Source organism: Lissotriton vulgaris, chromosome 1_1 (assembly GCF_964263255.1).
Source record: "Lissotriton vulgaris chromosome 1_1, aLisVul1.2, whole genome shotgun sequence".
In the NCBI taxonomy this organism is placed as follows: Eukaryota; Metazoa; Chordata; class Amphibia; order Caudata; family Salamandridae; genus Lissotriton; species Lissotriton vulgaris.
Genome location: NC_141685.1, coordinates 818,388,787 through 818,532,965, shown reverse-complemented (window position 1 = coordinate 818,532,965; position 144,179 = coordinate 818,388,787).

Sequence of the window (144,179 nt, the reverse complement as noted above, 5' to 3'; positions counted from 1 at the left end):
GCAAGACTGATATCAGTGCAACAACATATTATTCTCGCATGAATCAAAAACATTCTACTAGGCTCAAAGCTAAAGCAACAACTGTGTGTCGTGTGCAAAAGCAGCAGAAAGGTAAAATGGCGTTTAAACTCCTAAAAAGCTCATGCTAACGTAACACAGCATACAGGCTATATATATATCTACATGACACCCTCCCTTGATCCGAGCAAGTATCAGATAAGATAAGATAAGAAAAGGGACTCAATTTTTGAAAGCAGAGTTCAAAAAAACGTTCAGTTCGAAATCGAGTGGGTGAGGAAAAATAATTTAGTCCGCCCAAAAATCCAAAATCTCACCAGCATGACACTGTAATGTCCACTGTTATTAAAGCCAATCGGTCGGAAAAAAAAATGTCCATCCTAATTCCGAAAAAATTCTAAGAGAAAAGAAAAAAATTATGACATCAAAGGCCTCAATAGGAGTCAGCCTAAAACTGAAAGTGCGAAATAAGCAGCAACCGCTTCCAAAAGGAAGTCACTGTTATCATCCAAAAATAACTCAGCCATCCAATTTAATAGTGAGAAAGAACATACATGCTCTTCAATTACCGGAGCCTCTAGTACCATCAGAGGACAACTCGATGGGTTCTCAACGGAGCTGTGTGCCAAGAAATCTTGCGCCGCTGCGAATATATTCCAACGACCCAGAACTCCATGCATCGCTGCTAAGGCCAAAATCCCTCCGTCAGAACAAAGCAATTCATGAGCAACTAAGGGACTCATGAGATGATCGTAATCCACGTCAGGAGACACCATATTGCAGAGACACAAATCCAGGGCCCACATGAAATCACAGCTCAGGCAATGAAATACAGGCTGGACACAGGTGAAATAGGAAAATCGAAACGATAATCCATATGATGCACTCAGGGTGGCAAGTGGCAGCACACCATAGTATTCAAGCATCCTGTTGCGAAACAGTGCTAACTGCTCCCGCTCGTTTGCGAACACAGGACGGGCATCCATTTTTAATTAAACAAAACAGAAATAAAAAAACAGCAGCCAGCGCCAGTAGAACAGGAAGACCACCAAATAGGCTGGAGAATATCGAGTGGAAGAAAGCAGGGATGACTCCAAATATTGTTTGGAAAGAAGTCACTAGACCACTGCTTACTACTTCAAAAAAATGAGCCAGCCCCGAAGTGGAAGAAGCGTTAAAGATTGTATGAATCAGCTCACCAAAATGTAAAGGAAGGTCAGTATTCAATAAGGCATGCACTTCTGTGCGGGTGTTAGCTACGTAAAGGACAAATGTTTCGCGAGCAGATGTCAGGGCAACTTCCTTCTGTGACAATAAGGCTCTTATTCTGCTCATCTTATTGAACTCAGACTTCAAGGCCGGAATCCTCGGCCAGATGGAAACAACAAGGTTCCCATGCGGGGGTGGATACAGCACATTTTTACAGCAAACCACACGCTCACTGACTGTTACAACATAAGCTATGCCTTTCAATAACCCACAACAATCCTCATTATTTAAAAGTAAATAACTCCCGTTTGCTAAGAAAGTGAAAGTCGGGACAATAGCAGGCACCGGCGTACCTTTCAAAACATATGCCAAATTAGGGCGATCTTGGTTACAGGAACCATGCAATTGGATGTGTCTACACATCAATGAGTGATCTGGCGTTTCTGTACACTCATCACCCTTCAGATAAACCTCTTTCCCATCTCTAAGACACCTATAAGTGAAGGGGAGCGACCAGACTTCATGTAAGTAGGAGGTGCCTAGCGTTTCGTATCTGCCTATCGCAAAATACTTCATGCAATCCGTAAACTGGAAAAGCGCAAAAGGTAAAGTTATTAACCCGTGGATAAGCCACATTGCAGCTGTGACCTCTGCCACCCAAAATGGTAAAGACTCTAAACGTTCAATGTGTAACATGGAAAAAGAAGCATCTCTCATTGAAAGCAAACGTTGTTGTTCAGTTAAATTAAAAGGTGCAAACAGAGATGTGACATTAATGTAATTCCAAGGCACTTTCCATTTTTTAGTGTCTGCAGGGTCCACGCAAACAGCATAATAGAACACAATTGATTTTGACCATGGTACAAAACAGACACTTCATTATGTACAATTTCAACAACAGACGAGACAATATTATCCAATGTGTAAATTTGGGAGGAAAGGGTATTAATGCTGTTATCCACGACCGCAAGCACTTTTTCCAAATTAGCTTGATCAATAGCCCTAAGGCGGGTAGCCGCTTCAGTCTGTGATGTTTTCCAAAGTTCATTGTAAACAGCATAGATCCATCTTTTAGATCTACCTTTAGCCGGCCTTTGATGAAATCATTCAAGTCAATCTTGTCAGTCAGTCTAGATAAATGTAATTTTACTGACGCCAATGTAGAGTGTTTGAGCCAATTCTGACATAATTTGCCTACTGAATAAGTGGTTACAGAATGGTCACTGTCAAAACGGGGATCTACTCTGACCTGTGTATAACCCTCAGCCAGGCCCAAAAAACGTTGTTGGCATGAATCTGCACTTCTGTGCCACACTAACCAACCCTTGGGCTCCAAACTGGATATGTTAAAGGATGCATGTAGCAAAAGGGTCTGCAAATCTCTAATTGAAAATTTAGTAAAATTTTCCCAACCCGAATATTCTCTAACTCTGGGAAGGAAGGAGAATAAATTTTTGTAGAAGTAGCCAATCCAAAGCATGTTGTCTGTGAGATAGTAGAATTCAAAAACAACATATGAATTGGGATGAGACATGCATGGTGCAAAGCCTCAGTGCCCTGTACCTGCCACTTTTAGAACCCCAAACTGATTTAAGGTCAATAGTTTCCTTCCACAACTCGTAGCCACCATCAGCTAGCTGGTCTAGAAAGGACTTCAAATACAATAACTTAGTATCAGTAAGTCTAACTTTGGACTTAGATTTATCTGTTATTTTAAAGTAAAAGGAGGCGGGATTGGACTGATTAAAGTCAGTAAAATATGTGTACTTTTTCAAAAACGTGTCTGAGCTGCCACTCAGAGGAGCTGGGCAATGTTCCCACTGGGTATAATTCACAGTACTCCTCCCAGAATTCGTTTTGTGCAAGTAATGATTGCCAAAATGTTGGAAGCAAAACAAATCACCATATTTACCAGATTCTAAATACAAATCTCCAGCATCAAATGCAGCATAATATTTAAATCAGCAAACAAAGCCTCTGCGGCCTGAACCTCCCAATCATCAGAATGTATGTTTTGTTGAACCACATCCCCCATGTTAACTCTAAGTACATTAGGAACATTAATAACTTTAGTGGGACCATGGATTTGAAATTTAACTGCATCCCAGACTATTCCATCCAGGACAGGCCACGCGGTGATGTTAACAAAGGCCAAGTCTCTTTTCAATCTGTGGGCTGAATGTGATGAGGAGTGGGGAGCCAATGTTCCATTCAGATGTCTAATGCACGTTCTCTCCTCGACATAATGTCCATTTATAAATCGAAAAAAATAAAACACAAAACCAATTGACATAAAAAGATAGAGAGCAAAAAGCCCCAGCCAAATGTAAGTCCAAGAGGGAATTAAAAATGTTTTTTAACACCATCGATGCTGATGGTATTCCCCTCCTGTGCTGAGCTATCAGTAAATCCCATTGTTCATGACGAGCTCAGCTCGTCATCAGCACAGCTCAACCGTGCCTCATGATGAGCTGAGCTCGTCATGAGCATCGAAGGGGTTAAACAATGTCACGTAGGCTCTCAGCCTTGTGGGCTTCTCTGAAGTATGTGAAATAGTGTCAAATGAAAATCTGGATTCTGTGGCTAAACAAGTTTCTAAATCAGGCATCGATAAATCAGTTGGGTAGGTGTAGTCTGTATCATCAAGGCGAGTACCAGGCAAAGCACTCAATAAAGGACTTGAAACTGCAGGCATCTCGAGGACCACCTCCGGTGCACGATCCGAAGCAGTGGCCAAAAAAGAATTTCTCACTATCGATGGACATGAGAATGCCGGTGTCATGCTAAGAAGAATCGGCCACTCTGTGTATTTTGACATTGTCAATGGAGATATACCTGTTCTCTTTACGACCTGAAAGTGGTGGTAAAATGACTGTTCTTGTGCCCTTTACTCCAAGCACGGGAACCGAAGCACGGTATGAGGGACCAAATTCCTTTTTGTTATCGATCTTCTCCCGAACCAGTTCTCCAACTTGGGGTAGCCAGCCAACTACCGGCATCTGCAACGCATCATCCGAGGTGGAGGGCAAGTGTTCCTTTTCAAGACTGTCTCTGGTCTCTTTTAGAGTCTGTAAAACATTGCAATGTTCATCTACGTCAAAGGAGACAGCCGAACCGAACGCGTCTAGACAGTCAAGGTCCGAGACATACATCTTGATACCAAAGAGCATTTCGTATGGGGTCCGCCCACCCAGAGACCTTCTAGGGAGATTATTGAGAGCACGCTGTACGCCATTGAGATGGGCCAGCCAGTTTCTGCCAGCGCCTATAACTCGAGCTGTCAGTGATTACTTTAAGTCATGGTTCATTCGTTCCACAACACTATTACCCTCAAGTCTGTATGGAGATGAAAACTTGACTTGGACCCCCATCGAAGTCATGGCATTCCTTTACAGCTTAGAGGCGAAAGCAGGACCCTGATCCGAATGGAAGGTACCACAGGCAAAAATCCCTACAAAGACATGCAAATACCTGATGACAGTCCGTGAACCAGCGCTGCGATGAGGCCAAACCCAAACAAAGCATGTGCATGAATCAACTGCTACTAAGATGTACTTATATGCAGTATCAGAAGAAAAAGGACCGCAGTGATCTAAATAAACACAACCAAATGGTTTATTAGAAATGAACAACTGTGTTTGGGGCGGACGCGTAGCAGTTGAAGGCTTAATCTGCTGGCAAATGTCACATTGAAGGACATACTCACGCGTCTGTTTGTACAGGCCCCGCCACCAAAAACGTTGTTGCAACTGAGACACAGTAGCTGAAACGCCCGCATGCGCAGACGCAACCACTTCATGGGCCGCCGTGATCAGAGAATGTCTGCGATCCGAGTTGGGAATCAATCTCTCTCCAACTTCAGGTATTTTCACATAAGGAACCTTATCGGGACTTAAGTAGTAAGTGTACTTCGAAGGGAACCCCTGAGGATATTTATCTCCCTTCTCAGTGGCAGCAACAGCCGCCAAGATGTCGTCATCCATCTTACTTTTGGACCGTGTGACTGCTGCAACTAAATATGTCGATACCGCTGATTTCGCTGCTTCATCAGCAAGCGAGTTGCCGACAGCGTGGACTCAAACGCGCTGGTGACCGAGAGTATGAATTACAAACACGAGTGGCAACTGCTCTTTAAGCTCCGCCACTTGGACCCAGATAATTTTATGTTTTATTGTTCTACCCTTGGAATCAAAAAAATCATTCTGAATCCAAAAGAACAAGTTCTCATTGTAAGACTGGACACAGTAGTAAGAATCACTTACGATAAGAGTTGTCACACTAGGATCAGCGTACTCCAATTCAAGCATCAGGGCACGAAGCTCTGCCAATTGTGCGGTGCAGTCCCCTATAGTCTGCGTGTGCACGACCCTGGACTTGAACTCATTGTTCACCATGGCACCTACCACAATGGCGCATGCGGAAACGTAGGTGTGTTTAGAACCATGCGCAACCTGAGCCGAACCATCAATGTATATGATGCAATGGAAATCCTCCAAAGGCCAAAGGTGCAGGATGAACAAACTCATATTGCAAAAACTCCTGCGACCGTAAGGAGGCATCAAAAATAAACGTGACATCCGGAGACATCAATAATGCAGCCCATTGTATCCACCGAGGGTGCAAAGCTTTAGAATTTGGTACACTGGCTTTCGTAACCGCTTCCAAAGCAGGGCACGGGGTAACAACCAACATGCGTTTTCCCTGTGACAGAGCGCGTTCCTTTAGAATCGCCATCTGCACAGCCGTCAAAACTTTCTCCACAGTGGAAAATCGCATTTCAACCGAAGTGTACAAGTGTGACTTGTAAGCAATAGGTACTGTATCTCCTTCGTTAAAAGTAAGGTACGTGAAAACCACTGTCCCTGGGATGATTCTTATCACCAGGTTGGTGTGATTATCACGAGTCAGTAAGTATTTAGAAGAGAGCAGATCAGCCTGCAAGGATTGCAGTATAGCTGAGTGCTCAGGCAGCCAGTTTGATTTAGTAAAATTTGGTTGTATCAAAGTGTACAAGGGCTTGATACGCTGAGCATATTCCGGAATGTATGTCCTCCCGAAATTCAAAAAGCCCAGCAAGGACTGTAATTTTTTCAGAGTTGTCGGAGCGCGCAATTGTGCGCATTTCTCCAAGAAGTGAGGAGCCAATCCTCGTCCTTCATTGTTGAGGTCGTAGCCCAAGAACAAAACTGTGTACTCTGCAATGTGCGATGTGCGATTTTGCAAAGTTGAATTTGTAACCGAAGTCCGCAAAGCTACAAATTAAGCGTTCAACTCGACACAGATGCTCCCACAGTTCATCATCCGTGAGATAAATGTCCTTCACATATGAACAAGCATCTGGGTCAACTCTCTCTAAGAGAGAAACTATGCGGGCAGCAAACACTCCAAGACTATTTCGTAGCCCATCGGTAAACGTTTGAAATGTTACTGGACACCACCGCAAGTAAAGGAGGTCCATTAGGAACTAAGACCATCCAAATGGTGGGCATAAAAACCGTTGGAAATGTCAAGTGTGGTTTTAAACCGCTTACGCACTAGACTATCCACTAAAGCAGAGCCGTGAGTATTCTGTACTGCACAGGTACGGCAATGTGAGTTTAAATGCCGGTAATCCAATACCAAACGATATGAACCGTCAGGCTTGGTCACAGTAAAAAGAGGGTTATTCATTGGTGACACACAAGTTTCAATAACACCCTGATATTCTAATTGCTCAAGGATTTCCGCAACGGAAGCCTTCGCTTCACGCTTCAAGGCATATTGAGGTTGAGGCTGAGGCATAGACCGCAAAGGAATCTCGTGGTGAGGGGAAAATTTGTAGCATCCACTGTGAGTACGGTACAGAGCCAGCGCAGGGCCTTAGCCCACTCTTCTGCAAAATTCAGCGCATGCTCCTTCGAGACTGTGTGCGTGAAACTAAGGAGGATCACCTCCTCCCCTCTCGGAGCTGCGAGCACAAAAGGTGGGGGCCAGTCAGCCTCCGCTAACAAAATGTCATAGGTAGTCGTAAGATTCTCCCAAAATACCCCTTCTATAGTGCGTTGAATGTCACCATCAATGAATAAGACTATTTCATAGATTCGGACAGGGGGAGCTACTCTAGTGTCAGCTGTCTCCACAACAACGTAACGGTCAGTCGCTGTCACCTTCAGTAGTGGACGCAGGGCCTCTCGCACTATGGTTATCTCCGCCGCGCTGTCCAGCAAGGTCAGAGCCCATGTCTGATTCCGAAGCTGGGTTCTCACTATCTGTGGCATATCTGTGTGCTGTTAAAGCAGCGACTTTCTTTTTCTGAAACTGGGGCCTTCTCGGTGTAGAATCGTCCTGCTTGCCTTTGCCGTCTTTCGGGCGGGGCTGGTCGCGTCCTTGCTGGCCGCCCGACCCTTGCTGCCTCCTCCACCACCGGATGTAAAAGCCGATGACTCCTGAAAAGAACGAGGAGAGCGTTGATCAGAAACCTGAAAACGATCAGGTGACTTTATCATCGCGCGATCGCGCAAGTCATAAACACGTTCTGTGGGCGCAGGCAATGGAGACGCAGGACGTGACTCCTGTTTCTGTTGTTGTTGCTTTCCCTGTTTTAGTTTTTTAGGCCAATTTAGTTTTTTGGACTTGGGCTGGTCGTCGGTTTCCGACTTCTGCCCTTGGGGTTGTTTTTTCTCTTTAGTAGAAAAAGGCTTGAGACCCCCTACTATTGCGGCCCACGGTTTTATAAGCCGCAACAATAATTCTCGCCAACTGCTGGGGTTTTTCGGCATCGGGAATCGCCTGCAAAGCATTGGCAACCTGAAAGTTCATCGCATCTCCCTTGACAATAGCAAGTATGAGATCGGAAACCACTTCAAAGCTGTCACAAAGTATCATACCCAATTCAACCGCAGCCTCCGGTCCGTGGTCATCTTGAACACTTTTAAGGACCGTCGGGAGGACAGTCATAGACGGAGTGCCGTAACACCTTGCATAGACCGCCGCAAAAGTTTTTCCCCAGGTCTCACAGTCACCGATTTCGGGGGTCAAATCCTTCAGTAAGCTAATTGTCAGAATCCTGTGTTTTTCACCAGGATACGTGTTAGGAAATACTGCTTCCAGTTGGTCAAACTTCTCGGCAAGCCAGAAAGGAAATTCATCCTGTTCTAGGGGATGCTTGCCCATCACAGCATTGACCATAACGGGACTGAGCTTCATTCCGCCCTGCCCGGCAGGAAGCGCCGCACCACCCAGAGCCCCGCCCAGGAGATTGCGGGTAATGTATTGCACTAATGACCTAATCACGCTAATTGCGACTACATGTAGTCGTCTTAATTCAGCTATGTTACATTCTCCATGAAGAGGATGAGGTGTAAAACCAGCCAAAACAGGCCAAGTTGCGCCCGGAATGGACAAAGGATCTAACCTCGGAGCTGCTAAAGCATGAGGTAGGGCGCCATCAAACCAAACTCGATACTGCCAAGTATCTATAGGAATCTCCTGTGCCCTATACGGAGCATATTCCTGTGGCACAGCCGTGGGACTGTACATGTCGAATACACGAGTATTTGCATTCATAGCCGGGAAGGTCACCCATGAGTAGAAAATCTTATACGGGTAAGCCACCTCTGCACTCACTACCATGATCACGGCCATACCATCTTTGGGGACATTATAATTCTGCAAATGATTGCGCACCGCTATGCAGCTATGTTGCGCAATGTCCACCGCAGCCATAGTGACACAGAAAGAAAAAAGGTACAAATGAAACTTTGTAGCACAACTGGGTAGTAACTCAATGATACCGTTTTAGAAAGATTCAAGCTTGAAAGGACCTATATGCATACAGGTAGGTTTGTCCGACACCACTGTTAACCGGAAACAATAGTGAAGGTGTTAAGGACTGAATGATGTACTACTCAAGTATCATGTTATAAGACCATCAACGATTGGGCGCCATGTCGCAGGGATTCCGTGCTCAGACAGAACTGTGCATAAAGGCTTGGAACCTCAGTGAATTAGGGTGTACCAAAACTCACCTTAGTACCCAAAAATCCCCTAGCAGACTAGCTACAGTGCCTCATTGGTTATTGCAAACTCCCAATGCTTAGACAAACCAGAACATGAACTTAGTACACCTCAGGTAACGTAGAACACAAGAACACTCTTTCGTTATACAATCATTTCAATCCAGAACAAGGAGTAAAAGAGGACATGTGCATATTTGAAATGTTTATTCACTAATGCAGTGTTCTCAAACGCAGTATCTTAACTAATAGAAGCAAACATATTATAAGAAACAAAATAATCAGCATAGTCACTAGTCCATAGAACACAAATGGTGCAAGCATGGTATTATGCTAAAATGAATAGGGTTTAACAAAACCTAATTCTCACCCTCCCTTGCTAGTATATTATATTATATCTAAGAAGGTCTCTTGTGGGTTTTAGCAGAGTGGCCCCATACCGCAAGATCCTAGTGGTAAGGTATCACATCACCTGCAACCAGCTCTTCTGCATGCGAAGCACCATCAAGTGTGTTTGTATGCTCTTGTGCAAAGCAATATAAAACGCGCCTAAAGCCAGAACTTGGCTGCAGCTGCATGTATGTTATGTCTAGGAACGTGCGAAGATCAGTGCTCACAACAACTACTGGGTTGAGATATCCTTGAAGGTTTCAGCACTCACTGTACAGACACAGCTCTCCAAGCAAGACTGATATCAGTGCAACAACATATTATTCTCGCATGAATCAAAAACATTCTACTAGGCTCAAAGCTAAAGCAACAACTATGTGTCATGTGCAAAAGCAGCAGAAAGGTAAAATGGCGTTTAAACTCCTAAAAAGCTCATGCTAACTTAACACAGCATACAGGCTATATATATCTATATGACAGGGCTCTCTCTTCAGCTTACTGGGCAGAACCTATGGCTTGGTTGGTGTAGCACAGTGCAAGGCTCAACCACCCTAGGAAAGAGGAATCATTTTCACTAGGCTGAGCACAGAGCTTATGATAGGCAGCAACCATACCTGATTAGACAGTTGCATACATACTAAAGGTCATGCACGTTTTCTACAGAAAGCTTGCAGGTCTATCCCAGCGCGGCACATAAAAACAATTTACTTTGAGATCTCGTCTTGTTAGGTGGTGGGATCCGGGGTTATTAGACATGGGTGGAGCATGTTTAGTGTTTGCTGAGAAGGTGCCTAGTTGAAACAAACTCCAAAGACCTGTGATGTCTCCAGAATATGTGTGCCAGCGGTTTTCACCAGTCTTTCTACATTTTTATGAAAGTACCAAGACTTACCAGCAGGATTCTTATACTTTTATGGTCAATACCCGAGCGTTATATCAGGTTTGCTTTATTTTCACTACAACAGAACCCGTATTTCTCAACAAGGGTGCCAACATTTATTTAGAAGATTCTAAAACTTCTCACAACGTCTACAATCGCAGAAAACAAACACTTCAGCAGAGCTGCTACAAAAGCCATGGACTCTATCAACATTTTTCAGCAGGGCCGATATTCGTCCATCTTTGGTGTAGGTGAAACACCTATGTTTCACGCTCACCTTCAAGCCCAATGAATATAATCCAGTCAGAAGTGTAGCTACCTTTGATGCAGGAGGTGCAGTGGCATCAGGGCCCGAAGCCCCGAGCTGCCTTTTAAACCCTGAAAATGCAGTATTTTCCTACCCTAACAGTAGTCGAAGGGGTTATTTTCTTTGCTTGCTCCAGGGCCAATGGCATCCTTGCTAAGTTATTCAATCCAGTGTCTTCTGTAGAACAGCTCTAATAAGTATGGCCACTCATTCTGCCTCCATACTTCTTGGTTTGCTGGGCAAGGAGTTCCACGGAGCAGAGAAGATACAGGTTGTGGGGGCTAGAAAATACTAAAGGGGTTCTGCCCACATCACCCTCCCATACCGGAGCAAGGGTCATCAAAGATGAAAAAAGTAGAAAGAAAGGTATTGAGGAATTAATTCAACATTTAATGATAAGACACAAGAAATAATTAATTATCTTGTTCAGTACACATTAATGTAAAAAGAGCTTAATCACAAATTTATACAGACATATAAACGTATCACAAGAAAGTGGCACACAAATAAACCAAAACTAGCACAGACAAAATTATACAAACCTAATCTGTACAATACAAAAATTATTTACAATACACTTATACCATATATACAATACATATAAACAGTGTACCCAAAGAAAGATAATAAAAACCTTTCTAAACTAATCACTACCACTTCTGAGTGATATCAACCTAAAAGGAAATCCTCATAGCGCCTGACATCTAAGTTCTCTCACACACTGTTTTAGCAAGGGGCGTAAGAAAATGAAACAAACACAACTAAAGATCAGGGGACTAATTCAACACAAGAGTGTCGACGCAGTCGCGGTCGCGTTTCAGCCAGTAGACTCTTTTAAGGCAACATCAGGACAGGGGGACTTCCAAACAAAGAATTGATTAACCATCCACTCCCACACAGGGGGTGAGGCACGAGGAAAAAATACTCTGAAACTGGTTCCCATACACCTTATGGGCAGCCAAAATGTTCAGTGTCCACTTTTCTAAACAAACGGGAGGATCCAGACTGGTGGCGGGCGTGCAGCGGAACACTATGCAGGGCGGAAGAATTAATACGCTCCTACAGCTACTTCAAATCAGGTCTGAAGTGTTCCGAGCAAGGGGCAACCAAAATCCACCGGCAACCGGCATCCGGTTGTGGGGGTAGCAGGTTGAAAAAGGACATTGATTAGATCTCTGTGTCTAGGGTGTGACAGCCGAAAGCCCCTGGGGGAGAGGAGACAGTCTAAGTAGAACCATGGCATTTGCATACCCACAATTCCTTGCACAATTGATCACTCTGGTTTTAATTGCAAACTCATAAAAAACATTCTTTGGCGGGATTAGAACTGAAGAAAATGACAAAGCCCAAATCCTTGCCACGCTGCTGTCCTTGCTGAAACAACTGAAGCAGCACAACTCTCCTTTAACCACTGTCTCTTTATTACCCTGATCTGTAATTATTACTAATGATAAAAGTGGAAATTGTCATTGAAAAATTTATAGAAGGGCTGGAAGGGGAAACAACCTTTACAACGCAGTCATTACATCGCACTACACTTACAACGCAGTCATTGCATTGCAACATCCTTTACAACGCATTTCACTACAACGCAGGCATTACAATGCATACCATTACATCGCATGTAACTACATCGCATGTCACTACAACGCAGGCATTACAACCCATACCATTACAACGCATACCATTACAAAGCATAGTACCCCTACACTATCCAACACTTACCCTACTGTTGTACCCCCTGGAGTTAGAATAGTAATTTTTACCCCTACACTATCCAACACTTACCCTACTGTTGCACCCCCTGGAGTTAGAATAGTAATTTTTACCCCTACACTATCCAACACTTACCCTACTGTTGCGCCCCCTGGAGTTAGAATAGTACTTTCTACCCCTATACTATCCAATACTTAGCTTAAATGCAATGTAATGGTATGCGTTGTAAAGGTAGTATGCGATGCAATGGAATGCGTTGTAAAGGTCGTTTTTTAATATGCGATTTAGTGTCATGCGATGTAATGGAATGTGTTGTACTGGATGTTGCGATGCAAAAACTGCGTTGTAAGTGCATGTGTTGTAAATGTATGTGTTGTAACGTCATACATTCGGCTGGAAGATACCTCATCATGTAAACTAGAAAGAGTAAGGGTCTCTGGGATTTAAGAAAAAGTATTGGGCTTGCATGAGTCGGAGAGCAAAACATGTTGCCGGTACCTTACCAAGTGCTTCGTCTCTTCTGGCTAGAGTTTGAGCGATGATACAACTAGGACTTATTGACTAGGGCTCACCTGTGTTTGGGAGCCTTTAGTTGCGTGAAAAGGGCTTGGGAAGCTAAACTCGTGGTCAAAATGTTGATCTTCTGCATAGTAGTAGCTGACATCTAGGGCCTTAAATATGTTGTCAGGTTGCTCAGGTTGTCAACCATCAGTGTTTAATTTGTAAAAAAGTGAGTGCCAGGGCCCTTCTTTGGGGGCCAATGCAGTTTGCACCACCCACAGCCCCTGCTACCGCTGTCAGTGAGACTATCAGCATAACTACTAACCATCACACTCCTGCAAGTGTGAAAATTCAGACTATTTCAGCTCCCCAATGCTCTAAGAAAGCATGGGTGGCAGATATTGTTCATTTTAAGGCATACTGCCTTAATAAACACCATGTGGCAGCTGTCATAAGAGCCGCTTGTGAGAATCAAGTGTCGGTGCCGAGCACCGGAAACCACTGTCTCAAATTAAGCACTGTCAACCATCATTGCTTTTCCACTTCCTTACTTGCCCAGGAGGTGATTTTACAGCATCAGGCAATATCCATGACTTTAAAAAGGTGCATGGCCCTAGCTGTTGTCAACAACTACTATTCATTTCTATTTATCCCCATTTTATTCATTCAACAGCATCTCTGGATTTCACATGTTGCCCTATGGATTGCTGGTCATTCAATGACCCCCCCTATTTGGTGTTCATGCACATAGCTTTAGCTACCGCTCTGGGTAGGTTGGTGTTGAGTAGCTGCCCTATATATTTTAGTTCTTCTAATCCCATAACAGGACTATCCAGATAGATCCCTGATATAATGATATCTGAGAGGGCCTCCCTGCAATAGGCACTAGTGGAGTGCCCCATCACAGTCTCCTCTACCTCCATCAAATTCAATAGTACTAGATATCATATACAACAAGAAACTAAAGTATTATTCTGCCCAGGAAAAAAGACACAATCTAGGGTTTAGAAGGCTCCTCATATGCCCCTCGCCTCACACAAACCTAAAGGCCAAAAACTAACCTCTACATTTTTGAAGCAGCAAGTTTACACTGAACATAATTTTCTGCTATATCCCCCAACTGGCAGTGCACCAGGAGGCACATTTGCAGAGTGGTGGTGAAGGGGGCGTGGCCTTTAGTGACTTGCCAGAGACTTAACATTTTTTTTAAAGGATGGGGGCTGCATTGCCCCCCTTCCCTGAGCCATTTTTGGCGCGGGGGCCCAATCCCCAAGGGCCAGGCCTTTTTTCAATGGGCGAGTGCCGTTATTGGCCACTGGGCACCAGCCACTGGGCCCAGCCTTTTCTTTTTAAAATATTTTTAGAATCATTTTAGGAAGGGGGGGGGCGATTACTGCCCTAGGGACCCCATCTCCAAAAGGGCCAGCCTTTTTATTCATTTATTTTTATTAAAAGAAATGGGAGGGGCCGTGCGACCACCCTCCAGGGCCAATTTCGCCCCCGGGTCCCTTTTTTTTCTTTTAAAAAAAAGTGAGGGGGCAGCGTGGCCCCCCTCCCAGGCCAATTTCAGCCTCAGGGACCCCATCCCCCAGGGCCTGGCCTCTCCGTTGGGGACCACAGGGGGACCCTCAATGCTCCTGCGGTCCATGTCAGCTCCCTGCATCCTGCGGGAGAAAGGGGGCATGGTCTCCGATAACCTCTTAGCAATCCTGCAGTGTGGGACTTACTGGAGGTAACAGTAGGGGTAGTTGCATCCCCCCCAAAAAATAGAAAGTGGACAAACTGGAATGACTGGGGAACCACCTATTCCATCCAACCATCAAGTGAATCCCTTGATGTGCTGTCATCTGTGTGAACAGCGATGAAGTAAGATGGTCATCCTGCACCACCAGTCAGGAAGTTGAGGTACCTGGGTGCCCAGAGAGAGCAGGGTGAGCCAGGCTAGACTCCAGGCTAGCTTGTGGCAAATGTCTGACTCTGCCTTTGGTCTCGTGGGAATGACACAACAAAATAGAGCCGGACCACTGAATCATGGTCAGCACATAATGAATACCACTGAAGCATGGACAGCAAGGACAGTGTACCAGCAATGCATGGTCAGCAAGGAAAGAATACCACTGATGCATGGTCATTAAGGAAAGTATATCACTGATGCATGGTCCGCAAGGAAAGCATACCACTGATGCATGGTCAGCAAGGAAAGTCTCCCTCTGATACCTGGTCAGAACATAAAGCATACCAATGATGCATGAACAGAAAGGAAAGTGCACCGCCAATGCAGGGTCAGCAAGGAAAGCAAACCACTCATGCATGGTCAGCAGATAAAGCACATCACAGAAGCATAGACTGCAAGGATAGCGTGCCACCAATGCAGGGTCAGCAAAGAACACATACCACTGGTGCATGGCCAGCAAGGAAACCGTACCTCTGATGCATAGTCAGAAAGGAAAGCCTACCATTAATGAATGCATGGTCAGAAAGAAAATCCTACCACTGATACATGGTCAGCAAGGAAAGTGTACCACTGATCCATGGTCAACAAGGAGCACGTACCGCGGTTGTATGGTCAGCAACAAAGCATACCTATGATGCATGGTCAGCACATAAAACGTATCACTGATGAATGGAAAGCACACAACCAATGCATGGTCAGCAAAGAAATCCTACCACTGATGCATGGACAGTATGGAAAGTCTAGCACCAATGCATGGTCAGAAATGGAAGCATACCCCTAATGAATGGTCAGCAAGAAAATTCTACCACAAATGCATGGTCAGCAAGGGAAGCATACCACCAATGCATGGTCAGCAAGGAAAGTCTACAACCAGTGGATGCTCAGCAAGGAAAGCATACCACTGATGCATGGTAAGCACAGAAAACAGATTACTGAAGGATGGGCAGCAAGAATTCTGCGCAATCAAAGCAAGGTCACCAAGGAAAGCATGCCATTGAAGAATGGTGAGCAGGGAAAGCTTACCACCAGTGCATGGTCAGCAAGGAAAGCATACAGTTGAATTACAACCGGTGATATAATCCTGTTCATAAAGGCTGGCCCTCTGCTGCACCAGGGTAGACTCCTTCCCTTCTGCATATAGTACCGCCGGTAGCATAAGGCCTAATCAATCAATCAATCAGGGAATTGTGAAGCGCGCTACTCACCCGTGAGGGTCTCAAGGTGCTGGGCGAAGGGGGTGGTAGCTCAGAGTTAGCTGAAAAGCCAGTTCTTTAGGATTTTCCTGAAGATGTGCAGAGTAGGGGAGCGTCTGATGTTGACCGGGAGCAAGTTCCAGGCCATGGCTGTGACGTAGGAGAAGGCTTTTCCACCCGCTCTGGTTCTGCGGATGCGCAGGGTTTCTGCTAGGGCCGAGTCAGCGGAGCAGAGGTTTTTTTTGGGTACGTAGAAGGAGACTCTTTTGTTGAGTTATTTAGGTCCGGTGTTGTGAAGAGATTTGTAGGCGTGGGTTAGTAGCTTGAAGGTTACTCTCCTCTCAACAGGGAGCCAGGAGATGTCTCGTAAGTGCAGAGTGATGTGTCATGTCGTGGGATGGCGAGGACGAGTCTGGCTGCGGTGTTCTGGATGTTCTGGAGTTTGCATAGAAGAATTTGTTGATTCCTGCGTAGAAGGCCATAGTCCAGTCTGCTGGGTATGAGTGTGTGGGTGATGGTCTTACTGGCTTTGGGGAGGATCCACTTGAAAGTCTCCCAAAAGTGGTAGAGGGTGTGGAAGCAGGTGGAGGCAACAGCATTGATCTAGCAGGGTGAGGGAAGAGTTGAGTATGAGGCTGAGGTTCTGGGTGTAGTCCGTGGGGGGGGTTGCAGAGGGCGGTAGGCCACCAAATGTTCTCCCAGGCTGAGGGCGTTGGTCCAAGGATGAGGACTTCTGTCTTCTCCGAGTTTAGCTTCAGACAGCTGCAGCACACTGAACTCAACCCTTTCTAGGTGCTACTACACTCGGCAGTCAATAAAACCGAGGAACAATGGTTTGCCTAAGATCACACAGTTTGATCAACTGGGGTATTCAAGTGCGCAGATTACCCACTGGACATCATCATTTCTTGAATCCAGTGGTACAATACAGAGCAATATGTTTTGCATAGTTGTCATTCAAGAAACAAATATCATATACTGAACAGTGATACTTACTTGCAATCTACACACAGCTCACACTTCTCAATCAAACTAAACAAGCAGTCTTTCTCGTGAGAGAAGAAAATGCGAGAGAATTGATACTTAGAACATGAGCATGACTGCAGGGAAATTCAACAAATGAGCCTGGATTTAAATACATGTAGGTTGTTAGTCATTGTACAAAGTGTAGAGTAAGAAATTAACTTTATGGACCTGTAAGGGCACGGCCAGACATGGAGTGCATCGGTCACAATGGACAAGGCTGTTATCATACTGCAGTTTTTGGGCAAGTGTTTTTTGTTCTCACAGTTTATATATAGCGTGAACTTGACCCAAAGTTATTGGAGCACTTTACATGAGCACCAGTTACCTTACACAAGGACACATTCATTTTTAGTAGGCTGAGGGAGATTAAGCGATTTGCCCAGAATCACAGGATGTTGAGCCGACGCCGACGCAGATGCTCGAACCTGGTTCCCCACCTCCAAAGTCGACAGCTCTAGCTGTAAGGCCACATCCTCTACCCTAGTCGTTAGGACTGTGGTGGCTGTCACTCACTCACACTTTGGTCCATTCCTTCCAGCAAGGCTGGGTTGAGAGGCTCTAAGGAGTGTGTCCACTGTAGGGTAGTGGACACAGCACCATGTTTTCCAGTTCAGTACTGGTCTCTATTCATGGAGGCCAGAGCGCATCCAGTTGTAGGAGAGGTCTCTGAATAGCACAGAGTTCTATAAGAGGCTCTGGCTTCATGGAGGAGCAAAGAACTGTTGGGCCTTCCCTCAAGCTGTGTTTGATGACAAAGGACATATTGGATCTGACAAATTCTTTTGAGTGGTCCGAGGGCAGCTTTATTGGCCACACCAAGCCAACTGTGGTGCAGCGTGGCAAGGCGTTTATTTGGTGTAGCATCAGGATGGCCAACCTCTTTGACATGGTGTAGTGCAAAATAAGACATGGTATAGCACTTTGTTGCTCAGGGCATAATACCTGACCAACTGCCATACTAAAGGACTTTTAGGTGTAATGTAGGATAGGATTTGCCTTCTAGCCATTATGTTTACTATTTTCCTATTGTTTTTCACTTATTTTACTCACATTTGCTACTATTTGTTTTATGCACATGAAAAGGCTGGATCACACAGGCTATAGTGAACTAGAGGTACAATAAACCCCTTGTCTGCAAATATAATTGTTCGTCTGTGTGTATAGAGATTTGGGAAGGTACCAGGAACAGAGTAAGCCCATCATAAAAAACTGTCTCTTCTCTGGCAGGGAGCTTGCCCTCCAAGAAGGTCTGTCACTGATGTATTTACCCCACAGGGAAGAGTGGGAGGTGTCAGACCATTTTATTTTTCAGTGCAGAGGGCGGGCTCTATACCAAACTTTGAGAGCCAGGGAAATTCAACCAGGAGTACCTCAAAAGTAGGAGGGGGTGTCTTGCAACACCTGCAGAGACGAATGTCAGGCCTTACAGGCAAACTTCCCTTTCTATCCTGCTTGTTGGTCTTGCTCCTAGGTACAAACCTGGTAAATATGGTGAGGGGAAAAAGAGAGTGTGTGTATTAGAGAGATAGAGACAGACAGAGGTCAGATGTATGTATACCCCGTACTGCAGAGCAAATAAGGTTGCTTTTACTTCTAATACTGAAGACTTCAGACCTACTCTGTAGGTGACTCTTCTGGCTATGCCGGTCTATTTCCACTCTTTCTGGCCCCCCATTTCCCAGTGGAATTCCTTACCCTAGCGCTGCTTCCATACTAGTGGAGATGGGGAGGTAAATCTATGGGAAATTGGGTGGGTTAAGTTTGCTGATTCCTAAGTCTGAACTCAGTGCCCAACAGTGAAAAGCACCATCAAAGGACCAAATAATATGGTCAACATAGACTTTGTGTCCTGGGCAGGGAGTACAGGGGAATTAAGAGCATACTGGCAACTTCACTAGGCATGCCCACACATTGATTACCCTATGATGAATTCATCATTCACTTAGCATTGTTTCAAGAACAAGGTGTGGTGGGCTTGAGTCGTCGGATCTTAGCTCTGAAGCAGCCAGTCAACCTATACAGGCGAAAACTAGACCGAAACATGTTGAAAGCAAATGAGATGACCTAGTACTAATCTTCCTATTCATCACAGGAGATTTGTTTCAATCCTACCTAGGAGGCCATTATAAAAAAGGAATTAGGGGCATACCTAAGGTCGTTTTAACTGTATTATCTGCATTGTGGATCCCTTTAAAAGTTTGTGTCTTTCCACACTGCCCCCCCCCCCCCCCCCCAAGAAAAACTTTGCTCCACCCCAAGCATTGGTCTGCGCAGGAGATTTGTAGCCCGCCCAATGATGAAGCATTTCCCACACAAAAGGGTAAACCCAGAAAAGCCCAGGGACCTGGGTGGAATACAATACAAAAAGGGAGGGTGATCCCAGTCATACAAATAAAAAAACACACACGTAATTAGAGGTCAGCTGGTGTTAATTCAAATTACAAAATAATAAGTTCAATACTAGTTAATCATATTGAGCATCAGAGTAAATCTGGAACAATGTATTGTATCAAGTGCCCCACGAGGTGGGGTGAAAAAAGGGAAGAAGTTAAGGTGCACTTTGTGAGGATTGGGAAAGTGAAAGAGAAATGTGACATCAAATGCATTACAGCATTATTTACAATAAAGCCGTCTTCACTCAGCTACACATTAATCATGCTGACATGTAAAGAGCCATTGTTTGCGATACACCATCACAGTGGCAAAGCACTGTTGATCAAACTGGCATAGGGCAGTGATGTAGTAGACGTTTCGACCCCAAAATGAAAGTAGGCTGTTTGTATTGTTACGCCGGGGTATTTCTTAGGACTAGGTAGGGGGCACCTGAGAAGTTAACAAGAAAGGTCCTTAGGGGGTCATTAGTATGGCGGGATACCCACCTGGAAACGGGACTGCCCGCTGAGGGTGCGGCGGTCCTGCACTCCCAATTAGGATGCGCCGCCACACTGGCGGGCGCATGGCGCATTTGCAACATTGCGGCGGGCGGTGCTGAAAGCACCGCCCGCCGCAATGCCACAAAGGCAGGTTGTGCCTTTTGTAATGATGGTGTTTGCCCCCAAGGAAGACACTGCAGCCACTGTGAGGTTACTGGGTATTTATTAGATTAAATGCCCTAAAGAGCGCCGAGCCGCTAAACCTCCGTACTCGGCTCTTCGCGCCACTCTGAGCCGATGCACGCGCAGCCCCAAACATGGCCGCCGGCACATCACGTCAGCGCGTGACGTGCAACCACTAGACCGCGCCACCACATATCTCCCCCCATTTTGTCCAACAATGAAACTTTTAACTCACAGTCCGCCGTTCATGTCAAAGTCTCGGAACCTTGCTGGTTTGACCACCGCTCTACCCCTCCGGGTCAGTCTCACCGGGGTAGTTGGGGTCTCCCCTTCCTGAGTCCCTTCGTTTCTTCCTCTACTCTCAAGCGCAGCCGCGCTTACATCTCGTCTGCTCATGTCCCATTCGACCACATTCTCCTGGTCACCATTATCAGTCCTTTCATTTTGCTGTTCTCCTCTTCTCGCACCTGGTTCCGCCTCTGATTGTTCATGCTCTACAGTTCTTTCCTCCTCATCTCCTAAGTCTGCTCCGCCTTGGTCCCATCGTAGAATTCTGTTGCATCTGGCCATGCGGTCCTGTGACCACACGTTTCCGTCGCTCAGCAAAGCCGCTCTACCCAGCACTTCCTTAACCTGCACGGGCTTGCTGTATTTACTCTCTCCTTTCCTTTGTAGCGTGGCCAACTTTACTCGCACCCATTCACCTTTTTCCAATTCTGTCTCTTTCACGTTTCTCCGGTTGTTGTAGTGTTTCGAGTAGATGGCTTGTGCCTTTTCCAAGTTGGCTCGCACCACTGCAGGGGACCACTCGCTCATTATTGTTTTCTCCTTCCACACTCGATTGTCCCTGGTGAATGGTTCGCGGCCCCTCAATATTTGGAAGGGGCTGTAACCTGTTCCTGTGGGGGTGATCCTGTACGCCCACACCATGTGCCATATCCCCCTTTCCCAGTCCTTGTTGTTGGAGATAGCAGCTTGGACCGATCCCATCACCACTCTGTTAAATCGCTCTACTAGTCCGTTTCCAGCAGGGTGGTATATGGACGTGTGCTTGGCTAGAATGCCATTCCTCTGCATGAAGTTGCTCCATTTCTCTGATCTGAATTGGGGACCATTGTCGCTTAGGATGGACTTTGGGATACCTTCCCTCACGAAAGTGTCGGCCAGGAACTTTATAATGGTCTCCGTGTCCATTGTCTCGTCTACCTTCAATTCTGGCCACTTCGAGTACCTGTCCACGAGGACACATACGTACTTTTGGACTCCGTGTACATCTAAGATCGGACTCAGAATGTCCACCGACAACTCCTCCCACGGGTTCCTCACGGGGTCAAATTTGCCAAGAGCTGGGCGCAGTGGTTTGAGTGTCTTATCTGCGCCTTGGCACTGTGAGCAGTCCCTGACGTGCCTCCCGGCCCTTACGTCCATTCCTGGCCACCAGTAGTTTTGCTTGGCCCTCAGCTTCAGTTTTCCAATTCCCAAGTGTCCCTCATGGAGCATGTCTAAGAGTTTGGGGATGATGCCTGCTGGGGGAATGACCTTTTCCCCCCTGTACACAAACACTCCTTGGCCGTCCATCGACAACTCTTCCCTGACTTCAAAAAATGGGTTGAGGGAGGAGGAGCTTCGCGGGCAACCAAGATGACCGCGTGAGCTCGGAGCTCCGAAGACCCTCCGATCCTCCGAATTAATCCTGTCGCTTATCCTGGCCCAAAGTAGTGGGAATATGCTGTTGAACTGCTGCTGATGCGGGACTCGTTCTCCGATCGAAGATCCGAGTCTTCTAGGTGAAGTTACACCGTGTTGAAGGTTGGGGACGACGACGCCATCATAGCCCGGAATTACGTGGGCGACTGCAGCGCTGCTACACGGTGGCAGTCCGGGGAGAAGAAGGCCGCCCCGTCTCAAAGCATTGGACAGGTCACTCTGTGGACTGAAGTGTTGGATGAGCGGTGGGGGCGGATGCTAACGCCTACCGACTTGGGGCCACAACGACGACCAGGGAGTCTTCTTGATTGAGCGACCTTTTTGCCCAACATGGCGGGCAGGGGCGATCCAGACAAAGGGAAACCCAGAGTCAGCAGAAAAATGTCCCTTTCTCAACCCACTATCTCCGATCGCTACGCCCTCCCAAAGGGATCGCCCGGAGTCACAGGACGGACTAAAGACATGCAGCGGGACGTGTCGCCGGATGACTCAGATCCGACCCTCCGGGGCGTCATGGGAGCCATTGCGGGCATCAAGGTTGAGATGCATAAACAACATGAGGTGCTAACACACAAGGTCGACACGCTAGCCATCGAGATCAATCTGATCAGAGCCGATCTCGGCAAGACTAACGACAGAGTCAATTCACTCGACATAAAATCGTCGAGTTTAACCTCTGACGTGACGGACCTACAGTCGGAGATCCGAGACCTAAAAGCTGCGAACATGTTGTTTGCCCGCAGGCTTGATGATTTTGAAGGACGGGCCAGGCGCCAGAACGTCCGTATCATTGGAGTTCCGGAGGGCGCTGAGGAGGATGCTACTGATCTCTTTGTCGAGAACCTGGTTCAGAACCATCTAGCCCCCGGTGGACTCAGCATGTTCTTCTCGGTTGAGCGAGCACATAGACTACCTGGAGGCCGACCGAAACTGGGGGCCTCTCCGCGCCCAATTATAGCCATGGTCTTCAATTTTAGGGACCGAGACGCTATCCTGCAGGCCTCGAGGAGAGGTGGGCTGCTAAGTTTCAGAATGCTGACATCAACTTTTTCCCAGACTTCACCCAAGCGGTGCAGAAGCGAAGGCAAAGTTTCATGGGTGTGATGCGTAGGCTGAGAGAGTTGGGGATGAAGTACTCTATGTTATTCCCAGCGAAACTGCGCATCGAACATGATGGCCGGGCATTGTTCTTTGACATGCCAGAAGCGGCTGGGGACTGGCTGGACACTTTGCCCCAACGCCCGAGCGCGCCCGAGGAACAGTCGGGAGGGGCGTCGGGCGGCCCCGATCTTCAGGAGTGAGAGGTCCCTTTCGGACCGTCTTCGGATGCTGAGTCTGCTCAGGCAGTCAGTCACGGACTATTGTATTTTGCTGATATTCTTTCTCAGGGAACGGGGGAAACGGGGGGGGTAGGCTGACTCCTTTCTCCTCTAGGGGCTTTTCGTAGATTCGTTTTTTGGGGCGACAGGCACACTGCTAGTTGGGGGGGCTCTTTAGTCTAATGCAGGGGTGCAGGGTGGGGGGTGGTTGGGATAACTGTTTCTTGTGTGTTTTCTTTCTCTTTTCTTTCCCATGGCAAGGTGATTACTCTTCTGTTGAATATGCTGTTCCCTGTGGGGGTAGCGGGGGCCTGTACATTGACGATGGGGGGTAAGAAGTTAAATGTTCTGAGTTGGAATGTTAATGGGCTGGGTGATCGCATTAAGCGAGGGGTCGTGTTGCAAATGTTTAAAAGATGCATGCCCGATGTCATTTTGTTGCAAGAAACTCATCTCATTGGCAATACATGCCACGCACTCAACAGAAAAGGCTTTAAAATGGTGGCACACTCGGGGTTCTCCTCGGGGTCCCGAGGGGCGGGGATCATGGTGCGCATGTCTCTCCCGTTTGAGGTGGAGACTAGTGTGATTGACGAGAGGGGACGCTACGTCGCCGTCACAGGCAGGTGGGAGGGACGTACCCTGGTTTTGGTTTCTGTTTATGTCCCCCCTGGCTTACAAACGACGACTTTTCAAGATCTTGGGTGCGCCATTTTGGGCCTGCCGGAGGGCTTGCTTATAGTTGGGGGGGACTTCAACGCAGTTGGGTCCGGGACCTTAGACCGTTTTCCATCCAGAGATCTTCGCAGTGCGCAGTCCTGGCTTCCCGATTTTTGAACACCATGGGGCTTATCGATTGCTGGAGACTCCTCCATCCCGCTCAGCGGCAATACTCCTTCCACTCGGGAGCACACGGCAGCCTCTCCAGGATTGACTACGTTTTGGCTCTGGCTGCCCATGCATCAGCCATCTCTGAGGCCCGCTTGATGGCCAGAGGCATATCGGACCACTCCCCGGTCTGGGTGTCCTTTGATTTTGACATCGTAGTGGCCTCTAGAGTAGCGCCGGTCAATCCATGGTACTTCCATAACCCTAAGACTCGTGACCTCCTGGCTAAAGCCATTGAACTTTATTTTTCCGAAAATACGGGCTCTGTGACGTCGGCCTTGTCCCTATGGGAGGCCTTCAAAACTGTCCTGAGAGGAGAAGCCTTCTCCCTAATAGCCGAGGCGCGCAGACGCAGAGATGAGGGTGTGGTGCGGCTGGAATCAGAGATTGAGGATCTCGATTCTCAGTTGGAGACTGATCCGACGCCGGCCCTGTTACATGCTCTCTCGCTCAAGCAGGCGGAGCCACTGCTACTGACGCTGCAAAGGTGCTGGGCAGGGAACAGCAGGGTAGGATCTATGATGTAGGGGATAAGGCAGGCAAGCTTATTGCGTGGCTTGACAAGAAGGAGATGGCTTCCCGAGTGGTTCCCGAGGTGCGCGGTGATGACGGACTGGTTGTCATTGACCCCAGCGCTATAGTTACGGTCTTTGCCGACTACTTTGAGTCTGTATACACATCGGCCTCTGATATGACCGAGGCGGACTCTGCCTCTCTCCTTGAAGGGATTGAACTTCCTTGTTTGTCGGATACTGAACGCAACGACATGGACAGAGGTGTTACAGCGGACGAGGTGGCGCTTGCGATACGCTCCTTAAGGTCTGGCAAAGCTCCCGGCCCCAACGGACTTCCGGTAGAGCTTTACAAAATAAAGGCTGACGCCATTGCTTTGCCTTTGCGGAACATGTTCCTGGAGGCGCGCCAGGCGGGTGAGCTCCCTTTGGACCAGCGACTGGCCACTATTGTGGTCATTCACAAAGATGGGAAGCCTAGAGACCTTTGCCGGTCATATCGCCCGATCTCCTTGCTGAATGCTGAGCCTAAAATCCTGGCTAAGTAATTGGCCAACCGGCTGGTGGGTGCGATCACCGACCTGGTTCACCCGGACCAATCGGGCTTTATACCTCACCGCAACACTGCCCTCAACCTCAGGCGACTCCATGCGGTCATGGCAAGGAGCCGTCCGTCTTGGCATCTTTGGATGCGACGATGGCATTTGATTCCCTTGAGTGGAATTACCTGTGGGCAGTGCTGATGAAGTTTGGGTTTGGCCCCGAATTTATCAGATGGGTCAGACTTCTATATGCTAACCCATTGGCCAGCGTCACGGTCAACGGGCGAGTGTCAGCTTCTTTTGCTCTGCGTAGAGGCACCAGACAGGGATGTCCTTTGTCGTCGCTGCTTTTTGCATTGGCGCTTGAGCCTCTTGCCGCTTGGTTACGGACCCACCCAGACATTTGTGGGATGAAGTGGTCACCCGCCTTGAGGACCGCATGTCGTTATACGTGGATGACATTCTGCTCTACCTCACCTCCCCTTGTAAATCCTTGATTGTGGCCTGTGATGTGTTGTGTACTTTCGGTAGATATTCGGGCCTGGTTATTAACTGGTCTAAATCTCACCTTTATGTACTGAACGGGGAGACTCTGCGTCTTCCCAGGGGTTGCGCTATACAGATCGTGAGGCAGGGGTTCAAATACCTGGGCATTTATATTTCAACCGATGCCCGGACGCGATACTCCAATAATTTACTTCCCCCTCTTGCGCGCCTTCGACGCGATGTGGAGGGGTGGCGCAAGTTGCCGCTGTCCCTGCTCGGACGTGCGGCATTGTTTAAGATGATGTCCTTGCCCAGATTCTTATACGCGCTCCAGAACACACAGGACCCTGTTCCCTCCGGGTATTTTAGGGAGGCTGAAGATTTGCAGCGGACCCTCCTTTGGGAGGGGAGGCCGCGGATTGCTATCACCAAATTGACGCTCCCTTGGTACGACGGCGGCATCGCTTTGCCGGATATCCGGTGGTACTACTGGGCCTCCCAGTTGGTTGCCCTCAACCACGGTTTCTAAGGCCCGGCTGATAGTCCAGGGTACGCCATGGATCGGTGGCTCCTTGATGATGGGAAGTACTACAGGGCGCTATATTCGAGATCTCTGGATGGAGGAATGACGGGTCCCACTAAGACAGCTGTACATATTTGCTCACATTGGCTACTCCGCTTTATGACTCTGACTTGCTGGGCAAACTGTGGCACACAAAGGGGTTTGATCAGTGGGACCTTATTGGCATTTCTAAAGTGGACGATATGATGGCCCGGGGCGAGATAAAGTCTTTTGCCGCTCTACAAATGGAGTTTCAACTGGGAGCGACAGAATACTTTAGATATGCACAATTGCGACACGCTCTTATGGCGGTGCTGCCGGTGGGAGAGAAGGTCCCTGAATCTTCCCCCCTGGAAGACAGGGTACTGGATGGCCACATGCCGGACAGTGCCATTTCATTGATCTACAAAAAATTGATCAATGTTCGCGCGGACCTCCTGTTGGGTGTGAGGGACCAGTGGGTGCGTGATGGTGTCGAATTGGAAGATGAGGATTGGCAGTGTGCGGTGTCTTCTCCTAAGGAAGTGGCAATTCCAGCTAGATTACGCCTGGTCCAACTGAAAATTCTCCATAGAGTCTATGTGACTGGCCCCAGACTGATTCATATGGGACTCTCAGTGGATGGTCTTTGTAGGCGCGGCTGTGGGGAACTGGCCACATTCATGCATATCATCTGGGAGTGCCATGCTATAGCCTCTTACTGGAGGCGAGTTCATGTGGTGATGCGTGAGGTGACTGGTGTGGACTTGCCGGCGGAGGCACGGCGTTGCCTGTTGAATATGTGGGGCCCCACGGATTACAATAATGCTCAAACCCAATGGGTCACCCTGGGGAATATGGTGGCGAAGCGGGACATCGCCCAGAAGTGGGGGGCCCCGTCGCCCCCCTCTGTGGAACTGTGGAAGACCAATATGGATTGGTGCATGGTTCGCGAGAAGATGGTGTATGTGGCCAGGGGTAAGCCTAGGAGGTGGAGAACGGTTTGGGGGGCCTGGAATGAATATAGGGGCGATATCTGCCTACCTTCCGACGCTGACCCACTGGAAGTTCGACTTTCCCCCTAGCCCTCACTTCCAACCTACTTGTTATTTCACTGACAACCTGACTCTTTTCCCCCCGTTGTCGTTTAAGTTACACTGTTTAGTTGCATTCTGTGGGCGCACGGCCCTGCCTACCCCCTCGAACTGGGTATTGTCGCTTTCGTACTCTTCCTTGCCTATTTACCCCCTTTTTTAGTGTTTCTTTAGTTTGTTACCTTATAGGTTTATTGTTACCATATTATAAAATTAAACCTGGTACGATTTTTCAACCTGTACTGTGTACACCATATATCCTTTCTCCTATAATGCTGCCTAGCCTCCGGGATGTAAGGCTGAATAGCTGTGTGCCTTGATTTTTAAATAAAGGTTTTCCACAAAAAAAAAAAAAAAAAAAAATGGGTTGAGGTCCCCACGGGTCTGTCTTTTGTCTGGCCATCCCTTTGTGATATATGATTTCACCTCCTCTAGGATCTGGTCTTCCTCGTACGCCTCCTTCCATTCTTGATTGCCTATTGTTTTTTCCTGGTCTTCCGTGAGTGCTACCCATTCTTCTGCTGCCGCTTTGTCTTCCCCGCTCGGCTCCATGGCTGCTGCTCTGCTCAGATAATCCGCCACACTGTTCTTACTGCCTGGGATGTATTCCACATCATATCTGAATTCTAGCAATTTCAGTCATTTTTGAGATCCTGGGCGTAGCATCAGCATGTCCACTGGATGTTAGCACTTTCAGTAGGGGCTTATGATCCGTTCTCAATTGGAACCGTGTACCCCAGAGGAACTGCCTGAACCTGGTCATAGCCCACACGACTGCCAGCATTTCTTTTTCTATTACACTGTACTTCTTTTCTGTTTCACTCAGTGTGCGGGATGCGAAACTGAGCGTGTCCATCCTTCCTTGCCCTTGGTCTTGCATCAGGACGGCGCCTAGCCCCTTGTCGCTGGCATCAGTGGTTAGCACTGTCCTCCCTTGGGGGTCATATCCTTGGAGTGGTATTGCTCCTGCTACTTCTTTCTTGATGACCTCGAATTCACCTTGTGCTTCCTCCGTCCAGCGGAATTCCGTGCTGTCTCTCGTCAGCTGCCTCATGTGATGGGTCTTGGAGGCGAAGTGCTGTACAAACTTGCTATAATACTCCGCCATACCTATAAATGATCTGACTTCTTCTTTGTTGGTGGGTGGTGGTGCTTCACAGATCGCTTTTACGTTCTCTGCTTTCGGCGTCACTCCTCGCACCCCTATTTCGTGTCCCAAATAGGTCACCGACTCCATTCCAATCCGGCACTTGGTCCATTCCGCTGTGAGGCCCTTACCCTCTAGGATCTTCAGTACTTTGCTGAGTTTCACATCGTGGTCTGGTTTGTCTCGCCCCATTACCAGGATGTTGTCCTGGAAGTATTGGACACCGGCCGTATCTTTAAACAGTTGGTGCATCATCTTCTGGAATACTGCAGCCGCCAAGGCCAGCCCGAAAGGCGTGCGGCAGAACTGATAGCACCCGAATGGGGTAATGAATGATGTTAGTTTACGGCTCTCCGGGTGTAGTGCAATCTGGTGGTAGGCTGAGGTCAAGTCTATAGTGGAGTACCACTTGATTCCCCGGGTGCTGGCCAGCATCTTCTCTATTCTAGGCAAGGGGAACTTCTCCACTACAATGTTCTTGTTCAATTCGCGCAGATCGGCACACAGCCTGATCTTCCCACTTGGTTTCATGACTACCACCAGGGGTGCCAGCCACTCCGCACACGTGATGGGTTCAATGATCCCTTTCCTCTCTAAGTCCTGAAGTTCTTCTTGTACTGCTTCTCTTACTGCCAAAGGCACATTTCTCACCTTGTGGGCTACCGGTTTGGCATCTTCCTTCAGGATGATCCTATGTGAGAATTTCTCCAATCTTCCTACCGTACCTCCAAATACTTTGGGGTATTCGCTTCTCCATTTGTCGAGGTCTGGCCAGGCTTCCAGTTCCGTAAGTAGTATTTGTTCTTTGCCTCCCGGATCCAACTTGATGCCCAGGTCACCTTGGTCTAGCCATCCGAGGACCGAGGGTCCCCTCTCAGATATGTAGAGTTTGCAGTAAGCGGACCGGCCTCTAAATTCGAATTTTAATGGTCTGAATCCTGCCATTGGTATGCGGTCCCCATTATACGTGACTGGGCGGATATCCAGCTTCTCCAATTCTGGGCCTAGATGCGGTGCAAAGCTCTCCTCCCACACCGCTCTCTGGACGATGGTGTAGGGTGAACCTGTGTCGGCCACCACGCTTATCAGAATTCCTCCTATCAACATTTCCAGGACAGGTTTCATCGTTCTCCTGCCATCCACGCCCAGTACTTGGCCATCCACACTCAACACCTGATCGTAGATGCAGAGTACCGTGACGACTTCCTCCTCTGTCCCTTCTTCTTGTTCGTCGCTTTCTTGGCCGACGTATCTCACCATGCCTTTAGAAGCCTTCCTCCTACATACCTTCTCATGGTGGCCCACTATGCCGCAGTACATGCATTTGGCGCGGAATGCTGGGCACTTCCTGTCGTGCGCCTCGTGTGACCAGCTCCCGCACCTGTAACATGGCTTCTTGTTGCTACCCGCCTGTTTTCCTGGGGGGCCTGGGTTGCCTTGCCATTTGTTGGGTCCCTTCTCCGACGACCTCTTGTACTTATAGTCTTTGCGGGGCTCCTCCTCGTCCACTCTGTTTACCATGGCGCTAGGCGCTGCTTCCTTCTTCGTTGCCTCCGCACACCTTCGCGCCAATTCTGCTCTTTTGACGATTACCATCACCTCCTTTAGTGTTGTGTCCCCGCTGGTCCATAGCTTGTCCTGCACTGCTGTGCACGTGGTGTGCATCACCACCTGATCCTTAATGAATTCCTCTTCCCAATTGTCGTATCTGCACGTGGACGCCAGTCTCTTCAGTGCCGCCACATATTCCTCTACCGTCTCCCCTGGACGTTGCTTTCTTTGCTGGAAATTGAACCTGTCTACAGATACACACACCGCCGGTCTGTAGTGTTCATTCAGGTCATCAATGGCGTGGGCGTACACATCATAGTCGGTGCTTGCTCTTTGTTTTGGCACTAAGCTCTTGTAGATTCTCAGGCCTTCCGGGCCCAGGTTGAACAATAAGATGCGCTTTTTAGGTCTCCTGGCGTTTAACAGCGCGTCAGCGCTGTGTCCGCCAGGAGATCTTTTGTCAGCGACTATCATTCCCAGGAGACAGTCCTGGCCACGCGCATCCTTCCAGGCGATTTGTAACTGGAACGCGCGCTGTGGCCAGGCGCTGTCTCCTGGGAAGCGCAAGCACCACACACGCATGCGCATACACACACACACGCGCCCATGCACGCACGCACATACATACATACAGAGACACCACCCCTGACTCATACACACATGCGCGCACACACACAAGTGCACCGAGGCCCCCCCTCCCCCTCCCCGCCGTCACCGTCGCACACATACGTACACACACACACACGAGCATACACACACACAAGTGCACCAATCGCACTCCAGAACTTACCTTACCTCAGCACGCGGCGCCCAACCTCCTGCTGGCGCGGCCCCGGGGCTCTACACCGCTCACAGGAGCCCCGGGCCGCGAGACGCTACGACTCCGCCTGCCTCCTCTTCCTGTGTTAGTGGCCCCGCCCCCGTCACAGGCGACCGTGCCTGACTTCCGGGGCGGCCGCGAAATGAGTAGGCTTGTTTTTTTTTAGCAGTCGCATAATATGTTTCACATTCTGTTCACATACTTTTTACAGAAAATGTTAACGACATTGCTATTTAACTAATGCATGTTACATTGCCAGTATTTACAAGGCAGCGTGCCTAATTTATTTTTTAATACAGCTGTCTATTAATTGTAATGCACCAAATTGTAATAATAATTGTTTTTTCTACCTTATTTTATTTTGTGACACACCTATTGACATTGTACAATGTACATTAAAGCCTTTTGATTGTGTTTTACTGAAATGCAAGTTTAATAACTGAAACACTTTGCTCTGATCCGTGGGTGTTAGCTGTGTGGGAATGCTTGCTTCGACCACAATGCTGCCTGTTTCAAGCACATAGGTGAGGTGGCTGCTTCTTTACCTCTTCAAATGCTCCCCTTTATTACCAGTATTTATGAACTGCTACACGCACGCCGGAGTCGATGCAGCAGCACTCCTGCTCTCCTGGCCACATACGCTCGCTAAAGCCCTGCAAGGAAGGGACTGAGGGCTTCATGGCTGCTAGCAGCACCCACTGCTATCTACCAGCAAATGTTGTGTGTGGAGTCACAAGTGACAACTTTCACATCCTATCTTCAAGACTTTTGGCCCTTAAAGACTCGCTCAAGCCCTTCTATAGATAAAATCGAACCGCCTTTAGCCTCACGGCTACATGTTGTAATAGCGAACACTATAAAATAAATTAATTTTTTTTAGGAGCATAGTCAAGGACAATTGTGGCACTATTTGTCGGCTGTTTGACATTACCTCGTGTATGGAACCAGGCACGCTCTTACTTTTGTGAAAGAAAGTGTCAGTGAGCAGACAGAGGGCCATAAACAAAAGGAAACAAAGAAATAAACAAGCATTGACAAAACGGGAACAGTTTTTCGTGCAAGCGAAAACTTTTGCTATTATTGGGGTCTTACAGTGTTGCACAGAAGCGCAGAGTAGTGAGTGGAGAGTAGTGAGTAGTGAGTGGAGAGTAGTGAGTAGTGAGTGCAGAGTAGTGAGTGCAGAGTAGTGAGTGCAGAGTAGTGAGTGCAGAGCAGTGAGTAGTGAGTGCAGAGCAGTGAGTAGTGAGTGCAGAGCAGTGAGTAGTGAGTGCAGAGTAGTGAGTGCAGAGTAGTGAGTGCAGAGTAGTGAGTAGTGAGTGCAGAGTAGTGAGTGCAGAGTAGTGAGTGCAGAGTAATGAGTGCAGAGTAGTGAGTGCAGAGTAGTGAGTAGTGAGTGCAGAGTAGTGAGTGCAGAGTAGTGAGTGCAGAGTAGTGAGTGCAGAGTAGTGAGTGTGCAGAGTAGTGAGTGTGCAGAGTAGTGAGTGCAGAGTAGTGAGTGCAGAGTAGTGAGTGCAGAGTAGTGAGTGCAGAGTAGTGAGTGGTGAGTGCAGAGTAGTAAGTGCAGAGTAGTGAGTAGTGAGTGCAGAGTAGTGAGTAGTGAGTGCAGAGTAGTGAGTGCAGAGTAGTGAGCGCAGAGTAGTGAGTAGTGAGTGCAGAGTAGTGAGTGCAGAGTAGTGAGTGCAGAGTAGTGAGTGCAGAGTAGTGAGTGCAGAGTAGTGAGTGCAGAGTAGTGAGTGCAGAGTAGTGAGTGTGCAGAGTAGTGAGTGTGCAGAGTAGTGAGTGCAGAGTAGTGAGTGCAGAGTAGTGAGTGCAGAGTAGTGAGTGCAGAGTAGTGAGTGCAGAGTAGTGAGTGTGCAGAGTAGTGAGTGCAGAGTAGTGAGTGCAGAGTAGTGAGTGCAGAGTAGTGAGTGCAGAGTAGTGTGTGTGCAGAGTAGTGTGTGTGCAGAGTAGTGTGAGTGCAGAGTAGTGAGTGTGCAGAGTAGTGAGTGTGCAGAGTAGTGAGTGTGCAGAGTAGTGAGTGTGCAGAGTAGTGAGTGCAGAGTGAGTGTGCAGAGTGAGTGTGCAGAGTGAGTGTGCAGAGCATTGTGTGCAGAGTGAGTGTGCAGAGCATTGTGTGCTGTTGAGTGCAGAGTGCTGTGTATTGGCAATGTTAATGACAATGCCGATTATTTGTGATTTAAAGAAAAATAAATGTCATGAGCAATGCCAATAGCTCTACCTTTAATGATGCCGAGACCATTGCATTGCAAATGCTTGTTCTTGCAGCATTTACCATCTTTATACAACAATTCAGAGTTTGATAACAAATTAATGTAACACATTGTAATATACAATGCCAATAGCTCAAACTTTAAAGCTGGGAGACCTATTGCATTGTAAATGCTTGTTTCTTTTGGGGTTGAACTGTTCCTCATTTTCATCTTCCAAGACCCCTATGAAATTATCGATGTATTCTCTCCAGTCCTCCCACTTCATTAATGGTTCTCCAGGTCTGGGCAGAAATTGCACCGGCGCCATGGCATATCCTGCTTACGCGCTCATCTTCTCACTCTTGACCGTGAGTTGTGCGCTCCCTTGGCTTCTGGGACTCCCCGGCGTGTTGTCTTGCTCTACCTTGCTTGCGTGGGCCTGGGGACTACCTGCGTCAGCCCCCTCGATCTTTTGTGAGGTATCCAGCGCGGTTCTCCCTGTATTGTGGGGTTTTGTGTGATTTGGCGCGCTTTGTTTTGTGCCTCTGGGGTCTGTCCACCCCCCTTAGCTTAGTTATTCCACCCTCCTGGGCGCTTCTGGGCTCTGCCACGCTCTTTGGGTTATGGTACCTGTGTGGTCCTGTTGGTCTCTCCTTGACCTCTGTTCCTCTGGCCACCTGGCTCCGTGGTCCTGCTGACTGCTGGGTGTCTTCTGCCCACCGGTATTTTTTGCTGTTTCCCTCGGTGCCTCTTTGCTGTGGGGGTAGTTTTCTGTGGTGGGGGGTCTACTATCCCACCCTCGTCTCCATTGTAATGATGGTGTTTGCCCCCAAGGAAGACACTGCATCCACTGTGAGGTTACTGGGTATTTATTAGATAAAATGCCCTAAAGGGTGCCGAGCCGCTAAACCTCCGTACTCGGCTCTTCGCGCCACTCTGAGCCGATCCGCGCGCAGCCCCAAACATGGCCGCCGGCACGTCACGTCAGCGCGTGACGTGCAACCACTAGACCGCGCCACCACACCTTTCAATGCATTGAAATGCAGGGGGGTACACCTGTCTGGAGACCTATTATACTTTGAAATGTTTTTTTCATTAGGTATTTTACAGTCGGCAATGTTTTTACCCAGTTTTTTCAGCCTCATGCCATTTTTTGTGAGTGATTCAGTTTGAGTTTTTGTTTATCCGGAAACCGGCAGTCTGTTTTCACTCCGGTCTGGTGTGACAGCATCGAGCGTCTGTTGAGTCTTCCCCAGCACGTGCACAGTGCTGACAAGCTTCTTTAAATTCCAGGGCCGTCAGTCCTTCATTTCCCTTCCAGGAGATAGGACACTTATGCTAAGTAGGGTGCAGAGCAAGAATATAGACGGCAAAATATCGACATACATCAATATTGAGGTATGAATATCGTTGGTGTTGATTATTGATGTAACTAATATCTATGTCAAAAAAATTGATTTGTTAGTTGTGTAAAAATATTGAGTGTTAAATATCAATGTTAAAAATATAGATGTATTAATATCGATGTTATATTGATGATGTAACTTTTTATTTAGTCGTTTAATAGTTATTTTATGTTATTTTTTCAAATTTATAATGTTTGTATGGAAAGAATAAATGTGAAAAAATATATTTTTCAAATTTTCATATGAATTTTAGGAGCGGCATGTTGGGATTATAGGGGATAAGGGTGAGTAGTAATTTAAAAATGTTATTTTAAATGTATTACATTTATTAAATTTATTTATATTTTAGGAGCAGGATGTTGGATTTATAGGGGATAGGGGTGGGGAGTAATTTAAAAATGGTGTATAAAAAATATTAAATATTTTATATTTGTATATATTTTAGGAGTGGAATTTTGGGTTTATAGGGGATAAGGGAGGGTAGTAATTTAAAAACGTTGTATCACAATTTTAATATTATTATTTTAAATTTAGAAACATTTAATTTAAAATTATAAATGTATAATTTAAAATTAGAAAACATTTTGTGAAATTATGTTTTAAAATTATAAATGATAATTTGTGATTATACATACATTATCAAATCTATAACTTGTGTTTAATAATTGTAAATATGTGTTAATTATTTGAAATTATGAAATATTAAATATTCTCAGAAATAATTAATTTATATTTGAATGCTATTAATTGAATTATAAAATATATGAAAATAATATATTTGTTAGGAGTGAAAATATATTAATTTAAACTTTAAAGAGAATTTTATGAAAATCTTAATGTAAATGTAGATAAATATTATATTTTATTAATATTTAAAATATATTTGGAACTGTTTTGTAATTATTATAATTTTGTAATATTTATCTAATTATTAATTACATAGTATAATATAAAAAAATAAGTTAGATTTCAAATGTGTAAAAATACTAATAATAAATAATTTTTCAATTCTTTATCATTTAACTTTTTTTATTTTTAAATGTAGAAAGAAAATTTCTAGTAATGGTATATATATAGTTTTAAGGATATATATTTATTTATACTGTAAATGAAAGGGTGGATATTAACCTCATAAGTGCTGCGCCGAGTCCAACGGCCGACGGCACCACTACCTCAGGAGTGCTCCCGTCGGCCGTTGGACGTTCGAACCTCACCTGCGCAATGGAACGTTCAGCACTGGAGCTGGACGTTCCATAGCTGCTAAGGTGTTAAATATTTAGTGTTTACAGTTTATATTTATTTGTAGTTAATAGTCAAATATTATGGTTTACTATCCAGCACTTTCTGTGAGTTTAATTGGGTTTGGAGTTAGAATAGTAAATTATTATTGTTTAACATCCAGCAATTACCCTGAGGTAATTTGGATTTGGAGTTAGAATAGTAAAATATTATGGTTTACTATCGGGCACTTTCCTGAGTTTTCTCGGATTTGGAGTAAGAATAGTAATTTATTATGGTTTATTATCCAGCACTTTCCCTGAGTTTCATTTGATTTGGAGTTAGAATTGTAAAATATCATGGTTTACTATCCAGCACTTTCCCAGAGTTTTAATGGATTTGAAGTTAGAATAGTAAATTATTATGGTTTACCATCCAGCATTTTCCCACAGTTTAATTGGATTTGGAGTTAGTATAGTAAATTATTATGGTTTACTATCCAGTACTTTCCCTGAGTTTCTTTGGATTTAGAGTTAGAATAGCATTTTATTATGGTTTATTATCCAGCACTTACCTGAGTTTCATTGGATTTGGTGTTAGTATAGCAAATTATTATGGTTTACCATCCAGTACTTCCCTAGAGTGTCATTAGATTTGGAGTTAAAATAGTAAATTATTATGGTTTTTCATCCAGCACTTTCCCAGAGTTTAATTGGATTTGGAGTTAGAATAGTAAATTATTACGGTTTACCATCCAGCATGACATCAAATGCATTACAGCATTATTCACAATAAAGCCGTCTTCACTCAGCTACATCGAACTGCCAAGCCATATCTTCATTGTACCAGAAAGAAGCATCCTGTGACCGGTTTCAGGCTCACATCCCTCATCAGCCAGGCTAACCTGAATCCAGTGGCAAAGTGAACAAGGGACCCACATCTGGGCATACCCTGCCAACTTAGGGCAAACATAGCAAAACCAAAGGGGTTGATGGACGGAGTGTTGAACATTGTAAGCACTCACCCCCAGTCAACTGATTTGGGATTAATCCATCATCATTCTTTAGCTCACTTTGCCACCCCAGTTCAGACATGGCTATGTGCAAATCAGTCAGACCCTGTGCCTCATTGAAACAGTCCAGCCCAAACTGCCAAGCCATGTTTTCCCTGGACCGAAAACAAGCATCATGGGACCAGTTTCGGGGTCACAGCCTTCATCTGTCAGGCTTTCTTAAATCCAGTGGCACAGTGAGCAAGGGACCCACGTCTGGGCACACCCTGCCAACTTAGGGTGAGCAAAGCGAAACCAAAGGGGAGGAGGGACGGAGTGCTAAACATTGCAAGCACTCACCTCCAGTAAACTGATCTGGGTTTAATCCATCATCATTCTTTAGCTCACTCAGCCACCCCAGTTCAGACATGGCTATATGCAAATCAGTCTGACCCTGTGCCTGCCCCATGGTAACAGTTCAGCCTGAACTGCCAAGCCATGTCATTTCTGGACCAGAAACAAGCATCCTGGGACCGGTTTCGGGCTCACAGTCCTCGTCAGCCAGGCTATCTTGAATCCAGTGGCAAAGTGAGCAAGAAATCCACGTTTGGTCATTCCCTGCCAACTTAGGGCGAACAAAGGGAAAAAAAAGGGGATGCTGGACGGAGTGTTGAACATTGCAAGCACTCATCCCCAGTCACCTGATCTGGGCTTAATCCATCATCTTTCTTTAGCTCACTCCGCCACCTTATTTCAGACATGACTATATGCAAATCAGACTGAGCCTGTGCCTCATGGGTACAGTCCAGCCTGAACTGCCAAGCCATGTCTTTCCTGGACCGGAAACACGCATCCTTGGACTGGTTTCAGGCCCACAACCCTGATCAGCCAGGCTATCTTGAATCCAGTGGCAAAGTGAGCAAGGGACCCACGTCTGGGCACACCCTACCAACTTAGGGTGAGCAAAGCAAAACCAAAGGGGATGAGGGACGGAGTGCTAAACATTGCAAGCACTCACCCCCAGTAAACTGATCTGGGTTTAATCCATCATCATTCTTTTGCACACTCAGCCACCCCAATTCAGACATGGCTATAGGCAAATCAGTCTGACCCTGTGCCTCATGGTAACAGTTCAGCCCGAACTGCCAAGCAATGTCTTCCCTGGACCGGAAACAAGCATCCTGGGACCGGTTTCTGGCTCACAGCCCTCATCAGCCAGGCTATCTTGAATCCAGTCGCAAAGTGAGCAAGGGACCCACGTCTGGTCATACCCTGCCAACTTAGGGCAAACAAAGCAAAACCAAAGGGGATGATGGACGGAGTGTTGAACATTGCAAGCACTCACCCCCAGTCAACTGAACTGGGTTTAATCCATCATCATTCTTTAGCTCACTCCGCCACCCCAGTTCAGACATGGCTATGTGCAAATCATTCAGACCCTGTGCCTCATTGGAACAGTCCAGCCCAAACTGCCAAGCCATGTTTTCCCTGGACTGGAAACAAGCAACTTGGGACCAGTTTCGGTCTCACAGCCCTCATCAGCCAGGCTATCTTGAATCCAGTGGCAAAGTGTGCAAGGGACCCACGTCTGGGCACACCCTGCCAACTTAGGGTGAGCAAAGCAAAACCAAAGGGAATGAGGGATGGAGTGCTAAACATTGCAAGCACTCACCCCCAGTAAACTGATCTGGGTTTAATCCATCATCATTCTTCAGCTCATTCAGCCACCCCAGTTCAGACATGGCTGTATGCAAATCAGTCTGACCCTACGCCTCATGGTAACAGTTCAGCAAGAACCGCCAAGCCATGTCTTCCCTGGACCGGAAACAAGCATCCTGGGCCCAGTTTCGGGCTCACAGCCCTCATCAGCCAGGCTATGTTGAATCCAGTGGCAAAGTAAGCAAGGGACCCACGTCTGGGCATACCCTACCAACTTAGGGCGAGCAAAGCGAAACCAAAGGGGATGAGGGACGGAGTGCTAAACGTTGCAAGCACTCACCCCCAGTAAACTGATCTGGGTTTAATCCATCATCATTCTTTAGCTCACTCAGCCACCCCAGTTCAGACATGGCTATATGCAAATCAGTCTGACCCTGTGCCTGCCTCATGGTAACAGTTCAGCCCGAACTGCCAAGCCATAGCTTCCCTGGACCGGATCAAGCATCCTGGGACTGATTTCAGGCTCACAGCCCTCATCAGCCAGGCTATCTTGAATCCAGTGGCAAAGTGAGCAAGGGACCCACGTCTGGTCATACCCTGCCAACTTAGGGCGAACAAAGCAAAACCAAAGGGGATGATGGACGGAGTGTTGAACATTGCAAGCACTCACCCCCAGTCAACTGATCTGGGCTTAATCCATAATCATTCTTTAGCTCACTCCGCCACCCCAGTTCAGACATGACTATATGCAAATCAGACTGAGCCTGTGCCTCATGGGTACAGTCCAGCCTAAACTGCCAAGCCATGTCTTCCCTGGACCGGAAACACCCATCCTGGGACTAGTTTCAGGCTCACAGCCCTGATCAGCCAGGCTATCTTGAATGCAGCGGCAAAGTGAGCAAGGGACCCACATCTGGGCATACCCTGCCAACTTAGGGCGAACAAAGCAAAACCAAAGGGGATGATGGACGGAGTGTTGAACATTGCAAGGACTCACCCCCAGTCAACTGATCTGGGTTTAATCCATCATCATTCTTTAGCTCACTCCGCCACCCCAGTTCAGACATGGCTATGTGCAAATCAGTCAGACCCTGTGCCTCATTGGAACAGTCCAGCCCAAACTGCTAAGCCATGTTTTCCCTGGACCGGAAACAAGCAACCTGGGACCAGTTTCGGGCTCACAGCCCTCATCAGCCAGGCTGTCTTGAATCCAGTGGCAAAGTGAGCAAGGGACCCACGTCTGGGTACAGCCTACCAACTTAGGGCGAGCAAAGCGAAACCAAAGGGGTTGAGGGACGGAGTGCTAAACATTGCAAGCACTCACCCCCAGTAAACTGATCTGGGTTTAATCCATCATCATTCTTTAGCTCACTCAGCCACCCCAGTTCAGACATGGCTATATGCAAATCAGTTTGACCCTGTGGCTCATGGTAACAGTTCAGCCCGAACTGCCAAAGCACACAAGAAAGCCTGGCAGATGAGGGTTATGAACCCACAAAAGGTCCCAGGATGCTTGTTTCCGGTCCAGGGAAGACATGGCTTGGCAGTTCAGGTTGGACTGTTCCCATGAGGCACAGGGTCAGACTGATTTGCATATGGCCATATCTGAACACGGGTAGCGAAGTGAGCTAAAGAATGATGATGGATTAAACCCAGATCAGTTGACTGGGGATGAGTGCTTGCAATGTTCAACACTCCGTCCATCATCCCCTTTGGTTTTGGGATTGTAACATTTATTTAGATATATTCAACAAATTATATTTTATTACATTGATGTATAAATGTATTTTACAGTTATTAAACATTTTTTTAAAAATGGTATACATATATAATGGTAAAGTAAAACAGTATAATTTGTACATTAATATCCAGTATCTTTTGTATTGTTTAATATTTTTAAATGTAAACATCTAAATATTTGTTGTCAACTTTACTTACATTTTTATATCATGATTTACAAAAGTTCAGGAGTTGGAATATATATACATTGTACATTTTATTACATTATATTTTATTATATAGCATATTAAATATTATTTGAATAAAATAAAATGTAGGATGTTAAATAATTTACAACTTTATTCTATTGATATTTTGATAAGTACATATATAGTTTTTGAACATTTGTATAATATTTAAAATTAAAAGTGTATGTAATAAACATATATTCTAATATACATTAATTGTTATATTATAAATTTTCATAAGAAAATAATATATATTTAAATTTTTCTATGTTTATTTTGAATGTTGTTTGAAAAATATATATACAATTTTATACAATAAAAAAAATGTAAAGCATTTTTTATTATTTTCCATTCATAGCTATGAGGAAATATACATTTTTATGGTCAGAAATGTTCCCTAACGTGTACCCCACCGTCTCCATGTACGAGCTTAAAGTGCATGTAACTTCCCTTCTGTGCCAGCTATGAAGACGCAAATACATTTGCGTCCAACGTTAACATGTCCTCTTTCAGATCCACCATGAATGGGTCGGATATTCCGTTCCTAAGTGTGCCTTGCCAACGTCTTTTCATGGTGCACTTTTCACGTTTTCCCTGGCTCAGGCGAGTTAGGCCCTGATTTCTGTCATCGAGTCTTTGCCTGCCTTCTGTCTTTGGATATTGCAACCTGGACCTGTATCTGTATCCCTGACCTTTGTCTTACTCCCTACGCGGCTAGCGGTACCAGGCTCAGCCTGTTTGCCTGCCAAAACGGTATTTTGCCTTCAAGTTATCTGCTCCGCTCCTCGAAAATACATTCCTGTCTAGTAGTTTAGGAAAACATCCTTCCAGCTGCAGAGCAAAGGGCCCGGCCTCACTGTCTCCATGCAAATACTTCATAGCTCCTGTTACCATGGTAGGCCCATGCCCCCCTCGCATCTCATGTAGACACGTAGACGCATATGCACGCACTAGCAGTCAGTATAGAATAGCCTTTGCCCGAGAGACCTTTCCTTCCAGATAATACAGTTCCTTAAACACAAGATATTAGATACGATTTGGGATTAGGTTGTTCTGACATCCCAGACTTCTGTCTCCTCATGTAAGGCTAAATGTCAAGTCCCCTTCACCCTCCAGTTACACGTCAATTACACGTCATGCTGCTGCGCGCGCATCTCTGTCATGTATTTCTGCTGACACTGCAGGATTCTCTTATGGATCCACCCACCTGTGACATCTCATAATGACGTTTCTAGTACATGCCCTCATGCACGGCTATTGTAACGCCTCTTTCATTACGTATGTGTATTCTTATCTCTCCTCTCAGCTGTTACGCCTCCTGCATCTGCCTTTACTGTAATGCATTGACTATATATATGATAACTTGTCAATAAAGTATTGTCTATCCCTTCCTGAGCCTTCGTGGCGATGGAATGCGATTTGCCTGGTTCGAACCATATAACCAATTCCTTTTTAAGGAATAAAACCCCTTTTAAAACCTCAAATACCACGGATTCTGCCTCTTATTTTTGACTGAGTTATTCTTATTGAACTTTACCGCATAAATTAAGTATAGGTAATTTATATTTACCACATAATTGGCGCCCGAACAGGGACCCTCCCCCACCTTACGCGCCGGCGGTGCGTTGCAGGCCCGGTCCCCTGCCACAGCCGGACGGACAACTACGCGTACCCGCAGGATTTCCTGTATCTCCCTCAGGCCCACGGAGGTGACTGAGGCTGCGATCAACACCCAGACGAGGCGGTGAGGAGTGCGGAGGATCCCGACCAGAGCCTAGCTGAGAGAGCAAGATCCGAGGTATACGGAGGCCCATCAGGTTCCGAAGTTCCGAAGTATCTACGTCACGAGTCGAGTCGAGTCCAGTCCAGTGTCGAGTTTCCGAGGCCTTCTGTTCCGTGCTTCCCGGTGAGTACCGTTGCTGGGGACGCATCTAGACGTGCGCATTAATTTGTGCCGGTCAAGACGGGTTTGGGTACACAGACCCGGTATGCACTGTTTTTAGCGGTGTATCTGTACTGTTTAGCAGTATATCCGGTCTGCACTGTTTTAGCGGTGTATCTGTACTGTTTAGCAGTACATCCAGTATCATGCAGTTAGCTAGTTTTATTCTAATTATTGTTGTTCGTATGAAAAAATTTTTAATGTGGTTTTAAATGTCGTGGTATGAGTGATTGTTCGATCTTCATTACTGTGTTTATTGTATTAACTGTGTTCAAGTTCGCGTAAGTATCAAGTAGCAGGGTTCAAGATGCCGCTGTTCTCCAAACTAAGACAGATAAAAACCAGAAAAGGGATACTTGAGGAAGCTGTTCCTATTCCACCTAGGGACACTCCAGGGTACTTTATGTACCACAAACATGGCCTAGATGCCGTATTATATCTCAATTTGTGGGTAGATTACACCAAAGATTTAACAGAGAATCAGAGATGGCCCGCTGCTGGGACATGGGATGCTGATTGCATCATGAGAGTAGAAGAAGCATTATGGAAAAAGAAAGCCAGACAGTCACAGAAGGATGCCATTGAATTTTGGCGTAAGGGATCGCATAGACGCACAGAGAAAGCGTTCAGAAAAGAAGAGAAGAGTAGAGAGGATTCTGACAAAGTCCGAGAAAACGTATTAGTTGAGGAAGGTATACGAGTAAAAGCAGAACAAGTAGACAGACAACGAAACACTCTTATGAATGGTATGTATCCTCTTATGGCCGAGGGTTTACCTAAGGCCACCCCGGAAGTACCAAAAGATCTGCCACCTCCATTGCTTCTGGCTAAATTACATCACAAGACAGCAAAGGATATATTCCTTTCTTCTTATTTAGACGATGTAGCCCCCGAATATGTTAATATTCCGCCGCCACGCACACCACCTGTTGACGGCGCTCGACCCCGAGATAATCCGCCCCCACCTCTGCAGCAACATACTCCTCCTCCCGTTCCACGCCTTCCGCCCGTTCCACCACTCCTTCCTGCACCTATTCTCCCTACCTTACACTCAACAAATCCTTTTGGACCTGGCACCTCAGGAGGTGCCACAGGAGGTTTTCAGACACCGCCACCAACACATCGATTGACTTATAGGGATTTAGCACACCAACGTACACCTCAAACAGCGAATTACGATATACTTAATGAGCCTCTTACAGACTGTAGATATGATCCAGTGCCCGGTAAGGGTGACGACAGAATGATGCTATCATCAGTACGTCTACGACGAGTTGCAAACTATTTAATGATACTACCAGGAATGACTGATCATCTAGACAAAATATATCACTTTGTCCAAACAGGGCAAGGTCCTGAAAGCATTGGCGAGGCCATGGCATACCAGAAAGTTGACACTCAAAAATTGTTGTTACGTTTCTTCATAAACTGCTTGATAAGAAACAGAGATAGGCCTGGTGTAGACCAGGAAGAAATGAAGGCACTTAACAAATGGGGTCAGAATATAGCAGACGGAAAACATGATAAACAGAGTAGTATAGAAAATATGTACCGAAGGATCCGAAAGGCAGTAGAACAGATACATGAAAGAGAACAGCCTGAAAGAGAAAATGATGCAGATAAGACTGAATCCTCGGAGGAGGACGAACAACCAGGAACGACAACAGGACAATTACAATTACCAGCTAGAGAAATGATAGCTTATGTAGGTAAGGGAAGACCCTTGAATAATTCCATACGTCCGGTAGGTCCAGAAAGTAAGAGACTTTTTCAAGCTGCCATGTCAAATCCAAAGACGCCTGAACACTTATTTCAGGCTACTGATAAAATACTTCGAGAACGAATGGGGTACCATGTACTCGATTCTATGGATGAACAAGAATTAGCCAGGTCAGCAGTACAATGGGCTGACAGTACTGATAAATATAGTGATGATGCGCTAGCACACACGTTTTTGAATCTTTCACCAGACGAACAGCGTTTAGCTGGTATATACATGATACAACATCTCCTTATATTATATAAAAGCCAACACTCTGATCCAGGTCCCCTACCTGATATATTGATAGAACTACTCATGAATAAATGGAGAGGCCTAGGTACCGATTTAATTAAAGTAATTCTAGAACATCGACACAGATACAGTGCCTTCCTGTGTCCACAGCTTGATCCAGCTCCCTCCATGGAAAGAAAAATGTATTACATAGACAGACAGAATCCCTTACGAGAAGTACATCCAGTCAAGAATGATGATGATACTTTTAGACGCGTGTTTGTGTACACGCCCATAACTAAAATAGAACTATTGGAAATGAAAAAATTAGTGCCCAGCCATGACAAAGATCCAGCAGGTTTCCACCGTGAAATAAAAGACATGTTACTCATGGGTGATTATACCTATCCCGACATCATGAAAATATTGAAAGTATTATTGCCTGCCGGTATTTACGAGAAACTCAAAGAAAAAGAATGGGAGGTGGGAGAGCAAAAGATTGAGTGGGCTGCATTAGAAAACGAAGAAAACACTCGAACTCCAGGCCTAGGGCTTGGGGACAAAACTAAAGCATTACCAGGATTGTTAGTACAAGTATTACCACGTTTATTGGCAACGAAAAAGGAAGACTGGGATGCAATCTCAGCCTGTAAACAGAAACCCGATGAAGACACTAGTGATTTTTATTCCCGATTTGAGAAATGTTTTGGTATTAATAGTGGCCTGAAAGCAAGTAGCGAGTCATATCCACATCTTTTTGTATCCAAATTAGTCGAGAATTCCCTGCCCCAGGTTAAGAACCGAGTATTGAAAGTCGAAAGCACCTGGCAAGCTAATACCCCTTCACAAATGTTACAAATGTTACAGTACCACCAGAATAGAATTAGAGAAGAACATGAACACGAACAAAGACGTATGAAAGACACGAAAATGAAAATGCTAGTTGCTCAGTCAGTCCCAGCTGACGGTCAGAAAAAGGGTACAACACAGTCCAATAATTCAGCAGGTCCTGTTAAAGGGACATGTAACTACTGTAAGCAGCCAGGTCACTATATAAACGATTGTGCAGTTTTGAAACATAATATCTCTACGGGTAAAACCAAAGAGAGACCACGTCCACCTAGACAAGACCAGGTCCAACAACAAGTACCACCGAATATCCAGCCTATGCAAGCCTCGCAACAGACAGTACAGACCGTAGCAGTGCCACAGTCACAGCCCATCACCGCAACACAAAACACGACACAACAGATGTACCAGTATGCGCAAAATGATTATCCTGACTATCAGCGATACACATGAAACAGCCTAGAGAGGGAGGTTGGCTTGCCTCTTATTGAGGTTCCTGTAGATCAAGAGGGTCCTTATGTACATAGTCAAGTATTAGGGAAAGACAGAAAGTTTTTAATTGATACAGGGGCAAGCAGGACAACTATCAGTCACGACGAGGTTCCAGGGGCACCCCTCTCAGGCTCACAGAATGTTTCCCTTGGATTTTCAGGAAAGCCTATTGTTAACGAAGTATCGCAACCACTTCCCCTTGCAGTTGGTCCTTTGACACGTACTACAGACTTACTACTTACAAAATCATGCCCAGAAAACTTGCTAGGTATAAAGACACTGAAAGCTCTAGGAGCTGTAATATGTTGTTCTACGGAAGGAGTACGACTATTTTTGCGCGACTTTAAAGGTCACTATGTATTGAGAGATATTGACCCCAGATTACAGAATGTCCCTGCACATTTATGGGCGCAAGGCCCCACTGATGTAGGTTGTATGCACATTACACCATACCGAGTTACACTCAAGCAAGGAGTGGTATTACCACGAATGCGACAATACAAGTTACCCCCAGATGCTGTAGTGGCTTTGCTGCAAATCATTGACGAGCTCATTGCACAAGGAGTGGTTGTGGAAACCGACTCCAATGTATGTAATTCCCCTATCATTCCAATTCGTAAACGCACCGATCCCAATGCACCTCCAGTTTATCGATTAGTTATTGATTTGCGCGAATTGAATAAATGTATTGTACCACAGTACCCCGTGGTCCCAGATATCTCTTCATTGTTGACAGCTATTGATCCAGAAGCAGCGTTCTTTACTGTAATTGATCTGAAGAACGCTTTCTTTAGTGTTCCAATTGACCCGGAAAGCCAATACTTGTTCGGATTCTGTTTAAATGGACGAAGCTTCAAATTTGCACGCGCACCTCAAGGATTCACAGAAAGCCCCAGCATCTATAGCCAAGCACTGAAAAGACAACTTGACAGTATTCACATGCCTGATAACACTGCTCTGCTTCAGTATGTCGATGATCTGCTGATCACCGCCCGAAGCGAACCTGAATGTGAAAAAGCATCACTGACGGTTTTACATTTTCTGGCCGACAAGGGGCACAAGGTGTCCCCTTCGAAGCTGCAATTCTGTGTTCAGCAAGTTGTTTACCTTGGGCAATTGCTGTCCAAAGGGGGGAGACAGCTCACACCTGATCGCATCCAGTTAATTGTAAATATGTCACGACCCAAGACACAAAAGGAGGTACGGGCCTTCATAGGCCTCACTTCTTACTGCAGACAATGGATTCCCCAAAACGCATTTCTAGCAAAGCCACTCATTCAGTTGACAACCCAGGAGGCAGCGTCTTCGACTGTCCTTCCTTGGACTCAGGAACATACACAAGCTTTTGAAGACTTAAAGAAAGCCTTATGTCAAGCACCTGTTTTAGCAACACCATGTTACAGTAAGCCTTTTACACTTTTTGTCACAGAACGCGAAGGTACTGCCTTGTCAGTACTCACCCAGGAACAAGCAGGTTCACACAAACCGTGTGCTTACTTTTCTAGCACACTAGATCCAGTAGCCCAGGCTCTGCCTGCGTGCTTGAAATCAGTTGCAGCGACAGCTCTAGCAATCAGACAAAGTGATTCTATAGTGTTAGGACATCAGTTGACAGTACAAGTTCCACACTCCGTGGAAGTTCTTTTGAACCGAACACAGACCCAGCACTTGACTATAGCACGACTGACAGGTTATGAATTGAAATTGTTTCAGCCACACATAGAGATTAGACGCTTTAGTACATTAAATCCCGCCACACTTTTGCCGTTAAGTGGAACAGACCCATTGGCACATGATTGTATTGAAGTCATTACTATTACGACGAAGCCTAGACAAGACTTGACAGACACTCCATTACCAGATCCAGACCTGACACTTTATGTGGATGGTTCATGTATGATAACAAGTACAGGAGAGTTAGTGGCCGCCTACGCAGTCACGACAGACACTGAAGTCATAGAAACAAATTGTATTGACACCCTGTCAGCTCAAGCAGCAGAGCTCATCGCTCTGACACAAGCCTGTATTCAAGCCAAGAACAAGAGAGTTAACATATACACAGATTCCCGTTATGCATTCGGAGTTGTGCACGACTTCGGTGTATTATGGCGAGAGAGAGGTTACTTAACTTCTCACGGTGCCAACATTCAACACGGTCCCCTCATTCAAGCTCTGTTAGATGCAATACATCTGCCTACTGCTATATCCATCATGAAGTGCAAGGCACATACAAAAGTCACCGATATCGTTTCTCAGGGTAACGACCTGGCAGACCGAACAGCCAAGCACACAGCTCAGACTCATGCAACTGACTTGACAAAGACAATAGTTCCGACACCGACACACTGCATGACAGTTAGGGATCCCGCCCATGATGTAATTGACATACAGACACATGCTACACCAGACGAAATCAAGAAATGGACTGAACTAGGAGGGATCCAAACAGATCAGGGATGGATGACGAAGGGAAAATCTACATGGTTTCTCCCCGACTCTATGGTTCAAGTCATCATTAACACAGTACACAGTCCTGCACATCTAGGAGAAAAAGCTATGCTAGACAGTATTCAAAACATCTGGTTCAATAAACACTTACGAGCAGCAGCCAAACAGAAAGTGCGTACTTGCATGATTTGTTGTCAGTTCAACCCAGGTAAAAGCATTCCTGTAGAGCAAGGTGGATTTCATCCTCCCGATCACCCTTTTGAAGTCCTCCAGATGGATTATATCCAGATGGAACGTTGTCGAGGATTCAAATATGTCCTCGTAGTTGTATGTGCACTCTCCCGATGGACAGAAGCATATCCAGTCCCAGATTACACTGCTCCGACCACTGCCAAGCAGCTGGTTCGTGAATTCTTCCCACGGTATGGTTTACCCCGTATCGTATACTCAGATAACGGTCAGCCATTCTCATCCGAGCTTGTAAAACAAGTTACACTCCTGTTAGGCTATCAGTGGAAATTCCACTGTGTTCGACATCCCGAGGCAGCAGGTCTCGTGGAGCGTCATAATCAGACTTTGAAAATTCGACTTGCCAAAATCTGTAGAGAGAAAGGAGTTGATTGGATAGTAGCTCTGCCAGTCGCCCTCTTTTACCTAAGAATGGTCCCACACTCCAGAACAGGGCTATCCCCGTATGAGGTGGTCTTTGGTAGGCCACCGAATATGTGGGGGACGCCTTTGCCTCGAAAGATTACTGATGTTGATTGTATTATGCTGACAGATTACCTTGCCTCCTTGATGTCTGCATTACAATCTTGTCGTTCACAGGTAGCTGCAGCCTTTCCCGACAACACCGAGGTGAAGCCCCATGAAGTTGTTCCAGGCGACTTTGTCTTCATAAGAAACTTTGACCGACGGAGTCCGCTGGAGCCCCGCTGGCAGACGCCGAAATTAGTGCTTTTGACGACGAGGACAGCAGTGAAAGTCGAGGGCCGTAAGGGCTGGCTTCACTCGAGTCACATCAAAAAATATCACGGACTGCCTTCTGATTTGAATTCTCAGCCCTGCCCTCCTCCACAGACTGACTCAAAACTCCCCCTGGTTGAGAAAACCGCTTCCCAGGAATATAAGCTGAAACTAAGGTCTAGCAAGTCAGACAGTTTAATTGTTTAAGTCCTCCCCTAGGTGAATCGGTTAAATTAGTCTCTGACATGTATCCCCTAGACCGAAATAGAGAGAGAGATAGACAGAAACAGCTCAAGAAACATGAATATTGTAAATCACTTCGTAGTCACTGTATAGTGACACTATATAGCTGTGCCAGCTATGAAGACGCAAATACATTTGCGTCCAACGTTAACATGTCCTCTTTCAGATCCACCATGAATGGGTCGGATATTCCGTTCCTAAGTGTGCCTTGCCAACGTCTTTTCATGGTGCACTTTTCACGTTTTCCCTGGCTCAGGCGAGTTAGGCCCTGATTTCTGTCATCGAGTCTTTGCCTGCCTTCTGTCTTTGGATATTGCAACCTGGACCTGTATCTGTATCCCTGACCTTTGTCTTACTCCCTACGCGGCTAGCGGTACCAGGCTCAGCCTGTTTGCCTGCCAAAACGGTATTTTGCCTTCAAGTTATCTGCTCCGCTCCTCGAAAATACATTCCTGTCTAGTAGTTTAGGAAAACATCCTTCCAGCTGCAGAGCAAAGGGCCCGGCCTCACTGTCTACATGCAAATACTTCATAGCTCCTGTTACCATGGTAGGCCCATGCCCCCCTCGCATCTCATGTAGACACGTAGACGCATATGCACGCACTAGCAGTCAGTATAGAATAGCCTTTGCCCAAGGGACCTTTCCTTCCAGATAATACAGTTCCTTAAACACAAGATATTAGATACGATTTGGGATTAGGTTGTTCTGACATCCCAGACTTCTGTCTCCTCATGTAAGGCTAAATGTCAAGTCCCCTTCACCCTCCAGTTACACGTCAATTACACGTCATGCTGCTGCGCGCGCATCTCTGTCATGTATTTCTGCTGACACTGCAGGATTCTCTTATGGATCCACCCACCTGTGACATCTCATAATGACGTTTCTAGTACATGCCCTCATGCACGCCTATTGTAACGCCTCTTTCATTACGTATGTGTATTCTTATCTCTCCTCTCAGCTGTTACGCCTCCTGCATCTGCCTTTACTGTAATGCATTGACTATATATATGATAACTTGTCAATAAAGTATTGTCTATCCCTTCCTGAGCCTTCGTGGCGATGGAATGCGATTTGCCTGGTTCGAACCATATAACCAATTCCTTTTTAAGGAATAAAACCCCTTTTAAAACCTCAAATACCACGGATTCTGCCTCTTATTTTTGACTGAGTTATTCTTATTGAACTTTACCGCATAAATTAAGTATAGGTAATTTATATTTACCACAGCTATGGGGAGTTAGTCCTATTTTTGTTTTAATTATGCTGGCATTTTATTTTCCTTTATTCAATTTTTGACTTATCTACTTTGTTGATTGGGTCATTTATGAAGACGGAACCTCGTGGTTGGGAGCTGCCTCGTCTCCGTTCCAGTAAGTTTACTTTTATGTACTTTTAAGTTAGTTTTAAGGTAGTGTTAAGTTAGTGGTAGCATATCTTTCCGTGGCGGCAACCCCGTCACAGAAAGGCATGTCCCCGCATGCATTCTAATATGGATGGCGGTGTCTGCCAGACACCGCCACCATTTTAACAGCTTTTGTCATGAATCTACTCCACCAAATACCAACTGTTAACACATAAACAACGTAGGTACTGCATGTAAATATAGGGAGGATATATATATTGCTCACTATAAAAACCCACCCCTATCCCGTGCATTATGCACCTCAAAATGTTAAAGTGTTGGGTGTTTGTTTGACAATATGCGAGATGGGAGACTGGTCATGATTTGCATTGTTTTATTCAAGGAAAGAAAGCAAAACTGTATTTGGTTTTATCAATGGGTGTTGGCAAAAGCATTGTCGAGACGTTTGAAGTAATTTGCTAGTTTGGTATTCAGAAAGAGTGTTTTACACTTCAGGCAATTCAAAGAACCGTAAAGACCATAGTAAACACATGCTTAGTCTTCCGTCTTTTAAACCGGGAAAAGCATGCAAAGAAATGCTCGCGTGTGCGGCTTCACTCGCGCTGTGTGATTTCTTAAACGCGCTAACACTGGAGAACGTGCTTGGGTGTGGCAGAGGTATTTAAAGCCACACCCAAGCTCTAGAACTTGCTTAGCCTTCCGGATCTCTTTGGCGAAACATCGCGCAGGAGTCTTCATTTTCCAGGGAACTTTCAATTTTAATTCTGTCTTCCAGAGTCTTCAACTCCGCTTCAAACCTGCAAATGAAACTTAAAGGAGAAGAGAAACGAAGCTAAGTACATTCTTATTTCTTCAGGCGCGCATCGCAAGAAAGGTACTTATTTCATTTTGCTGTTTTTGTCCCAGAACAATTAAACGCTTCACTGATTCAATCAACATTTACTCTAAAAGAACTTCATCCCAACCGACAACTTCCATAACTACAGAACGCCACTCACAAAGACATCTTGGACGCGAAGCCCACCTTAGTAGATCGCAGGTAGGAATCTTTTGACCTTAAGAATAATACCTTAGTCTGTAGTTAGTACTAAAAGCTGTTAAAGACAAACTAGTAGAGTCTTTTCTAAGGGCGCATCTTGTTGCTTCGCAGGTCGAACACAAGAAATTCCATTTGCGTCCGAATCCGGCCCTCCTCCCTAACTACTATCATCAGCCTTTAGTGTTTAAGATAAGTCACTGGTTGTAGGATAGGGTTTCTGGGAGTTTGGCCCATAACGTCTCTGCGAAACACTACCAAGAGCCTTACAGGTAAGAATCAAAACCGAACAGGTAAGAGTGCCTTGGTAAATCTGACATCTTTTCCGCCCGATCGACACATCGATCGGGCGGAAAACTGGAGGACGGTCTTTCCGTCCGCCGGGGTACTCCCCAACATAGTAATGTGGCGGAATTAATTTGAATGCGGGCGGGGGCGATCCGCCCGACATACTAATGGGCCCCTTTGTTTGTGTGTTTGATATGTTTTTAATGCTTGCTATTTGTTTTACATTAAAGAATAGATTTTGCTATCATTTCTATGTATTGTAGACCTTGGATATCTGGATAAATTCTCCTTTTTTGTTGGAGGTATTTGTACATACTACTTGTTTGTTTATTCAGTTTTGGTCCTATTGTGCTCAGAGATTGTTCCACTCTGAGCTCTTGGTAACTTTGTTCTTTTTTTATTGATGGTATAAGTTTGTGGAGTGTTGGTTGCCCTCTCCCTATTGTGGCCTGGAAGGCAATGCCATCCTTCTACCACGTTATTAGTTTTTGCTTTTTGTGTAATAGTGCTGGCGTAGACATTCCACCAGGGAATTTGACATTTTGGTTGTCTACGGTGAACTGAATGATGCAACCTCCCCACCCCGGTATCCTCTAAGTAATTCAATAAGGGACTTAATTTTGTTTCATTACTGCGGTAGAAAGGACTATCTATTAACAAGTTATAATAATTTGCTACTTCTGTGGTTGGCACGTATGCTAGTGCAATCAATTTTGTTAATTTGATATGCAAAGTTGCTGTTAGTAGAGTACTCTATACTTAAGGTAGATTTTTTTGAGGTGTCTCCACATACTTTGATTAAATAGTAGTAACACCTTTGAATTGCAGTATGTGGGTATATTTTAAGAATAGCTTGAATCATAGCCAGTTCAAAATCTATTATTTTAGGACTTTGTCCGCCCGCCATCCCGAGGTAAAAAGGGACCACCCTCCATAAGGGCGGGGGCCCAGTGGGGACCATTGGGATGCGCCCGCCACACTGGCGGGTGCATCCGGCATATTTAACATTGCAGCGGGCAGTGCTGAAAGCACTGCCCACCACAATACTAAAATTCATCTCATGCATTTCAATGCACAACATGACAGGCACCGCGCAGTGCGTGCCACGTTGTACATTGAAATGTAGGGGGGTACCATAGGTACCCCCCATGTGCAACCCTCCTCCAAGAATCCCTGGGGGCCCACAACAGGCCCTGCAAGAGGTTCCCGCATGCCTTTCCGTGGCGGCGTTTGTCTGCCCCCATCATAATATGGATGGCGGTGTCAAGCATACACTGCCACTATATTAGACTCTTTTCCGCCCAGTCGACATGTCGACCGGGCGGAAAAGCGCCAGACGGTTTTTCAGTCCGCCTTGGTCCCCCCGCCATAATAAAATGACGGGGGAAATAAGTGGCGTGTGGGGACGGATGTCTAGTGGATCGCCACTGCCATGCGGGAGGTGGCGATCAGCCCGACATCCTAATGACCTCCTAAGTCTTCAATATAGAATCAATTCATTCTCTTAACCACCTAAAAGCTCTCTGCTCTCATCTGCCCTCTCTGCCTTGTCTGACTCTCCTCCCTTGGGGCACTGTCCCTAAAACAAAATGATCAACTCAAAGAACACGCCCGAACCACCTCCTTGGGCTGGACATCATCTGCAGGTAATTTTTCTCAAACTTGCACTTCGTCCGAGAATGGTTGAGTTGTCCTTGGGTCTCAGGCTTCTCCAGCGAGCTCCCAATTATAAGTATTCCAACGAAACACTGTAACAGGTCTCCTCCATACCTAACTCCTAAAACAAAGAACATTAGTCTAACTAACAAGTGAAATGTCCTTGCACCTGCAACAGAAAGCATGTGAACGAATTAACCTTGCACGTACAAATCTGCTGACTACCTTCAACTGAGAGCCTTTCCAGGGAAAGTACATTTCAGGCCTATTCGATTTAGCTAACATAGGAAATCACGAACAGGCCTCTCGCAGCAAAAACGTGAACATTCATTTAGGCCTTTACACACCTAAACTATAGGCATTAATAACATTACTCTCATAAGCATTGCCTTTCTTTACCTTAAGGCACATTTAGTCATCTCTACATGTGCATACTTTTATAGTACATGTTTAAATCTAATGCATTTACATTACACATAAACTGATTCATTAAGCACTTGCAATAGGCAGTGACATTTACAAGGCATTTTATTCTTTCAACTAACACGAACTAATTTGCTAACATTACATATACATTGTTCATTATTATGTCTCCACATTTTCTAATGATTAATACTTAGTTCAACACAGAATTACATGTGGGTGCAGACTACCAGTGATTATGATGCACCCCTACAATTTTCATAATAGCATGACGCTCTATCAGTTACCCATTTGATGACTAGTGTCATCACCAAAATCACAGCTCCATAGAGAAAGAACCAACCTAAACAGTGCTCGTATCCACTCTTCCCTGCTGGAGCTCTAGCAAATCCCCACAGGCAAACCACACAAACCACAATGATAATGATGGGCTTCAGAGTATATTCAAGAAAACCTTTCCCCAAATTCACAAACCAGCTTCCCACCTTTCCAAACCTTTTACCAACCTTTTCCCAAACTCCCTCCTCAGTCAGATCCTTAATCTCATGATGGATCACAGTAATGATACTTATATATTTCTCCAGATCCTACTGTTATCTGGTATATAAGTACAGCACTCTTGAACCTTCAACATTTTACAGACTCCGCCCTCGTTTGCCAATAAGAAATCTAAGGCAAGACGGTACTGCATCACCATTGTCCTTATTAATAACATCTCTCCATCAACGAGTATCAATGACTTTGTCGACAATCTATCCTCAACAGTCACCAACTTTCTTATCTTCACATCATTCAAGATCACACCTAAACCTGCTATTACAGCTCCAAAAATGTCTCCAATCACTGCTCCTGCACTTGCATCTCTCCTTGCTCTAGAATGCTTTTCATCTTCCAACAGTTCCAAATAATCGGCGTGATTGATCTTGGGAAAAACTATACCAAAATAGCATGTACCATACCATTAGCAGACAATCTTACATAGGCATTCTTTCCACACATACATAATATACTGTAGACATCACTTGCACCGAACCTTGCAGAAAGTCCTTTGCGGACACTTCCATAGTGAAAACATGATCACACAAACTTTGTCCTACATAGATCTTATCATAATATGTCAGCACACTTTTCAAACACAACTTTCCCTTCTGCACCAGGTCCAAATGCTATAGGGCCATAACTTCCCTTCGCTCTGTGAGCTCTCTCCTCATTTGTCCAATCTACTGGACTATCTCCGGTTTGACGTGTTTGTGTTACCTGTCTATATCTATTGTCTATTTGATCTTCAAACTTCTTTTCTACATATGTTAGTGAACAAGTCAAATTATGTCTATGAGCATAAGAGGTATCTAGCGTTGTAGCTGGTATAAAGTCCTTCCCAATCCTATCTTCCTGCTTATAATAATCGTACTTATTCAGGTGCTTATAAGCTGGTACTTCCGAAAGCACTGCATCATAATTCGAAAAGAAATACTCATAATGGCCTCTCCCATAGAATATACTAAGCAACAAACTACATGTGATTCCATAAGTCAGTGGAAGATGGTGATACTTAATACCCTCATCCACTGAGGCAAGCAACTGCATATACACATAACAATCTTTCGAATCCATCGCCTCAAAAATACTCATATAGCAGCTTGGCATACACTTTAATCTTAAAATCACCTTTAGACAAAGCTACATGCAATCTACTACTATTTTGATCTAGCAAAGCCTTATCATTTCCTTTGATGCCCTCTTTCTTGGTTGAAGTACTAGGTGTAGGCGTACTCTTCACCTCTCCGACTTCTACCTCATGCGGAATAGCAACTGACTTTATGATGACTATGACTATAAAAACTATCACTCCTACTATTCGTTTGCCTATCATACATTTAGACCTTCAGTTCAGATCCCCAGCCTCCCTTCTCGTTGTCTGGTTTGAGGTTAAACAACCAACACTTAGAGTCTCTGTCCACGCCACAAGTTGTGGCTTAACCAGTCCACACGCCACTTCTTGACGAGCTGGAAATCCCCCTTCCAGCACTTTCGTTCCTTATTTACACAGTTCATACAAGACTTCCTTAACCCTCTTTCTTCTTCTATGGAAAGTCCCTAATTTTGTTCTTCTTTCACTCGGGCCTAGGTTATCTTCTTTTAAACACGTATTTACAAAACACAGTTCATTAACAATCTACAATTAGTTCAGATCCCATTGCAGCTAGAACATGTTGCAAAATCTCAAGACGAACAGTCACCAGTTCATGAATCGATGCTTCAAATCCAAACGTCGGGAAAACTAGCCTTTGTAAGACCAGTATTCGCACCTTGCTCAAAACTGGAGGATTCTGAACTGTGATCGTCAATGCCCCTTCGATTTCAAGGCCGAGCACCAGCAGTGCCACTTTGATCTTCAGTAGCGGATTACTGCTGACCACACTCATGGACCTCAACCTCCTGGAACTCAGTATTCCTGGCATCAGTTACTGCGTAAGTCCACTCCGGGGCAGCGTATCTCTGGAAAGGCAACCTTGTCCTTCTGGATCTCATCAGGCCCTGATTCTGCTCTTCTTCACTCTTCTCTGATTCAGAGACCTCAGACACTGGAGCAAGATCTTTCTTCCTTCCTTCTGTTGAGTCTGAGTCTGCACCACTCCCAAAATGGCTCTCTTATTTAGAGTCAATATCTGGGTTCTGGATAGCGTAACCCCCCTCAGCTTGGCCTGGTGAGCAGCTAGCTTCATCAACAACCCTCACAGCTTGGCTTGTCCTCTCTCGTGGTCCTGCTGCCACAGCTGGATTTTCATTTGTGAGAGGAGCTGTTTCTTCCAAGGGTGCTGTAACTCTGCGGGTGTGAGAAGAGTGCACCTAATTTGGCAATCCCCCACACTCCACTGCTGTGTTCGTTACCAGTATCACCTGATAAGGGCCTCGCAATGGAGCGCCCAGGCAGCTCTTCCTCACATGCTTGCGGACCAGCTCCCAATCCCTAGGGCACAAGTCATGGCAAAAGTCACTTGAAGCGGGGACCGCGGCAGCCTGCACCTGCTGAGACACAGAACGGACCACATCAGCTAGTCCTTTACAGTAATCAAAGATTAAGTCATCAGTGATGTTTATCAACGCTGTGGCTGGCACCGCTGGTGACCTCATCGCCCTCCACATTAAGATCTCATTTGGGGAAAGACCGGTCCTTCTATCTGGGACACTGCGAACACTCATCATCACCATGGGCAATGCATCAGGCCACTTCAGGGATGTAGACGAACACACTTTCGCCATCCGTGCTTTCAAAGTTCCATTAATCTGCTCCACTATCCCAGAAGCCTCTGGTCGATAGCTACAATGAAGTCTCTGATACACACTCAAAGCAGTGCAAAGAAATTTCATGATCTCGCTGTCGAAGTGTGTTCCTCTATCTGACTCATCCGGCCGTTGGTCTGATGTTCAGATTGTGTCATTATTTCTCCAAATAGGTCTCCCCACTGAAGTTTAGCGCCAGCACCAGTAGGAGATCGTATCCCTTTTGAAGTACAAGATAAGGTATGGGGTTCATTCAGTCATGTTTTATAAACGCTTTTGCCACGTTATATGGCCGTGCTACAATCTGAATTTTTGTTCAATCAGGTCGATTCATTTTATGACCACAACCTCCTCCCTTCACAAGACGTCGGATGATGCGCAGTGAGGTAGGTGGATTTAAGGGATGTGTTCCCAAACCACTTGATATTCTCTAATCAAAACGAGTGTAAAGTCTTGACATAATTTATGCTTCATCCATTTTAGATCGGAAGTTTGAAGCATTGTCCCCCCGATCCATGTAATTAAAACGCACTGCCTGAAAGATACAGGTATTTCTCTATCATTTCTGTAAATATGAGATGGTACAAACTGAGGCAATCAGATTCTTAACAAAACTTTATTATTTTTTTGTGTTCCACACAGACAAATAACAAAGCCCTGATGAGGGTTCGAAAACTTGCCATTCGAACCTGAAAACGCGTCGGCACATTTACAAGAGCTATCAGTATCATTGAGTGACCCATTGAGATTTATACATTTTGTCTTTGCTCTTGGTTGTACTTTGCTTTGTTTTGTCTACAAGTATGAATTCAATTTGACAAAAACTTATGAATTGTTTGTTGATAATGTGTATTGTTCTGTGTTACTGCGGTATTGTTTTAAATTTGTTTTTTCCTTTGAAAAATTGTTTAATTGTAGAACAATGTGGTAATGTGTATCTATTTTTGCCAAAAAACAAAAGTTCTTATAAAAAATAGTTCAAAAAACGAGAGTAACAGGTATAAATAAAAGTACCTTACCAAGTTTCATAAAATTGTACTTGGTCTCCACTAATTGAGTTTCATATCAAGAAAAGAGGGTGTGGGCATCTTTTTTGTCTTTCACATTTCACAACAGCAATTTCCTTGGGACATTGCAAATCCTCCAACAGTTGTCTAACATATTCTCCATTCCTTATGGGAGAACAGATGATGTCATATAACCCCTTTGAGACCATAACTGTCCAAAGTCATGAACCACACCAAACCCATACTGGCTATCGGTATAGATGGTGATTCGGATTTGATCAGCTGCCTTACAGGCAAGAGTCAAGGCAATGATTTCGGCCACCTGTGCGGAGTATACTCCTTCTAAATAAGCAGCTTCAACAACTCCTGTGATGGTACATACAGCAAACGCTGTTCTCAACTGACCATCATTGTTTCTTAGGCATGAACCATCGACAAAGAATATTTCATCAGGGTCAGGCAGAGATTCATCAACAATGTCAGGTCTTGGTTTGGTGCAGAGTTCAGTCACATCAAGACACAGTCATGGTCTTCACAATCTTCATTATCTGCATTTGGCAAGGGCATCAGTTTAGCGGGATTTAAAACAGAACGCCTTCTCGGAGTCACATTCTCCGCAGCAAGTATGACCTGCTTGTAGCGTGTGAGTCTATTGTTTGTCAGGTGCTGTGTTTTAGTCCTCGTCATCAACAGTTCAACTGAATGCGGGACATACACTATCAAAGGATGATGCATAACAATGCTTTCACATCTCTCAATGCTGACACCGGTTGCAGCAACGGATTTGAGACATCCGAGCAATGCTGAAGCTACTGGATCTAAAGTAGCTGAGAAATAGGCGAATGGTCTATGGACACCTTCATGATTCTGAGTCAGAACTGACAATACACAATCTTCTTGTTCAGAACAGAACAGTGAAAATGACTTGTTGTAATCAGGCATTCCCAGAGCCGGAGCACGACACAGGCGGTCTTTCAAGTCTAAGAACGCCATCAAACAGTCTTTGTCCCATGGTACTGGATCACTCACATCTTTGTACGTCAGCCTCTACGAAGGCTTTGCTTTTAAGGAGAAGTTAGGAATTCATTGGTGTCAGTAGCCGACCATCCCTAAGAATATTCTTACTTCCCTCTGAGTGGTAGGTACAGCCATGTGCATGATTGCCTCAATTCGGTCTGGGGACACCTTACTCTTGCCTTTCTCTTTTCGATGACCCAAGTCATGTCATGTCATGTCATGTCATGTCATGTTATGTTATGTTATGAGGGGTTTTATAGAGAGCACAGCTACTCAATTGAGTGTCCCGGCGCTAGGCGTGAAGGAAATATTGCTAAACTGTACCTCACTCAAACAGTACTGCAACTTATTTGGGGACACCTTGTGTCCATATTCTGCCAAATGATTCAATAGAGCAATCATATTGCTCCTGCAATTGTCCTCCGTATCAGACGCAACCAAGAGGTCATCAATGTATTGCACAAGAACAGAGTTCTGCAGCAACACAAGACTCTCAAAGTTCTTTTTCAAGATCTGAGATTGATGGACTCTCTGTATACCCCTGAGGGATACAACACCATGTTAATACATGGTCTTCCAGCCGGACAGCAAATAAAAATTGGCTTTCCTCATGAAGGGATATCGAAAAGAATGCTTGGCACAGATCAATCACCGTAAACCACTCTGCTTTTCATGGAATCTGGAACAGTATCACTGATGGATTTGGTACCACTGGACAACATGGAACCACAATCGTGTTAACCTTTCGAAGGTCTTGCATGATTCTGAATTTCCCACTCGGTTTCTGTAATCCCATAATGAGTGAATTGCATGGACTGCCCATTATCTCCTTCAGGATTCCCTACTTAATCATGGAATCGATTACAGGTTTGATCCCTGCGAGTGTCTCTGGTGACAAATTGTACTGGGGTGTTCTTGGGAACTCAACATTCGGCTTAATCTGGATCTTAACTGGCTCGACACCCTTAATCAGTGTCTCTCAAGTCCAGGGGAAGCTCTTCCACTGTTAACACAGGGTACATCTCTATACCCAAGTGTTGATTTGCAACCTTGAAGGTGGCATCATCATAATTGGTCTGCAATTCCACTCCCTTGGGAGTGCAATAGATGGTACAATTAAGCTTACACAAGAGATCTCGTCCTAAGAGGCAGACTGGACTTAAGTCGCACACCCCAAACTGATGTGATCTCGGAAGGTTTCTATTCTCGCAGGAATCAGCTCGGTCAGTGGGTTAGTCATTTTCTTATTTGCTACTACTACAACTTGGATTGATTGTCCTGAGAGGGGTAGGTTGGGAACTACTGCAGACCTCACAGTAGAACAGGTAACACCAGTATCAACCAAAAAGGTGGTAGTATGACCATCAACATCCGCCTCCACAAACGGTCCCCTCTGGTCTACCTCTAAGACTGCCCCAAGAGTGCAGTCTTCCTCCCCTCTCAGGCACCGTCATTGTAATGGGACTGAGCTGTACTCATCGAAATCCTCAAAAAGGGGCATTAGCTGGAACGTTCTAACTCTCTGTGGAATTCTCGGAGGTTGCAGAACTTTCACCTCTGGTGCCAATGTCCCCCCTTGCATAGACTTGGGTCTCATCACTGTATTCAGGACCTCAGGTACTTTCACCATCTCCTCCTCCTGTTGGGTCTGATTGGCAGGGTTCAACCTATACTTGCACTTCCAATGCCCGATTTTGTGACAAAGATAACACGCAGTGGTCTTTTTCAGTGTCGCCACTTCCATCCCTGTTTTGAGTTCTACAGGTTTTCCCTTTCATTGGCCCTGAGCATTCTGGGCTCCTCCCTGATTGTTTCCCTGTCTTCTTCCTAATGTTCTTCCACTTGGCTGTATCTGAAGTTCCCTATCCGCGGTTTGCATTTGGACTAGCATCAGCTTATGCTTAAGCTTTCTGTGCTTCGAGTCTACCTCATCACTGTAGTACCTGGCATATCACAGTATTTCTTGCACCAACTTGTTCTGCCAGCAAATCAAATGCTGTTGAATCATGAAGCTAATTTCTGGTCTCAGACCCAAGAAACTGTCCCATATCTTTGGGGTCTAACTTGTCTAGCTCACTTTATTGCTTAAAGGCTTGTAAGAGCCTCTCATAATACTCATGTACAGATTCCTTTGGTTCCTGAATGGTTCGATCTATCTTGACCTAATCAATATCCTGTGGTGATATCTTGAATTTCAGCCATGTGATTACCTGCTCAAACTTTTTCATGACAATAGGTCCATTCGTAACAGGATCCCTATCTGGTTCAGAGGTAGGGCATTCAACTGCAACCTTACAAGCTGCCCACAAGTCGCTTGGTACTACAATGTCAAACAATGGTTCAAGTCAACCCACAATACCTTAGAGATTTTGACAAAACGATCAACCTGTTTGTACCATTCGACAGAATTTCCCTCAGCCGAGGAAATTCATTCGTAAATGCTGCTAAATCACCTCCACTCCAAGGCACATGCACATACCCCCCATTGGATACTTCTCGCAAAGGGTAATTCTCTACTCCTACCATTACCCCTCCTGGAGGCGGTGTCTCTCCTACACTTTTTTGGTACTCTTCTTTTTGGACCATCTTTCCTCCCACTTATCAAGCATACTCCATGCGCATTATCCTATGATTAATCCTTGAATGTGAGTTCTCAACCCTATAACCTTTTCTCTTCCAATTCCTGGTCACTGTATTGCAATCTGTGACTTCCTTGTAACATCTTAGTTTTGGACAGATTCCCCTCATATCTTTTTGCCAAATCAGTTAGCTTCTCATGTGCTGACCTTGTCTTCCAAGTTACATCTTTCGCTACAAACAGCAACTTGCCAGGTTCATAAAGATCCTCAGTCTCCAAAGGCAAACTCCCATGTATTATCTCATCTACCTCTGCTTTTAACCTCACCACATCCAACATCTTTGCTCTTATAGCAACTTTCAGAAGCCCTCGACTAGATACTCCACTCGATTCTTCATTGTCATTGCTCTGATCTCCACATCGGTTCCCTTCCACTATCCCTAAGAACTGGTCTATTCCCTGCATTCCCATGGTCCCAACCTCCTGTCAACTTGTCATTCTGATTCCTCATGGGTGGTTCCCACATCCTTAAATCAGATCTTGAATTTGCAAGAGACCTCGGTCTCGCCGTCCTTACATCCACCAGTCCCCTTGAGGAGACTGCATTTGCGTGAAATGATGCACTCGATTCTTTGGGTCTTGGAAGATGAGCTATTCCACTCATGGTACCATTTCCTCCGGAACCAGTTCTTCTCCTGTCACGGACTGTGCCAAACTCCTATTTCTCACCTGGTCTGGATCATACACTGACACTATGTGACTGATGGTAACCGGCACTGTAAGAGCATCCGGCAACCTCGTAACACCTGTAACTCCATCAGCTTCTGTACCTGCTGGAGTCTGCATTCCCATCCCTTCTGTTCCTTTCACAATTCTCCCAATCACTATCGCACTAGGTTGAGTCTGTGACCCTCCATTTCCCTCCCTGATTCCTGCCTTTCCCTTGACTGAATCTGGATTGTATGGAAGCGGTCTCTCTGAAAATAGTCTATCTATCAGGCTGTCATCAGTATCACTATCGTCCTCCTCACCACACTTCTTTTGGGCATCTCCCACTTTTACCAACAACTGGAACCACCTATCTCCCTCGATAGTTTTCACTCTCCATCTCTTTTCCAATGCATCCCATTTCGCATCTTGAAAAGCCCTGATCGACTTTTTCACCCTTTCCTGACTTCGATCTCTCTTCCAATCATGAGCTGCTCTAATCCACGCATTAGTGCCTCAAACTGTGTTGGTCTGGGTAGGGTTCGTAAGGAAGACATCACTGTTTTCAATTGATGCAACACCTCTAACCTGAAGGTACCATAAGGGGGAAAAGTCAATTCTTCCTTTCCTTCAGTCATTTTATGCCAATTCTTGAGCCAAAGTATGGTATGCAAACCCATGTTCGCAGCCATGTAATGAGCTGGGGTATCCTCTGACGGAGCTTCTTGTCCTCCTCGAGGGACCACCCTTCGATCTCTTCTACACATATCTCGTAAAACTTTAAAACAATTCATGTTGAAATCAACCTTTCCAATTTCCGCAGCATTTCGTTTTCTTCCTGATCTCAATCCACCAATACCAGCGCGGCTTCACACCAACCAACCTATTACAGAGCGGCACTCTCTGACGTCACTCTTATTTCGCTTGCAGCAGTTCCCCTCCTTTACAATTTGTCTCTCGCACACTCACGCGTCTCTTTCATTCAAATGAAATAACTGTTTCTCCGTGAAACAACCGAACAGTCACTTCTCTGACTGTCTGTCCATCAAAAGACCAGACAGTCTCTCACAATAGTGGACCTCAACTCTGGCAACTGTCTGTCCACGAAACGACCTGACAGCTGCCTCAGACTATCTGCCCACGAACGGCTGGACAGTCATGTACTTCATCAATAGGATCCAAGCACTCTATCTTCCACATACAGTAACCCACGGCCTGCGTCGGTTTCTCACGCACTCACACACACGTTTCCCTTTCACCGGTGGGTCAGTCAATGACGTCTCATGACTCACAATCTCTGGTCAGACAATTTCAACTCTGGGTGTCTTCTACACCACAATCACTTATCCCGGGATATCAAAATCAAATCTCATGGACCGCATGCGTTCGGCCCGAAACCACAATCACTCAACTCTCATTCCAACTTTGCAAGACATCACCCAACCAAATCAACACTGCAATCTAACATACTCATTCTCCCACGAACTGCTGCTTCCGTCGCACCGTCACTCTCTGTCGATTTCCATTCGGCGTTCTCCTCTCACGATCCACCGGACAGCTCTAGGGCTATGGGGATTCAATGACTACCCTTCTTTAAGTCTCCCCTTTCTCCAGAGATAAACATCCTACTTTGCTACCAACTGATTGCGCCAGATTCTTATCTAATTTTATCAGATCGTACCATTTATAAGAATCCTCGGCCAACTGGATCTTTTTATCTGCTGAGAAGTGTAAACGGGAGAAAACTAATACATTCACCACCATCTGTAAATATTAATAAATTCAGGCTCAGAAAGGACCACTGACTGACTTACAATTCAGGGATTTTATTACAAAGCCAAAAATAACTGAACATACAAACACCTCATAACGAGATTAAAAAAAATATATGGGCACTAGTACAAAATTAATTCTACGGACCAACCTAATTTGGTGCAACGTAAAAAGAATAAGCAATTCTAAAAAGATTAAACAAGCAACAATTGCTCCAATATCCAAATTAGTCTTCATCAGTTTCACAGAAAGGAAAAAATAGTTGGTTAATTCTGTCCCTACTTTAGCACTAAGATGACATCCCTAAATCACATCTCCCAGGCAAAATCAAGAAAAAAGTGTACGCTTGTGAAGACTTACTAAGAACTCACGTTGGAAAGGGTCAGAAACCAAAACTAATGCCCCCGTTAGGATGGCGGGTGGACTTTTGCCCGCCCGCCATCCCATTGTGGAAAGGGACCGCCCGCCATAAGGGCGGGGGTCCCGTGGGGGGAATTAGGATGCGCCCACCACAGTGGTGGGCACATCCTGTATTTTTAACATTGCGGCGGGCGGTGCTGAATGCACCGCCCGCCGTATTGTTAAAAATACACGTTGTGCATTTCAAAGCACAATGTGACAGGCACCGCGCGGTGTCTGCCACGGTGTCCTTTGAAATGCAAGGGCACCCCCCCCCCAGAGTCCTTGGGGGCCCGCAACGGGCCCCCAAAGTAGACTCCGCATGCCTTTCCGTGGTGGCATTGGTAAATGCCCATCCAAATATGGCTTGCATTGTCTGATAGACATCGCCACCATATAAACCCTTTTCCTCCCCGGTCGCACCTTATCAGAGGTGCTGGGGACTCGTTACATCCAAATTACGGATGGATTCCTGATAGGATACCTATCCGCGGTCCCTGTCTCTATATAATAATAAGGCTTGACTCACACACAATTAAACAACTGCAATATTCCTTTAGTGATTGATGCTCCATAACCTCTGCATTTTAAGCCAATTTATGTAGAATTGTGCTACAAAATGCACCATTTAGCACTGTTTTGTTTTTCAAAACTTTCTTTGGGCATATTCACGCTGAACCCCTAGAGGAAGTCAGATTTACTCGCTCAGTGCAATTCAGGGCTCTTATTTATTCCAGTAATCCGTGGGGAGGAGCGGTGGAGAACGGAAACCCTATCAGAGGTACCGTATCGTACAAACTTACTTACAATCACTCTACACGCCGGTTATCATCCCGAGCGCGCTGACCCCCTCCGCTTTGCAGTTCCCTTAAGGAGTCCAGGATCAATACACACCTCGACTTGCTCTATCTTACATCTCAGCTAACTCAGGGCACTAGAAATACCATTCAAATTGGAATTGAATTCTAAAGTTTACTCAGGAATACATAGTGGTCTATTGTGATCTTTCTGCTACGTCAGTTTCCTAGGAACAATCTTATCTAGGACCATCGCACCCACCTGACTATTTAGTATATGCCCTGATGAAATTCCCTAGGCATGAATGGGAATGAAACGCGTTGGCTGTGCCGTTGTATGTAAAAGGAAAATAAAGAATATACTTAAGAAAAGAACTGAAGATTTACACATTCAATGAACTTTTTGTGCTATTGACTCCATTGAGTGCGCCTTTCTATCTTTTGTACTGTTATTTATTCCCTTCACTTTCAAAAATTCAATGGCCTGTGCCCTGCTAAAATGGACTGATGTGGCAGCCCTAGAAGTGAGAACATTTCCTGTAAATAAAATTTCTGGGGCTGCAAAGCAAAAGCCTGAACTGATTGAGCTACTCACGTAAATTAGTGGGATACTTAAGATCTCTGGATTTCAATTGGGACAGGAGAGCCACCAGAATGTTATAGAACTAGCACCCTGACCATTCTCCAAAGACTCAACAAACAAACAGCCAGGCATGCATTACATGCAGAGCTATGCGTTGATTATTTACAACAGAGGCTGGGGGTCACAGTACAAAGGCAACAGGCCTTTGAAGCTTTCCTCTCAAGCACTGTGTCCAACTTGGGGGAGAAGGTGTGACACATCCATCCAGGTAGTGCATTGTTTTTGGTCCCAGAGAGCAGAGGCTCTCGCCCAGGGATCCAGAAACATGTCTGGTGGTGGCAGGCTGCTTATAGCCAGTCTGTGACCACACCAGGGTTGGTGGTGTTTCAGGGGGCACCTCTGAGGGTCCCACTTGGTACATGGTTCAATACATCCCACACTGGCATCAGTGTGGGTTTATTGAAAGGAGTAGGTTGGTGCCACACACTCCTGGTGCTGAGGGAACTCGAGTTGTGGAGTTTCCAGCCCATGTACTCTCTATGGCTTCCATGGCACTTACAATATCTAAGAATAGCCTTAAATATTAGTGGGGCATGTTTGCTCATGCAGATATACCCACACCTGTGGTATATGGCACCCTGCCTTAGAGCTGACAGGCCAACTAGAGGGGTGACTTACCTAAGCTTTAGACAGTGCTAGTTGGCATTGCACATAGGCAGTGCATGCTGCAGTGGCAGTCTGCATGGCCTAGGGGTCCATCTTCTGTCCCAAAGCCCTAGATACCCAGCTACCATTTACTAGTGACTGAGAGGGGCTTGACAGGCTAATTATGGAATCGTTTTTAGGAAAGAAGCACTGGCACAGCGGACCTAGTTGGCAGGGATCCTCTGCACTACAATCGAAACCACATCAAATAACAAGCAAAAAGTGGAGGCTAACTATGTCAAAAGAGGCACTTTCTCACCCACCCAAGCAAACGTGCCCAAGTACCAGGGCAAATACAAACACAAGGAATCACCAGAGAGGCTCAAAAGCCTAACAAGGCACCAGGTAAAAACCAAAGTATGAACCAAACTCCAAGACCCCCAAAGTAGAGTAGGATGGACAATGCAGCCAACCACAGACATTGCCCAGGCAGAAGCCCCAAGCCAAACTTGGAACACGGGGCCCACTCTAATATCCGACCCCAGCTGCCTCACCACCAAGAAATGGGGAACCACAAGCCCTAGAAATTGACAGAGGAAGGGAACCAAAGAGGGCTCTGAGCCCTCCTTGAGGAGAGCAGAGTGGAAACAGACACATCTAAACTGTAACGGCCTGCGAAGCCAGCACTCCATAATACCATTAAGTTGGGATTTAAAACCTAAAAAGATAGATCATGTTGCCCTCCTCAACATTCTGATCTATTGGGCTAGAATTTGGACAATTAAGGAGCGGGCCACTTACAAAGCCACCTTGCAGGAGTTAATTCTTTTATATAAGAATTGCATTACATCTTGGCTTTGAGCCATGAGATCTTTATGTAATCAACTAAACTTAGCTATCATGTGGGAAAGCCCCAACATATTGGACAGAAACTCAGCCAAAGGGATGAAGGGAACCTTTTGGGAATCTTTCCTTCAAAGAACTTGGCGTGAAATGAGGTCTGATGGGTTGGTGGACAAAATTCTGAGTCATAAATGCCCTCCATAATTCGAACCATTCCTCAATTGGATTATTCCAACAGAGGCCAAGTCCCTGTATATTCACTTTCGAATTGGCAAATTGTCACTAAGGTCTTTTACTGCAAAGTGGGAAGAACAAGGGGTAGGACCAGAGGATTGTCCTTTTTGCCCCAACACTGCTGAAACTGAGATACATTTTTAATTGTTTTGCTGACAGTATAAAGTTTCAAGAACATGATCGATCCTCCCTCCTTGTCGCAACCTGGGAGTTAAACAATGTGCGGTAGCTCTACGTTTACTACAAACGGACACAACTATAGTCAACGTATTTTCCCTAAGGATGGGACCTGAGATGACACAACTGAATGTAAAAATGCTCCTGCGCTGTTGTTTGCACTTGACTAGTAACCTTTCAAAAGAGAAAATGTTTCCTCTGTAATTAATTAAGAAATGATTCCTGCTTACCATTATGCACTTTAGATGGTTTGGCCTCATACTATCACCTATGTTTTTTTAATGGCTTTCTTTTAATGTTTGTGATTTTATACCGAGATTTTGCATTTTATGCTACTATTTTAGAGATACTGGTTTTGCTTTTTATTTCTTTTTAATGCGATGCTTGTTTGATGATAATGTATGTACATTTTTGGTCATATATGGCCGAAATAAAGTAAAGTAAAATCAAAAGAAGGAACTCCTAAACAGACACCCCATCAAACCCAGAGGCAGGTTGGTTATAGCAGTTACCGGGTCCATCCAATTTACAAGATTTGCGGAAACACCAAAGATCCATTTTGTTTTACTCAAGCATTTAACTACGGAATGCAGCTTAAACTGCATGCACCCATGGAGACCGCTGTGCTCAGATAAATGCATGCCTTCAACTAGGGTGCCTTGACCTTCCATGCAAAGCTCACCTATGTTTCTCTCTTTTTAACACACACCTAGCTACAAAAATCAAGGTGTTTGTGTTGTAAGCATCTTGTATGATTAATGTTTTGTATGGAGTGTGGAGCACTGTGTCTAGTGCGTTCCACATTCCACATAGTTGCTGGTTCTATACTTGGGCAGTTGGAGTCGAGCTGGCCAGGGGAGAGCCACGATTGTTTCACCCAGGATCTTATATCTTCATTAAAGTATACCTTTACTTCAACCACCTGCTTCCTGCGTATGGAATTATCCTTCTCAACATTGGCGACGATTTGGGCCAGTTTTCCTGCAGTGAAAGTGGCTGAATTCACGTGTAAAAACTACTGAGAGAAGACGACAGTACCTTGTTCATCAGTCTGTTGAAGAAGCCAAAACCGGAATTTCCAATGGTATCAAGCCTGCCGTGAGTGAAAATTTCTGACCTGTTTTCACTATTTTTCTACGTTTAGAGAGGCGCGAGAGAAGGAGCCGTTGAGTGAATGATGTATGCTGTGAACGCGAGCTGGTGCACGAGCGTTTAGCATGTTATAGACTGTACGCGCTCAACTGTCTCCAGTAAAAAACGTCGTTGGAAGCAATTCTGAATCTCCTTAATACAAGTCTTTGTGAGATATTCCGGTGAGCTTCATTTTTTACTGTTCTTCGAGCGCCTTGAATTATTGAAGGTACACGGATTTATACTATCATTGTATTTTTCTACTTATACTCGCACACATTATTAAAGATTGCGTATATTTTAATTGAATGAGAAAAAGTACTTTGATTAAACCAACCTATTGAGACAAGATACAAATTCTAGCTGACTTTTTTTTAGACTGTGTGTCTCTCAACCGTCTTAAATAGCAAGATGGACAGTCAAAATTCTGTAATTACACCCCCCATCTTTTTAGCATCACCAGGCCCTCTTTCAATCGAATGGGAGGACTGGATACCAATGTTTGAGAACTACATAGAAGCCATGGATGGTTCCAAATTCAGTGCTATAAGGAAAAAAGTTTATTATTGAATAATATAGGGAAAGAAGGCCAACGCATTTTTAAATATTTGCCTATAGCCACTTTACCTGATGGAAAGGCCATTGAAGATGTGTATTTAGAGGCTAAAAAGAGATTGTAAATCCGCTTTGCTAAAGAGATAAACATTGTCATGAACCGTTATCAATTTTATACTCATAACCAGAAGCAAATCAGTCCATTGATGGTTTTGTCTCAAAGTTGCAAGAATTATCCCTAAAATGCAAATTTGGTGCGATGACGGATGAGTTAGTGCGAGATCAACTGATTGTCCAGTACAATTGCAAAAAGACTCAAGAAAGACTCTGGGCAGATAAAAATTCGTCACTAAAAGATGCAATAGACATAGTCAAAGTACTCGAGCAATCACAATACTGCATGTGAGAGTTGAGCAAGAAACAGAAGGGTTTTATTGAGAATGTGTCCACGGCCTCTATTGAAGACTATGATGTAGCAGTCATAAATAAGTCAGGGAAATGTACTCAAAGAGGCAGACGGCAATCTAGATCGTGCTACAGATGTGGGAGTTTTTCTCATAATGCTGACTTCCGGAAATGTCCTGCATTTGACAAAAATTGTTTAAAGTGTGGACGAAAAGGCCATTTCTCCAATATGTGCGCCAACTAAATCTAATAGAGCCTTACCTGTTAAGCGCAGGGTCTGGAAGAAATTCTCCCATGAACTATTCGAACGCGCCTTACTTAACCATTCCATGCCCCAATGTAACACACTTCAGGAAACATGGAACAGTTATGAGAATTGGATGGCCAAGGCTCTGGATGAAGTAGCACCATGGGTGTCTAAACCCCCGACCAGGCAATCCAAAACAGCTTCGTGGTTCTCTGAAAAACTTAGATTGGCTAAAGCCAAATGTAAAACGCTAGAGCGGAGGTGGAGGTTGAGATTCCTTAAATGCAATTCATTAACCATTTTTAAATTGCGAAATCGCAATTTCGGGCCGCTATTTGCCGCGAGGTCAAACCTCGTGGTAAATAGCAAAAACTTAGAAATATGCTTTTAAATGCATTTTTCTAAGTTGCATGTTGCACACACACATGTCCTTTGGACATGTGTGTGCGCAACACCAATGTAGATTACATTTCAGGGGTGCTACAGGGTGTCCTTTGGACACCCCTAGCACCCTTGAAATCACATCCTTATTTGCGATTAGCAATTTGCTAATCGCAAATAAGGAATGTGTAGGAATCGCAATTTATTTAGCGATTCCTACATGAATCCCGTTTTGCAAGTCCTTAATAGCGATTCCTTAATAATCGCTATTAAGGACTCGCAAAACGGGACTTTGATTAATCTAGGGGATTATCTCAGAGAATCTGTTATCCTCCAATCCATCATTTACTTGCCAATCTCCTGAGAGCAACAAGAAGAAATTGGAGAAAAGAATATGCTCTAGTGACTGGGTTAAAATACGTACTGGGAGGCCAGGCTTACGTTTCTCAATTTTTTGGGTCCCTATAGGGTTAAAATGGCTTTACCATATTGTGTGGTGGTAGACAAGGGTGACAAATGGAATTACAGACGTGCATCTTTGTATAAAAAAGTAACACAAATGTTCATGTCAAATCTAACTCTCATGTTGTTCCTTCTAACAACATTTTTTTGTCCATACCCGACAATGATCTTACCCATAATTCTCAAGCTATCAATATTTCTCAAAGGGTTGTGCAAGGAGGAGGTGATGCTCCTGTTTCTCCTGTTGAATGTCTGCCAACAAGAGTGGTAAGTGATGTTACTCCTTCATCTGTTATTTGCCAACCGACGAGGGAGGTAAGACATTATAGAGGTCGTCATCCCCCTTGTTATTTGAAAGATTATATTTGTACCTAAGTATGTTTAGAGTTAAGTATATGCAGCCTCTATTATTGCTATTTCTTTTCTTCTTTTAGTATTATTTGTTCTTCTTTCTTTTACTTCCTTTATCCTTTTATGTTGTTCTTTAAATCTTCTCATTGTTATAAGAGAAGAGGATATGTTGTAAGCATCTTGTATGATTAATGTTTTGGATGGAGTGTGGAGCACTGTGTCTGGTGCGTTCCACATTCCATGACTAGTTGCTGGTTCTATACTTGGGCAGTTGGAGTCGAGCTGGCCAGGGGAGAGCCGCGATTGTTTCACCCAGGATCTTATATCTTCAATAAAGTATACCTTTATTCAACCACCTGCTTCCTGCGTATGGAATTATCCTCCTCAACAGTTTATCTTCAATTAACAGAGTCGAAGCCGTTTTTAATAAATGGGCATAACACAGTCGTGAAATGGCTACAAGGGCCTAAACATATGTACACTTTACTTATATGTGTGAAATGGGAGTTAGGGTATGCAAACGTGTGAATTGAAGAGTTTTGCAACTGCACTTCTTTTTTAATTCTGCGAATTTCAACAAGTTCGAAGATAATGATTAAAAATAAAAGAGCGGGAGCATCTCTGCCCTTAATGACAGTGGGAAAACTTCAAGATGCTGCAAGTAGCTGCAAGAATCGGCCTGGAAATGTAACTCTGTCTTGACTCCTAAATCCTCCAGCTGCATGACACCATCCTAGAGCTCCAGGACCCGGCCTCATTCCACCAAAGCCACGGCCGCTGCCCTGTAGGCTGCCCTCCCCGCCATCCTGTATCTTTCTCGATTTTCCAGTTGCCCGCTGTTCCGCGCCTCATTCTGAGACTTCCGGTCCGGAAAACTTCCCAAGTGTTGAGCCAAAATATCGCTTCAGGGAATTTGTCAAATTTTGCTCGGCATCATCAATGCAAAAATTGTAATTTGTCCAACTTTGCAGGCGAATTTTTTATGTTCCCACCACATATTGGCATGTGTCCCCTTGGCAAGGGATCATGGAAAAACTCTAAACGTGTGAAAATGTGAACTAGTGACGGACAGTAAAGAAAACACTATTTCAAAAGGACTGAGGCTCACCCAGGATGGGGCTGTCCATGTGAAGCTGAATGAAGACCGGTGGGTTCTCCTGGTGCTGCAGTAGGTGAGGAAATGGGCAGATTCCATTGGACTGGAGGTCTGGTTCTTTCTGTCTTCGATAAATGTGTGATTCCCTGATTCCTGCACAGTCTTGGTCCAGAGGAGTTCAAACGCTGCTTTTGTGGAATGTGCTTGCCCGAGGCCACCCGGTGGCCATCAGGAGGGCGGGCCCTTAGTCGAAGAGGGCTGCCCCCGTCCCTTACAGTGGTCAGCCTCTCCTCCCCTGGGCAGGCGACGCCCAGTTGGAGGTGGGCGGGTCAGTGACGCGTGTCCGGGGCGGCATTGTTAGGCCTCTTTGCCGCTCCGGACGTCGCCCGAATTACTTCGGGGACACTCTTTTTGCGGTGAGTGTGGCCTAGGGCTGAGGCCTACGGGCTATACCCCCCCTCCGCCTACTCCCTCCTTGCGAAGGTTGAGCTATGGCTAGGCGGCCCGCTTAGCGACGGGCCGCTGTGGAGGGGGGGGTTAAGGGTTTCGACATCAGAGTTTTCCCAGCTGCGGGCTGAGGCCTGCGGGCTGTGCCTCCCCAGCCCCCTCTGCCTACTCCCTTTCTGTTGGGGTACGAGCAAGGCTAGGCCCCCCCCCCCCCATCCCACGGTTTCATATCACCGATTCCGGGCGGTTATGAGCGGCTCCACTTGGCGGCTTCAGATCGCTCTTGTCCCCTAGATAGGGAGATGTCAGGTTGTTCGATGCAGCATTGTGCCACGTGCTCAGCACTAGGTTTTTACGGTATCCACTGCCACACGCCCGCCCCACCCGCAGTCAAGTGTGGCGTCTATGTGCTAGTCTGCGGGTCCCCTCACCGAGAGTGCACGCGCGTGGGATGTTCCTCTGGACATGTACCTGAGACTGCCGGTGCGTCTCGGGATGTCTTGGCCAGGCCCTGTGTTAGACGTCTGTATTCCTTCTCTCCGTCTACGCAGGTCAGGCTGGGACTGGCATGATGTGTCGCAGGGTTCCTCGTCTCCCCTCCCCGGGGGTTTTCTCCCTTGGGTGTATGGCGGGGGTGGGTGGGTGCTTGTCGGTTGCCCATCCTTGCTGCATGTCGCCATGCTCCAATTCACGATCGCGAGATATGTATGATTTCCCTATGCATTTTAAAATGTTAGTGTCTGCTTAACTTCTCCCTGGGCCTTGCGGCCCTGCCCTCCAGGGTCCGTCGCTACTCAGTGTCTTCAGACGGAAGTCACAAAGCCTTTCTATTAATCAGGATATCCATGTACGCTTCGGGGTGTTAGCGTGCACTCGCTGTTTATGGGGGCAAATGTTTGAAACCGTCAATGTTGCTTGTGCTACGCTGCCGCCCTGCTTCTTGTGTTGCTTACCTGTACAATGTTTGTGAGGCTGCCATGCAATTGAATAAGGTTCATGCTGTTTATGCGGCGCTCGCAGGGGTTTTCTTCCAAATGTCCGAGACTATTATGTGCAAACAAAGGTTTTGTAAGTTCGTCGGAAGTGGGTAAGTTATATTTGACTTAGGTATGTGGCACAGTGACAGCATAGGGGGCCTCCAGGGGCTCATCTCAGGTCTCGGCGCAGCTCAGGGATCCAGTTATGGTTTCGCAATATGTTCAGCGGGCTTCCGGTGCCTCCGAGGGGCACTTGTTGTTTCATTATTCCGGCGCCACGGTATGGTATTGCTGCTCGTTTTACGTTTCCCGACGCACATTTTGTTTTGCAGAACTGTTTCCGGCCCATCCTTTGCACGCCTGTCATGGTGGTCTACCCCCCCCCCTAGCGCAGTACCAGTATTTACGTTTTGAGGCATATGCGGCAGAGTGTCATCGTTGTGCTATGGGGGTGAGGAGTATTCGGTGTGCTATATTTATCCTGCTTGGGTGGTCTGTTACAGACCTTGTCATGATTTGCACAAGTGCCGCTACGCACACTTGGTTTTACAGACTCGTTTCTCGCCTGCCCCTTGAGCGCTCGCGCTGATGGTTCCCCCCCCTTCCCTCGCAGCAACAGCGTTAATTGTGAGTGGCACAAGGGGCAATGAGTGGCCATCTTGCGTTATAGGGGTGAGGTGCTCTCGATTTTGTTTGTAGCAACTGTTTGAGTCTTAATGTATAGTTTGTGGCACTATCCCTTTCTGCTATACATCTGCGTGGTGGCGTAAGGCATAAGATAGATGGTCCTTTGTACCTCTGTTGTTGCAGGTTTGTATCTGCAGTTTGTGAAATGGTTGCGAAATATTTAGTGTGGCGCCGTGGCTAAGGCGACTGACTCCGAAATCTGGGGATCACGGTTTGATCTCCAGGATCCGGCGGCAGATTAGCTCAGCACTATGTGGCTCTGGGCAATAGCTTGCTCAATCTTCCCGACAGCGCCTAGAGACCCTTACTGGTGCGTTTTCGTCTATTTGTCTCACGCATCCTTTTCTTTCAGGTCGGGTTACGCCGCATTGTACCACTATTGCATTATTGCTTTTGGGGCCCGATCCTGTGTCCAACTCCTTTCTGGTGACGGCTTCCCCCCCCCCCCCCCCCTGGGCACTTATGCTCACCTAACGTCAGCCTTCCGGTGACACTACGAGCGCATTGGCAACTTGTAATACTGAAGTCTTACGACTGTTGGCACTGTGAGTTGCTAGTGGGGGAGGAAGCATTTCTACAGTGGCCAAGACTGCTAAACACGTTTTTGGGCTCGATGTCGGGTATCCCGATAATCGCTAGGACGACACGGAGTGAAGTACAAATATACATTTGCATTTGTTTAGGTTTGCTTGCTCAGACAAGATAGAGTGCCAAGGATGTTATGAATTTTAAATTATGTTCTGCGTCGTATTTATGTTGGTTTTCGTACTGCCCGGGTTCAAAGCGGCTCTGATCCACACAGTGCTTTGTTTCATATCTCCTTGCGACACGCATTCCATAGGGTGCCGATATCCATGAAAATCTGCTCTTACCACGCCACTCCTGCAATTCAGATGTTTCAATTAGCCCAGATCAGTATCGAATACATGCCACTTACGAACTTTTCTCCCAGCGAACATAGTGTTGCTGCGAACTCCCGCCACAGTAACTAACCTGTATTGGCCCGATTGCCTTACATTTCATAGTTTACAGTACGCGTGTCATGTTCAGGCTCACAAGTTGGCTAGAGTTCAATCTACCGATCATTTATATTCATCCAGGGAGTGTTTCTGGCCATGTCGTGAAGGTAGTATTATCTCAGGCATTGTTGGTTTTTGGCCTGTAATTCGCTCACATGCTCGTGGGAAGTCCACCGTGGCTCTCCTGGGCAGTGCGCGGCATCCACAGCCCCACAGACTAGGGACCATATCCCTGATCTCACCGAGGAGTTTTTACCTGTGCCTCCATGTGTCCCACGAGGTGGACCAGGGCCGCACATTCTTACGTGTTTTTCAGCGCAGCTCGGCATTGTTCATGTGCGGTCGGCCCCGCCCGGGCGCGCTTATGGTGGCCCCCTCCGGAGGCTAGGCCGCGCTGTTTAGTGCCTTGTAGGCTTTTTAGTGCTCTCCCCCCTTTAGGCGGGCCATACGGCCTCCTCCCCGCAGCACTAGTGGCCCGCAATGCCCTTGAATCTCCCTGCATACCGGAGCAGTAGCTCAACGGCAAGGGCTTCGGCCTGTGGGGTCTCGGACCTCTCCGAGGCATAAGTCGAGCACCAGCAGGTGGAGAGGGGGCATCCTTGGGATCCAAGCGTCTTCAAGCACGGTTCCCGGGACGTATCGAACCGGGTGAAGCGTCATTTGATCCGTCCAGGGGGATTGTTGGCACACAAGTATACTTGCATTCCTGGCTCACGATCGGAATGGTACCCTGTGTTGGCAACAAGTTGGGGAAGGTTAGCAACTCCAGTGCGCTTCTGCCCCCGCACTATGTTCATGTAGGCGGCAGAGCGCTTAACAATAGGAACAGTAATGACACAGAAGAAGAAACTTACAAGTGTACAGATTACAAGCTGTCTTTCAAGAAAAGAGTGGCGTGTGTATGTTACACAATCGTATCAAGCTCTGGCGCGAACATTGCTCTAGGTGTCAGAGCGCCGCATAGAGGAACCATTTTCAAGTAATACAAGCCATGGTTTAGGCTTCCATCATGCTGCGGGGCAGGAGATGTAGCTTTGTCTTTATAAGTGTTTTATATAGCGCGGCCTTTTGCCCATAGGTGTCAGGGCGCATTACAGAGAATCAGTTTCACTACAGGGCCGCTGAGATAATTCGACTAGACAGAAATGTTTACAGTTGCTTAGGACGTGTTCAATTTACACAAGCTATATTCTGCCATATGGATTGTGTACACCTGTATTGGAAGTGCTTCAGTGTGTGTGAGGCAACCGGGCTAGCAGCAAGCCGACACTGCATGGTATGTGGTGACTAATGTGTACGTGTAACTGTGTGCCCATATTAGAGATTTGTGTTACTCCAGACATGTGTTACTCCAGACATACAGTAAGCCAACCATGCATGAGGTGATCGGTATTACAGGTGACCGTGTATCCAGTTCTAAGATTTTATGCGATACACCAGCCAAGCAAATGCTACTGCATAGTGTGACAATATGACAATGTAAATAACAAGGACCCCCTGTTCGGAATATCAATTCTTAAGACAGGTAAATACACAATGTAAAGATCATGGCATAATATTAACAAAACATGTGGGAGGTGCGTACATAAAGGAACCGCAAAGACAGATAATTATAAAAAAAACCTCTGTTTCATTTAATAGATATACAGATATTCATGTTAAAAACAAACAATAAATCAACATAAGTTCAAACAAAGAATACAAAAAAACCAATTATACAACTTCCATATAATACAAGCAATACATTTTTTTTTAAAGCAGTGGCAATCAATTTTTTTTGACGCGCTTTTCGGCGTTGCAAGAGACGCCTTCCTCAGGAGCCACAAATTCTGTCTGAAAAACATAGTTTTTTTCAAAATTAATAAAAACAAATCAGTGTCATTTTTATTCAAAAAAATACATATTAATTATGACAATTCAGTAAACAGTGGATACAACCAATTAAAAACAGGGCCCTTAGTGACACTCCCTCCCTACTTGTTATAGCACACTAAATGGTGCTAAACAAGCTACAGGCCTAATCATACTATATTTGAGCAGTTGTAATTAAGTAGAAATGATATCTACAAGGCAAAAGGATGATATAAACTGTAAGATGACTTATTTACTCAAGCATGGAGAATAGATGAAGGTTACTGGTTGAGATACAGTCTAATCATTATTAGCAAAAACAAGGGTAGTACCTCTTCTAGTGGTCTCCACCTAACATTCGAAAATGACACAATCTACTTAGATGGTTAGATATGCATTCAAAGTGTAATTAATTGCCGTCATATATGGTGGAAACTGTATACCTAGTTAAACTGGTAATGCCTGATATCTCTAAATGACACATGTCCTTTAGACTATAAAGATATGTTTCAGGTAACAAAAGAAGGCCAACTCTTGAATAGAAGATCCTTGAAAAAGTGAATAATTGAAGGTGCATAGTAAATTGTACCATCTGATATCCACGCTATTCAAACCTTACGCTAATGAGATAAGGGATTAGCTAATAATTAAAGGCATATACTGTTTATAGCCAAGGTATCATAACTAAGGGCTACTTACCTAGTATTAGTTCTTACGAAAGTTGATGTAATAGGGACCACACTTTCTTTATCTTTCAACGTCCCTCGATTCTAGTCATTCATAAGATGGTATGATAGGAGAAAGGAAAAGCAAACTATCAACTGTACTGCGGGGTGAATTACTTTTAATGCACAAAGGATTTATAAAACAGTACATGTCGTGTCAATTAATCTAAAAAAGACTTACGGGCAGTGAAGGTAGTTGTGCCCCAAAGTCGCAGACCAATTGTTCAATGCTAGCTGATCAGGTACATTCATATAAACTGTATCTGGTGTATATTTCAACTGATTCCTTCACTTGTTTATTAGTTTCATGTTACAAGTTCCTGAATGAAAGCACAGATTCGCAATATAGGAAAAAGGAATACTCAGTGTGTAAAAGATAGCTATTGTGGATAAAAAGTATATTGCAAGAGTTATTGGGCTATGCTTACCGTTAAAAGTTATTGCAGGCTACTTGCAATAAGGTTACAACATCTAGCTCAATAGTTGCTGTGTCCCTTTATACAGCTTCCATATAGCTTCTATTCATGAAATGGATCTAAATATAGGAAACAGGATACGAAACAGTCAAAGACGAGGAACGTCTCGTTAGCTAGAAAGATTTAGGTGGTCTGAAAGAGTTCCTCAATAACAAAATATCCTTACCAATGGGGAAACAAAATATTGCTTTTCTTGCATACGGGCGCTACAAATGATGATTGCTGGCGTCCCGAAACCGTGTTGATTACAATGTCCCTTCATAAAAACGGAGTGGTGCTAGGATACAAAAAACAGAATGCGTATAAGTCAGCAACCGGGACTAGAGAGATATCAACGCTCTGATAGACTTAAGAAATTAAGTTCCAGAAGCTAAAAATCCTTACCGTTACGAAAACTGCACGCTGCTTATATTGCGTCCGGGCGCTGCAAAAGATGATTGCCGGCGTCCCGTAGCCGTTAGAAAGTAATATCACCTCTTACGTGTGTGATTCTAAATGTAAAAGTAAAATACGTATCAGTCAGAGATCGAGGTTGTCTGCGGTTGCAAGAGACTTTAAAGGACACGAGGGTTAGCCCAAAACGCGAAGGTGCCCTTACCGGTAAGAAGGTTCGAATGCTGCTCATATAAACCCACGGGCACCGCAAAAGATGGCTGTTGGCGTCCCACAGCCGTCAGGAATAATATCACCTGTTGAGTGTGACAATATGTACACACAACCGTTTGCTAGTGTACAGGAGATGGGCAGTGTTTCAGGCCACCAGCGCACAGATACAGTATGTGTGGGCTTAAATATTAATGGGATTGGGTGCCCATCTTTAAGGGGCCTTTACTAGAGCAAGCCATCCTCTGCAGGATATATGTTCAGGTGTCTGAGGCATGTTTGTCGGAGATGTGCGACGCACCAAAACCTGCATGCTGTGGCCGGAGGGCAAGTAAATGAGAGGCATGTAAATGAGTGGCCATGCAGAGGAGTTGCATGGAACAGACACGGTGTGAGGGGTGCGCAGCGTACATGTGAATGAGCGCCTGTCACCCGCAGGAGTGATACCGAGAAATGGGTCATGTGTGCACAGCTGTCTTATGAATGACTTCTCGGTCCAGGAGAGGCGCCTAGTTGTGCCCTCAGTGTATATGTATGGGAATGTACGCCTGCTCTTGCGCATTTGTAAGGCCATTTTTAGCGTTTGTTGGATCCCATCTATCATTATCCCAAAACAAGATAGTGCGACTGTCTGAACAGATGTACATAGAACACAACGGTGTGGAATCAGTGTGCCAAAGGTGTTAATTTTCAGTCACGTTTTATGTATTTAGCGTCTTTTGGGTCTGTTCTAATACAGTAGAGCAGGCACCCCATAGAATTACACATCTATGTGTGCTAGGGGGAGCCCCGAGCCGCGTTGTGACTCTTTAATGGCGGTGTGAAAATTTTCATTGGCTCCTGAATATCATACATATTGCAGATTTGCTGTTGTGCTTACTCCTGTGGCCCGCAATTGGGAGGGTTCCTCACTTTTGGGTATTATCTTACTGTACTGTCATGGCAAGGTATGACTGTATAGAAGTCCATCTAGGATCTGCCAAAATTAGGATATTTAGCTATTCTAGGTCTAGCCCTAAGCTAATAGGTTCATATTAACCCATTGCGCATAGCAATCACCGGGGGCCCTAACCAAGAAGTATAGTTAGTACTGTCCTTGAACAATCCTGGGACCTGCACTGTTTTAACTTAACCTATGAGAAGTAAAGGTCTCATGACAATAGTCAATTTGTTCCATTATACTGCAGTTGTCTGTCTGTTCTTCCAAGGCTCTGGAATCTGGCAGGCAGCCTATCTGCAGAGCCATCAGTTCAGGAGCACCTGCTGCCTCTCAGTAGTATGTAGGGTCTACAGCCGGCAGTGTTACACTCATTTCTCATACTAGTGGAGTATCTGTACAACCACTGCCTGAGCCTGGACTGCCAATAATACCTAAAGAAGTGGGCCCCTAGTAGACTCTCAATATAGAATTGCTCCAGAAGTGAAGTAAAGTAACAGCTGTTTTGGAAACTCAGAATATCTCCCGTTTTCCAACACCCCTTTTTGCTCATTTTCTCTATTATGGGTGGTGGCATGGCACGATGGGCGCCTATAAGGAATTGGACACACTGTGTCTCGTTCTCGGTTATGTGGTTGGGCTCCCCTGGCTTGCGTTGGAACAGTCTCGTGTTTAACCGGAGTAACCTTTAGATTCCTTCGGGCTCCTCTCAAGGTGAGAAGTTGGCCTGAGGTTTGATATCGCCATTATTGGGAGCACCTGTGTGCAGCCTAAATCCCTTATGGCGGGGGTCGTAAGTCAACCTTTTAGACAAGCTATTTTAGGTAGCATGGTCTAAGCAGCCTCCAGGCCAGGGGGCATGTGTTTACCAGCTGTTTACCTGTGCAATCCTGTATATCAAATACAAGTTCACCACACAAGTGATACTAAATTATGCATTGCGCACTGAAATATCCCTCGGTACTTTGGGTGTAGTCTGCTGAGGCTTTGTGGGAAGGTGTGTGGTGGATTTCAGTGACATGCGCTGGTTCTCCCATTCTATAGATTAGGGAGCGATAGCAGCAGGGGGGCCGCTGCATCACACGGTCTCTTTCCAGGGTATGACCTAACGAACCTGGGATAGTCTACACTATTGCTGTAGAGGGATTTGTTCCCGGGGGTACATGCTGATTAGTGTCTAAGGGGCTTTAGTTACAGTGGGCGTGTCATGATGCAGGTCGGGATCTTTAGGGGGCACTTGGTTTCAGTCCCAGCAATCCCTTTGTGGTGGTCGTAAGTCATCCTCACAGATAAGCTATCTTAGAGGTAGCATGGCCAAAGCGTCATGCTGCAGGTCGGGATCTTAAGGGGGCACTTGGTTTCAGTCCCAGCAATCTCTTGTTGGTGGTCCCAAGTTATCCTCTCTGACAAGCTATCTCAGAGGTAGCTTGGCCTAAGCTGCCTCCAGTCTACAACCCGAGAGGGCAGGTGTGGCCTGCTGTTAATACCTGTCAATCATGTATTGGCATATGTAAGACATCGCCCAAGTTATAGTATAATATGTACTGATCCCTTCATTGTCCCTGTGCTCTCTTGAGTATAGCAGCACAAGCGTTCATCGTAAGCACACTTTCCCCATGTTATGCGGAGAACGGCGTTACACCAGTAGTGGTAACTTAGCTGGGTATGCCTGTTGACGCTTGTGGTGAAGGGTGGGGTTGAGTTTCAGGGCATGTGCTGTAACGCCATTGTTCTATACGAAGCGCCTTCAGATGTAGGGGCCCCTGCTCCTCACTTTGTCTTGTCCTGGTAGTATGACTTCACGAGCCGGGGATGGTTACACTAAGGTTGTAAAGGCATAAAAGACCTGGGGGTATCTGCAGTTTAGTGGCAGGGGGGCCGGGGTTCCTTCAGGCATGTAATGTTCATGCCAGGATCAGGTCACAGCTAGGTGGAAAGGGTACACCTCTCACCTGTCGTTTTGGTCTTGTTCCTTTGGACTGACAAGATGCTCTGCAGAGCAAGGGTTGCAGGTTTACCTAGGAAGCAAGGTGGTGGGGGCAATGAGTCTGACCTTTCATGCTTCCTGCCCATTGCCCACTGCAGGTCCTAGTTGTTAGATGCATAGACCTACTAACACTTTCCTCCAGTGCAGTGCATGGAACCCAGGGCACCATGTGAAGAAGCTGTGATGTCATAAAGCTCCAGGAAGGTGATAGGTCATAAAAAGAATGTGTTCAGGCTGATCTTCCCCTAGGATGCAGTCTGAATCAGAGCCTCACAAAGCGTAGAGCGCACATAGAGATGAAGGGGATGGATACCAACGAAGCGACACGTGGACTATTGTACCTCAAACAGCAATGATGTCTCCCTGCCAGCTAGCGAAGAAACATACTGTAAGTTTGTACGCATGGATGTGTGTAGTTCTTTAGATATATATGTGCCTTTTACACAGATCTCTTAGTGCATGTACACACATTTGTACTGACAGGGGCGGCTCCTCCACTATGGCGGAGGAGCGTCGCCCTACTGCCTTCTCGCTGTGCGAGAAGCCAAAACATATAATGGCAATAACTTTTAGTTAGTACCATTTTATGTTTGCTTTGCTGGTGGGTGGGTGGGCGAGTCTGCTCTGCTCTCTGAGCAGCCTGTATGGAGAACATGCCCACCCCTCCAGCCCCTGCCTGAGCATACCAGACCAATCACAACGCTGCATGCAGCGTTGTGATTCGCTTAGGTGAGAGAGCCTGGCTGCCTGCTTCCTATTCCTGTCAGAGGCAGGAGAGTAAGAGTAGAGAAGACGCGGGACCCGGTGGAAAGGTAGGTTTACATTTTTTCTTTTGAATTATCAACCACCCACGTGAACCCCTCCCCGCGTGACCTCCCCTCCCCGCAGCCATTCCTACCCGCAAGCCATGCCTGCCACTGCTGTTTGTACATATGTAATTGGATAGATGAGTGTATGTTTCTCTATGTATGCATGAATGTATAGGTGTGTGCACATACACAGGTGTGTGTATGTAGATGATTTATGTTTGTCTGGTATCAAGTGTACTCTCATACAGGCAATGGGGAGCTAGTATGTATGTGTGTATGTAGTTTTATAGTGCACAAACCTTGCTACAAAGCAATGAAGTAGTGTGCATTTGAGGAGTGATGTAGGGTTAGACTGGGACAGAAAATAAGTCCAGGTACCAAAATGTGGCCAATATTAGCAAATCGGATAGCTAAAAAATTGGTGCACATTTGCAAATCAGGCAGTTTCGAACTTGTAAAGACACTCTACATAGATGTTTTTCAAGGTATGGGAGACTGCATTCATTTGTGCTTGCTGCAGGCAACGTTAGTAATAATACCAGGGAAATCAACAGAAAACCATGGGCCCATCCGACTATAAAACAAGCCAACAAACAGCCAAAAAAGGCCACACACTGATCTGTCTGACTAGCCCTTCTGGCACTGCCAGACTGCCTTATAGGCCAGTCCGACCCTGGAGTGGTGGGATACGTTAAGATGGGGAGGCACAGTGGAGGCAGCGTGTGGGCACGCTCACTCTCACAGGCAGTTCCTCAGTGTCTGGTGCACAGCGCATCTAGTGACCGTTGGAAAGTGGAGAATTTTGTGGTGTGTGGGTTAGTCCTCACCATGTATTACTAGCACGATACCCCGAAGATGGTCCTTGCATTCAGACTAATAAATCACTAGCTCAGTCCTGGTAGTGTGGCAAAGAGCAGACAGGCTTTACTAGAGGAACATGTGTTAAGCCATTTCAGAGTACCAACAAGAACGATAAGTTATTGACATGACTTGAGAGAAATCTGACACCAATTTATAGAAATAAAGGTTATTTTTATCTTAATTTAAAACAAACAGAATTGCATACATACAACTGAAAGTATAGATTTTTTAATTCATAAAAAATCAATGCAAAATAATACAGTGACAATTTAGCATTGAGGTCAATGGGAAAAAAACACTACTGACAATCGGTCCCTTGCAGGCCAAGTTGCATTGTACCCTTGCGTTGCAGGTCGAGTTACATTGTACCCTTGCATTGTACCCACTCTAAAGGTGATGCAGGTCCCAGGACCAAGCCATGACAGTCAGTTCAATTTTTCCTGGCCCGTGGGGCTTTGATGCAGAGTTGTCCTAGCTGTCCTTAGTGCTAAACAGGAACCGCAGGAGAGCTACTTTTAACACTGAGACTGTGCTGGGGAATGCAAAAAGACAATGATGTGGTTGCTGACAATGGTCGAAGGTCGGATGGAATTCCCTCTTAATGTAGCGTAGAGTAAAGGGGTCAGTTGCAGGACTGGCGACGACAATCATTGGCAAGTGTAAGCACTGCTGAAAGTAACATCGACATTCGTGGCCCAAGGAAATGTCATTTTGTGGAAGGCAGGACTACAGTTGCCACAATGCACTAGACCATCTGGATTAGGGCGATCCCATGGAGGGCCCGATGGCCAGCGATTCTTCAGATTCGGAGCATTGTTTTGCCGGCAGTTTGCATGGGACTAGTTCTACTAGTCTAGGGGTGTCTGAGGGTGCTTCAGGTCTCCACAGGTGATCATCTGCCAGGTAGGGCTGAGTTTTAACTAGGGACGAGGCTCGATCATGCAGTTCCCAGTCTGTTGCCACAGGAACACAGTACCCTCTTTTGCTTTGGTGCTGTGGACAAAGTCTTCTTTTTTGTCGACACGGGTCTCCTCTTGGTCCTTCCTTGCTGCACGTTGTTCAGAACTGAGGTTATGGTGTCAGGGGGTCCCTTAAATCCTAGATTTAGGGGAGTTAAGGGTGTGGGAGCTAGTAGCCAATGGGCAGCAAGTCCCTGCAGCAATGCTGCCCCTGAGGTGACCACATCCAGAGGTGTGGCCCAACTTTTCTACCCAGAACCCTCTATTCTGCCACTCTTAAAGATGGCAGAAACCACTTTTTAGTGTACAGACCAGGATGCCCACCCTGGAGGTATGGCTAGTCTTCTAGGGGTGTACACTTCCTTGCATAACTAATTTTCTGCCTGCCCGGGTGCAAATGTGCCTGGGGCAGGGGGAGGGATGTTTCCTTCCTGGGAGTCATCCCTGATGCATATCAGACGAAGTGTAGTTTTGAAACTCACCACCTTGATGTGCCACTTTACTAGCCTGCTTAAGAGGAGGGACGTGTTATTCCCTTCCTGCCCAAGCCTTTGTTCCTGACACCTGGGAGTGATCACTCTGCCTGGCTGGAGGCCAGAATTCTGTTTAAGAGGCAGCAGACATGGGAAATGTGGGCTTACAAGCCAGTGCACAGAGAAGCTGGGGCAACCAGGTGGACAACCTCTAAGGCAGCCACTTGGATGCATGCCACATCACCCAGGACATGAGATTTATGTCAGGGGTAAGAAGACACATTGTTTAATACTAAACATGACATATTTTGGTGGTACCATAATGCAGCTTCGCCAATGAGAAATGGCACTATAGGAACATACAGGCTTGCACTTATATGTCCTCACCTTTTATATACTGCACCCTGCCTCCTGGGCTGAGGAGGCCTTCCTTAGGGGTGCCTGACATATTGTATTGACTGCCACACATGGTGAGTGCACAATCGAGCTTGAGCAGTTTGCACTGCTCCTGCAGTTTGCAGCCATGCTAGTAGTAGTTTGCTTGGGACACTCCGGGATGCACAAAACCAGACTGCAGCCCTGGGGACCCCTTTACCCCGATGCCCTGGCTACCCCTGGTATCATATAATAGGTGCTTATAAGGGGGTAAAGTCTGTGTCAATTTGGGATTACAAAGTTGAATATAACAGTTTTGGGAGAGAGCACAGGCCTGCAGTCTGGGCAGCAGACTCCAGTGCACTATCAGTGTCATAACCGTCAGTATTTGGAGCATAAAGTTGGGGTGGGGGGGGGGATCAACCATACAAAAAGGGCACTTTTCTACAGTGACATACTCCTGGCCGTTCTTCAGCAATGCAATAGTTGGTTTTTCAACCTAACAGTCACAGGACATTGACATGTTTGCTCTTTCTGGCTGCTGCATCAGACATGGAGGATGTGGCTGAGGTGGCACAGCAATAATCTGGAGTTGCATGGTGGCCATGCAGGGACCGCGCACAGCAGGAGATCTTGAGGACCTAAGTTGTACATGCTAGAGTCACCTAACAGAAATATCTCCATGGTTCTCCAGGCACATAGACACCAGCACTTTTGTCTTCACATAGGTTTTCATTCACACCTGATGTGACAGCGGAACTCAATATGATCCATCCACTGAGGTGAAGGACGTTGATGAATACTAGACCAGCCTGATCTTCTATGACTCAAGTGGTCTCAAATAATTCAAAGGTAATCCTCATTCTAGATGCTAAACCTTTAAACAGAGGTTTGACAACCACAGATGAACATGCTATGCTAACATATGTGTGAACAACTAGTTTAGTGGCCTACTGTGTCCACTTTAGGGGCCTGTATTTGACTGCATGGTCATAGGTTCAAATCCTGGCAAGTCCACTCAGCTTTTCATCCTTCTGAGGTCAATAAAATGAGTACAATTGAGTTGGGTAACAATAAACATCTGTTATTGAGGCCTACGAGTGAACGTGTGCTTTACAAATGCACGTTATGTTATAACATGTATTCACATGCATGTGTTATAAAGCAACAACTATTTTGTTTTAATTTACTATGTTCCAAGATTACGGGCGTTAGTCTTGCAGCAAAAAATTAAAAACATACAAAAAGTGCACAAAAAGCATTTGTTTTGAAAGGTGCGGTCTGACAGCGAATTTCAGCTGCTGGGACGTCCAACAAAGAAAAAAAGTTAAAAACAAGGGGAAAAAGAACGCAGTGGGGAGGAGGAAGCAATGGTAGAGCAGGATGGGCGTTGAAGAATGAGCAACGGAGGAGGAGGCAGGGGTGTTCAATAACAAAATGCAAAGCCAAGTGGGCCACAGAGAGGTGAGGAAGCAATATACAACCCTGGGGGCTCCAGAGAGCAACAGGTAGAATGTGGGAATAGGGTTGTGAGTAGGGACGATGCACTCAGAAGAGATAGCATGACAATACATACACTCCCATGAACTGTTGAAAGCAAACTGAAAGGAATGCATCTTTCTGCATGTTAACCCCCACTTTTTGGAGAGATGCTGCAGGTTTTTCAACTCTGAGATGCACTGCTAACCAGACCTCTGTGTCATAGTTCTAAATCCATACAAAGTTTATGTCAAAGTGGCTACCCCTAAATTGGCAAGTACTTACTTACTTATAAGTTCCTAGTGTATGGTACCCACGGCAGGTAAGGCAGAGTTACCTCCAGGACTGCAGCACTGCTTGTACCACCCTGAATGTATCAAAAGTACAAAATGGCTCCCAGCCTGCCACTGCAGACAGACTGAAAGGGCAGTGTTCAACTGCTAGCTCGACTTTGCCTTAAAAACCAATGGCAAAGCCACCCTTTCTCTTAGCATTAGATGTATGTCACCCCTAAGCAAAGCCTATAGAGCCCTATGGCAGGGAGCTGTATAATGTTAAGTAGGGAATATATACATATGTGTCTAAATAGCAAAAGCCCCAAAATTGTTGTTTTGCTGGGGGAAAGTTAGTAGCACTATTTGACTTGGCCCTTTCTGCAGGGTTATCCCCAAACTTTTTCCCTTCCTTCGTCTGTTTTTTCTGGCCTTCTTTTTGTTGGCTTTAGGATTCTGGGCACTTTACCACTGCTAAACAGTAGTAAAGTGCTGCGCTGTCTCCTCTAAACATAGTATGATTGGTTTACACCTGTTTGGCATATTTGATTTACTTGTTTACTATGTTTGCCTACTGTGATTGATGTGCATTTCTGTTGCAATACATGCCCTAATGTCGTCTTCGCCTTGCATTGTCCAGGATAACGATTACTATCTATAATTGCATAATGTGCACGTTATCTATGATCCATGTCATTTTGGCCAGGTTTTATGAACAATATACTATTTATATATATGATTATAATCCTGTGCAAGGTGTCTTTTGTGGTGTATTCATTGGGTTGCTGTGTGATTTTGTTGCAGAAATTGTTCACACATTGCCTCTGATGATAAGCTTGCCTGCTCTGCTCCAAGCTACCAGAGAGTGAGCAAAGGTTAGCTTCGGTGTAGAACTGACTGGCCCTGACTAGAGTAGTGGGTTTAACCTGGCTTAGGTGCATACCCTAGCCAACAAGAAACCCCGTTTCTAATAATCTCTATTGGCTCACAAAGGGTTACCGGAATGCACCTCAGCCTGGCAAATTTCTGAATAGGACTAGATAACTCAGTACTGCAAAGTATTAAATTCATTGTGGCAATAAACCCACCTGATGCCCAGGTCGAATTTAATGTAGCTTTTAAAATTAAATAACTTTTAGAAAGTTTCCACTTTGTGTCCCAATGGTCTAGTAGCCTCACAAGGGCTGGTACCCACAGGTAGCTTTCTGCCCACATGGGGACTGGTGTTTATAACTCCCAGGCTTAGGATCAAATACTGCCTGCTGCTGGGAGAGGTTTTGCCGCCCCTTTGCCGGAAGCCACTCAGGGTGTTAACCCAAAAGGCGAGCTTCAAAGGGCAAGCTGCCTTTGATGGGCAAATGGCTATAACACTCCTGAGTGGCTTCCCATTGTACAGGCAGACAAGCTGAAGACAGGTACAAGGGGGAAGACCACTGCCCAAACCAGTTTTCCAGGGGGCGTGTAGCCCCCAGGTAGTCACGCCTCTAGGGCGGGCTGCCTAGCTCCTTACATCCAAAGAAGGTCCCACCACATCTTGAGAGTGGACAGAACGGCGCTCTCTGGGATTGCCAGATGCCACACATCACCAGAAAGTCTCCACCAAAGAGAGGGGGTCTGGTAGCCCATTGGCTATTAATCCAGTGGTCCCTTCAGGGAACTTTAACAGGATATAAAGGGCACTCCTGGCACCCTGGACTACTAGATCACACTGGATTTGAAAAGAGAACCAAAGAAGGACTGACCTGCTACCCTTACAATCGCACAAAGATAAGCTGCCCTATCTGCTTGACTGCACTTGCTGCTGCACTTTGGGCTAGCAAAGTTTGGACTGTGCCTGTAGGTCCTAGCTCAGATAAAAGTTGAATCCCAGACCAGAGCCTTGACTCGAAGGATCAATCTGCTGATCCCCTAGACCCAGCTCCAGGGACAAAAGAGGTGAAGAAGCCTAAATCAGCCAAATGCTAGCCACCGGAGAAGATTAGCTGCTAGGTACCGCTGGGAACGGCAAGAGACCAATCTTTGATGGCTAAAATTTGCACCCTAATCCTCTGAACCAGGCAGTATCATCAAAGTCCAGATTGGTCACTCCAGAAGGATACCAGCACCCACTAAAGGATTTCATCCGAACTGTTGTTCTTGGAGACCAGAAGCTCAGCCACTGCTGACCTCTGTCCTCTGAAAACAGGGCTTTGTGAGACCCTAACATCTGTGGCCAAAGTCGCCCTACAGCTCCTGTGGACTGAGGAACTACCACAAGTCAACAGCATCAGAACCTGAGCATCCTTTTCTATTTATTTTATTATGCATAGAAAGCTTTACATGCAGCAACATTTGTAACATTATGAATTTATTTGGCATATTGTAGATAACTACAGTAAACCGTTAACTTTGGGACACATATCGGAAGGGGTAGGCACTTCACAGAACAAATTGCATCCTGTTTCATATTTCATGAATCAGTCAACATGATATTAAGCAGGTGGACACAGTTTACATGTCTAGTAACATTGTTATATTTTATACTCTGGTTGGATCCAGTATACCTTTTCATACATAAAATGGTTGTTACTCTACTCTAATATGCTGGTTTTCTGATACGGGGATAATGCTAGGCTGTTTGTACCCTCAGTCGTGTTTGGTGTAGCTGCAGTACGCGTATTTGCCCAGAGTGTGAAGGGGGACCAGTAGTCTTTGGGTCTGGACGCTAGGAGCATTAGCTTCCAATAGGCTGAAAGCTGTCCATGGCGAACCTGAGCATCCTAATGCATCTTTTAATCCTGCATCTCCAGCATAAGGACCACTCCATTATCTTCTATGACAGTCCTACTGTGCAGGCTGGAACAGGACTGACAAATGCTCATGTGGCCATGTAACTGTCCAAATCAGCCTCACTGGCCCCCTAGACAACTATCCTGTTGGATGTGGTCTCTCAAGCTGGGCCAGAGTAGTACTAACTTTCACCAAATTTTGAAAAGTGTAAAAACTTTTCGTTGACCAATGCTTATTTCGGTTGAAATTAAAAGAGATAACAACTTTGAAAAATCATATCTCCTGAACCCTCTGGTCAATTTTGTTCATCTTGCACTCTAAAAATGTATGAAAATACATTCTATTTTTATAAATCAGTGTTGTGTTTCGTTCTTGTTTGGGGACTTTTTTGTTTCATTGTTTGGTACTGGTAAATGCTTTACAATAAGTTCCTGTGTTCAAGCCTTGCTACTCAAAAGCAATAGCTACCCAGGGTTGAGCTTAAGGTTGTTCAAACAAGCCTGACTGGACCCAATAAAGGTACTGCAAGTGCATTCCACGATAGGGCCCTACAGTCATATCAAATAATACACCCAGTGTTATGTTTCATATAGGTACCCTAAAATAGGCCCCAGTAACATCATACCCTTTCACCTACATCACCTCCCCTACACTACACAGCAATGGGCCTTTTAGGATTGAACTTTTACCTAGTTCTAGTCCTGGGTGCAGAAGGAGGGTTTCCCTGAACAATGGCGCTCTATGACTTCATCTTTTAGACTGACACAGTATGAATGAATAGTCATAAGGGTTCTTGGAAACCAGGCTGGGGCTACATCCACCTGCATAATATCTACGTACAAGGTTCATCCCATATGTCATCCTCAAACCCAACAATGGCTAATACAAGAAACAAGGGACAAAGGACCCTAGTTACTTTTCTTTATAAATACAGCACCTATTCTTAGTATTATTTAGAGGGAACCGAGACTTCATGCCGACATACTGACACGAGGCGCTGAGGCTCCTGCATGCAGATGCTCCAGCTGACAGCGGTCTACACATCCCTTACGGGAGGTCCAAATCGAGACTAGGACAGGGTTCTACACTCTCTTGTTTCAGGTAATGGGGTGAGACTGAACCTAGAGGGATTCTTAGCTTCACACCTACTCACTTGCTAGGTACACTTAGGTACATCTAGATAGGCATTGTAGGATTACGCATGCTTTCTTTTATCATGCATTTTATATTCATGTATGTGTTCATGACTATTGCAAAATGGTAGAACTGTGCCATCCTTTTATATTCACTGTACTACTGATAATATATATCTGCTACTGTCTAACGGTTGTTGCAGCACATTTATTTTAGACCCGAAGATCAACTGTGCAGTAAATACTTATTGTAACACACCCAACCGTTTCTTCTGTGTAACTCTCTGAGAGAAACTATGGGGGTCATTATGATGAAGGATTTTCCGCATCCTCCGGGCCTGCGGAAGCCACCGGCGGCCCGGACGATGCGGAAAATCCTCTGCGGACCCACCAGGACCCACCGCCACATTAGGATGGCTGGTGGGTCATGGTTTAGGTCCGCAGCTTTTCCGCCGCGGCTGCCTTACAACCGCGGCGGAAAAGCACTAAAATGGTGAAGGTGTCTCTTAGACACCTTCAGCCAGATTAGGATGCGCTTGGGAACATGCTTTTCCGCGGCGGCTTTTCCGCCGTGGAAAAGCATGTGTAACTGCACTGCAGGGGCCCGTTGCGGGCCCCTAGGTGTAGTGGGAGGTGGGGGGTGCACATGGGGGGTACCTATGGTACCCCCCTGCATTTGCGTGCACAATGCAGCAGGCACCGCGCGGTGCCTGCCGCTTTGTGCACGCAAATGCTGTGCATGCATTTTTAACATTGCTGCGGGTGCAGCTTGAAGCTCCACCCGCAGCAATGTTAAAAATAGAGGATGTGACCGCCACCCTGGCGGTCACATCCAAATCTGCACAGAGGGAACGCTGCAGCCCCATGCGGACGTTCCCTCATGCTCTGGGGTCGCGGACGGACTCAAGTCCGTCCGCGATCCTAATGACCCCCTAAGTGAGCACGAGTGACTGAGCGAAAGGTAGTACATTGTTTCCATAATACTGGGGGATCAGGGTTGTCATGTTCTAAGGTTGCCAGGAACTATTCTCTCCCCGATAAGAGGAGATTATAGTGGCACTGTGAGCTAGCTAATGCAAACAGGCTAACATACTCGGTGGGGGTGCTCAGAGTTAGTCTGCCACCAATCCTACAGTTTATGTTATTCAATCGTGCAGGTCCTGTATGGGTAATATAGGAACTACACTACATGGCGCCACCAACGTTGGTTGGGTACTTATTTAACAGTATAATCTGAGTAGTTCAGTCGTGCCTATTCTAAGAGACCCTTACTCACAAAACGCCCGAGACGTCTGGAGTGGGTGGGCACAAACTCCACCACAGCTGAGTAGGCGAAATATCCTATTTATTGGCTGCTGGTTGATCAAGCTTGAAAGGCACAGTGTTCCTAAACAATTGTGCATAAACCCTTATCTTAGTTCCCTTGCACAAACTTCTTCATTACAAAAATTACTGAGGGCGAAGATCCCCCATTGGTGTATCGACGCATCTCAATAGGGGCAGAATATTTGGGAGGAATTCTAATTGCACCTTAATACAGACATACAATCACCCTAAAATAATTAGAAAATGGTTTACCAGCTAGGGGTGGTTTAGTAGCTTTCGAGATTGAGGCACACTAATCAAGGAAAATAGGGGTATTCTACTCATGGGGTACTTTCCCAGCAGCAGATGCAATAACACAGACATTTCACTACTATACAGATGGAGATGCACCAGAGAATATTGTCCGTACATAGAGATTCCACTCACTTAGCAGGAACACCAATACTGATTTAAAAGCGCACTACCCCACTTAAGAGGAGGAGTAAGACTTGGTCCGTTAGGAAGACCAGGACCAACATGGACGATATTACTAGGCTACACACCTCATCCTGACATTGAAACAATGACACAGAGACTTACTCACTCAACACAAAGATTTAATTAAAATCTACAGAAACATGGCCCAATTCATCTTGAGGACTTTCACAGTCCAACTAGCAGCAGTTTCAATAAATGGAACTCAATCTCAGAGTACAGCAGCTAAAATCACTCCACAAACATTACACACAGTAATGGGCAAAATTCCCACGAAACGCGAACAAATGCCATTCTGGGTAGCTAAGAAAATAACTCAGCTTGAGGCAGTATTCCCGAATACTATCCCATTTGAAAAATACAGAATGCTAATAATATGCTTGCCCATGGGGATAGCACCACAGTTAGTGGATTGCACCACTTGGGGTACAGTCTTTGCTGCCATATATACCAGAATTCATGGTATTCCTTCATTAGCAGTGATACCTGCTGTATTAAGACAAATACAGAAGAGTATGGGCAGAGCCTGCTCTGAACTTAGGGATGAAGTTACTAAATAACTATGACCAAGTATCAGCCATAATACTTGCTAATATTAAAGGGGAAGCAGCGTCAGTGGCAATCCGCCAGCGCCTAAGGGAGTTCAGTCCGTTAGACCAAACCCACTAACTACTCAAAATAATTGAAACTGTCTATGCAGAATTAGGCAGAGACGGCTTGGGTGGGAAAGCTTTAAAACCACAACTGATGGGCAGTCCTGAAAAGGAAACTTCTAAGCAGACACCTGCTTCTTCTAAAAAGAAGTGGGATAATAAAAAACAACAAAACTTTTCAGAAAAAAGATCTCAATACTGAGGTAGATCTCCTCCACAGGATCACTCTGAAGAGAGGTACAACCCTAGGAATAGGGATAATATTAGGAAACCTGACAGGTGTCAGGATACTGATGCACGTTCCTCTCTTTCCTTTCAGGGAAAAACTCAGAGAGAGAAGGACGGTCAGAACACAAAGAAGAGCGTACAAAATACAGAGACAAGCAGCACGCTCAAGACTAAACTTCCAAAAAAGAAGAAAAAACTAAATCAAAAACTCAGTTTAAAATGAAGAAGGTTGCAGGCCTGAAAATCAGACATGCCCAGAATTCGGAGGACACACCTTCTGAACATGGAATGGGCTCAGACGATGCTAGACAGTGAGGCAGAAGTAACAATATCTCACCAGAACCTGAAGGAATTTCTGGTGACAGCGGACTTGAATGATTACATCACAGTGGAAACACCAGATAAAAAGGTGAGCGTCCCACATAAGTTACATGAAATAGCACTCCGGATGGAGGGGAACAAGCACAGGAAAATAAAAGGTCTCTTTTGTAAGAACCTATCATCTGGTTATGACATTCTGTTAGCGAAACAAGATTAGCCTCCAGCATTCGTCATGGAGTGCCCTAGGGGAGAAGATATAATTTTTCCATCTCTCTCTGACCTCATTCCCATTCACCTTAAATACACATATGCACCTGAGTGGGCAGTAGCCCAGACTCCAGCATTATACAAAAATCACGTCGGATGGGATGAGCATTCAACCCACCACGTGATCCCGTTATAAGTTTCACCAAATGCAAAGGGGGTCACGCCCTCCCAGTCACACTTCTGCCCAGGCCCAAGGGCTTCAGTCCCCCCTCTTCCCCTGTCCTGTGTCTCAGCCTGGGCTGCTGCAGTGCAACTCGAGCTGCTGGGGTCTCAGCTGGGCAGTGTCTGGAGTCTTATCTCTGGCACGCCCGAGTTTCTCACAGGTCTTTAAAGACCATTTGCATATTTACATACCTTGGTAAACTGGTTACAGAGGCTTAGTTTTTTCCTGGTTCCAGTACCCCCTGGGTCCCCACTCTGCCTATTCCTTACATTTGTATTCTACATTTACTGCTGTAGCGTGAGGATGCATTTCATGAAAAGAAATATAAAAGTAGGGTTGCCAAAAGAAAAATGCCTGCTGTGTTTTGTTTAAAGAGCCTTTAATGACCTCCTCTTGACACTAATTAGACTTATAAATAATAAAGTATTTATGCATTCGTTATGTGATTTTTCTGTCTTTGTTCTCTTTAATTATGTCATAAATCATTGAGGCAGCCCTAGAACACAGTTAAAAGTGTTTTACATTTATATTTGCTGTTCGAAGTATGTAGATCAGTGCTGAAAATACAGCTTTAGGTGACTGCTTATTTTGTATCGACTGGGCCATCAAAATAATCTGCTAGCAACCCTAACCATAGGACTGTAAGTTTGTTGCAGGATCAGCACATTATTTATTTCCTCCACCCTCATCCCCAATTAAGGCCGTAATAGTTTAACTTAGATCTTAAACCCTACGCCGCCGTCAATAACTTGCTGAGTTACTTCAAGTGTCTGGGAATGCACCCTGCATCGAGACAATTCATTCCTCATTCTCGCCCTTCACTTTCACACTCACCCTGCACTCACAGCAATCACAATGCACTCACAATGATCACCATGCAATCACACCATTCACCCGCTCACCCTGCACTCACAGTGATCACTCTGCACTCACAATGCATTTGCGCTGTTCACCCTAAACCTCACCCTGCAGTCACATGGGTACACTTCTCATCCTGCACTCATGTGACACTTCACTCACCTGTCCCCCCACTACTCAATATGCAACTCACTTAAACAAGCCCATCAGTAATCATACATTCATTCATCCCATTCTGAACTTGCATCCACACCCAAATTCATAGGCCACCTCCCTCACCCTGCAGTCACTCCTCTTACCCTACTCTCACACTGTTGCATCGCTCACTGTGCACTCGCAATGACACTCTTGTCACCCACATAGTGCAGAGGGTTAATGTGCCTGCTACAAAGAATATGTACCATGCAGATCACAGAAATGAGTCTGAATAAACTATGAGTAGCGCTATAAAAAATGTAATGTTTGTCAGAAAGGTGCTATAGAGAGATGAGGTGCATTGTTGGTCAGTGGCAGTGAAGGAAGTCATGGAGAAGGAGGAAACGGGGGTGCGGCACCAAAAAAGACTGTTGCACCGTGTGCGACAGTGTTAGTACCAGCCCTGGCTGGCTGGGAGTGTTAACCCCCCATACCCCCCCCACCCGCTACGAAGTTCTGGTTTAGTGCCTCCATTGCTTCTGCCTATTATTATTATTATTTATATTTATAGTGCGCTACTGTTACCAAAAGATGTACTGGGGCTAATAACCATCTGCTGCCTAAAGGCAAATGAGAAACACACAGAAGGAGAACCAGCCAAATGGGGTAACCTACAGAGCATAGAGAAATGTTTTTATATCTTTCTAAAGGATAATAGATTCTTGGTGGAGTGAAGCAAAGGAGGGTGCAGGTTCCATAACTGTGCGGCCTGCACCAAAACAGCGAGACAGACAACTCATGCCTTCTTGAATTAGGGAACAATAAGCAGAGTGGCACAGTCTGAGAGGAGCAAACGGGTCCAACCCGTATGCTTGCTGAGGAGAGATGAGAGGATGAGAGTGGACAGCAAGGGAGTGAGAGAATTTGACTGAAGAGGTCAGGGATGAGGAGAAATGTGAATTGCTGAAGAGAAGTGTGGACACGCAAGAAGTGAGTGTGAGCCAAAGGTGAGGTCTTCTGTTAGAACAAAGGGGAGATGTGAAAGATGAATGGGGGGACTGGAGAGGTGTAAAATACAAATAGACTAAAATTTGAATGGAGTGACGAGGTGAATGAGAAGTGTTGAGTGGTACGGGAGGTGGCAGGGCTAGAGAGGCAATGAGATAAATGCGAGAGACTGTTAGAGATATGGGCAGTGAAAAGACAGAATGGCAAGAGGTGATTAAAGGTGAAGTGAGAGGTTGAATGGGGAGAGTTCAGAAGTTGTAAAAAAGGAATGAAAGAAAATGGCTTGCAAAGTGAGAGAGGGATCCGGGGTTAGGAGAGGAGAGAGGAGTGGAAGGGAGGGGGTGAGAGGAAAGCTGCATGGGTAAACTGCTTAACTCTGCACAAAACCGCCAGAGTTTTAAGGGACCCCTGCTTCTCCTGGCCAGGTGAGCTTCTAATGTAGCGGCACATATTTCTGCGGAGTGGAAGGCCCTTCAGAAAGGTTGACTAGAAATCTTTCTGATGTTAATTGCTGTATTTTGGTTATAAACGGTTACTGATGGGGTGAAATCTTTCCTCAGTGTACCTGTGTGTAAAAAATGTCAAAATAATGAAGCAATGCTATCCCAAAATACGCGGCATCACATAACATCATTTACATTTTCTTCCCACACAATTTAGTCAAGCCTGTCGCGTAATTTGATCCTCACCTGCCTCATAATTCCAGTAGCCCTGCCTACACGTTTAGAACTTTTTGTCAGGAGGGGGTCCATACGCCTCAAAACATTGACAGGGGGTCTCGGCATCCAAAAGTTTGAAGACCTCTGACCTAGAGGGACCTCAAGGAGGTAGCCCAGAACTTGGAGGAAAATTGCTCAGACGATCAGCATGCTTGATCGGTGGATTGTAGAAATCCTTTGTTTTAAGGGTGTTGAAAATGCTTAATTGAATCCTGGAGGGTGTTTTAGCTCTTTGATGTACCATAAGGAAAAGCAGGAGCGACCTGTACAGGTAAGAGCGGTAGGCCCAGGTTGGAGGGGATTCGACAGACGACCACGAGGGAAAATTAAATTCATAATTACTTTTCTCTCCTTGTCGTCTGTCAAAATACCCCCCACCCCCAAAAAAAAGCTGGCTCCACAGCTCTTACCTGCACACATGGGCGTAGGAAGTGTGTGGGATGCAGGGGACATATCCCCCCAGATTGTGTAGTGGGGGAGGGACGCGGCGGACAAGATTGGGGAGGGGGCAACGGGACGAAATAATTTCCCCTCTCTCTTCTGTCTGTGGCAGGGCCATTGGTATGTGAAAGCGATAGTGCTTTGACACGCTATTTGCCCTGTACTTGACCTGTGACCTTCCCTTTTGTTGTGCTGCAAAGGCTTTAGGAATGTTTTCACACCTCTCCCTCGCCAACACCACTGCCTGCAGGCTGCATTTTCAGTTCAAGGAAGAGAGGTAGTTTGTTGATTGCTGACTCGGCAGGGCAGGCATTAGAGTTCCCAGTGTGACCATCTCTGTGGGCACCCCAACAAACTTTTTTATTTTGAGTTATGTGGGGAAACAATGCTGGTGTAATGCTAGTTAAGGGACTCAGATGTACGGCGCTCTAAGCACACGCGATGAAAAATTTGCTATTTACTGCATTCCTGAAAACAAGAAAAGTATTTTGACTAGAGGCACACAAAGTAAAGGAATAGAAAGAGGTGCCCAGAATGCAATAGGCGCACACTGCTGAAAAGCATTGTGCGGCACACACAGTGACATGTGCAAGGCTACGTGAAGCACAGCTAGTGCACGGTGCTTAAACTAATGAGACCTCTAGAATGAAATGCTAAAGAAATTACATCTGATGCTCTATAAGACAAGAAGACAAAGTATTAGCAGGTTAGGCCCTTGTGTATCTGACCTTCATAAAGAAAAGGAGCACAGATGATATGAATGAATGATATGAATGGAGAGTGGCTTCTTGAGTGGGAGCATACGTTTGGTTGCTATGATTACTTAGCAGTAACATTTTGCCTAATAGCCTAACAGTCTGCCTGCTTAGACGACGCCTGGGTGGCAGACCTGGTACTGGTGGCTAGAAAGCCTAGATTGTAAGACAGAGGTCCTGGCTTGCGAGGGAAAGTCTGGGCACTCAGGCATGTCCCAGGGTGTCCACCCACCATTTTATCCACTTTTGTAGTTTTCATATTGCGCAAACTTGGCCGAAGGCGATCACAATGCTTCATGTGAACACTAGATTATAGTACACATGTCAGATTCATGTTTTTTTCCAGGTTTGGGGAAATGAAATGCTTTGCCCAGAGTCACAGCCTAGTGAGCCAACGCCAGGACTTTAACCTGTGAACCAAGTTGCAAAATCAGAAGCTCTATGCGTTAGGCCACATCTGGTATCCTGGCCATTTGAATTAGTCGAATGGCAGACTGTATATGCATGGAAAGCGGTGTGAAAAAAGTCCATACCAGACTGTACACACCATGACAGAAGAGGAAAATTGGTACAGGGCAGACTCGACACACCAGAGCAGCAGTCTAAATGAAGACAGGCCACAGCAGTGTAAAGAGGGTCAGAAAATAGACTGCATATAAGGGATAGCAATTTAGACCCAAAAGTAGGCTGTACAACAGAAAAGTAGCGTAAAGAGAGATGAGGGCATACTGTACACAGCACACAGGGTCGCTGGGACCCACTGGCCTGAAGGGCCAATTTTCTTTCTAGCACTGAGGTCCATGACCCACTGATAGGCCTCTGGTAGCAGAAGAGCAGTGTAAATAGGCACAGGCAGACTGTCCACCACTGTAAAGTAAGGCAGTATGGATCAGAACAGCAGTGTAAAGGGGGCAGGCTGTAAAGTAAAAACATTGACAAGCAGACTATTCACAATAAAACGTGAAGGCATGAAAAACGGCGAGACAAGGAAGGCTTGTACATACCAAAAGACAGGAGTTGTGTTTTCCGCCACAGTGCTTTGACTAAAATTCCTGTGATGGACGCTCGTGTGAAGGCCTGTGCTGTTCCTCTCCTGTATCTAAGGGGTTTCTCCTACGAGGGTCCTCGGGCTTGTGTCAGAAGCCTGAGGGTGCATTGCTGATTAGAATAGCTGTTGTTGCACAGCACTGGCACAGTGGTGGACTCTGGGCCCAGCAGCAGCGCTTGCTGCATGTACAGCGGCAGAGAAGGCATCCTCAGAGGGTCATACTTATTGTCCGTGTACATCCATCCGCAACCACGTGAGCGCATTTTTCCATCTTCTATTTTCACGATGTTGTGGAAATGGAAGAGGACAGCGCATGCATTTTAGCCAGAGGCAAATGACGCACCTGAGCTTGGTGCCCAGTGCAGTGGCACCGGTCGCACCACCCTAAAGTCAGCCCTGGCTGACTGCATACTGCCCCTCCTCAGCCCAGACCCTACCTCTTTTGACTGTTTCACACTGCGCAATTCAGCCACTCAAAGCCTAATGTTTTGTTAGAATGTTTATTTTGAGCAGATGAACCTTGCTCTGGAACAGGAGAACAATTAGCATCAAACATAGTCTAAGCTATCATTATGTTGTGTCAGATGTGTTGGTCTGTCCTAATATTTACACAAATAACTATTTAAATACCACTATTTAGTCATGTTTCTTTTATAGCGCTACTCAAACCAATCCAGGGTGTTGGAGCGCTTTAAATCACACATACACATTATACATTCACAATAAACCATATGTGTGTAAATCCATTTACATTATGTGTTACATAAGACAGTGAGGGTTACAAGGTGTAGGAGTCACATGTCCTTTCCTTTATAATTTGCTGTGCTGTATTATAAGGATTACAATTCATGAACTGCATATAAATAAAGGATCTCTGTGTTGAAATCAATAACCCATAAAAGAAATATCCGTCATCTGTATATCACATGATGTACTTCGTGTGAGACATATTAACCCTCTATGCTACATTGATTCAAAACCGGGACTAGACAAAATAACTGTCTCTCCAGCAAGAGCATTCACCTCCAGAGTTATCTTGCCAGTATTATCATTATTTCCTGAGATTTACTGGATACATAAAGATCACTGCACCAGGTGCCTTAACCCCATAAGATATTTTAAAATGCAGAATGTGTAACCAATTAAGCAGAACAGATATACAGCCATGTTTCTCCTTGTTGCCAATTTTTTCTGGAAGAGATTTAATAAATAATTGTATAAGTGGTGGCCTAGTCCTTGCACCGGAGTTGCGTCACTTTTTGGCACAACTTCGACGCAAACTCTAATTTGTTAAATATTGTAATGCGCTCGAATGCACTCATGATAGACATGCTTAACATATGCGAGGTCTTAGCATCTGATGTGATTTTTTGTGATATAATTTCCTCTGAGGTCATGTGTTGTGATGTCACATGCAATGTCATGCGCTGTGATGTCACTTACATACTGCCTAACTTGGTTAGTGCCTCACATTTTTTTTTTAGGACTTGTGCCCTGTTGGGAGAAGTATATTAGAGAACTAGTGTTGGCGGTTGTGGGAGGCTGGCTTAGGATATGGTGCACATTCTCAAGAGTGATGCACCTTGCACTAATACAGGCAACCGGTATGGTGATTTTAGTGGTCTTTGATAACCATATAAAGCTCTCAAAGTGGTAGCTGTGGAGAGAAGCCTTCAGGCGTATCTTGAAGGAGTGTAAAGCAGCTAGTTTTACCACATTTAATCAACAGTGTAGATTAGATGAAAAAGAACCGCACAATGTTTATAAAAATAAGGCTATTTATTATGCAACACAATCACTAACACATTGGTATATCTCCTACCAGATATATCAACAATACACACAAGAATACTTCAAAATAATTAGGTAAGTAGCACAAATATACACTGGTGTCCAGGGGAAGACCAAACCATATGCGAAGAAAGTGGTATGCAAACTTCAAAGAGAACAGGACTTGGACCAGAAAACTCATAGGAGATGGAGCAAGAGGAACTGCCCAAGGTAAGTACCCAGGAACCCCAAGGGGCTGTGTGCAGAGTAGAAACACAGCGGCATGCCCGGTGGAAGGCAATGGAGAAGTCTCGGTTGCAGTTTTACAGAAGAAGGACCCTTCCCAGAGGACCCAGAAGAAACCCTTTGGAAGTTCAGGAGGTTGGAGAGTCATCCCATCCATGGTTGCCCCAGGAACCAGGTTACCTGCACCAGGGAAGCCGGGTACATAGGGGTGAATTGACGTCGGAACCTGCCATAGACGACAAAGGAAGACTTCAAAGAAGATGCCTCTGAAGAAGCATGGGAAGGAGCCCGGTGGAATCCAAGAATAGATTTTTGAAGAAGAGAACCTGCAAGCAGAGGGAATAGAGTCTATGCCCCTCGGAAGTGACTAGGAGGCACAGAAGCACGATCCCACCGATGTTGGGAGGTTCAAGAGTGAAGACGGTGACAGTGTTGCTGGAGCTGCAAGGACCAGGAGATGCTGAGGAAGACCAGGAGCCATGCATGAGCTAGTCCATATTGGGTGCCAGTGTTTAGGTGGTCGGTGTCTAGAAGGGAGGACCAACAAGCCTTGGTAGCCTCAAATGGCATGGAAAGCAAAAAGATGCAAACATTGGGACTGGTAAGATCCAAGGAACTCACTAAGTGCAGGAGAGTCAGAGCAGGCCCTGAGCAAGCAGGGAAGCCCACTGAAGCAAAGGAATACCTTTGAGAGGACCCGCGTGCCGAAGGCACAGGAGTCGCAAGAGGACCTCAGACAGCTCACAAAAGATGGAGGCCCGCGTTGCAGAGGAGGCAGTGAGGATGTTGATCTTTGAGGGATGAGGTGCTAGAGGGCGAATCGTCTCGTAGCCCAAATAACTCTGGAGTGCAGAGCCAACAAGCCCTGGAAAAAGCAATTCATCGCTGTGCACATGACTTTGGTCCCTGCAGCTTTGATGAGCTATACTGTCCTCAAAATTGCAGAGAAGGCAGGTCGGGCTTCTAGGGGCTACAGAACCACCACCTATGTTGCTGGGCCACGTGAAGTCCATTGGATGACAGGAGCAGCAGACCGGTCAGCTTTGTTGCGGTGCCTGCAGATGCAGGGGAATGACTCCTTCATACCAAGGGAGGTTACTTCGGATGTCCTTGATGCCCACAGGCCTTCTGGAGAACTTTAGTGATGCACAGACACAGACGATGCAGAAGACTTAAAGAACAGTGAGACCAGGAAACACAGGAGCCTTCCTTGATGCAGTCTCGGGTACAGTCAAAGTCTAACGAAGTCCAAGTTCCCAAATGGTAGACGAGTGTCTTAGTTTCAGAGGTGAGTCTTGTTCCACGAAGAATCTGAGGACCTACCCACGGAGGAGCCCTTACGTACCCGCGGGAAAAGATTGGAATGACTCGGGGGTCCCTCCCAGAGGAGGGGCTGGACAGAGGGGAGGATACTCCCCTTTTTTGTCCGGTTTTGTGCCAGAATGGGAACCAGGGGTTCCTGAACTATCTCAAACAGAAGTATGCAAGGCAGGCACAAAATTCAAAGCAGTCTGGTGCCATTGGCAAGTGCCCCCACCCCAGCCCAATACAATAAGTCCTGTCTGGGAGGTGGTCACACCTCCCTGTGACAGGAAACCTATTGTTCTACCTTCCCTTGCTCAAGTTCAGCTCAGCAGCAGGAGGGCAGAATCGTGTATGTGGTTGGCAGCACTAGGTTGCTGGCAGACCCAGAAAGGCTGTTACCTGAAGTACAGGGGGTCATCTAAATAGGCCCCAGTACTTGGGATCATTCTTCAAGCACCAGAGTCAGTGTTGGGTATGATTCCAACACGTTTGATACAAAACATGATCAAGTTCAGTGCAGCCATTATTTAGTTAGACATCTCATAATAACTGATGTCCAATATACCTTAAAATGGTTGATCGCTCTTACAAAGCCTGGAGAATCAACTCCGGGGCCTGTAGGGGTGTCCGGCTCATGCAAGGGCACTTTCACATTTGGAACCAAGCATCCTGCCTACCATATGGGTGACATCATTTTTAAGTGCAGTGACCTCAGATATAAGGAACTTATAGCTTTTGTGAGAGGTGCAAGTACCATCTTACACAGGCTGTAATGGCAGGCCTATAGTCAAGTTTAGGTGGACTCCCGCGGGTGGCAAAATACATGCTGCAGCCCATTGGAGCCTTTGGGGTACCTATGCTCTGGGTACCTTAGTGGCATATACTAGCGACGTATAATGTTACGCCAGTAGCAAATTGTGGATGTACAAAAAGACTTCACCAGAGCCAATTTAGGGCAAAGAGCACAGTTGCTGGCGTCCTGATTAGTGGGATCCCAGCAGACTACAGTCAAAACACACTGACCCCAGGAAAAAAGTGGGGGTAGCCATGAAAGTGTACCAGGGATTCTGCTCACATACACAGAACTGTGCATAGAGACTTGGAACCTCAGTGAATTGGGGTGTACCAAAACTCCCCTTAGCAGCCAAAATCCCCTACCAGACTAGCAATCAGTGTCTCATTGGTTCTTCCATACCGCCAATGATTAGACAACCCAGAACATGGAACTTAGAATACCTCAGGCAATGTGGAACACATGAACACTCTTTCGCTATACTCTCATACCAGTCCAAAACGAGGAGTAAATGAAGACACGTGCAAGTTTGAAATATTTATTTCTAATGCCGTGTTCTCAGGCGCAGTATCTTGGCTAATACAAGCCGACATGTTATAAGCAACAAGATTATCAGCCTCGTTACTATTCCATAAAATACAACAGGAGAAAGCATGTTAAAATGCTAAATGAAAATATGCTAGATTACACCTAGATGTCACCCTCCCTTGCTAGTAGGTCATTTTATATCTACAAAAGGTCCCTTGGGTTTACAAGGGCGGCCCCATACCTCTGGTCCTAGTAGAAATGGATCACATCATTTTCTACACCAGCTCTCTGCATGTGAATGTTCTCCAAAATGTGTTTGCATGCCTGCGCAGTGCATTATTAAACACGCCAAAATCAGAGGTGGCCACAGCTGCATATATGTTATGTCTAGATCGTGCGCTGATCAGACCGAACAACAACCACTGTGTTGAAATAACCTTGAAGGCCTCGTCACTCACTGTTCAGACAAAGCTTACCAAGCAAAGCTGCTACTATAGGATAGCGTATTATTCTCCTATGAAGCAAAACAGTCTGCTAGACTCTAAACATTTGTAATAATGTGTGCCATAGGCAAAGGCAGCAGAAAGGACATATGGCGTTTAAACTTCTAATAAGCTCATGCTAACTTAACACAGTGTAAATGCAAGGCTCATCCCCATGACAAAAGCAGATCCGACTTTCCTACACCTCCCACCCCAAACGTAAGGATGAGGCTAACCTTGCCCATTTGAGGCATCATTGTCTTAGTGGAAATATCTGGAAAGTCCATCTTTGTTGGCATTGTTACTCCCAAGTCTATGTTCCGCTGACAAGTCCATCCCCTGTATGTTATGTTATGTTATGTTATGTGATTTTTATTTGGCGCACAGATGCTCCAGCTAAGGAGCGTCCTGGCGCCCGACAAGGCAGCTACACAACACAACTAAACAATAAGCAACACAAGCATACAACTAAGGGAATAAAAACGTTTTCACAGCGCGACGAAAGGAAAGCAAATCGCTCAAAGCGCGAATTGCCGGAGGTAAGGAGTTCCACAGAGCAGCTGCACGCACTCGAAATGAGCGTCCACCGGCCCTACTTCGCTTGAAGCGCGGCACAACGGCCAATTCGAGGTCTGCCGATCTTAAGGGACGTGCTGGGATGTAATTGGCCAGGAGGGTCGTAAGGATCGTTGCCGGGGACCCCTTCAAGATCTTATAGGCGACGCAGAGGACCTTAAACTGGATCCGCTGGGCCACCGGAAGCCAATGCAGCGCCCGTATGGTGCTGGAGGTAGGACAGAATCTTGGGAGGCCTACCACCGCTCTCGCTGCGGCGTTCTGGATCCTCTGTAAGCGCCCGATCTCTGCCACATTCAAACCGGCCAGCAAGGAACTCGCATAATCCAGCCTGGAGATGACAGTAGCTTGGATCATGAGTTGCCTGGTGGGGGCATCGAAGAACTTTAGCACAGGACGAAGCCCACGCAAGATGCCGAAGCAGCATGCAGCCGTGCGTTTAGTGTGGCATGCAAACGTAAGGGAAGGGTCCAGCCAGACCCCGAGGTTCTTAAGCTCGGCGACTGGGATGGGAGCAGGACCCAGCTCCCCCGGCCACCATCTCTCTCCCCACAGTTCCGGCTGTCTGCCAAATACCATGACCTCGGTCTTACTAGCGTTTAGCTGAAGACAATTGGACGTCATCCAGCTGGCGACCGCCCTCAGTCCTTGTTGAAACCTGGGAGCGTCGACTTCGGCATCCCCGCTGATCGTGACCGCTGTAGGGAAATAGACCACCTCAAAAGTTTGAGTTTTTCACGTTTCATCTGTTTAAGCCATAAGAGGGGCTTATGGTCTGTATGAACAATGAAGTGAGTGCCAAACAGGTATGGCCTCAACTTCTTCAAGGTCCAGACCACAGCAAAGGCCTCTCTCTCAGAAGCTGATCAACGCTTCTCTCTGAGGGTCAACTTATAAAAGCTACCGGTTGAACCTGGCCCTCTGCATTAAATTGTGACAATACTGCACTTATCCCTATCTCAGAAGCAACTGTATGGACAATGAATTGTGTGGAGTAGTCTAGACTTTGCAGAATTGGAGAAGAGCACATTGCTTGCTTCAGGTTATAAAATGCCTTCTGACAGCTAAATGCTAGATACGCTGCATTTTAAGCTTCCAGACCTGCTAAGACTTTATTCACCAGCCTCTGAAATGTGGTAGGTGCATTTTGGAAACCAAAAGTCATCACAATAAATTGATAATGTTGACTAGGGGTTGAAAATGCTGTTTTAGGTTTGGCATCCTCATTGAGTCTGATTTGCAAATATCCAGCAGTCAAGTCAAATGTACTGTGATATTTGGCAGGGGCCAAAGTATCAATCAGTTAATTTGTCCTTGGAATGGGATGGGCATTAGCCCTAGTGACTGCATTGAGGCCTCCATAGTCATCACAAAAACTTCTCCCTGTCTTACCATCCTAAGTGTGAGATTTTGGTACAAGGACAACAAGACTAGCCCAAGGGCTATTTGAAGCCTCAATGGCTCCCAACTCTGGCATATTGTGGACCTCTGTCCTAATGCAGTCTCTGACATGGTCAGGCTGTCTGTAAATTTTACTCTTCACTGGCATGCTGTCACCTGTGTCCACTTCATGGGTTCACCAGGTGGTTTGACTGGGTGTCAGAGAAAAGAGACCAGAAAACTGAGAACCTGTCTACAATCAGCTTGCTGTTGATCAGTGAGGCTGTCTGCCAAAGCTACTCCTTAAACTGATCCACCAACAGGGTCCTGAAAGAGGAGTTTAGGGAGAAGATCCCCGTCTTCCTCCAGTCCCTCATCAGTGGCCACGAACAAGCTCATGTCAGCCCAGTTAACAAAAGGTTTCAGACTAATCACATGAAGTACCCTGTGGGGACTTCTTGGAGTACCTAGGTCAACTTGGGCCACTCCACTTGTCTTAGAGAGCTGCTGGGGCCACAGGCCATAACACCCACACTTTCTGTCCTGGCCGGTAAACAGTAAGTACAACCTTTTGGTCATGTCAAGCTTTCTGAAACTCCTGGCTGGCCTCAAAGTTTTTGCTGGCTGCCTTCAAATGCTCAACCATATGAGAACGCAGGCCCAGAACATAGTCTACTATGTCCTTTTTAGGAGGCGTGAGAGGTTGCTCCCATCCTTCTTTGACCATACATAATGGATCCCTAACTGGATGTCCAAACAGAAGTTCAAATGGGTTGTAGCCCATGAGGGTCTTGTTGAACCTTTCAACAACCCCTTTGCCCTGTGGATGGTAGGGTGTAGAAAACTTATAGTTTACACCATACTCGTTCAACATAGCAGTGATGTAGCTTATCATGAAGTTAGTACTTCTGTCTGACAAGACTTCCTTAGTGAACCCAACTCTGAAAAAGATTCCCATGAGAGCCCAGCCCACTACAGGAGTTGTAGTGCTCCTAAGGGGATTAGCCTCCAGATAACTAGTGGCATGGTCTACCTCCACTAAGATAAAACTATGTCCAGATGCTGTTGGAGGGTTTAAGGGACCTGCAATGTCTATCCCTACCCTCTCAAAGGGAACCCTAACCACTTCCAGTGGGAATAACAGGGCCTTTGTAGTGCCACCTGACTTACCACTGGCTTGGCAGTTGACACAGGATTGACAAAACTCCCTGGTGTCCTCAGACATGTGGGGCCAATGAAAGTAAGAGACACGCCTGCACCAAGTCTTGCTTTGCCCAAGATGTTCTGCAAGGGGAATGTTGTGTGCCAGGGTCAATAAGAACCTGAACTTCATAGATATGATCAACTTCCTGGTAGCACCAGGCTTGGGGTCTCTACTTTCAGAAAACAGGAGCCCTTCTTCCTGGTAAGTTCAGTGGGACCTACTGAAATGTCCTGCTTCCTCAGCAGCAGCTTGATGTCTGAGTTGTTCAAGAAAGGAGCAAGCCTTCTGCTCCAGACTGAAGTCTTCCCTTGAAGGACCCCTGACCCTAGTTGCTCTGCCTTGTCAGGCCCAAGCTCCTCGAGTACAGCTCCTTCACAAGTTCTGAGATCATCTCCCTGAGGAGGCTGATTCTCATTGTAAGTCTGCGAGGAGGACACGTCTTTATCCTTCTTGCTCCTTCTCTTGGGAGCTGTCTGGTCCATTTCTTCAGGATCCAGGGCTCCCTCAGTGCTTAACTTCTTGGCCTCAGCCCTAGTGGCAGCAAAGACACTGGCTGAAATTCCCATCATTTCTACATGAGTTTCTGAACCCCACTTTAGACCAGGCTGAAGTTTCCAAATGATTGCCCAGTAGACAGGCCACAGGTAGGGTGGGGGATGCCACAACTCTCTTTGGGCCAGTTACCCCTCTCCAGCTAAGATTGACATCTGCCATGGAATGATCTGTCCTGATATTATTAGCATTGGTCACTTAGTAAATCTGTCCAAGTAGAGTCTGCTCAGTAGACACAAGTTTTTCTGTCACCATAGTAACACTGGCCCCCGGGTCCCTGTATTCCACAGCTTCCTGTTCCTTGATGAGAGCCTGTTGTCTGTATTTGCCCAAGTTAGTGGGACTTGCAATAAGGGTGGCGAGCTCAGTGCCACCATCACAGACTAAAACAGCCTGAGTGGGTGTCCTGACTAGGCCAGAACCAACTTTAGTACACAAGGTTACCCAGCTAAACTCTTGGGGGCCCTACTACTACCAGTGGTATTGCTAGGGTCACTGGGAGGTTTAGGAGTAGTAATAGCAGTATTGGTGCTAGACGTAGAGCAATTGGCTTTCTTTGACCTTTGGCCTTGTTCCTTACACAAATAGCATCAAGGTTTCTTGTTAGAGTAGGAAGAGGAGTGGGACCCACCCCCAGAGAAAGATTTCGGTGGACCTTCAGAAGACTCTTTTCTTTAGATTTCTCCCCACCTTTCTCTTGGACCTTAGAATAATCTTGCTTCTTCTCGTCAGCACCACCATGAGACCTTTGTTGCACTCTGGTACGGACCCACTAGTCTGCCTTCTTTCGCAATACTTGGGGAGAGGTCAGATCCGAGTCCACCATGTACTGGTGTGGGTGCTGATTTCGACAGTTTTTCTTCACAAGTAAATTGTACAGTCCCTCACAATCATGCACATGTCGCAAAGAGCATTCAGTTTATTCTTCCTTTTTCGTCCCATCTTTGTTTGCTTTGTGCATGAAGATGTAAGATTCAAAAACATGTTTTTTCACATTTGGTCTAATAACTTTGTGAATCTAAGCATACCTGCAAACTATGACTACATGCCTGCCTTTATCAATGTTTCACTACAAAACATATGCGATTGTATTCTTTTAATGGAGTGTACGGTTCCCAGACAATGGTCGATTTGAATCACGACACTGGAAAGTCCAAAAGGTTGTCCCTGTCCCCCCCAGAAATGTAGTGTCTCCTACGCCCCTGCCTGCACGGGCCCCTGCTCTAATGCATGCCAATTAATAGACAGTGATTCCGAAATTATACAGAACAAATCGACATGGTAAACAAAAAGGCTTTCATTGCAGAGACTAGATTAATAACATAGACCAGACGCGGTGCGTCCATTGGGGTGTAGGGAAGTAGCCCCACCAGCCACATGGACCCGCATCGCGGCCGCTACAATAAAATGATTCTGTACTTGTACAAGTGAAGTGTGTATATTACAAGTAAAGTCAGCCACTGGGACACACGCAGAGATTTCAGAATGCGCAGTGGGGGTGGCCTGCTGCAGCTTGAGTGACAGTACACTCAGGCTGCAGCAGACAGACCGTAGTGGGCAAGTGCAATTTGGGTTCCAACTTTCCCAAGCATGCGCACTGTAAGTTCCCCAGCGGGACCCAGGGGTACTTCAACTTACTTCTTAGCCTGCCGTAGCCCGGGTTTACAAGGAGCGACAGGGCGAGCAGGAAATATGCCCCCCTAGTCAATCTTGGTGCTGCATGCAGCGCCAGGATTGGCTGGTCCACCACGCAGCATCCATCATTGAATGCCGCGCGTGGGGGTGGCACACACTGCCTCAGCCACAACTTAATGGCCAATCACTGAATCACTGCATGGCTTCACACAGTGAAGCCATGCAGTGATTGGCCATTTCACCGGGGGGGATGCGTGCGTTTACGCGCTGCTCAGCTCGTGACGAGTCGACACCAGCAGACTAAGAGACAACTGCGTACTGCAGAGAAAATACGAGAGTTTTCGGGGAAGTGACCTCGTCGTCGCACCGGCCAGACCAGCCTGGCGCAAGGATACCCCAGAGAGCACCCCAGGAAGCTCAACATGCCACCCATCGGCTTGGCCCAGCCCGGAACAGGCACCCAGATAGCTCCCTGGGGCAGGTAAGCGCTATATTTCTCTTCACAAGTTTATCCGTTTGATGGCCTCTGCATAGCATCCCAGTAGTTGCAGTTGCACCCGTGTGACTAATAAGATTGCATCGTAAATGGCTTTTTAATGCACCCCACTGGATTACATAAACCTGTGTTTCTAATCTGCCAGGTGGAGCTGCATTCAAACCGATGCATTTCAGGTGTCCCGGCCATAAGCCTTTATTACCTTGAGCTGCACACTGTAAATCTGTGTTTTCTTCCCAGCGGCCGTGTCATTAGATTGTAAATCATGTGTCTCGGCGATGTATAGGATTACATTTGAAATCCTGGTTTTTCATGCGGCACGCGCTCGATCTGGGGGTGCAATCGGGCGACTGTGTCTGCTGCAGGCTGAGTGAGGATGGTTATTGTGGACATTGTTTTGATGTGCCCCACAGCGGTACATAGTAAAAGGCAGTTGTTTCTTTAAATAATAGATAGAATGAAGCTGCACTGTGTACACACGTGTTTTTCATGGGCCTCGGTTTATTCCTGAATCACTGTGTTTTTGTCCACTCTTAAATGTACTTTACAAATCTGCATATAGTAATGTTTTCTATGCGATTGTATTGTTAATGGGATACTTTTCATGGAACTAACTTGCCCTCACAACAGTGGTACAACATTTTGGGAAAAGTGTAGGCTTTGGTGAGGGCTTGTGGTTATAGAGGAGTGGAGGAAAGATGAGAAGTTTGGAAGGGGGTGGAATCGAAAAAAAGGGACGGAGTGAATTCAAGGAAGGAAAAAAATAACAGAACTGGAGAACGAGGGTAGAGAAAATAGATAAGGACAACCGTGGGGGGCACACGAGAAATGTGGCATACAGATGTCAGCGAGAGAAGGGTGTTAAGCGCAGTTAGGATACAGAAGAGGGGAAGAGAGTGATAAAGAAAAGAGAAACGTAGAAAGGAATACTAGACAATGGGGGAAGAAAGACAGGTAGAAGGAGTAACTTAGAAAACCTGGGTAGAGGTACGCCTATCATTAAAATAGCAGTGTCCATGAGAGTGAGGGATCCCAACTTCCATGGGCATGACGCAGACCCCTGAATCATAGATGTGGCCCCAACCTTTCAGGGATCCACAATCACTTCAGGGTGCCCCAACTCAACCAGTATGCAAATGAATGTCTGTCAGTTATGGGAGACTAGGGACAATTGTCCATAAATCTATTGGACCTGTGGCAGTAATAGCAGCATACTCTGAGATTGGAAACCTGGTTAGTGTGAGAGGAGCCTGCAGGAACACTGAGTGCGCGCTCACTGAAGGAGGATGGAGCATGTTCCTGCGGGAGGTCAGTGCAGGGATATTCTGAGCAGGTGAGTCCAAGCTGTTTGTGGGATGAGTGCACGATAGCACTGTGCGTGTGAGTGCAGCTCTCTGTGAGAGGTGAGATTGTGGCTATTGTAGGGGAATGGCCAGTCCGGCACTGAAGAGGGGCGTTTAGTTCTCGACCATGAGAAGTGAGGGCACAGTTTACGAGGACAGTTATTTAAATGTCAATTTAGAGGTGCACACACTCCCTACCTCAGAGTACCTTGTAAGCATCCATAGTCGAGCATGCTATTGATTAATGCCTGGAGCGTATTCCTGCTCGTACCTCCCCACAAAAGAACCGTATTTTTGGGACAAGGACACGACATATGAAGTAGATCACCTATGTTATCACAATCTCGCCAGCGCAGCGATGCACACTAGCACTAGGGTATTATTTGTGGAGTTTCGCCAGATGTGTATACCAGTCCTACAGTAATTTAAAATGTGTTTCTTTACCAGAAAAGTGTGGAGTGCCTCGTTTGGTCCCACCTTAGGTGTGAATATTGTTGATCTGTAGGCGCCTCCCCTAACAATGCATTCCATCTATTTGTGTATGGGTATTAGTTTGATAGTGTCTCTACTAGTAGTAACTGGTATAGTTTGGAGATAATCCCTTTTGGTCTTTAGATTGCCTAATACATTTCTCTACAGATGTCAGGTCTCTGGAGACTGCGTCCTTGATAGTTGAGGGCAATACCCTAAGCTGTGCATAGTGGATCTTTCTGTGTCTGCAAGGTAAAGTTCTGTTTGCAATTATTACACATCTTGACATTTCCCATTACTATATAGGTCACTCAGCATAAGAGAGTCGCCCTTCCTCCAGGCCTAAAGGGCCCAGGACTAAATGCTGGTGTGAAGGACTGGCTGAAAGGGAAGGTATATGTGGTTTATGCTAGTTTATGATTGAGCTCGACCCAGACATGTAGTGTGGTATTTGTTGGGGTGCTCAGTAGATGTTTGGGGGTCTCTGGGCTTTTGATCGACAGATGAGAATCCACAACTATGGACTGCTACAGCTCTGCCCATATGAAGCCATAGTTTTGCAGACTCCAGGGCACTCAAGTCTTTTAGGACCTGGAGTCTGGATACAATATAATAGATGTGAGTGGCGGTAGTGCCAGGCCTTTCTTTTGCTTTGGCCGGCAAGCACCTAGTTTGCTGCTCTCTGTGTCTCTCCCCCCAATACATATTTCAAGAAAACACTTTTTATCGTTGCAAAGAATGTGCTGGTAACGGTAAGGCGTGGTTCCCAATGCTTTGTGAAGGCTGTTTCCCAACTACTGTGCAACTTCTACTCTTAGAGCTGAGATTTTCATGAAAGTCTTATAGTCTGAATTCAGCACCTGAGCGTAATAGGACGGAATGTATGAAGCTCTGTGGTTATACTGAATAAGCAGCTACCTATGTTATGCCATCTATTAATGTAATAACTGCGCTTTCACAATTGCTTTATTAACCTTCCTGCTTTCTCAAATTTGCTTGAAAATGCACGATTTTTCTTCTTTTTTTTCAAAATTTTCTTGAGGGGTTACCCCTCCGAACCCCCCTTTTGGGGTTCGGGCTCGCTCGCTACGCTCACTCGCTATGGTGCAGTATGCAAATCACTTTGCGCCCCACCACTTTCAAATGTCACCCACCGACACTGACGTAGACTGGGGGGTCAAGCAAGGCCTCTAAGATCAGAATGGAATCATTGAGGGTAAGCAGGCTGTGTCCCAAAGTTCTCCACAGCATTCAATATTCTGCACTACACCTTTGCAGTTTTGCGTGGAACATTAGCAGTCTGCTAATGACGCTGTGGCTCGCTGTGACTGTTTCGTTATTCCTTCTACACTTGCATTGTTTCTAGACGTTTCCATGCCCCTCATAGGGTGGTGGGTCGCGTTTCGCCACAGGGGAGGCTATAGGCAGTGGTACGTTTGTGGATTCCCAACCAATTAATCGGAAATTTAAGATGCAAAGACACTCTTTGCAAAACAACATAATAGTAACATTTTTCTCTCGATACTGCACGTTCACAGAAGCGCTGTGGGTGTGCTGTACATATGTGTGCAGTCAGATGCATGACAGATGCATGACAGAAGCGCGTGTGTGCTCTTTCGTTTCAGCTATCCTGCGCCCCCTGAACTGCAGACCCTCAAACTAGGGGTCAAGTACCTGTTTTACCACGTGACACTCAGGAAGTGCGTTGGGCTAGAGACTAATCACTCAACAATGCAACAGATAGCATTTAATAAATTGATATCAACTCTATTTTTTCTTAAAAAAACGAAAAACTTTTGTATGCACAAAACTAAATACTGTGTACAAAATTGCAAATATATACAGACTGGTAGGTGGAAATGCTGATTGGGACTGCTTCTAAAGGGGCTTGCAACCACAAGGGGTGTGCAACAAGGAAAGGTCACAAAGGTCAAATAACCTCCGTAATGTACAGTAGACCTCTTATGCCGAAGGCTCTTTTAACGCTTAGCACACCAGCAACCCAAGTCCTCAAAACTACAATATCCACCTATGTGCCTAAAGCAAGCAGGTAATATGCTTTTATGAAAAGGCTGGCCTAGTGCTTGGTCAAAGTATACCACCAAATAGTGAACAGTAGAATAAACCTCCTTCTAGAATAACAAAAATTTCACTCACATGAAACATTTCAGGATATTACCACAATGATGCCCTTATGTGTCCCCTTTCCAACGTTACCTCTCCTTGCACGCTGCACCGGGACCGCGATCCTCAAGCAGGATCCACCTACTATTTATGTATTTATTCAAAAAGTTTTGTAGAGACACCAAGAACAATTTCTTTGGGTCGGGGCCCTGGGATTGGGCTTATGCTCACCCTCGCCCTCAGACACATCAGGCTGTCTGAAGCTCAGAGCACCAGGGCTGGTGGGCCAGTCCTTTAGTATTCCATGTTATCCTTTTATAGGTTTCCTTTCATTTCTTTTCTGCTCCTCTTGTTATTTTCACTTTTAGAGCGTACTACAACCCCGGACAGTGCTAACAGGCCACCTGCTTGCCGCTCATTTCCCACAGTGCGCCACATCTCACCCACCCAGTGTCTCTGAAGCAGCGCCATCATGTAATGGCACTGTGCATAGAGCATCACTGTTTTAACGTTTCAGGATAGCCTAGCCAGCACAGGGTGCTAAACATGGCAGCCATGTTAGAACTGTAAACAGTGATCCTTTACATACAATAAATACCATTACAAAACGCCCACCTGCTGCTATGCTTAATTTGATTTGAGCTGGCACAGGCGTGCTGGAACCTTGTGGCTTCGTAGCGCTGGAAATAACAGTTGGCTGTATTTCCCATCTCGTTGGTACTCATTTTTGTGGCTTCTGATGGATGTGAGGCTGCATGCAAGACTTTAAGTGGGATGAAAAAACTGGGATGGATCTTATAGGGGCATGGCCGATGTAATGAAGGGCGCGGCCTGAAACACTTAAACTAAAAATCTGTACTTAGAATAGAGTGTTACGCCCCACTGGTGTTTTGCTGTGTCTATCTATTTATCCAGCTATTTAACACAACTAATAACATTACACTTACAACGAGCCCGGGCTATAGTCAATGTTTGTAAATTGCATAAGATAAATAACCAACACATATTGCTTCCTTGTATATAATATTGACAGTGTTTCCATTCCTGTGGTTGAGGTTGTGGCTGTAAGGCTAGAGTTTCCGACTTTCGACCTGAGAAAGCAGGTTCAAGTCTGCCGTCAACATCCTGTGAGTCCTGAGCACCACTGTTGTGTAACTGGTGCTCATGTTTGTGCTATATATAACTGAAAAATGAGTCTCTATGAAGATACATCTAAAGCAGTGAAGGGTGGTGCTATCGCAGAATTAAGTGTTTTTTCTACCATGAAGGTAAAAATGGAGAGGCCGATAGGGATCCTTTTCGGCACCTGCTTTTAATATCTGCCGGTGCTGAGCACCGGCAGGACCCGGCCCACTTAAAGCCCTGGCTGCATGGGATCAGAGATTGCGTGAGAGGTCCCTGAGATACCAGTCTGGAGAGGAGGAAGTTAAGAGATGAGAGGCCCCTTGGCTTGCCTCGGAGGATAAGAAAGTGCGTGAGAAACTAGTAAATTCAGTGCGTCCCCAGCATTTGTTGTGGAAAGAGTTACCCTTGGCAATGAACTTCCGCCTTCTCTGAGTCTGTCGGGACCTAACAGCAGCTTCCTGGTCAACATGTCCAGACCTGGCAGTCACCTTTGCCTCCACTCCCGACACAATAGTCCCCGCGCGGTGTCTCCTGGGTAATGCACACAGACAATGCACCCGAGCGGCTGCAGCACTAACAGGGATTAGCGGGAAAGCGATAGGAGAGGCTGATACTGAGTAATGTTCCGCCTCTGATACCTCCACAGAGAGTGACTATTAGATGTAGATAACGTGAACTGAGCTCGTCTTACACAATAAATATGTGTGTCCATTGCCCAACTCGACTGAGGTCATTCTATGAGGTATACAAGGTATACAAACAGAGAATCACACGTGCGGCTTGTAAATAACACAAGCATTGATTTAGAAGGTACCTCAACCCGACGGGCTATCTGACTAGAATTCAATTCTCTGATCTGCCAGTTACACACAAAGAACTCCGCCAGAGGAGCATTTACCTGCCAAGCCCTCTCAATAGGAATCGAAAAAGTGAACCTCCGGTTACACATCGATTTCCGAAGCACGCTGAAGCTATGTGAACAATTGTACTAACAATCAAAGCAGGGCCGGATTAAGACCTTTAGAGGCCCTAAGAATTTACAAGATTGTGGGGTCCCATATATATATTTAATTCAAAATATAAACAATAAATCGTAAAATACAAATTTATTTTGTGAAATGAAGCTAAAATTACAGTACATTGGAAAAAAATGTTTATTTTTGTATACTTCCACTGTATTTATACGTTCAGCTGCACCATTTTCAGTTTTACACCATGTGGTCCGTGGTAAATCCGGCAACGTAACATTTCTGTGGTGCCAGCCACCCTTTTCTTGATGCCCTAAGCACGTGTTTATTTTGCTTACTGGTTAAACCAGCCCTCAATCAAACATACATACTGTAGATGTACAGAAAGCATTGCAGTGGCGGTATTAACCTGTGGAATTATCTTATTTGGTTTCCACTCCTGTTACAGTGCGTTTCCACTGTTTTTCGTCCAAGGTGCATTTTGCAGCCGAGTTTACTAATGTTCGAACAACGGATTTGTCAGCCACATACACATTTCAGCAGCAGGTAGATTATCCCGGTGAGCTGTTTTAATATGATTCAATTCCGTGTCTTGCTGGTTACGTGTAGATTTCTTGCTCAGACACCGTAATAATTAGTCGACATACTTTCTTAAAACCAGGGTCACTGGAGTTATGCGGCAGGGGAGGGTCAAATTATGCGGAAGTGTTGAGTAAATTATGCAGCAAGAAAAGGCAAAGTATGCGGCATTTTGCAGCACATTTTGTGATAATATTACTTCATTATTTTGTCATTTTTAACTTTTTAACACTGTCTGGGCATGAGTTGAACCTCGTTAGCAACAATTTGCACCCAATGATATCAATGAGTTACAGAAAGGTGCAGTAGGGGTTCCCTTTCAGAACAAGTGTTGGGGTGGGGGAAGGGGGGAGGTGTAGGGGAGTATAATAAATAGTAAAAAAGCACTTACCTGCTGCTGCCCTGCCGGCCTTCTTCTTGGGATTCTTCTGCTGGGTGTCCTTGTACACTGTACAGCCTCCTAGACGCCAAGCAAGCCGTGATTGACGGAGTGGGCTTGTTTAACGCTCGCTCAGGTCCTAGGAGCCTGTGCCTCTATTCTACCCAGCTGTACAACACAGCTCGGGTGAAGGAAGATCAAAGTGCGCATGACGGTTTGGACGGCCTTAGACAGCTGGCCAAAGCGTCATGCGCGCTTTAAGGTGTGCACAACTCCTCCCCCTGCACTGGTCATGGCTCTGCCAGACTTTGCTGCCTGCCTACAGCAGAAAGGAAAATAAAAAGATAATAAAATGGTTTTATTATTATTTTATTTTTCCCTTTTCTGTCTGTGCCTGGCACTTAGCATGAAGGGCAACGCGCCTCCGCCATAGCGGAGGAGCCGCCACTGGAAAGGTGACCAATCAACCTTTGCAAAGGGCTTCCACTGCGTGGCAACAAGTGTCGCTGCATTCTTACTAATCTGTGAACTGTTTGAGCTAGAAACAATTTTTTTGTTCTTAAAATCTGCAGATTATGTGGCTAAGGCGGCAAACCTACAACAGTGTGAAAATCGCCGTGGCCACCGAACGGCCTATTTCCAGTGGCCCTGCTTAAGACGAACCACATCTGCAAACTGGCAGCTACAAAGATGTCTGCCCTCTGCGGCAGGTGAACTGGCCCACTTGCTGCGTTTCTAAAACATTGAGCGCTGCTTTTTTGTTTCTTTTGCCATTTTTCTCCCTAGGTTGAAGGACTGCATGTGTGTGTATGTACATATAAAATTCCAACGTTCTGTAGATTGTTCGTGGGGTAGAGGCTGGGGTAGTGGGGGTGGGAGGGGGGAAAGGGGCACTGTGATCAGAATAGAGTACAGGCTTCCTGAACTTGTATGAGTTAGAGGAAGGTCGGTGCAGTTGTGATGAAAGCAGGGATAGAGCCCCGGATTGTGACATGGATGCATGGATGGCGAAGGATGATTTTCTGTCTTGTGTTTTATAATGTTTTGCATGTTTTTGACTCCAGTCTGGGGTACGTCGTGCGCCCTAGAGAGGTTTAGCTCCCCTGCAGGTAGGCTGGGGAGACCTTATAGCAGTGCTTAATTTGTAAAAAAAAACATAAATGCTAGGGCCCTCGTCAGGAGGCCACCGCAGTTTGCACCACACATTGCCACTGTACTTACACAACTGCTAACCATCCCACTGCCACAAGTATGAAAATTCAGAATGTTCGAGGCCACCAAAGCTAAAAGAATGGCCTGGATGGCAGGTATTGATAGTTATTAATGTATGCTGAATTAACAAACAACAGTTTTTCTGCTCATCTTTAAATTGCACAAACAGCTCCACCATGTTGCAGCTGCCATAAGTGTAGGTTCCGGCAATTAAGTGCCACTGCCGAGCACTGGAAACCACCGGCTCAAACTAAGCACTGCCTTATAGGTGATGCAAAAGGTCTGCAAAAGGTCTTGAGCTTGCAAGGCGAGGCAGTGGAGATCCATCAGTACTACAGTTGAACTTGTTCAGACCCTTTACTGGGCGTGTTGCAGCAAGATGGTTGCCTTTCAGTGCAACCAGTGTGGTATCTGGGAAGCCATGGTGCAAAATGTCACCTCCATTGCAGTGGATAGATGTTGGACTACCCAGCATACTCAGCTAAGTAGTCCAACATCTATCCAACTACCTTGCCTACTTTTTAGAGTAGACAAACGGGCAGCACCAGAATAAACTATTTACAGTGCCCGTTTATCTTATTTTAAAGTCACTCACTCTTTCCATTTTTTGTTCCATCACTTTTTATACACTGCAGCACCAGTCACCCGTGTCTATACCATCTACACTACCAACATCACATTTGAGTGAGACCATTACATCTTTAGGGAGGGATCTAATCCAGCTATGGTCCCTTAACCTTCTGGCTCTCACTGTGAGATGGTCCTTTGAGGAAACCCAAATGAGGAAGGGTGGTTCCGTGTGGTGACTGATGGGCATCCGGACCAAACACCATGAGTTGTCTTTTGGTTGGCTGACCCGTAGTTTAAGTACACCTGGGAGTTTGAGAGTATGTCTTTGGTTTCTGGCTAATACTGTCAATAGGCATCACTATACATGTTGACCCCCTGACATTTTGTTGTGTTACTGAGACGGAACAATAACCAGCCCAAGAGCACTTTATTAGGACAGGTTGAAACTGAACTGTATATCAATATTGTAACATCAAGAAACCCCACCTCACTAATACAGTGAGTCAACCTAATCCCTCCCACCCTTAAACACCAATGTGTCCAAAATTCCTCACAGGATCCCGGCATTCACCCCATTTCTCCTTTCATTCCTATCACCGTTCTTTCACACCTGACCCCATCCTCACTCTTCTGTTCTCCTTCTGCCAAAGACCCCCGACAAAGCCTCAACCCTTCTGACCTAGTGTGTGAGCCTTCTGATTGACTGCACCCAAGAAAAACCCTGCCCACCCCAAGATTCTCCATTCATGGTGTGCAAAGGGCTGTCGTTCAACAACCGAAAACATCTTACTTAAGGAGTGCATTTCTTTATGTGGGCTGTCGCCCAACAGCCTTGTTTTTGTTTGGCGAACAACAGCTCAACTGAAGCCTACCATCATCTTATGACTGCTAACTTTTTTGGTCCTTGCTCTCTAATCTCCAGCAAGTAGAATTCATTTCCTAAAAAGGATAGATGGAGTCCATCATGTTGGAAAATGGCAAAATCTTCTTTTGTAATGTCTCTATGTTTCAAGACGCCTATGCCTCTAGATGCACAAAACGCCTCATCTCCCAATGCACCTTACGCTTGACTTTCTTAACTGCATTATACTTCATTGACCCACACCAATCTCTACTAGATACCAGCTCTGACCAAACCATAAAAGTACCCAACCAAGTTCTTCCAATCACCACCAAGTCATTTTTCATCTTAATGAGACCCAACACTGACAGCTGTACCAAATCATTGTCACCTAGATAAAGTATCAACACATCCAGACTGAGTCTCGTTCTCACCAATTCAGATAACCAAGGAAGAAGCTGGCCCCATGCCATACCCCCTTTTCCTCATCATTACATTTTGAGATCAGTTGCACGAAAACCCAAATTCTTTCCAAAAGGGCAACTCTCCGCCTGTTTCAATGCCCATTTTATCCATGAATGCCCAACAAAACACATGGAGAAGAACGTTATATTAGGACCCACAACACAACCTAGAACATGGAAAAATAGAATGAATTCAAATAAGGTTTACTGTAAGCTCTCCTTGAGCCTAGTGTAGCGCAAGCAGCAGACTGAAGACCAACGATACAAATGCATGTTCTGCTTCAAAGAAAACCCCGATTTGTTAGCTTCTGGTGCAGCCCAATTCTGAAAGAGTGTGTACCAAAGTTTTCTGCCTTTATACCCTGATTCACCAATATTTTCCTCAAAACATGGAAGGTCTTTAAATGAGTTCCGTCAGCATGACAAAAGTCCCTCTCCCTAAAGACCTGTTTGCCTTTCTAAAATTATCCTAAGCCCTCACCGGGCACAACTCACTCTCTATTGCGTGAAAAACTGTCCGTGAGCCTTTCCCTTTCTGGTCAGTTTTTGATTTGCACACATACAGGATCAGTGAATTGGTATGAGCTTCCACATAACCTACCCCCATTCCTGCTTCCCATTCCACCCCCAAAATTTCAGAAATTCTAAAAGCTCCAAAGAACACCCATAAAATGTATAATTCGAACAACAAAACTTCGAAGTCATTAAAACAGATTGGGGTAAAAGGCAGGGGACTAGGAACAACAATAGGGATATAATAACAGGTTTCCTCTTCCTGCTCTCTTTTTTCTGATCTTTAGCCCAGCCCTGCAAAATCCCCCTTCCCATTTCTCCCGCACTGTGTTTGTATCCCCAGTAGAATTTGCCATAAAAGACAATACCTGGCAATTGTCCTGCTATGGTGGCTGCTAAGTTTCCTTTCTCTGTGTTGGACATAATAAATTGTAAAGCATCTTCTCTCCTTTTCTCAATACTCTGCATTTTAACACCTCTTTTCTGTGCACTGCAGCATAGGAATTCCTGCCTTGTACTCGGTGAAAGTGATTTCTCAACTAGATCTAATTTTCTCAGTCTCCCAACTCCCAGATCACTGCTGGTACCTTGGTCTTCAGTTAATCAGCTCCGTGTGCCACACCACAGAATTTCTGCTACTGTGAACGAAAAAATGCATCTGCAATGTTATTATTTACCCCTGGCCCATGATTTGCTCTGAACAATTTTTACATGAGGAAACCCAGCATAAACTGTTGTAAAAATGTTAAGGTTCTCTTATCTCTCTCCGTCTGACCATTTACCTGAGCTACCACTGTATGATTGTCGACATTAAATGTTACCGTCTTGTTAGCTAATTCCTTGCCCCATAGACGAGTGACACTAAAAGGGGGAAGAATTCTAAGAAAGTCATGCTTCTGCCGTCATCCAACCATTTCTTAGGCCACCTTTCAGAACTCCAACATCCATCTCAGAAAAAGCCAAAACCATTGAAGCTTGCCCCGTCTGAGAAAATCGTCACTAGTCAAGTGAAATCCAACACCAGGGACCACGTTTAAACACAATTGAATTCTTTTAAAAAGAATAACAATACTTCAAGATCGGCTCTCACTGTTGCAGAAATCCTTATTCTGTCATGTGGGTGCGTAACACCAGCTGTCTTAAACCTAGCTTCCATGAAAAGGATATGCCTACTCTTGCTACCCTACAAGCAAAGTTGAGGTGACCTAACAAGTGTTGGATCTGCCTCCGTGCCTACTTCGGTGCAGCACTCAAGTCTTCCACTAACAGCATTGTCTCTTGGATCTAAGTCTGACTTCCACCTCATTTGTATCCAGCTCAATGTGCAGAAATCTCAAGGATATACTAGGACCTTCCGTCTTTTCTGGTACTAAAGGAATGCCCAAATCTTTTGCCATTGCCTGAAACATTTTTAGTCCTTGACCACACTCTCCTGAATCTCCTGGACGCAAAAACAGAAAGCCATACCAATTGTGTTTCACCACTTCTTGGCATGATTGAACCATAAAACACCATTGTAAAAACGTGCTAAAGGCTTCAAAGAGTTGTCAGGATGTGGCACAACCCATTAGCAGTACCTTATCCACTTAAATCTGCCTTTCAAATTGTATACCCAGTAGGGAGAAGTCACTAGGGTGTACCGGCAAAAGCCTAAATGCACATTTTATGTCACATTTGGCCAATTCCGTGCCCTTTCCGCATTTCATGATCATCTCAATTGCTACATCCACTGATGTGAACTACACTGCTGTATCTTCTTTTAAAATAAAATCATTCACGATGCGCCTTCAGGGCGATCATTCTAAACTCACCAGCTGCTTTTTTGGGGACCACTCCCAATGGGGAGATAAGGTTTTGCAACTGCCAGAATTCAAAGAGGCCTGCCATTTACCCTCAAACACTTCTTTGCAGAATATGTCTCTCACTATGTGTAGTAACTCTCTGCCTGAACGTAGATTATCTGCTAATCTTTTAGGTCTGGGTCCCTGATATCCTAATTTGAAACCTTCCTGAAAACCCCATTTCAACAAACAGGCCCATTCCCGGCCAGGATAAAAAAGCCAATCAATCAAACAGCAATTCCAACTTAATTGGTGTAAAAGCCATTGTTACCAGGATGGTGTTGCTGCCCCTCCCTCTCCCTTGTATGTTGATCCTGTTTGCTCTCTGAACCACTGCAGTAGTGAATGTCTACCTCCACATTTGGCACATTCATGCTTGTGTTTGCATGGATTTCGAGAACAAAATCTCCTGTTAAATCCCCAACATGCTCCTAAATAAGGCCATTGTCCTTTCCCCTAAGCACCCTCCCTCCCCCAAGGTTGGGATGTCTGAAATTGAACTGCCAAACAAACCACTGGCCGTGTGCTACAACCATTTTAGCCATAATTAATTATCCACTTCTCCCCATGGTTTATCTGGCTTCAACCTCAATCTTGCCTGAAATCCCTCATCATGATGCAACCAGGCCATACCCCAAAAATCCATCTGTGCCTTTCTGTAGCATCAATATATTTTAAAAGGGGCACAGAACCCTCAAAAGCCTTTTCACAATATACACACTGGCATAAATGAGAAAAGTTAATGTCCACGTGTCAACGTTAGCGGGCACCCTTAGGTGCCATGATCTCTCACGCTTCCTCTTTAGAGCCCTCTTTTGATTGCACTTCCCTGTGTAAAAGTATGTATACATCAATAAACTTCCATATTTTCTATTTTGTTTTTGTGGCTAAATGTGCCCTAGGGGCATGGCTACCCCCATGTAGGTGAGTCTTTTTAAGGTGTTTGCCTTTTGATTACACTCATCCTCTTTCTGTTGGCCTACACTGCCATCAGTAACTTGTTCTTCATCTCCCTTGTTCTTTGTATTGCCCTTTTTTATGATCTCCTGTTTTCTTGCCGCTTCATCCAGTACTCATGCCTTCCAAATCATCCGCAGTGCAAATACCTATGTCGAAGGCCATTGGGCCAACCCCATTTTCAACTGTTTGTGTACATGATTCTTTAGTTGATTACCCCAATATTGCCACCATCTCTTATCACCTGATTCTAAGTGTGGATGTTCGGCTCGCCTCCCTTCCATTGTGTCCTTTTCAGCCTGTTTCCGTCATCTATGTACTCCACTTCTGTGTCACGTGATTGATTGTCTGTCCTCCATAAAACAGATTTCTTTTCGGAAATGTTAGTTACCCTCCCTTCCATCTCTCCCTTCCTTGGGGCCACCACGCTTTCTTGCCATGTCTTAATTTCAACTTTCTCCAATTTCTTTTCATCCATATTATAGTCCAATTCACATACCTCATCTGCATCCCATAAAACCGTATCACCAATCCCCCTGGACATTCACTTTCACCAATACCACCATCAAACATTCTCTACTACTTTGTTGTGTTAGCTTCTTCTAATGTCTCCTCCTGTTGCTCTGTTGATGTCCAGAAAGACGAGTCAAGCCTTTCCCCCTCTTCCATCCAGCTTGTACAGGTCGTTAACCTGGCTGGTTGCTGCTCCCTATGTCTGGCCTTGCTTACCACGGAGTTCCCAATGTTGTCTCCCTGGTTGCTACAACCAGAGAAGGCAAGGGCCTTTAACAAGGGAGAGGGACTTTAACAGCCGGTATAGGCCAGCTACGAAGGGCTATAAGGCTATTAGAACATTCTGCTACTAGAGGGCAGAATGTTCTAACAAAAAAGAACAAAGCCTTTTGGGAGCGCGAGGGTATTGGAATCCCCTCAGTCTCCCTGAACCCTTTGTTCACAGACAGAGCTATGAACAAAGAAACATTGGAGTATTGGTGCTCCAGGCTTATACCAGCCATTATAAGCCCGGAGCACTTCATTGTTTTCAATGGAGCTCCCAACATTCCAATGTTCTAATTACCATTAGAGTATTGGCAGGGAGAGAGCGAGAAAGTCAGCAATCCCCTCTATGGTCTCCATTGCCTTGCAAGGTCGTGTGACTGGTTGTTTCAGCTGCCCTTCACTCACTCACTTATTCTCACCCCCTCCTCACTCCTGAGATATTTACAAAAAACAGGAACACGTCATAAGAGGCTCGCTGGTTACTAATAAAGCAGGCTGCGGGAAGGGCTTGTTTCAATTCACTGGATGGTCATTTTAAAGCTCCACATGCCACCAACTGCACTCCTAGGCACCTGAGTGCATCTGTATAGTAAGCGTTTTGTGGTTTATAATAGAGCACAGAGTACATCAGCAATCTGCTCCATGGTCTCCATTGTCTTGCAGTGTCACGTGACCACTTAGTTTCAGCTGCCTCTTACTCCCTCATTCTCGCCCCCTCCCCACCCTTCAAATAGGTACAAAGACCAGGATCACGTCATCACGGGCTCGCTGGTTACGCTGCAGGAAGTGCTTGTTTCAATTCACTGGATGGTCATTGTAAAGCACCACCTGCCACCTCCTGCACTCCTAGGCGCGGGAGTACATCTGTATCATAAGGGTTTTGTGGTTTAAAATACAGCACATAGTACACAGGCACTCACATGGTTTGTTATGTCACGGACTTACAGGTTAAAAGCAAACGATCAGTTAAAGGCTTATTGCAAGATAAAATAAACAAAGGTATTTTCAATTGATGGCACCCCGTTGAGATGTAGGTTTGGTAAATATTGATGCCAGCAAGCAAGTAAGTTCACTTTACTCAGATTTTGAAACTTCAACCTACTTGGGACACTAAAGAGGCACTTTGCACCTGCACAGGTTTTAAGCCCTGTGCTGACCATAAAAATAACACGGGTAAAAAAAAAACAGGATTCATTTTATCAACCTCAAGAATGTCTACAGGCCCAGGTAGCCCTGCCAGGATCCAGCCATGTGACCCAGTGACAACAGTACAGTGGCCAAATGAGCTAGCTTACCACTTTGTTGCAATAAGCCTTGACATCTAGGTGGTCATTGTAAATAAAATTCACTGACTGGAAGGTTGATATGGTAAGACTATACCATGTTTATGTCAAACCAGATAGACACAACGGTGACCCACAAAACACCATGTATTAGGAAGAGAAAATGCATTTAATAAAGGATTCCTGAATTTGAATCTACGCATACAACAATCTCTGCATTTCGATGATTTTTAGCCGTTATACTTCTAGCCAGTAGAATAGCTCAGTGAGTTGAGTGCCTGCCGCAGGCATGTGTGTGCAACATGCAATTCAAAAGTATGAATTGCACTAAGGCAGATGGTACCTTCTGGTCCTGAGAGGTGAACAAAATAAGTAGCATGATTTTACTAGGCAATTTTGGCAGCACTCGTTGAAGGAAATGGACACATTTCATATTGTGTTTTGCTCTCTATCAAATGGTAAATTTGATTTTGGGATCACATATGCCTGGGGTTACACAAAGGAGTAGTTGCGCATCCGCTGCAGGTGCTTGGTTGCTGCATCTGCCTGGGGAACACTTACCATCTGGCCATGTAATGCTGAAACACCTTGACAATTACGAAGCCAAATGGCTCTCGCATTGCCGAGACCTATTGGCTTTGTAAATGCTTGTCTTTTTGAGGGATGGTGGTGGGTACAGAGGGTGCAGTTTTATTGAGTCAGCTGAATTCCTTTCTCTATCAATTACTTGTCAAGGCGTTGCAGATTTCAACATGCTCAGAGCTCACCTTGGCTGTGCCAGTCAGTGTTTGAATAACTCCTAGTAAAAGCAGGTCGCAGACAGAGTTGAAGGGCCGGCAGGGGCAGTTTCTCCTCTAACGTTGCAGTGCTCTAAATCCGTTTTGGTTTCTTAGTACTTTATTTAAAATCCAACCTCCCCACTGTGCGTGCTGGTCGAGCTTTCGTTTTGGTAGCTGTCACAGCAGGGGATTTAGATGCAGCTGTGCTTATGGATGGGTGAAGAAGCTTCACTTGGCGATGGTATGATGCCTGTTGTGGAGGTATGGACTATTAATATGGTAACTAATGGACCAGAAAAAGGAATTTGAGTAATACCATTTTTGACAAGTAATCAGATCATTATAAATGCTAGCCAAACACAACACGCAGGAGTTTAGAAATATGTTTTTTGGTGAGAGAGGAGCAGTGGCGGCTGGTAAAATTAAAATATGGTAAGGCAGGCTCGATGCCGAAAAACTCACCATATATGCTGCTGGCCCTCCCACCAGTGTGTCTCTCCTCTCCTGGCGGAATCTTGAGGGTGATGACGATCAGAAAAGAAAAGGAAGGTGATTGACTTTGTACCTACCAAGTGTGACTCAAATCCAACCAATCCTGGAGCTGCTCTTGTGCTGTTTTCATCATGAGAGCAGCTCAAGGATTGGTGGGAGCAGGCTAACCCAGGACTCATTTTTAGGGAGGGGCCTGTGCCAGAAATCCCCCGGCTGTTTCACAGCGCTGGGATTGCTGGGTCTGAAATGCGCATGTCAGGCTGGCCATCGCAACACAGCCAGCCAATCCGAAATATGCACTCCGCACTGACGGGCAGCAGTCATCCTGCAATCTGCAGGAATCAGTCCTGCCTCCTGCTCTCCCATGATCTGTAACAGTGCGAGCTGGCGGCAAGTGTATAATAAAATGGTAATTAGCATTTTATTAATTTGGGTTTACCTGCTGCCCTTGCACCAGATGGGGTGATGCTCTTCCACTCTTTAGGAGGAACTGCCACTGGAGAAGAGGTCCTAAGTGGTTGTAGGTGTAGTAGGTCTGGAATTCAGAGTGAAGAAGCATCCCAGAGTGCAGGAGAGAGGAGAAGCATGACAAAAAGTTTAAGCAGGTGAGCTATTCTGAAGGGTTGGAAGAGAGAGTGAAGGATAGAGAGTACAATAGGGTGGAAGTAGGGCTTTAAGTAGGATGAAAAATAGGGGTATCTAAAAGAGGCGTGGCCTATGCCATTAATGACATGTCTTAAAACAGATTAACTACATTTCTGTGATTCTGATATTTTGCCACCCAACATGTGTTTTGGACCCTCTTTAAGCTTTCTGTTGTTGTTTCCAGAAATATAACACAGCAACCGACATACACATAAAGTCATCCAGAACTAGTGGCTTTGTCAATGTCTATTAGAGCGGTTTAAAAGGGTGAATGAATGAGTAAAAGGACGGATGGATGAGTGAAAGGAGAAATTACAGGTCAGATGAGTGAAAAAATGAGTGAAAGAGAAGAAAAATGGATGGTTGGATGAAAGGGTGGACAGATTAATGTGGTAAAGGGTGAGTGGATGAATAAGTAATTGAAAGGATGGACAGATGGGTGAAAGGGTGGATGGGTGAATGCATAGATGGCTGTGTGAGTAAAATGGTGGCTGGATGGGTGAGTGAAAAGGCAGATGAATAGATGCAGAGCTGATTGAATGAAAGGATTAATGTAAGGATGAATGAGTAAAAGGGAGGAAGGATAGATGGATGGATGAGTGAAAGGGTAAATGGTTGGATGGATGAGTGAAATGGTGAATGGATGGATGAATGATGAGAGAACGGATGGATGGATGAGTGAGCAAAAGGATGAAACGATGAGTGAAAGGGTAAATGGATCGATCGATGAGTGGATAAATGGACTAAGTGAAATGGTGGATGGATAGATGAGGGAAAGAATGGTTGAATGAGTACAAGGGAGGGTCCACCAATGGCTGGATCAAAGGGTGGATGGATGGAGCGAAAGGGTGAATGGATGGATAAGTGAGTGAAAGGATGGATGAGTGAAAGGGTAAATGAATGGGTGAGTAGATGGATGGGTCGAAGGGTGGATGGATGAGTGAAAGGATGGATGGCTGAGTGAAACAGTGGATGGATGAGTGAAAGGGAGGATGGATGGATGGATGTAGGCAATGGATGGATGGATGAGTGAAAGGGTGGAGAGATGAGCAAAAGGTTGGCTGATGGATCAATGAAAGGATGGATGAATGGATAAATGAATGAAAGGGGATGAATAAGTGAAAGGACGGATGATTGAGTGAAATGATCAATCTTTCAATCAATCAAATAATTTGTAGTGCCCACTACTTACCCGCCAGGGTTTCAATCTCTGAGGGTGGGGAGAGGAGGGGTGCTGTTGCTACTGGTCGAACAGCCAGGTCTTGAGTTGTCTCCTGAAGGTTAGAAGGTCTTCGGTTTGTCGTAGGGTGAGGGGGAGGATGTTCCAGGTCTTGGCGGCGCGGTGGGAGAAGGATCTGATGGATATGTTTGATGAATAGTTTTGAAGATTGATGGATAGGCTTGGATATGGCTGGGCGGATGGATGAACAGAATGGTGACAGACTGAATGTTGGATGAAAGACTGAATAGATGACAGAACACAAAGGTGAAATGGTGAATATCAGCAGGTGGATAGAAGGATAACAAAATCCCTGGATAGATGCCTGGACGGAGAGGAAAAAGCATGCTCTTCTTGGGAGGGTCACAGTGACTTGCTTTGTTGCCCTAAGAGCTTTGGTTTAAAGTGGGGGTATTTACATTTTCTGGCTACTCCCTTGGATGGACGGGACAGGAAGCAAATAGACACCTCCTACTTCCTTCTCATTCTAGCCACGACCCAGGTTTAAGTTTAAATCCAGGACACAAACCTAAGAAAAAGAGCTGGGGTGGACTAATTAGAATATTCTATTAACAGTAACATCACAGGAAGTGACGTCACTACAAATAATGGAGTGTAGTTTTCTGTTACTTCATAGAATGGAGATTCAAAGATAACGGCTCACTGGGCCTCTCCCGCAAGTAAAGGGGGGACCTCACACACCCTTGTCCACCCCTGACTGGTGCACTGTTTGAACCTATCCGATCTCTTATTGGAGGGATTGGTGCCTGGGCCTTTAAGATATGTGTACCTGGAGGATTGATCACATGCATGAAGCATGACCCGCTATTAAGATCCCTTCAGCATCTGAAGGCCGCAGAGTAATGTGCGATATGCAAATGTTATCCATAGTATAAACTAATAGCGATTGCTCGGCTGTCAAAAATCTGTATCATTTATGTAATGGGCAAAAGTTATTATCTAAAGTCTGAGCCTTTGACATCTTTATTTACTCCACCTAATACTAACCCCCACCACCACCCACATGTGGGAGTTGCTACAATATACACCACATATTGCCAATATGTATGCACACCAATTACATTACCAATGGCAATGCAGACTTGTATAATCATATGTACATCCTATATTTGGCATTAGCAAACAGCAAGTAGGAATGATCTACCCACACTACCCTCTGCACAACACTGCGGCTAAGACACCGCTACTACAGTAGGAGCGAGGAGTGACTGCGTTTCTGCACATTACTAAGACATTAACCAAACCAATCGACATTCAGTCTGTTGGTAAAGTCTACACTTCACTTTCAAGAAGTTCAGAAAGTGCTCCTTGAGCACAAGGCAATGGAGGGGGGGGGGGCGGGGGGGCATGGCGGGTGAGCGTACACAGCATATGCCAGTGCCAAAAATGGATGTTAAGTTTAGAGGGGATGACGGTGACCTAGAATCAAGCGATGTTCCCTGGAAGCTGTGACAGTTTTATGTATTTCCTTCATGAGGGATCAATTTCAAAGTGTCAAGAAAGCTTTTTGGGTGAAAGGGGGGGGGGGGAGGCTTCTCTACCAACGTGGGAGGCGGTCGCTTCACTAGTCGGTGGCTGCCGATGCTTTTGTAATAGTAGGCATGGTTGTTTTTTTCATTCTTTGAGGTCCCCTTGCATTCCACTCTGACTGTACCCCAAAGGGGAGGGCTTTATCAGTCAACATGATTCTACCTTCATTTTTCACACCGTTTCTTGGCGTAGGCTCTCAGTGGAGCCGTCTGGATTCCCAATGCTGAATTGCTGAGTTTTTGAAAGGGCTATGTTATTTAAGCCTAGACTGTAGGGGTGTTGTTTGGGGTGTTATACCCCTAGTGAAAGTATTTTCTGGTACATAGTTAGATCCAGGTGCTTTCATTTGTGTATGGTGAGGTGTCCGTCAGATTTCACCAGCTATTGTTCACTACACAAAGATAAAAACGCACACACACTCTCTCCCACTCTGTTCTAAAAGTCTTAAAAAATGTTGGTTGTTTGACAAAATATTGTGTTTTCTCTCACTTCGTACCCGTACCAATCGCCATGTGTCGTCCTTTCCACTCATACACCCTGCTTGTCGTGTTATGTATATATTAATATGATATGTCACTGTGATTGTTGGGAAATCCGACCCCCCCCCCCCCCCCCCCCCGTGTTACTGACCAAGCTACGCCCCTGCTCTTATGTACTGTTGAAGTCTGTGGAAGCGTGGCGCCCTTTGGTAATGAGAGCACGCCCTCTTACAATAACTCACCCTCTTACAATGGCTCCAGCGCGGTCAACAGTTTATGACTGTTTTAAAGTATCCATTTAACCTGTAACTCTATTCTCCAGCTCCTACTCCAGGCCTTTCACTTAGTACGCACCTTTTCCCCCATTGTGTAAACTATTTTATTAGTTTGCGGAGTAAATACGCCAGTCCCCTTATTGCACTGTGTTTTGCTTGTGCGTCTCCGAGGGGGCTTCACATTTTACGAGCCCGTAGGTTATTTATCACTGTTTATTGTGGTGGAAGGAGGGTGGGGCGCCACCTAGGCTACTGCTGATTCTTGCTAGATATAACAGCTTAAACCCACCCAATGCGCATGCGCAGTAATCATGAATAACCGATCCAGGCTCAATAAACGCAAAGCTGGCTTGAATATAAAAGGGCTGCATCAAGTCCGTGTGACTTGTGAAACAAAAGGTGGAGAAGAAGTTTGAGGGTAACTTTCCGTAGGTGCGCACCCTATAAATCAAGCCTGGGTTCTGCCCCTTTGGTCATACCTTTCTGCTGGCAGGTTACTGCAATGCATCTATGCCCCTATTGCCAGTCCGAGAATTTCTCAGGGACTCACCCTAATCTGGTGTACTTGCGTGTCCGGCTCGCATGCCAGCCTATTGAAAAGAAAACAATAAACACGAAAAAGTCATCTCTCTAGTGCACAACACAGATACACTCACAAAGACTTACTGTAAGAAAAATGCAGTGCACCTGGAGAAAATAACCCACCGTAATCCCATCTTGCAACTTTCAGAGAGGCCAGAAGCGATTGCAAAAATATGCTGCACCCAGCCAAATGCTCCCGCCTCACAAACAAACTCAACAATGCCACAAATTGGCCCGAAGAGCTACGTAATGTACGAAAACAGCAGTCCTCCACTCCAACCTAATAACCATATGAGTTCAAATGTGATAAATCTGCTACTTTCCTCTTACACAAGATCACCAATCTTAGGAAGAAAATTGAAAGTTCTCTCACCACATCCGAGCCAATGGAAAAATTCACTCCAAGGAAAAACTTGTATCCACTCGATCACATTCAACCTTATCTCTTTGCGAAACTTAAAAAAAATCTTTTCCGTCATCAGAGACCATCAAACTATGCAAACTACCTCTTCTTTACTCCCAAGACAACAAATTCACAGATGCCATCTAATGTGGTTACACTGTGTAAATCGTTCTTGAAGTACAGCGCCATATCCGCTTAAAATTGGACATGCATGACCTCCTCTAAAGAAGGAGGGAGCCAACCCGTGGAAGCCAGAAAACTTCAGACCAATCACTGATCTTCCCTTTCTATGAAAGCTGCTTGAAAATTGTGTAGCTTCACAACTGAAGGATAACATTAACAAAAAGTAAATTCTGGGATTCTATTTCAGGCTTTAGAGCAGGCCACAGCACTGCAACCAGTTTTCTCAAGATAGTAGATGACTCCCTCCATCTCTTTGATCAAGAAAAAATTATATAATTAACCATAACATTCTATTAAACAACCTTCAAGAACGCATGGGCATTGAAGGTATTGTCCTGAGTTGGTGTAAATCCTGTCTTTCAAATTGATCCCAGCAGAAAAGAGCAGACAACCCTATTTCTTAACTTACCCCATCACCATTAGGAGTTTCCTAAAGTCCTGTCCTTGCCCCATCAATTTTAATCTGTATCTATAGCCTCTTGGAGCCCTCCTACGTAAACAGCATGTCTTATTCCATGTCTCTTTCCATCCATAAACTGATGACTCCCAAATCTATATGCAAATGGACTGCCCTGATAGCCTTTAAACACTAATTGTTTGTTTCTCCGATATCCAAAGTGGGATGGAGAACATGAAACTGAGTGACCAAAAATTGTAATTCTTATCTTCACACCCAAAACCAACTAATAAAGACTGGATTAAGAAGCTAAATGACAAATACATCTCCCCCAAAACAATGTCCCTGGCAAAATTCCGAGATCTCTTACTGAACTCTCCACTCAATCTAGACTCACACATCAAGACAACTATAAAAACTGCAAACTACCAGCTTAGACTTTTAAGAAACATCAGACATTCTGTTCCATAATTAGATCTCAAAATTACGGTGAATGCCCTGGTCAGCTCCAGAATCAATTTTAGCAATAACAGCTCACCGGTTTACCCAAATCCAGAGTTATACCTTGGAATGCTGTGGTGCACTCTGCTGCCTGACGCACTCTGCTGCCTGACTCCTTGCTGGCAAATGAGAATTCAACCCTATTGCTCCTATTCTCTCCTCAGTAGGCTGCCTATCTCTGGAGGCTGAAAGCACTTTGAGGCAGATTCACAGCTGCTGGCGCATCTCTGCTAATCAGCAGGGATGCGCCCGAACAGTTGCGACACACCAAACCACCTGATGCGCCACATTTACAAATGCGGCGCACGGACGGGCAGATGCGTGTCGCATCCCCCAGCGAAAAGGCAGCGCATTGCTGGAGTCACGTCGCAAGGGCGACGCAGCTCCAGCAAGGCTCGAGGTTCCCCTATGCCTAACATGCTGCATCAATCCTTACGCCTGCTTCAACCAGGCGCAGGGTTTTGACGTAGCATGGCCGTAAACGCGACTGAGTGAAATCTTGTAGATTTCACTCAGCCACTTTTCCGAGGCATTCCTGTGCCGGAAGCCCCCCTCCACCCCGTGCCGGAACACCCACATGTGGCGCAGGGCTTTACAACGTGACACATCTCTCAGATGCATCACGTTGTAAATACTCCGCAGCATGGCGCCGGCTTTGTGCCGCCGCTGCATCACAAAAGTGACACAACGGCAGAGCAAATGTGCCGTACGGGCTTGTAAATCTGCCCCTTAGAGAGCTGCCAATATCACATACAAGTCCACTCACTTGAACGCTCGTTCATATCTCACCGTAACACTTACTCTGGCTGGTGGATCTAATAACCTAAGAGGAAAGGCATCTCTATGCCTTAATCCACCAACATTCAAGAACTCCTCCATGCTGACATACACCTTCTCAGGGCATACCCCTAAATTCTGGAATTCATTTCCTGCAGCTTAAGAAAAGCACAATCCTTTGCTCAATTTAAACTCCACCCGTGTAAGTCACTAAAATGAATCACTTTCAACATAATTTAACTCTGCACTCAATTTGTCATGCCCCTCAAACCCACCGCACGATGCTACCTCGCCCACATTAATGCCCGATATTGCACATACAATGTTAACTTGGTTGCATAGATGGTTTTGCCTACTATATGATCCAAATATTTGCACCTTGCTCACCGACTTTTACTGCATATATTGTAAAGTGCCCTGACACAATACATTGGCTTGAGAAGTGCGATACAAGAAACCATAAATAAATAAATAAGGGAGACCCCCAGAGACTCACACAGGACGCAGGAGAACAGAACGTGTCCCATCATCGCCACACCATTGGCATCTTAATAATAAAACCTCGGATTACCTTCCTAGGACTCGCAAGCACACCTGGCAAAAGGAGCATCCTGGGGATGTGTGATCCCTGCGATGAATTATCCAAGAGTTTTCTTTTTGGGGAAAGGTAATTTCTCACCTTGGAAAATACCTGGGATTCCGCCTGCTATGCCATGCACACTCTGCAGTGTGCAGGATAATCCTGTAGATTCCTCTTGTATGTGGGGTGCCAGGGGCTGTAAAGTATTGTCTGCCAGCTTGTGTTCCAACAGGCACCCCCACCGGGTCACCAAGAGCACCAGGGAAAGCAGAGATAACTCTTGTATAATGCTGATGTCCACCCCACTGTTCTTCTGCCAAGGCCAAGCCGCCCTGTAACTTGCAATGGGATAGACTGAGCAGTATGTAGAAACAACAGGAGAGGAAGGGTTCAGGGACACTCCTATACCCCAGTCAAAATATCATTTAAACAACAAAGGAGTGACTCAAACAGTCAGACATAACAGGATGAGACATAGAAAAAGCACGTGGGTGTGTAAAAGAAAAAGAATCACAGTGATTTTTATAAAACCCTCACTCACCCAACTATTGGGTGACATGCTTCATCATCGGGTTGTTCACCGGGTATGCCAAGTGCATGCCCGGTGTGCTACTACACCTGCAACTGCAGTGGAGCTGGTTACTAGAATAAAAGCAGTGCAAAAAGTGATAGTGAATTTAAAGTGTCAGAATAAAAAAGTGCGCGTTCCAACCTATACTTAATTTTAATAAAGGTTGAAGCATGCACGATGTTAAAAAGGTTTGGCGGACAGGCTTGACAATAAATTTGAGTCAAACAGTCCTGATTTTTGGTTCATATGGTCGACATGTTTCTGCTCGTGGCGGCCTCTTTAGCCGAGCTTTCTTCAGGACCAAACTGTGACACTGGGCGGTATACAGACGCTAAGGCGTACCCTGACCTCAGTGTACTAGAAAAAGAAAGGACTCACAGTTATTTACCGGATTACCCTGGTATTTCCAGGATGTTGTAATCTGTGGAATAAAGACAGAGAAACAGAGCCAAACATATGATCATAGACATGAAAAATGCATGGGTTCCTTTATCCACCACAAGTTATTTTATAACACACCACCGATTTATGTGCTCTTCAAGAGTTTATTTCTCTTTTTTTAAACATTATTTCGAATGGGATTAATTTGTATATTTTGGTCGGGTTACAAAAGGGAGTTCCCTCTTCACTCTCACAAACAAACCACTTTGGAGGGCGTCAAAAGATGCGCCTACAACTGTGTTTATATAATTAGTTCAACACAGTGTAATTTAATAAAGTATCACGATCACCACATTCGGTTTTCAAGGAATTGTGCAAATCTAAAAACTGTCAGCAAATTAAAACCACAATACTCGCACAAAGGACCTGGGGGAATTACGCGGAGGAAGGAAAAAATAAGCTGTTTGTAATTACGTGAAAGCACAATTGTCTTCACTTCATAGGTCGGTGGGGCGGGTTTCTTCACACCGGAAAAATCTGGTGAAGAGAAAGGAATGGCGGTGTCACAAGCCGTCTCGGTCTACAGAGTGGGTGAGAGTTAACTACGGCCGTATCCGTTTGTCACTCACCTGCATTCCGGAGACTCCCCGTATTTCCACCTTCGTAAGGCACTGCCACCGCCTGAATAATAGAGGAAACGAAGTGCTGACCGGAGGATATCGCGGTACCTGGCCCACGTGATAATTCCACCGAATCGGCAACTACGTCCTTGATGACGTCAGGCGTACTGGTTTGTTTTCAAAGGATTTTAAAGGGGAAGTAGTCAAATATTCTCGATCATGAAAACTTTATCTGTCATTTTTGACTGAACAGACTTTCGTATTAACAATTGGTTACTATGCTAGTTGATTACTATACTGGACTAGATAGTCTACAGTATCAGAACAATATCTGACACAGCAATCTCAATTGCACAGAAAAACGGGGCACTAGCTACTTTTTGAAGCCCATTCATTGTAAAGAAAACGTGCTGCTTAGTATATGTGATAACCTAGTTATCTCAGGCAATCTCGAATGAGGGGGGTTAGCGATGCCTTACACTACCCCAGGGGATATTATCATTAAGACCCTGTAGGTGTGTCGAGAGGCGATACACCCATCGTTGCTCCTTCTCAAACAGGGATTCCTGTGTCATCGTGGCAGTCATTATCTGTTCCACTATTGTCCATCTGATGTCATTAGGGCTATGATTCTTTTCTTTGTAGTGTGTTGTGAGTTTTGTCATATCTTTAAGACACCTGACATTACTGCGATGTTCAGTGATCCTGAGTTTTACACGTCTTGTAGTCATTCCTACATAACGCAGTCCACAGGGGCAAGTTATGAGGTAGACTACGTTTGCAGAATTACAATTAGTGTGTTGTCTTAAATGCCATGTTTTATTTGGTTCTAAAGCCAAAGTTTTTGTGGCAGATGTCAGATGGCATACACTGCACCCGCCACAAGGATAGTGGCCTAGAACTGGTGGGAGCCCCCACGCATTGAGTACTGTGTTTGCAGGTTGCAACATTTGTTTTGTCGGCCGTGTGTGGACTAAAGAGTCCCTCAGACTTCTTGCTCTCCGATAGGAGAAGAGGGGTTTATCCCACTTGTGGTTGTTACTCGTAAGGATCGACCAGTGTCTGTTTATGCATCTACTAACAGTGTTGGAGAGACAGTTATAAGTTGTGACGCATGTCAGAGGGATTTCATTGTTTTCAGGCTTCGGATAGTCCTCAAGTAGGGCCTCACGTTGCTGATTTTTAGCCCGTTTACAGCTTTTCGTCAGAATTCTTTGAGGGTAACCCCGTGCCTGGAGTTTCTCTGATAGTTGACCCGCCTGGTTTCTGAAATCTTCAGTTTCACTACAATTACGCCTCAGGCGTAAAAATTGCCCATATGGGAGATTTTCCCTAAGGGGTCGGGGGTGAAAACTGTTGAAATGTAGGAGATTGTTTTTGGATGTGGGTTTTTGATAATTTTCGGTTTTGAGATAATTACCTACTCTGGTTATAGTCACATCTAAAAAAATCATGGTATTGGGATTGTAATTATTTGTGAATTTGAGGTGGGTATTACAAGTGTTGATCCAACAAAGGAACTCCAAAAGAGCAGCTTCAGTGCCATTCCAAATGACCAACACGTCGTCGATGTAACGACGCCAGAAGGTGATGTGACTTAAAAATGGATTAGAAGCATGGAGGATATGTCTGTTCTCAACATTATGAACATACAGCCCGGCCACGCTCGGGGCACAGGTACTGCCCATCGAGGTCCCCGTTATTTTTAGGAACAAGTCATTTTGGTATTGGAAGAAATTTCTTTTCAGAACAAGAACTGCACAATCCACCACAAAAGAGGATGGAGTTTTGTAACTCCATTCTGAGTCATTCAAGGCATCTGTAAGGACCGTCAATGTGTCATCCTGTGCGATGCAGGTGTAAAGACTCTCTATGTCTAAAGAGACTAGGAAAATGGGACCTTCTGGTAAGATGATTTCATTGAGCATAGCTAAGAGACTTTTCGTATCTTTTAGATAAGTAGCCGTTTGTTGTATTATTGGCTTTAGAAAAAAGTCACAGTATTGGGATAAAGGCTCTAGCAGCGACCCAATCCCAGACACAATGGGTCTTCCAGGAGGAGGGACCCTATTTTTGTGTGTCTTGGGTAGGATATAGAAATATGGCGTTTTGCCATCCGATTTTGTCAGAAAATTCGCCTCATGTTGCGAGATCCAATCCTTGTGTTCTGCTTCCGACACTAGTTCGATAATTTCATCCCTCAGAGCATCTGTATGGTCTGTGTCTAGAGGTAGATAGTTAGTTCTGTTGTTCAGAAGCCGTTTGCATTCTGTATCATAGGCCACTGCATCAAGTATTACTATACCTCCCCCCTTGTCCGCAGGTTTGATTACAATGTTGGTATTGGATTGTAAAGACTGTATAGCCTGGTACTCTGTAGCTTTCATATTTTTAAAGGGTGCTGGTTCTTGTAACTGGTCAACCTCGTTGAATACTGCCTGCTCAAAGGCAATTATTTCTGGTGGGGTCATGTGGGAAGGAGGAACAAAATTCGATTTGACTCGTAACCCCGTGTCATCCTGTACACGTTGTGAGTCTCCATCGTTATGTTTTTCCCAAAAGTTTTTGAGGCGTAATTTACGGAAGAACTCGGACAATTCACAGTGTAGTTTAAAGCGATCTAGTCTCGCTGTTGGGACAAATCCTAACCCTTTTTCCAATACAGCTATTTCATCCGGTTTCAGGAGTACTGTCGATAAATTGGTGATCAAGCTCTCAGGTTGCTTGGTCCCGCCCGTGGTTCTGTTGTCTTGCTGCGGGTGTTGTCCCCCACTGTCTCGTTCTGGACCCAGTGGACCTGGTTGGCCCCTCTTCTCCTGCCCCTGTTCCCGCGACCTTGCCCTAAAAAAGGCTGTTGATGCATATTTGGTGGGTATTGAGGGAAACCCATATTTGGTGGGTGCCAACCCATCATTGGTGGAAAAGGTGGTTGGAAAGGCATAGGGTACGCTCCATGCTGTGGGAAAGGGTACCATGGTTGTTGTATATGGGCCCTTCTGGCTCTACCTCTGCCCCTTTGTCTAGTGTTTTGACTACCATTGCTGAGCAGTGGCACCATTTAGGCCTGGGTAGAGGTGGTACTTCATACCAGGTCTCAATAGGAACCAGTGCTTAACTTGAGCCAGTGGTGTCCGGTGCTCGGCACCGGCACTTAATTGTGAACACTGGTACTTGTGACACTCTCCACAAGGTGCCGCTGTCCAGATAATTTAGAGATCACCACAGCAACAGTTAATTATTTATTCCATATACATTAAAATGACTATTACCAGCCTCCCAAGCCATTCCTATAGCTATGGGGGCCTGGAATAGTCTGACTTTTCACACTTGTAGGAGTGTGATGGTAAGTAGTTATGTTGTTGCTATATTTGGCAGCATAACAGGGGCAATGGATGGTGCACTCTGCAGTAGGCTCCTCGCGAGAGTCCAGGCACGTATTTCTGTTTTTTTTATAAAAGATGCACTGACAGGGACTAATGCAAAGGGTTGGGAAATCAGAGATATTTTAGAAATACCTCTATTGTACTTTTTGCTTTTCAGGGAAAATCCTTTTCCATGAAAATACTACCCCAATATCGCCTTTGTAAACAGAGACACTTGTTTCACTTTTGCACGCCTACTACACCAGAACTCACTTGGATGTACCTTAGCTGTACCTCATTTTTTGGCAGACATCCCAAATCCCCCTGAGAGACTTGGGGAACTCTTGAAGTCACTGAAATACTACATATTTGATGAATGCTACAAATCACAAAAAACTACTTGGTCCAGGCATAGCGGCTAGTCTAGATTAGTAGGCAGTATGGTGTAAAGCAGGCCTGGCGTAATTTCAGGTTACACTTGTTAGGTGAAATTCCCGAAATGATGCTATCATGCCACACTGCATAATTCCAAGTAGTTTGCGGCATAAATGTAGTGGGAGCACACAGGAACAACACGAACGACCTGAAGTCGAGTGGATGGTGTTTGCAGTGCTTGTGTTTTTTTGCCCTAAATTTTAGATCGAATGCGTCCCTGCGTTCCAAATAGTCAGGCACATGCATTTCATGGCAAAATGTAGCGCCAAATGCCGATTTAGACTTTCACTCAATTATGCGTAATTTCCCCAAAATATTGCGAAATTTAGGAGTTGCAAATTATCTCTATTACGCACATCCCTAAGGAGGTGCACGCCAACAAAACCCTACCGTTTGGGTAGCATGGGGCTTAAGAGATATATGCAGATTTAAAGATCCCAGACTCCCCGGAAAACCAGAGTGCTAGTACAGGGAACACAACGCAAGCCCTTTGGCTGCGCCACGCTGCGGCACTTCTGAAGCACAGGAATGTGACATATTTACAATATTATGTCGCATTACTGTGCTTCCCCCTGCGCTGGTGCACAAACCGCAGCCATGCGCCGGCTCAGGCACCCTTGCACCATAGTGCAATGATGCCTGCGTCATGGAGGAGATTGCTTTCGAGCAGGAACCTTCCAGCACAAAAACAATCACTACAGGCCTTTTCCTATTTCAATGCGTGCTGTAGAATGCAGCACTATTTGAAAGAGGAAAAAACTAGGAGAAATGAAAACATTTCTCCTCGTTGCGCCTCGCTACGCCTCCCCTAGGGACCATGGACCGCTCTTCCACGCGAAGTGCTGCGTATGAAGGGGCCATATTTACAAGGAGAGGAAAAGTCACGCAGGGTGGCTTTCCTCTCCTTGTAAATATGGAGAAGTGTAATGCACTTCCAGTACATCACAAAAAGTGACTTACTGGTGGCTCAGGGGACTTGTAAATCTGCCCCCTAGTGTTCAGTGAGAGCATCAAAATAGGCCCAGCTCGGACTTTGGGCATTACCTCTAGAGCAGGTCATAGATCTCTGCAGGGAGCTTATTTGCAAGCCCCTTGCACCGCCAGTGAGTCACTTTTTCCCCATAGAAAAAGTGACGAACCGTCGGCACAAGGGGCTTGTAAATGAGCCCCCAGATTTCTTGTTGCACAAGGAAGACCTCCTCTCTCTGTCTACCATGCCACAGTAATAAACCATTAAAACAAAGACAGGGAAAGACTTGATAAAAAAACGTAATTTACAGTAGAGATTAAGCAACTGTAGTGACAAAGTATGCACTTAATGCTGATAGTCTGTCTTTTAGGCCGAGCTGTAGGGGGACCCCAGTGAAATGTGGCCCTTTTCAGCTGAAAGGAATGAAGAGTCTTATTTACAAGCCCCTTGCGCCTCTTGTACATTACTTTTTTCCATGTTGAAAGTGACGCACCGGTGGCGTAAGGGCCTTGTAAATAAGCCCCTAAATCATGTCCTGACGCAAGTCCTGAAGTCGGTCCTGACCAGTGTGGTCGAAAATGTTCAAGAGCCTAGAGAACTTTGAATAGGGGACCAAGCCATTTTGGAGGACTGCGTCATATTTGAAATTTCGTCTGCAGGTTTTTCTTAAGACAGCATGGGGCATATTTACAATTAAGTGGCGAAGCAAGTCGTTAAACCAAGAAGGCTAAAGACACCCTTCATCACTTTAGAAAGGCAGGGCTGCACCATATTTACGACAATATGGTGCAGCCCTGCTTTTCCGCCTGCGCTGGCACTAACTGTAGCTGCCTAGCACCAACTCAGGCACCCTTGCACTATAGTGCAAGGGTGCCTGTGCTGAGGGGAAGATTGAGGCTGCCCGCGTCTCACTCAGTAGGCCACCTAAAAGGGCGGCCACTTAGTGCCACTTAGGCACACCGCCACCTCTCTAGTTGAGGGGACCCCATGGAGGAGTCCCCAAGCCACGCGTGCCGGCGGCGTCACTTTCGGCATGCAGAGGGTAGGGGCGAGGTATTTATACCTGCCCCCACCCATCTGGCGCCCTTTTTGGCGCTGGACATGCCGTCCGTCTTTTGCACGTCGTGGAGGTTGTGCTCTTCGGTCGCCGGGAAGCGTGGTGAGTGGCGTGTCCCCCCATACTGCACATAAACAATATTTAAAAGGCATTTTGTAACTTCTATGTGTGCTGCTCAATGCATCACACATAGAAGCTGCTTAATGCAGCACACATAGAAGTTGCAAAACTGCATTTTTTTCAAAGTAACTGTTTATGTGCAGTAAGGAGGACCTTCCTGCACATAAACAATCATATGCAATTTTCTGTTTCTAGTGCGCTGCACAATGCAGCACACATGGAAACTGCAAAAACAAGGAAAGTAAAGCATTTCTCCTCGTTTTGCCTGTTTAAGACCAGATTTTCCCTCCTCTTCATTTTGGAGCTGCCTCCTGTTTACTCTGCCCTTGTAAATAGGGGGCAGGGTCAAAATCAATGGGTATTGAGGTGGTACGCCCACCGCAACACCCATTACCCTCCCCGTTCACGCTAAACATAGCGTGAAAGGGTGCCTTATTTACAAGGCAGTGTTAAGCCATGTTAAGTGGCTTTACGCTGTCTTGTAAATAAGGCTCGGCCCCTATCGCCATCACAACGCCACTGACAGTGACATTTTGGTGGCAACAGGGGCTTGTAAATATGCCCCCATCAGTTAGGTTGTGCGAAGGTGCTCAGATTGTGGCCAGCAATCCATAGACCCAGTCATTCAAATCTTGCTACAGGCTTCCCGGTATCAAATGACAGCAACATTCCGAGTAGGCACTTGAAACCTCTGGTTGTCAACAGAGGACACCAATGGGAATTTCGCTCCTAACACAGGGCTTACATTCCAGTTCAGCGCCAAAACACCCCAGGGTATTTGCACATTTTATAAGTTTCATTAATATTAACATTAACATTAACATTTCCTAGGGGGGTTTCAACCACGTGGGTTTCCTCTCTGGAAGGCATATCCATGGCCCGTCATGTGGTTGTGCATGTTTGGGGTACAAACAAACGGAGGAGCAATGCATTCTCTATATTCTCCCGCGTATATTTTGTTTTCTGACACAGTGCTCAATATAAGTGCTATATTAAGCTGCGTTATGTGCAAACAAGTTAAAACAAGCATTGGCAAATCTCATTGGTCTGCTGTTGGCACCCAGCCTTTTGGCTTTGGCAATCCTTGCTTTATCCTATCATGGGTTTTGCAAAGCTTTATCAGTGGAGAAGGCGGGCCTTCATTAACCTAAAAAGTCAATAGTTAAAGGCAAACATTTTATTTGTCCTTAAAAAAAGCACATATTATCACAGTTGTCCCTGACAGTGAAGGAAACTACTTTGTGTGTGGATGCGCTCCTTACATATCCACACTCAAAGGGCAGCACGCGATAACTCACAGTGAAGTCAGCCACTGGCTGAAGTGGCTGACCCACTGCTCCATGATGCATGCTGGAGTGGGCATAAGAAAAATGTGACACAACAATAGACAAATGGATAACATCTTCCTATAAACCCCTATAACTATGTCATACACAAGATCTGTTTTAAACATGATTCAAAGTAAAGAGACAATATTGATTATACGTAAATCT